Raw genomic sequence first — 121,365 nt, 5'->3', positions numbered from 1 at the left:
AACACAAACTTCACACCATCTTAAAAGTTTTTTTTACCCTGGGTAGTTAATCTGATCCCCGCATTCCCCTTTATTACCTCAATCACTGTACTGTAAACACTGTAAACCACTTTTTATAATGCTGTTTATATTGTAAATACACACTGCTATTTATGTATTTATCCACATTTTATTCCATGTCTGTACTTTAACCTCTAACTTCATTTTTATCTAATTCTTTATCCTTTCAACGGTTGAATGTTTTTTTTCGTTGCATGTCCCACCCTGACCAACACACCACAGCAAAATCCTAATGCATGTCAATGTATATGGTGAATAAAGTTGATTCTTGAACGTGGCTGCAGGGAAGGGACACAGAGGTAAAGGTCCTGAGGTTTAAAACTTCTCCACACATCTGCCCTGAGCCGCATGTTAATAGGATGTTGATAAGATTCACTCAGAGGTGTGCTCTTCATTGTTACCACCAAGGGTTTGAGTGCTTTTCAATACAGGGCAGGATCTCACCCAGATTTGAGTGGGAAGGAAGGGTTGCCCTCCAAAGGCTGTGCAGCACAAAAGGGGTATCTCCTGGGGAGAAGGAAGTCCAGAGTTTCGAGCTTCTGGAAAAGACCGAGTTCTGGAGATGCTGGAGAGGCTTGTGTTCAAAGCAATGAGGAGATGGTGGGGAGGAGGAGGGGCACTTTAAATCTCCATCCCACTTGCACTCTGACCTCTCTGCCCTGTTAAAATCTGGCCCAATACACACTTGAAGAACAACGCTTCATCTTTATAATGGGTGACTTCAATCTACATATAGATTGGGTGAACCAAATTGGTAAGGGTGCTGAGGAAGAGGATTTCTTGGAACGTATGCGGGATGGTTTTCTGAACCAACATGTCGAGGAACCAACTAGAGAGCAGGCCATTCTAGATCGGGTATTGAGCAATGAGGAAGGGTTAGTTAGCAATCTTGTCGTGCGAGGCCCCTTGGGTAAGAGTGACCATAATATGGTGGAATTCTTCATTAAGATGGAGAGTGACATAGTTAATTCAGAAACAAAGGTTCTGAACTTAAAGAAGGGTAACTTTGAAGGTATGAGATGTGAATTAGCTAAGATAGACTGGCAAATGATACTTAAAGGGTTGACGGTGGATATGCAATGGCAAGCATTTAAAGATCGCATGGATGAACTACAACAATTGTTCATCCTAGTTTGGCAAAAGAATAAACCAGGGAAGGTAGTGCACCCGTGGCTGACAAGGGAAATTAGGGATAGTATCAAGTCCAAAGAAGAAACATATAAATTAGCAAAAAAAAGCAGCACACCTGAGGACTGGGAGAAATTCAGAGACCAGCAGAGGAGGACAAAGGGCTTAATTAGGAAAGGGAAAAAAGATTATGAGAGAAAGCTGGCAGGGAACATAAAAACTGACTGTAAAAGCTTTTATAGATACGTGAAAAGAAAAAAGATTGGTCAAGACAAATGTAGGTCCTTTACAGTCAGAAACAGGTGAATTGATCATAGGGAACAAAGACATGGCAGACCAATTGAATAACTACTTTGGTTCTGTCTTCACTAAGGAGGACATAAATAATCTTCCGGAAATAGTAAGGGACCGAGGGTCTAGTGAGATGGAGGAACTGAGGGAAATACATGTTAGTAGGGAAGTGGTGTTAGGTAAATTGAAGGGATTAAGGGCAGATAAATCCCCAGGGCCAGATGGTCTGCATCCCAGAGTGCTTAAGGAAGTAGCCCAATAAATAGTGGATGCATTAGTGATAATTTTGCAAAACTCCTTAGATTCTGGATTAGTTCCTGAGGATTGGAGGGTGGCTAATGTAACCCCACTTTTTAAAAAAAGAAGGAAAAGAGAAACCAGGGAATTATAGACCGGTTAGTCTGACATCGGTGGTGGGGAAAATGCTAGAGTCGGTTATCAAAGATGTGATAACAGCACATTTGGAAAGCGGTGAAATCATCGGTCAAAGTCAGCATGGATTTGTGAAAGGAAAATCATGTCTGACGAATCTTATAGAATTTTTTGAAGATGTAACTAGTAGAGTGGATAGGGGAGAGCCAGTGGATGTGGTATATTTAGATTTTCAAAAGGCTTTTGACAAGGTCCCACACAGGAGATTAATGTGCAAACTTAAAGCACACGGTATTGGGGGTATGGTATTGATGTGGACAGAGAATTGGTTGGCAGACAGGAAGCAAAGAGTGGGAGTAAACGGGACCTTTTCAGAATGGCAGGCAGTGACTAGTGGGGTACCGCAAGGCTCAGTGCTGAGACCCCAGTTGTTTACAATATATATTAATGATTTAGACGAGGGAATTAAATGCAGCATCTCCAAGTTTGCGGATGACACGAAGCTGGGCGGCGGTGTTAGCTGTGAGGAGGAGGCTAAGAGGATACAGGGTGACTTGGATAGGTTAGGTGAGTGGGCAAATTCATGGCAGATGCAATTTAATGTGGATAAATGTGAGGTTATCCACTTTGGTTGCAAGAACAGGGAAACAGATTATTATCTGAACGGTGGCCGATTAGGAAAAGGGGAGATGTAACGAGACCTGGGTGTCATTGTACACCAGTCATTGAAGGTGGGCATGCAGGTACAGCAGGCGGTGAAAAAGGCAAATGGTATGTTGGCATTCATAGCAAAAGGATTTGAGTACAGGAGCAGGGAGGTTCTACTGCAGTTGTACAAGGCCTTGGTGAGACCGCACCTAGAATATTGTGTGCAGTTTTGGTCCCCTAATCTGAGGAAAGACATTCTTGCCATAGAGGGAGTACAGAGAAGGTTCACCAGATTGATTCCTGGGATGGCTGGACTTTCATATGAAGAAAGACTGGATCGACTAGGCTTATACTCACTGGAATTTAGAAGATTGAGGGGGGATCTTATTGAAACTTATAAAATCCTAAAGGGATTGGACAGGCTAGATGCAGGAAGATTGTTTCCGATGTTGGGGAAGTCCAGAACGAGGGGTCACAGTTTAAGGATAAAGGGGAAGCCTTTTAGGACCAAGATGAGGAAAAACTTCTTCACACAGAGTGGTGTATCTGTGGAATTCTCTGCCACAGGAAACAGTTGAGGCCGGTTCATTGGCTATATTTAAGAGGAAGTTAGATATGGCCCTTGTGGCTAAAGGGATCAGGGGGTATGGAGAGAAGGCAGGTACAGGGTTCTGAGTTGGATGATCAGCCATGATCATACTGAATGGCGGTGCAGGCTCGAAGGGCTGAATGGCCTACTCCTGCACCTATTTTCTGTGTTTCTATGTTTCCACCTAGGAATGTTTCAGCCTTCTGGAATCGGTATCAGATTCCCGAACTCCAGGAAAATCACCATCCCTTCCTGTGTCAGAACTGGCCAGTTCTGCTGTCATTCATCTCTCTGTGACATTGGCTCAACTGTTCTCTCTCCACTAGCACAGACTGACCTGTTGGGTATTTTCTACAGCTCTGCATTTCACTGCTTTTACATTTCTTTGCTTGTCTTCTCCAATGATCTTCATCAAACTCTTGACAGCTTATTCCCATGACAATCCTGGTCTCACCCTATCAGAGATTTCCCTTTGACTGGCCCTTCCAGCTACACCTTATTGCTTTCTCTCTTTCCCGGTGAGTCTTTAACCTGAAGCATAAACATTGTTCCCCTCTCCACAGATGCTGCCTGACCTGCTGAGTGTTTCCGGCATTCTCTGTTTTTGTTTCAGATTTCCAGCATCTGCAGCTTTTTGAGATTCATTAAGAGACAGTGCATTTACACCTCAGGAGGACCAAGCCACAGCTTCAACAGTGGCAAGAAAGGTAACACCAGGCCAAGGGACTGAACGGCAGTGTATCACAGCCCTCATCAACGAGTTATTTCTTGTATAACCTCAAGTAAAAAGAAGAGTCTATGGCACCCCTCCCAAACTTAGAGCTGATCACAGAACTCTTTGGCTACGGAAGTATTTTCAAACTGTAGTGCACTTTGCAATATAGGAAAAACAGCAACCAATTTACATACACATGATCCTGAAATAATTTGCCCTCGTGACATTGACTGAGGGATAAATGTTAGTCAGGACACCGCCTGTTATCCTCAACTCAGGCCCTTAGCTTCATGGTCCCTCTGAAGGATGGTCCATCTGACAGTGCCGTGCTCCTCAGTATTGTCCTGAAATACATAGCCTTCTTCCAACTTAGTAGGAGTGTTTGCAACTGAGCTGGGAGTGACCAATAAAATAAGGGCAAAGATACTGAAAGGATCTCTCCAGGTGTGCGGTGACACACACAAAATGCTGGAGGAGTTCAGCAAGTCAGGCAGCATCTGTAAAGAAGAAGAAACAGTTAATGTTTCAGGCCAAGGCCCTTCATCTGGCCTGGAAAGGAAGGGGGAAGAAGCCAGAATAAAAGGGTGGGGGGAGGGGAAGTTGGCAGGTGATAGGTGAGGCCAGGTGAGGGGGATGGTAGGTGGGTGGGGGAAGAGGATGAAGTGAGAGGCTGGGAGGTGATAGGTGAAAAAGGTAAAGGGCTGAAGAAGAAGGAATCTGATAGGAGAGGAGAGTGTCTCCAGATATGCGAGATATATTCTTGGATAGACGTTTTAGGGAGTTTGCAAATTTTCAGGGGAAAAGAAATGTTTGGCACAAAAAGAGAAAGCTGAGCATCTGGGACACAGATTTAGCCTTGGATGAGATGTGAGAATTCTGTTTGGAAGGAGACAAGATAGTGGGGCCCACAAAGCAGCAGCGTGAATCAGAAATATTGTGACGGGTGATGGCTTCTCATTTTCTTCTGTTTTCCAAGTCCTCCGCCAGATTCCGATCTTGCCAAAAGGAATGAAAAGCACTGGGCCCAATTCCAAAGTCATGATGCATGGACCATGAGCTTCCAGGGGTCAGAGACTCACTTCCAACTGGGAGGCCAGGAGCTTTGTGGATGAGACTTGAACAGGTCCTGTAGGCCCGATGGGTGGGGACCACTGCTGTAGGGAAGGGGAGCATGGGAGGAGATGTCCCTTGCCACTCAGCCTGTGTGATCTGGGTGCAGTGGGGAATTATGGCAAAGCGCTTTCACAGGAGGCCGGCTGTCAACGCCTGGATAAGGGTTCCACTTTCCAGTAGTGCAGTGAGTGCCCTGTGGCAGGAGGTGTGGTGAATGGCTGAGAGGCTCTACCCCATCTTGATTCTGCCCCAAGGAGAGGGAAGGGGTCAGTCTTAATTTAGTGTGTTATCCTTCAGGCCAGCATCTATTGCCCATCCCTAACTGGTCTGGAGAAGGTGGTGGTGAGACACCTCATCGAACCACTGTAGTCCTTCTGGTGAAGTTGGTGTTGGGGAGGGAATTCCAGGATTGAAGCCCAGTGCTGATGAAGGGCACAGACACTATATTTCTGAGTCAGGGTGGTGTGAGACTGCGGGTCTTGGTGATTCCCCGTGTCTGCTGCCCTTGTGCTTCTTGATGTTAGGGGTGGTTCAGGAGATGCTGTCGGAGTGGCCTGGGTAAGCTTTTGGAGACGGTGCACTGTGGTGGAGAAAGGGAATGTCAAGGAAGTGAATGGGGGATGGGGGCTGTTCTGGATGGCGTTGAGCTTTTTGAACATTGGTGACTGTTGGTCCATCAGCATTATCATGCTGCGTACTCTTGTAGAAAATACAATTGTTTGTCGAACATCTGGTACTGATGAAAGTGCTCCTTTATGCATGGCTGCCTCTGACCCTTGCAACTGTACTGCTAGCTAAATACAACTATGTATGGGGCAGGTACTGGGTGGCGCAGTGGAACCTGGGTTCGATCCCGACCTCCAGCGCTATCTGTGTGGAGTTTGCACGTTCGCCCTATAACCGTGTGGGTTTCCTCCTGGAGAGGCTCCAGTTTCCTCCCACATCCAAAAGTCGCGCAGGTTGGTGAGTTAACGGACTGCCTGGCGTGTGGGTGAGGGGAGCTGATGGGAGTGTGGAGAGAATAGGTTACAGGGGAGGTTGGTGGGGAATGGGTTTGCTCTGTGAGCTAGTTTAGACAAGAAGGGCTGACTGTCTTCTTTCTATGTCATCAGGAGTTGGGAGAAAATCTGTTTTTTTTTCACTTACAGAACCACCAGGTCCATGACCAAACTGTGGTAAATAGAGTCTCCCAACTGCAAGTTACCTCTCCAGCAGAAAACAGTGAATGGAGGAGTGTGGATATCATCACCCTTTCATCCTCAGCAGTACATGCTCAATGCTTCAGGCACTAATGGGCCTGGAATGACCAATCGTAGATTCATAGAATCACACAGCATGGGAACAGACCCTTCAGCCCAACTTGTCCATGCTAGCTGTGTTGCCCAGCAAGCCAGACCCATCTGCCCATGTTTGGCTCATAACCCTCTGAACCTTCCTTATCCACGTACTTTTTTAGATGTTGCTGATATGTCCATCTCTTACACTATTGCTAGCAGATCGTACCAAAGCTGCACTACCCTTTGTGTGAAGAAGCTGGCCCCAGTGTTCCATATCAATCCCTTGCTCTTGACCTTAAACCTCTACCCTCTTGTTTTTGCACTCCCTCCCCCCCCCCGGGAAAAAGATTATGTGCTTTCACCCTGTCTATACCCCTCATGATCTTAAGTACCTCTATCAAGACACCCCTCAGTCTCCTACGTTCCAGGGAATAAAGTCCTCTCCTTGTAACTCAGGTCCCCCAAGCCCAGGCAACATCCTGCTAAATATTTTCCTCACTCTTTTTACTTTAACAGGGTGACCAAAACTGTACGCAATACTCAAAGTGCAGCCTCACCAATGTCTTGTATAACTGCATCATAAAAGGTCACCCTTCAGTCTCCTGTGTTCCAGGGAATAAAGTCCAAGTCGATGCAACCTCCCTTGTAACTCAATAATGAACATCCCGGCCAGTGATCCCTGTACCAGACCTTACTGACATTTCATAGGAATTGTCTGTCATCATTGCTGAGGTTGGAATAGTGAAATGCAGCAGCTCAACTCAAATGTGTCACCTTGGGAACATCATAACTAGGAGCTGGTATGGCTGAACCTTAATTTAGTGAGCTGGTATGGCTGCTGAGACCCTTGAGCCTACCCTAGTGCTCAACAAGGTTATGCCCAATCTTCTAACTTGTTCACCTTCCCGCTAGATCCCCATTTCCTTTGTGTTCAAGAGTGTGTCCACCTCATCCTCACACAGGCTCAGTGATTGAATATCCATGGATTCAGAGTGCGGGAGTTCCCAAAATTCACAATCTTTTGAGTGTAGGAACCTCCCTTCACCTCAATCTAAATGGCCATTCGCCTTATTAGACTCTTTAGAACTGCAAGAAATCCCTGTCCACTGTCTACAAAAGGAAAAAAAAGTCTGCGGATGCTGGTAATCTGAAATTAAGAACAGAAAATATAGGTTCATTAGAACTGGGGAAGTTGGAGAGTAACAAATTTAAATTTGCAGTGAAAGTTGAGGAATGGACACAGGTGAAGGTCTGTGAATGGTATTACAGAGAGTTTAAATATGGGAAGGGAAGCTGAAAGCGATGTGAGTGAGGAAGGTAAAAGAGAGATCTCAGCACATCTATCCCGCTGAACCTTCAGTGTATTTAATTGAACACTGCCACAAGAAAGCAGCACCCATCAACAAAGACTGCCACCATCCAGGCCATGCGCCCTTCTCGCTAATACCAAACGGCAGGAGGTACAGAAGCCTCAGGTCTCATACCACCAGGTGCAGGAACTGTTATTACCCTACAACCATCAAGCTTCTGAACCAGTGTGGATAACTTCACTGACCACTACTCTGAGCTGATTCTATGACCTACAGACTCACTTTCAAAGACTCTACAACTCATTTTCTTAGCATTATTTTTTATCTGCACTATTACTGGTAGCTTCCGGTAAGATGGCAGCACAGTCGAACGTTGGGGGCCAACCAAAGGAGCACCTTTCTTTTTAAAATGCATTTTTTTGTGATCGTAAGACTATGCTGGACTCCAAGGTCAACGGGGACCGCAGGTCTATCACATCAGTGATCTGCTCGTTGTTCGGAGCCGCTGGCCGGGATGTCGAAGGAGACAGCGCTCAGCCGGGGGCAGGAGAAGCCAGCACTCAGTTCAGAGCCGGAGAAGCCAGCGGACGACCGGGCGGAGGAGAAGCTGGTGCTTGGCTGGGAGCAGGAGAAACCAGTGGACAGGCCAGATTAGGTTCGGAGGAGCTGATCTGGGTTCCTACTACTCGAAGACATCGGAGTTGGTGTGCAAAAGCAGCTTGCGGTGTAACCATGAGTGACTGTCTTGGACGTTACGCTTCTGATCGCAAGACCCTGTTGGACGTTGATAATGTGAGATGCCGCAGGCCTGTTTCTCGTGTTTGGTGGTGAGACAGGCGACGAGGCAGTAGCGCGGTCACTGTGGTAGTGTGGACTAGGCCTCAAGCGGGCTTGCCTGCTGCGGCAGCCCAGGTGAGATGACGCTGGAGGGGTGTAGTGTGGAGTCTGTGCTCGGTTGGGAGCTGGCCTCTCCCATCAGTGCTGCCCTCCAATGTTCGACCAGTGGAAGGACAGGCTGGACTACCAGGAGCTGTACCATCAATTTGTCTGTTACTCAGGAACTTGATCGATACATGTGTTTTATTGCATAATGATGTATGTGTCTTTTTCCTCTCTCATTGTTTTGAATGTATGTTATGCACCTTGGCCCCAGAGGAACACTGTCTTGTTCGAATGTATTCATGCATGGTCTGAATAATAATTAAACTTGATTTGATTTTGACTTTATTTGATTTAATCTTCTTTTGCACATTGGTTGGTTGTCAATCTTTGTCTGTTTATGTACAGTTTTTTGTAAAATTCCATTGTATTTCTTTTTCTTTCCTGTAAATGCCTGCAAGAAAATAAATCTCAAGGTAGTACATGGTAACATAAACATACTTTGATAATAGTGGAATAATCTCCTTTTCACTAGAGCCAGACCAATGCAGCTCGGCGGCATTAATCATGTGAGATCAATACTGTACAGTGGTCAATATATTTTCCTATTATTTCTTCACTTTTATACTCTAAACATGTTGTAACAAAAGTTAACACATCATTCACCTTCCTAATTACTTGCTGTACCTATTAACTTTGCGTACAAGAACATTTGGGTATTTTCTTACATTTCCTAAGGACAGAGAAGGAGGCCATTCAGCCCACTGAGCACCTGTTGTCAGAGAAATCCCATTTCCCCACCTTATGTCCCTGCAAGTATTCTCTCACGCCTGTCTGTTAGTCCTCCTCTCATATTCTACCCCTCACCCACAAACTTCAAGTTTCAAGTTTAATTATCATTCAACAGGCTGCCAGCTTCGGCATCTCTTTCACCGGCACCCAAAACCAGTGACTCTGACACACGAGGGCTTGTCCGCACAACAGCTAAAGCAATGCAGGTCCCCTCCCCACCTCCGCTGTTGGTCTCGCCAATGAACCAGTGAACCATACTTGCAGTATTCTACGTTACCAATGTCCAACAGGGTCTGGCGATCACAACAAAAATGTAAAAGACTATCACTCACACCTTTTTTTTTGGACCGCGCACCGTTTGGGCACAATGGTACGCAACAGGTCCAGGCAGCTACATGGCAACGGTACTGATGCACCATCAATAACTCTCTCTGAGACGTAAAGGCGAGGTATCGGCTTTTATTGACTGGAAGAAGGAACAAGCAGTGAGTGACCACCATACTACATCCTAGAGACAGAGAGGCCGGGCTCAGACCTCAATCGCCTTTATACAGGGGTCTGTGGGAGGGGCCACAGGGGCAGTCAGCAGGGGGCATGTCCAGACAGGTATACAGAGTTCACCACAGGTACACAATAAGTCAGTTCCATTGCTGCTGAGCAACTCGCTGATGGGATAGTCCTGCAGTACTTGATGTTCTTAGTATCCAGCAGTGACTTGCAATTGTAAAAGAGGCGTACAGGACACACACCTTTGGTTGGACACAGGGTGGCCGCTGCATCCGAGATGGTACAGCCATCTTACCGGAATACTTGGGACTACTTACAGTAGACATTTATCCCACTGACCCCCATGTCCTTGAGATGTGGGAGGAAACCGGAAAACCGGAGGAGGAAACCCACACAGTCACTTGGAGAACATGCAAACTCCACACAGATAGCGCCGGAGGTCAGGATTGAACCCGTGTCACTGGAATGATGAGGACGTTCCAGTATCTGCAGTTGCTACCATGCCAACCATTTTTACAAAAAGCTCAGTGATGGTGAACATGTGTCAACGACTTGGCTGAGGTCCTAATTCCGAGTTTGCTGATGATACTAAACCAGGTGCGAGTGGGAATAGGGAGTAGGATGTAAAGAGGCTTCGGGGGAATATGGACGAGCAGAGAGGATGTGTGAGACCACAGTGAATGGAACAACGTGAGGCCATTCACTTTAGTACACAGAAGAAAAGCAGTGTTTGTTGAATGTTGTGTCGGTGTTCCAAAGGTGTGCTTGTACACAAGTCAGATGTAGCAAGCAATTATGGAGGACATGGTGTGTCAACGAGAGGGTTGAGTACAGAGGTAAGGGAATCTTATTCCAGTTGTATAGAAGCTGGTTGAGACCATGCCTGGAATACTGTGGACAATTCTGGTCTCCTTGCATAAAAAAAATCAAAGTCAAAGTAAATTCATTGTCAGAATACTTTTATGTTACCCGATACTACCTTGAGAAAATAAAGGAATACAATTGAATTTATGAAGAACTAAACAAAGACTGACTAAACAATCAATGTGCAAAAGAAGACAAATTGTGCAATTAAAATAATACTGACAACATGAGTTGTAAAGTCCTTGAAAGTGAGTGTGCAGTCTGTGGAATCAGTTCAGAGTTGAGGTGAGTGAAGTTATCCACACTGGTTTAGGAGCCTGATGGTTGACGGGTAATGACTGTTCCTGAAGCTGGTGGTGTGGGACCCAAGGCTCCTGCATGTACCTGCCCTCAGGGAAATACAACAAAGATTCTTAAGACTGGTTCCAGGGATGGTGGGTTTGCCATGTGAGGAGATGTTGGGTGGACCAGGAGAGTATTCTCTAGCATTCAGAAGAATGAGAGGCGATTTTTACTCAGAGAGTGTTGAGTGCGTGGAAAGGGCTGCCAGCAACGGCGGTGGAGGCGGATATGACAGGGTCTTTTAAGAGACTCCTGGATAGGTTCATGGAGCTCAGAAAAATAGAGGCCTATGGCTAACCCTAGGTAAGTTCTAAGGTAAGGTCATGTTCGGCACAACTTTGTGGGCCGAAGGGCCTGTATTGTGCTGTAGGTTTTCTATGTTTCCATGATCTCATCTCAACTTCCAAAATTCTTCCAGGCTGGATGGAGGCAGGGTATCTCTCCCAGCTGAGGAGTCTAGGACCAGGGCTCACAGTCACAGAGTAATGGGTTTGGGGGTTGAGGACTGAGATGAGGAGATATTTCTTCACTCAGGTGAATCTTTGGAATTCTTGACCCCAGGTCCCACTAGTTGAACCTTCCTACTAAGGTGAGTGACTTCACATTTCTCCAGAAGCCACCCGCCTGCCTCCCTGTCTCTGCAGATGCTACGCGCTGCTTTCCGCCAATTCACCACCAGCCTGGAGTCAGAAGGTTATCAGGTTTCCAGTGAAGCCGTGAACGAATAGCTCACATCAGAGGTGCCAGCCTTTGGATGGTTTAAACAGAAACTCCATCTGCCTTGCTCACTGTGGTCAGGTGGTACTAGTGGGATAGTACCAGTATCGAATGGCTGACATGTTTGAACATCAATGTGTGAGTCCATTGTGGATACAGGGAACAACTGGAGAGTTCAAGGTCATGATTGGACACAGATTTTATTTTGCACGTTGGTTGTTTGTCAGTCTTTGCTCATAAATTCTATTGTATTCCTTTTTCTTGTCAGGCCAAGGTAGACAGAATAAGACAGGAAGTGGAGTTGAAATACAAGTCAGCCATGATATGATAGATCAGGCCAGAAGGACTGAATGACCTGCATCTGGCTCAGTCTGTCCTGTTGCACGCAGAATGCCTGGCAGGATCACTAGCTGGTACGCCCAATAGTATACTATGCAGAGTCAATGTACAGTACACCAGCATGTGCACATCGGATCATAGTTAGGGACAAGGCCTTATGATGCAATGATTGGCTCCTTCATCTTGGAGCCCAATACTTGTAGAGAGAGGGGCACAAAATGGGACACAGGAATAGACTGTCTGTCTCTGTCTCCGTCTCCGTCTGTCCCTTCTCTCCCTCTCCTCTCTTGGTCTCTCTCTTTTACTCTCTCTCTCACCCTCACTCTCTTTCTTTCTCTCGGTCTCTCCCATAAAAATGGACACAGCAAAAGAGAAACAAAATCGGCCTGGCTATGTTTCTGATTATTTTGCAGAGAAATCAGCTGAACTCGGTCTATATTTAGCCACTCTGGGCGGCTCAGTGTGTTTGAAGCTGAGAGGAAGTGTTGCTGGCAGCATCTGGTTCCAATGACCAGTAAATTAAATGAGAACCATTCAAAGGCTAACAAACTACTCAGTTTGTCGCACACTGACTGATTGATTGTACCCTTCTTCATTTAATACTGAAACCCTTTTGCTTTTATGCACCCCTTCCCTTTCTAATTATCAGGGTATATGAGTTCAAAGTTGTTAGGAGCTAGGCTGCTGGCATCTTTGACAAAATGCAACACAGAAGCGTGACACAATTATGCTTGGAGCCTGAGAAGGACCTGATTAGTGAGCTGAACGTGTTTCCTCTTGACAAGATACAGAAGGGCTTTAATTACCTCAATGATGAGCCTTCAAAGGAAGTTGTGAGTTGACGGGTTGACTGGGCTTTACAGGGTGACCCACTATCTTGGGATGAACCAATAACAGACACCAGGAGGGCACACTTCAAGACAACCAGCTCGAGATCTCCAGCTTTAGGGTCAAGCTTCAACTCAAGGTTGTGACTCATTTTCCGACCTCAACCACATTACTGGTGTCAGAAAAACAAAGTGGTTGGTGTTTTGGATGCACTTTCGTATGCTATCTGGTGAGGTAGCTCATTGGGCGCTGAGAGACCCACGGTGGAAAGGGCAGCCTGACACAGTCAGAACAGCTTCTGGGGTGGCACGTGCAAGCACAGCTCAACATCTCACTGCCATCAGTTCTAACCATCCATTAAACACAGGACGCTCCAGAGAAAACAGATGCTCAGTTACGGAGAACAGCCAGCCCTCTCCCATTCCTACTCCCATCTCAAGCAGAACCTCAGCTGGGCCTCTCCAACACTGAAGGGCCAGGAAGGGTTAATGGTAGAGGAGGAGGGCTGTCTGAGCTAACGTCACATCATGAGAAGGTTACTGAAGTATCTGTGGTCCCACTGAACTATGAGGAATTACACTAATGCCCAAGTCAATGATGGAGACAATCAGAGGGAACACCAGCCAAACCAGTGACCTGTGGTGATCTGGTGGGGTCCACAGAGATTTCTAAATGATTTGGTGGGAATTCTACAGTAATACTGCCCAGACCATCAACCACATGTTTTCACCAATCCTACGGGAAACCAACATTAATCCTGATCGAGCGGCTTTGGGCTGAGGTACAGGCTGAATCACCAATGATGAATTATTACATAAGAACATAAGAAATAGGAGCAGGAGTCGGCCATCTGGCCCGTCGAGCCTGCCCCGCCATTCAATAAGATCATGGCTGATCTGGCCATGGACTCGTCTCCACCTACCTGCCTTTCCCCCATAACCTTTAGTTCCCCTACTATGCAAAATTCTATCTAATCTTGTCTAAAATATATTTATTGAGGTAGCCTCCACTGCTTCATTGGGCAGAGAATTCCACAGATTCTCCACTCTCTGGGAAAAGCAGTTCCTCCTCATCTCCATCCTAAATCTACCCCCCCGAATCTTGAGGCTATGTCCCCTAGTTCTGGTCTCACCTACCAATGAAAACAACTTTCCTGCCTCTATCTTATCTATCCCTTTCATAATTTTATATGTTTCTATAAGATCTCCTCTCATTCTTCTGAATTCCAGTGAGTACAGTCCCAGGCGACTCAATCTCTCCTCATAGTCTGACCCCCCCTCATCTCTGGAATCAACCTGGTGAACCTCTTCTGCACCACCTCCAAAGCCAGTATATCCTTCCTCAAATCAGGAGACCAGAACTGCATGCAGTACTCCAGATGCAGCCTCACAGTTACCCTGTACAGTTGCAGCATAACCTCTTTGCTCTTAAATTCAATCCCTCTAGCAATGAAGGCCAACATTCCATTTGCCTTCTTGACAGCCTGCTGCACCTGCAAACCAACTTTTTGTGATTCATGCACAAGCACTCCCAAGTCTCTCTGCACAACAGCATGCTGCAGTCTTTTGCCATTTAAATAATAATCTGCTCTTCTATTTTTCATTCCAAAGTGGATGACCTCGCATTTACCAACATTGTACTCCATCTGGCAGGCCCTTGCCCTCTTAATTACCTGATCTATGTCTCTCTGCAGACTATCTGCATCCTCTGCACAATTTGCTTTTCCACTCAATTTAGTATCAATAGGTACATTTAATGTCAGAGAAATATATACAATACACATCCCAAAATTCTTTTTCTTCATAAACATCGATGAAAACAGAGGAGTGCCCCAATGAATGAATGACAATTAAACGTTAGAACCCCAAAGTCCCCCCCCCAGCTCCCCCCCATGTATAAGCAGCAGTAAAGCAACGACCCCGACCCCACCTCCGGAGCAAAAAGTGTGCAGCAAAGCATCAATAAAGACAGAGACTTGCAGTACCCCGAAGTCTACTCGTTCACCCGGTATTCGACATACCACAGGCTCTCCCTCTCCCTAATAAGGGAAAAAGAGGTGTCCTCGTTTCACAGCGAGAGGGGAGACATAACAAACAACTCGCTGGTTTACGATGTTAAAAGTCTGTTGCGTTGCTTTTTCCGAGCTCTGGGCCCAGAGAGCTCATGTCACTGAACTCACAGCCCACGGCAGCTAACCTGCTGCTCCCAGTGTTCCGTGTTCTCCCACGACGCCTCAGGCACCGGCCCAGACTCAGCCCGCCTCCAGAGCCATGAAAATCCGGCACCCAGGTCTTCCATTCTCTCTTCTCCCCTCTCCCATTGTGCAGAAAATAGAAAAACCTGAAAGCATGTTCCACCAAGCCCAAGGACAGCTTCTACTCTGCTGTGATAAGCTTCTTGAATGAACCTCTTGAACAATAAACTCCTAATCTCTCAATCTTCCTCATCATGGCCTAGCACCTTATTGTCTACTGCACTGTGCTCTCTCTGTAACTGTGACACTATTCTGCATTCTGTTATTGCTTTTCCCTTGTTCTACCTCGATGTACTGATGTGATGAATTGATCTGTATGGATGGCAAGCAAAACAAAGCTTTTCACTGTACATGTGACAGTAACAAACCAGTTACAAATGGGGATGGTCATTCAAAACTGATGCATGTTAGAATTTCTTCTTGGAGAGGGGTGTAAATCTCTAGAATTCCCTGCCCTCGAGACACACAGAGTCTAGATCATTAAGGGCATTTAAAGAACAGGTAGATATATTTTTGAAAGATCAGGGAATGAGTGCTCTGGGGAGTGGGCAGAGAAGACAAGATATTGAATGGTGGGGTACTTCTGCTGTTACTTTCCTATGTTACAGCTGGGTACCACCAACATAAAACTGGGAGCCTGGCCAGCTGTCCTTGATGCATGGATGTTGTGAAAAATGTGAAGGAGGTATAGGGAAGTAGAATTTCAGATCACTTCAGTAAACTTGTGAAAGTGCATCATACACAAATTGCTGGAGGAACTCAGCAGGTCAGGCAGCATCTATGGAGAGGAATAAACAGTCAACATTTCGGAGTGAGGCCCTTCATCGGGACTGGAAAGGAAAGGAAGACGTCAGACAGAATAAGAAGGTGGGAAGTGGGGAAGCTGGCAAAATAGGTGAAGCCATATGAAGCAGAAGGTGGGTGGGTTGGGGAGAGAGGATGAAGTGGGAAACTGGGAGATGATAGGTGGAAAAGGCAAAGACTGGAGAAGCATAAAATTCACAACTTAGCCATTGGTTTATGTCGCCAGTGCATAACTTGTGAAAGTGTTCCCCCTAGTGGATGTCTTGTGTGAAAAGTTCTTAAAATCTTCAACTTTGAGAAGGAATTCAGGAATGAATACGTAATTTGCATTGGGTACCTGTCAAGATCTCTAAAGATTATGTTAATAAGAAGCAGCCAATTCAGGAAGGTCCCAATACCTCAGCATTTCCACATATTTGGGCTCCTAAAATTAATGAAAGCAAATACTGTTGTTTTAGAGAGATGCCAAGAGAAAAGCAGTCCCATAAGACCACAAGCACCAGGAGGAGAATTATGCCATTTAGTCCATTAAATCCTGGCTGATCTGGGATTTTTTCCCTGTGTACTGACAGCTTTGTCTCAGTTGGTACCACTCCGGCCTGAGCCAGCGTCAGTTTGTAAGGTCGCTCGAGCTTGGCTCTGACTTCAGTGTGATGCACAGGAAGTGCTGCAGTATTTGCTGTCATCCTAACCTAGGCTGCGGAAGGAGGCCCAAGGCTGCTCTCAGCAATGTCGTGGGCCTGGTATTTACCCATCTGGCAGCACTTCCAACAGACCATTCCCATGATTACAGCTTCACTGTGTACGAGTGGCCTGCTACACCTCCAACACAATTACAATGACAAAACTTCAGTGACTGTATACCTATTGGAACTGTAAAAGGTGCAATATAACTGTGTTTTTCTTTAGAAGCACATAGTACAGTGAAGTGTAGAGCATTGTAGAGAAGCTTAAATAGAGTGTGAATGTTGGGGCTGATGATTAGCTGCGCAATGGAATGAGATTCTGGCTTATATCACCAATGCAAATGGTGGTTTATGGCAGTTTCAGAGAAGGCAAGTATGGTGGTTAACTTTATTTTTATATTTGTTCGAGAGATACAGGCTTTTCAGACGGAGCCAGCATTTGAAGTCCATCCCTATTGCCCTTGAGAAGGTGGAGGTAAACTGCCTTCTTGAACCACTGTAGTGTTTGAGGTGTGGGTTACCCACAGCGCTGTTAGGGAGGGAGCCTGACGATTTTAACCTGGTGATGGTGAAGGAACAGAGATATATTTCCAAGTCAGGAGAGTGTGTGGCTTGGAGGCCACATTTTTGCTGCCTTTGTCTTTCTAGTTCTTGCACTATTTATATATTTTTTGTCACTTATAGTAATTTGTAGGCCTTGCACAGCACTGCGGCCACCAAACAGCAACTTTCTCAAAACATGTCAATGTTACTAAGCCTACTCTGGTAGAGGTGGTGGGTTTGTAAAATGCTGTCTCAGCGGGTTACTGCAGTGCGTGCTGTAGACAGCACAAATTGCTACCACCGTGCGGCAAAGATGGAGTGAGTGAGTGGTTGTGGTTGGGGGCCTTTCAAGCGGCTTCTGTGCCCTCTATGGTGTGAGCTTCTTGAGTGTTGTCGAAGCTTACACTCATTCAGGCATAGAGTGTTGTATTTAAAACTTGTATACAATTGACAGAATAAAAACCACCACTGATTAGTTAACTACTTAATCAATAACTTAATTAATTATAAAGTAGCTTATCCTGGTCCAACCACATAAATGCCATGACCGAGAAAGCTCACCGATGCTTCAGAATGCTAAAAGAAATTTGGCAGCCCTAACTGATTTTTATTGATGCACCATAGAAAGGTTTCTATCTGAATGTATCGTGGTTTGATATGGTAACTGCTCTGCCCGTGACCGCAAATAAAACACAGAGTTGTGGACACGGCTCAGCACATCATGGAAACCAGCCTCCCCTCCATGGACTCTGTCCATACTTCTCGCCACCTCGGTAAAGCAGCCAGTGTAATCAAAGACCCCACCCACCCCGGACGTTCTCTCTTCTTCCCTCTCCCATCGGGCAGGCGATATAAAAGCCTGAAAGCACGTACCAAAAAGCTCAGGGACAGCCGCTATTCCACCCCCCTCAAAGACTCTAGTGTGATAAGTCAGACTCTTGACCTCACAATCTACCTCGTTATGACCTTGTACCTTATTGTCTGCCTGCACCGCGCTTTCTCTGTAGCTGTGACACTTTATTCTGCATTCTGTTGTTGTTTTACCTCAATGCACTGTGTAATGATCTGATCTGTATGGACAGTATGGAAAACAAGCTTTTCACAGTATCTCAGTACATGTGACAATAATAAATCGATTCTAATTCCAATTTCAAAGCCAAGTAAATAAAACCAACACAAGTAGAAAAGTCAAGATTGGACAAGGATGCCGGTTCTGGTGCACTGACCCAAAACCTTAATGTGTTCTCTCTCCACGGATTCTGCGTGATCTGCTGAGTGTTTCCTGTATTTTTGTTATTTCAGGTCTCCAGCACCCGCAGGTGTTTTTTTGCTTTCTCAGTGCGGGAAATGAGTCGCAACCGTCACGTGTGGGAATCAGAGGAGCTCAGTGAGATTCTGAGCAATCGCGTCTGCCTGGATTGTGAGAAATGTCATCCCAATGTTATTGACCTAAACTCTGAGTTGCAGACGACATGCTGGATCATGAAGGGAGAGAGTGTGATCCACGAGACAGCCACACCCCGCAGCTTAAGCCTAGATGTGGACTGTGATTATGAACAGACAAAGTGTGGCAACGAACGAGGCCGGTAACGTGACAGTCCGACATCACGCGGCTCTTGCAGCTTACGTATGTGGCTGGAAGGAAGATGAAGAAGCTGACCGCAGCATCATGGTACAGAAGCCATTCGTGTAAAGGGAGTAAAGAGAAGGGGAGCAATGGTGGGGATAAGTGTGTGTTCAAGATACTGTTCTCTGTAGCCATAAGTGTGACACCCAGAGGCTGTTTTGCTCAGCACAGAACCCTTGGAATCCGAATCAGGTTTATTATCATTGAGATATGTCACAAAATTTGTTTGGCAGCAGCAGTACAATACAATACATAAAATATACTATAAATTATAAGAAGAAAAATATGTGTAACACATTGTAAGGTTTCGCTGCTAGACACTAGAATACTACAGCACAGGCCCTTCGGCCCTCAATGTTGTGCTGACCCATATATTCCTTAAAAAAGTACTAAACCCACACTACCCTGTAATCCTCTATTTTTCTTTCATCCATGTGCCTGTCCAAGAGGCTCTTAAATACCCCTAATGTTTTAGCCTCCACCACCATCTCTGGCAGTCATTCCAGGCACCCACAACCCTCTGTGTAAAAAAAACTTACCCCTGATGTCTTCCCTAAACTTCCCTCCCTTAACTTTGTACATATGCCCTCTGGTGTTTGCTATTGGTGCCCTGGGAAACAGGTACTGACTATCCACCCTATCTATGCCTCTCATAATCTTGTAGATTTCTATCAAGTCCCTTCTCATCCTTCTACACTTCACAGAGAAAAGTCTCAGCTCTGCTAACTTTGCTTCATATTACTTGTTCTCCAATCCAGGCAACATCCTGGTAAATCTCCTCTGCACCCTCTCCATAACTTCCACAGCCTTCCTATAATGAGGTGACCAGAATTGAACACAATACTCTAAGGGCGGTCTCACCAGAGATTTGTAGAGTTACAACATGACCTCTCTACTCTTGAACTCAATCCCCCTATTAATGAAGCCTAGCATCCCATAGATCTTCTTAACTACCCTATCAACCTGTGCAGCGACCTTGAGGGATGTATGGATTTGAACCCCAAGGTCCCTTTGTTCATCCACACTCTTAAGTAACTGATCATTAATCCTGTACTCAGTCTTCTGGTTTGTCCTTCCAAAATGCATCACCTCACACTTATCCAGATTGAACTCCACCTGCCACTTTTCTGCCCAACTCTGCATCCTGTCTATATCCTCTTGTAACCTTCGACAACCTACAGATCCATCCACAACTCCTCCAATCTTCGTGTCATCCACAAACTTACTCACCCATCCTTCCAACTCTTCATCCAGGTCATTTATAAAAATCACAAATAGCAGGGGTCCCAGGACAGATCCCTGTGGCACTCCACTAGTCACCGACCTCCAGGCAGAATACTTTCCTTCCATTACTACCCTCTGCTTTCTTCCTGTAAGCCAATTTTTTATCCAAACAGCCAAGGTTCTACTGATCCCATGACTCACGACTTTCTGGATGAGTCTCTCATGGGGGACCTTGTCAAATGACTTTCTAAAATCCATGTAGACCACCCTATCCTCATCAATTTCTTTTGTTACCTCTTCAAAAATTTTAATTAGGCTCGTGAGGCATGACCTTCCCTTCACAAAGCCATGTTGACTATCCTTGAGTAGACTGTACTTCTCCAGATGCTCGTAGATCCTATCCTTAAGAATCCTTTCCAATATTTTGCACACCACCGACGTAAGACTCACTGGTCTATAGTTCCCAGGATTCTTCCTATTATCTTTCTTAAACAAGGGAACTACATTTGCCATTCTCCAATCCTCCAGCACCTCGCCTGCAGCCAAAGAGGATTCAAAGATCATAGCTACTGCTCCAGCGATCTCTTCTCTCACTTCCCACAGTAACCTGGGGTATATCATGTCAGGCCCTGGGGACTTAGCAATCTTGATGTTTTTAAGACGATCCAACACTTCTTCTTCCTTAATCTCCACATTGTCCAGCGCACAGGCCTGTTTCTATTTCGACCTCACCCTGATCAAGATCCTTTTCACTTGTGAATACTGAAGCAAAGTATTCATTTAGGACCTTCCCAACCTCCTCTGCCTCCAGGCACATGTTGCCTTCTTTATCCTTTAGTGGCCCCACCTTCGTTCTTGTCATCCTTCTGTTCTTCACATACGCATAGAACGCCTTGGGGTTCTCCTTAATCCAACATGCCAAGGCCTTCTCATGCCCCCTTTGAGCTTTCCTAACTCCTTTCTTAAGCTCCTTCCTGGCTTCCCTATATTTCTCAGGAGCCCCTCCTGCTTCCTGCTTCTTATATCTAACATATGCTTCCTTCTTACTCTTGATGAGTAGCCTCACGGGTTTCATCAGCCACGGTTCCCTTTTCCTACCATTTTTCCCTTGCCTCAGTGGGACAAACCTATCCTGAACCTGGCTCAAGTGGTCCCTAAACTTCCTCCACATTACTTCTGTGCTTCCACCCTTGAACATCTGTTTCCAATTTACTCTTGTTAGTTTCTGCCTCATCCATTCATAGTTAACCCTTCCCCAGTTAAGCACTTCCCCATTTTGTCTGTTTTTATCCTTTTCCTTAGCTATGCTGAAGGGAGTTGTGGTCACTCTCACCAAAATGCTCCCCCACCAAGAGGTCTGTCACCTGACCAGGTTCATTACCCAGAACTAGATCCAGTATGGCCTCTCCTCTCGTCGGCCGGTCCACATACTATGTCAGGAATCCTTTTTGAACACACCTGACAAATTCAGCCCCATCTATCCCCCTTGCAGTCAGGAGGTGCCAGTCAATATGAGGGAAGTTTAAATCACCCATAACTACAACCCTGTATTTCCTGCACCATTCTAAAATCTGCCTGCTTATCTGCTCCTCGGTGTCCCGAGGGCTATTCGGGGGCTATAGACTACTCCCAGCACAGTGATTGATCCCTTCCCATTTCTGACTTCCACCCAGACTGACTCAGTGGACACTCCCTCTGCAGTGTCCTCCCTTTCTATAGCCGTGATACTATCCCTGACCAGCAACACTACTCCCCCCCCCTTTCTACCTTCCTCTTATTCCTTTTAAAACACCTAAACCCTGGTACCTGCATCAACCAATCCTGCCCTTCCTCCAGCCAAGTTTCAGTAACGGCCACAATATCATAGTAACTGCTAATGTAGTGGCTTCTCTGTAATGTTCCACTGCTGAGGTACAGTAATGGTTTCTCTGTAGCAGCAATGTTTGGGTTATGACTAGAGATAACGGGGCCTGATAGCCAATGAGCGGGATGTTGTTCTTTCTTGTGTGTCTGGGAGCCGAGAATTCATGGTCTCTTGCCAGGGGGAGATGAGGAGAGAAGACGTGAATGGAGAGAGTTGGTAGATGGATGGAGTGGACCTGGAGCAAGGGTCCGAAGGTCAGCGACAATCGGAGGAGGTCATTGGTGGATGAACGGCCTTATCAGTGAGCTCCAACATTGTGCATTAGACTGTTTCATGAGAATGGGCCCCTTTTTCATTTTAAAAAAAAATAGTCAAATTAAGAATTACAAAGCTCAATCGTTTAATTGCATATTGTGTACTGTTTGTTATTTCGGGGTACTGATTTGTAACAGGGGACACATCACGCAGCATCCACTCAAACGAGATTTCTTAAATTTGGCCAGGCCGGGGAACTATCATCCCCTAGATTAAGCTGCTAGCCAAACTGTGAGTTACATATATAATCTATCTTTAATTATATAATATAATTATGTTATATATATTAATAAATATTATGTCATTTATTGTATAAATTGCTTCTCTGGAGCGAAGGAGACTGCGGGGTGACCATACAGTGGTTTATAAAATCATGAGGGACGTAGATAAGGTAGAGGAGTCTAAAACTGGAAGACACAGGTTTAAGATGAGAGGAGAAAGATTTAAAGGGAGCCTGAGGGGCAGTTTTTTCATGCAGAGAGAGCTACCGGAGAAAGTGGTTTAGGTGGATACAGTTCAGCATCATCATTTTGCACCATGTCGTAAGGTGTGGGCGATTGTGGTCTCATGATCATGATTATTCTTGGCAAATTTTTCTACTGAGTGGTTTGCCATTGCCTTCCTCTGGGCAGTGTCTTTACAAGACTGGTGACCGCAGACATTATCAGTACTCTTCAGAGACTGTCTGCCAGGCGTCAGTGGTCGCATAACCAGGACTTGTGATCTGCACTGGCTGCTCATACGACCATCCACCACCTGCTCCCATGGCTTCATGTGAACCTGATCGGGGGGCTAGGCTGGTGCTACACCTTGCCCAAGGGTGACCTGCAGGCTAGCGGAGGGAAGGAGCGCCTTACACCTCCTTTGGCAGAGATGTATCTCCACCCTGCCACCCAAAAGTTAGGACGTTTAAAAGACTTTTGGATAGGAAAGGTTTAGGGGGAAATGGGTCAAATCTGGGCAAGGGGGCTATTTCAGGAAGATATGGATGAGTTGGGCAGAAAAGATCTGTATCCATGCTGTTTGATTCTGAGTTCTATCACTCACTACCCACGATAGACCATAGAACATCGAACATTAAAACACAGTTCAGGCCCTTCGGCCCATGATGTTATGCCGGCCCTTTATCTACTCTAAGATCAATCTAACCCTTCCCTCCTACATAGACATCCATTTTTCCATCATCCATGTACCTATCTAAGAGTTTCTTAAATGTACTTAAATGTATCTGCCTCTCCCACCAACCCTGGCAGCACATTCCACGCAACCACCTTTCTGTGTAAAAACCTTACTTTTGATAACCCCCCATACTTTCCTCCAATCACTTTAAAATTATGCCCCCTTGTATAAGCTATATTTGCCCTGGGACAAAGTCGGAAAAACTCGATCTATGCCTCTGATCATCTTGCACACCTCTATCAAGTCATCTCTTATACTCCTGCACTCGAGAAAGAAAAACCTTAGCTTGCTCAAGCTATCCTAGGTACTCTATAGGGACAATTTAACGAGAACCAGTTAACCCGCTCGCCTGCGTATCATTAGCATGTGGGAGGGAAGAAGCATTTGTACTGCGCTGTTGTGTTCTATGAAAGCGGAGCACCAGACCAGGAAGAAAGCCACGTGGTCACAGTGGGAACGTGCACACAAACAGTGCTGGAGATCCCCAGATTAGGATCGAACCTGGGTCTCTCGGGCTCTACCCGCTGCACCACTGTGGTGCCTCAAGCTGAGGCTGCAGTAAATCAGTTGCAATCACCAAGGCAGACCGCCCTCTCACCCCCGCCCACTGCTGCAATGTTCTGAGCTGCTTCTTTCACCCTCGGTGATCTAAATGTGCAGTGGTGCCCTTACTCAGCAAGCCATGGGGAGGAGCCAGAGATCACTTATCCAAATCAGCGTTCCCCTCCGGTAATAAAGTTGCTGCTTTCTGTAACAGAGGGAGATTCTGTCAACTTAGACTTTGGACCGCTCCATATATCCATCAAATGTTCAGGTTAAGCTTTTAATCTCACCAGTTTTCTTTTAACAGAGAGAGTGTTCCTGAACAAGCTTTTTAAAGAGGCACTGAACTTCAGTTCTGCTTGTTGCATGACCTGGCCACATACCTGAAGTGTAATCACAGCGTTTGTGATATGATTAAGTGTCATGCCTAAGAACAGAATGTAGTATTAGCTTTGATATGTCATAAGAGTCATAGAGGACTACAGTGCAAAAACAAGCCCTTTGGCCCATCCAGGCCATGCCAAATTATTATTCGGTCTGGTCCCCTCGACTTGTACCCGAAACATAGCCCTGCATACCCCTCCCATTCATGTACTTATCTAAACTTGTCTTAAGTTTTGAAATCGAACCCACATCCACCATTTCTGCTGTCAGCTCTCACCACCCTCTGAGTGAAAAAGTTCTCCCTCAGGTTTTCCTTAAATAGTTCACCTTTCATCCTTATCCTACGACCTCTCATTCTAGTCTCACCCTACCTCAGTGGAGAAAAACTGCTTGTATTTACCCTATCTGGGTAAATGGCATCGTACCGGATGACTGGAAAATTGCAATGTTACCTGCTATTTAAGAAGGGTGGGAGGCAGCAGAAAGGGAACTATAGACCTGTTAGCCTGACATCAGTGGTTGGGAAGTTGTTGGAATCCATTGCTGGGGATGAGATTACGGAGTACCTGGAGGCACGTGACAAGATAGGCCATAGTCAGCATGGTTTTCTGAAAGGAAAATCCTGCCTGACTAACCTACTGCAAATTTTTGAGGAAATTACAAGCAGGGTAGACAAAGGAGATGCAGTGGATGTGGTATACCAGGATTTTCAGAAGGCCTTTGACAAGGTGCTGCACATGAGGCTGCTTAGCAAGATAAGAGCCCGTGGTATTACAGGGAAGTTACTAGTGTGGGTGGAGCATTGGTTGATTGGCAGAAAACAGATACTGGGAATAAAGAATACTATTCTGGCTGGCTACTGGTTTCCACAGGGGTCAGTATTGGGACTGCTGCTTTTTACGATGTATGTCAATAATTTGGACTATGGGATTAATGGATTTGTGGCTAAATTTGCTGATGATACAAAGATAGGTGGAGGAGCGGGTAGTGTTGAGGAAACAGAGAACCTGCAGAGAGACTTAGATAGTTTAGGGGAATGGGCAAAGAAGTGGCAAATGAAATACAATGTTGGAAAGTTGGTCATGCAACTTTAGCAATGTTGGTCATGCACTTTAGTGGAAGAAATAAATGGACAGACTGTTATTTAGATGGGGAGAGAATTCAAAATAGAATTATTTAGATGGGAAGAGAATTCAAGATGGATAGGTACATGGAGCTTAGAAAAATAGAGGGATATGGGTAAGCCTAGTAATTTCTAAGGTAGGGACATGTTTGGCACAACTTTGTGAGCTGAAGGGCCAGTATTGTGCTGTAGGTTTTCTATGTTTCTATGTTTCTAAAATGCAGAGATGCAGAGGGACTTGGGAGTCCTTGTGCAGGATAACCTAAAGGTTAACCTCCAGGTTGAGTCGGTGGTGAAGAAGGTAAATGCAATGTTGCCATTCATTTCTAGAGGTATAGAATATAAGAGCAGGGATGTGATGTTGAGTCTCGATAAGGCACTCATGAGACCACACTTGGAGTATTGAGTGCAGTTTTGGGCTCTTTATTTTAGGAAGGATATATTGACATTGGAGAAGGTTCAATATTCATGAGAATGATTCCAGGAATGAAAGGGTTAACGTATGAGGAACATCTGGCAGCTTTTGGGCTGTATTTCCTGGGAGTTCAGGAGAATGAGGGGGGCTCTCATAGAAAAATTCTGAATGTGAAAAAGCCTGAACAGATGAGATATGGCAAAGTTATTTCCCATGGTAGCGGAGCCCAGGACAAGAGGGCACAACCTCAGGATTGAAGGACGTCCATTTAGAACAGAGATGCGGTGAAATTACTTTAGTCAGAGGGTGGTAAATCTGTGCAATTTGTTGCCACAAGATGCTGTGGATGCCAAGTCATTGGGTGCATCTAAGGCAGAGGTAGACTGGTTCTTGATTAGCCAGGGCATCAAAGAGTATGGGGAGAAGCCAGGGGAGTGGGGACGACTGGAAGAATTGGATCAGCCCATGATTGAATGGCAGAGCAGACTCAATGGGCCAAATGGCCTACTTCTGCTCCTATACTTTATGGTCTTATGGTCTTATCTATACCCCTCATGACCTTGTATCAAATCTCTCCTCATGTCTCCTGTGCTCCAGGAAATAAAGTCCTAACCTATTCAACCTTTCCCGGTAACTCAGGTCCTCAAAACCTGGCAACATCTTGTAAATTTTCTCTGCACCCTTTCAATCTCATTGATATCTTTCCTGTAGGTAGGTGAACATAAATGCACGTAATATCCCTTCAGACCAACTTTTGTATGTTGACCAAGTTGTCCACTTGAGCCAGTCCCATTTCCCATGTTTGAGCCATCTCCTTCTAAGCCTCTCATAAGACCATAAGAACACAAGAAACAGGAGCAGGAGTCGGCCATCTGGCCCATCGAGCCTGCTCCGCCATTCAATAAGATCATGGCCGATCTGACCATGGACTCGTCTCCACCTACCTGCCTTTTCCCCATAACCCTCAATTCCCCTACTATGCAAAATTCTATCTAACCTTGTCTTAAATATATTTATTGTGGTAGCCTCCACTGCTTCATTGGGCAGAGAATTCCACAGATTCACCACTCTCTGGGAAAAGCAGTTCCTCCTCAACTCCACCCTAAATCTACCCCCCCCCCCCCAAATCTTGTGGCTATGTCCCCTAGGTCTAGTCTCACCTATTGGCAGAAACAACTTTCCTGCCTCTATCTTATCTATCCTTTTCATAATTTTTAATGTTTTTATAAGATCTCTTCTCATTCTTCTAAATTGCTGCACCTGCTAACCAACTTTTTGTGATTCATGCACAAGCACTCCCAAGTCCCTCTGCACAGCAGCATGCTGCAATCTTTTACCATTTAAATAATAATCTGCTCTTCCATTTTCCCTCCCAAAGTGGATGACCTCACACTTACCAAGAGTGTACTGCATCTGTCTGACGCTTGCCCACTCATTTAACCTATGTATATCTCTCTGTATCAACTGCACAATTTACTTTTCCACTCAGTTTAGTGTCATTAGCAAACTGAGATACACTACACTCGGTCCCATCTTCCAGATCGTTAATATCCATGTACCTGTCTTAATGTCTTTTAAAATTTGTAATTGATAAAGGAAGTCCTGTTGGTGGTTTCATTACAGTTACTTGCCTCAGGAAACAACAATAGTCCAGAGTTTACAGACTATAGTTATGGAGAGATGTGGGTGGGGGTTGGAATGAGGAGTTTACTCATGCATTATTCCCCAAGATATTCAGATCATGTTTGCAGATTCTTGCTGCAAGAGTGGCTAAGGAGACACATTCATGCCCCTCGCTCTCTGGTCCAACTGGTGTAGAGACCAGTTGCTTTTTTAAAAAGTTTGTAGAAATGGTTTTGGGGACAGAGAGGGGTTCTAGAGGTCAGGTTAGGGTTTAGGGACAATGATGTGGAGGGATTACAGGTCAGACCTCCACTTTGTGCTTTGAGTTCGAAGTCCAGCAACTTGGATCGGTGACGAAGGTCATCTCCAGTCTGGGGCTCTCCAGACCAGCAACGTGGGCAATGCTGCTTCGCTCCATGCTCGAACACCAGCAAGGTGTACGGGTGATATCCGTGGCTTCCCCGGATCAGTTGTCTATGCAAGCCGGAGGCACAAGGACTGGTGAGCTGGAGCATTCAGAGGTCAACCCTAGTGTTTGGAATCTGTCATTGGCTAGTTCAGGGGTCAATACCAAAGGTTGAATATAGAACATAGAACATTGAACTCTACAGCACATTACAGGCCCTTCGGCCTACAATGTTGTGCTGACCATGTAACCTACTCTAGAAACTGCCTAGAATTTCCCTTCCACATACCCCTCTATTTCTCTAAGCTCCATGTATCTATCAAGAGTCCCATGCACCCACCACTCTCTGTGTAAAAAACTTACCCCTGACATCTCCTCTGTATTTACTTCCAAGCACCTTAAAACTGTGCCCCTTTGTGTTAGCCTTTTCAGCCTTGGGAAAAAGCCTCTGTCTATTCACACGGCCAATGCCTCTCATCGTCTTATGCACCTCTATCAGGTCACCTCTCATCCTCTGTCGCTCCAAGGAGAAAAGACCAAGTTCACTCAACCTATTCTCATAGGGTACACTCTCCAATCCAGGTAACATCCTTGCAAATCTCCTCTGCACTCTTTCTATCATATCCACATCCATTCTGTGATGAGGTGACTAGAACTGAGCACAGTTCTCCAAGTGGGGTCTGACCAGGGTCCTGTACAGCTGTAACATTACCTCTTGGCTCTTGAACTCAATCCCAGAGTTGACGAAGGCCAATGCACCGTATGCCTTCTTAGCCACAGAGTCAACCTGCACAGCAACTTTGAGTGTCCTATGGACACGGACCCCAAGATCCCTCTGATCCTCCACACTGCCAAGAGTCTTACCATTAATACTATATTCTGCCGTTATATTTGAGCCACCAAAATGAACCATTTCACACTTATCTGGGTTGAACTCCTTCTGCCACTTCTCAGCCCAGTTCTGCATCCTATCAATGTCCTGTTGTAACCTCTGACAACCCTCCAGACTATCCACAACACCCCCAACTTTTGTGTCATCAGCAAACTTACTAGCCCACCCTTCTACTTCCTCATCCATTTATAGAAGTTACAAAGAGAAGCGCGAAAGTTGATCAGAAGCCCAGAAGTTGAAGCCCGATGGCAGAGGCCTGGAGACTAAGGCCTGTCCTGGAATTGGAGGACTGTCCGTGTGTGGCAGGGAGGGAGGAACAGGGCTTGTTTTGCTGTTGTTGTTTTGATGCTTGTTGGGTTCTGTTTGTTGTGTTCTGTTCTGTGTTGTTTTGCTGAGTATTGTGGGCCAGCTATTTTGGCACTGGAATATCTGGTAACAATTGTACACCCTTGGTTGTGTTGGTTGTTAACTCAAATGACGTATTTCACTGTGTGTTTCCATGTACTCATGATAAAGGAATCGGAATTGAAATCTGAGTGAGGAATTAACAAATTCCCCAAGGAGTGCACCTCGATATAGAAACTGGATCCTGTCGTGCTGTGTTTTACTGCACTTGCACTATGGAATCATCTGTCAATGAGTTTATGTATTACGCAGTGCCCAATATTTGACCCAACGCTTTGGGACATGGATACCTTCAGCACACGTGAGATGTTTGGGACATAGGTTGCCAATCTCATCCTTCACTGAGCTTGGAATGGAATGTGTGCTTCTGGAGTTTGGGGTCAGGCATGTGAAAATGGGTCAGGTTTCTCTGCATTGCAAACACCATTGCCCACCCATCTGGAGCCAGGTTTTCACATCACCGTTCACAGCAGTCTCGCTAGTCCTAAAACTTCTATGAAAACTTGGGTGTTCACCTCAACAACAGACTTGACTGGAAAACCAACACCAAGGCTGTTTACGAGAAGGGGATGAGCAGACTCTATTTTCTGAGGAAGCTGAGATCCTTCAATGTGTGCAGCAGGACTTTACCAGCCTGTTGTACAGTGCAGTCTTCTTTGTGGCTTTATGTTGGGGGAGCAGCATCGGTGCTGGTGGCGCAAAAAGACTAAATAAACTCATCAAAAAGGCTGGATCTGTCCTTGGCTACAATAGGGACTCTCCTTAATTAGTGTTGGAGAGGAGGTCATGTTATCCATTATGGACAATCTGGCACATCCTCTTCATGACCTACTGAATAAGCAGTGGAGCACCCTTTCAAACAGACTCATTCAGCTCTGCTGTCACAAGGATCGTTTCAGAAAATCTTTCATACCAAATTCAATACACTTATACAACAGTTCATCTCTGTGTGACAAGAGAACACACATCATAGTACAACAGTCTCCGTTTTATTATTTTGTACATTATCATTGCACATTGGTACATTATTGTGTATCTTACTATTCTGTACGTTATTATTAGTTAAGTCTGCACACTGAAAAGTGTGTTTTTCAATGTTGCTGCTGTAATGAAAGAATTTCCCACTCAGGATCAATGAAGTATTTTTTATTATTATTATTATTATTATTATTATGTATCAGGAATTTGCTGTAATGTGTTGGTCAGGGAGCAATATGCAACAAAAAACAACATTCAACAATGATAAAGAATAAAGTATTATATAAAAGTTAGATGTTAAAGTACAGATATGGTATAAAAATGCATAAATACATTAAATACAGTGTAATACAGCGTATTTACAGCATAAACAGCATTATTAAAATGGTTTAAAGTGTTTACAGTGCAGTAACTGAGATAATAGAGGGTGCAGGGGACTAACTAGAATGGTTGATCAGATTAACTGCCTGGGGGAAGAAATTTTTAAGATGGTGTGTAGTTTGTGTTTTAATAGCCCTATAGTGCTATCTAGAAGGGAGTTTTTGGAAAAGGCAACTTGTTGGGTGGGCAGTGTCCACAATGATTTATCCTGGCTGCTTCTTTGTCCTGGACACATACAAGTCCTACAGTGATGGGAGATTGCAGCCAATAACCTTTTCTGTTGACCTGACAGCTCACTGTATTTTTCATACATTGTGAGAGGATGCTGCACTGAACCAGACAGTAATGGTTGATGTGAGGACGCTCTCTATGATGCCAGAGTAGAATTGTATCAGTATGTTCTGTGGAAGATGGAATTTTACCAACTGACACAAGAAGTACATCCAAGTAGGCCAAGGAATGGCAGATGGAGCTTAATGATAACTGTGAGGTGAGTCATAGTCATAGAGTGATAGAACAGAAACAGGCCCTTTAGCCCATCTTGTTCATGCCAAACCATTAAACTGCCTACACGCATCGACCTGCAGCTGAACCAATAGCCCTCCATACCCCTCCCATCCATGTACTTATCCAAATCTCTCTTAAATGTTGAAATAAGCCCTACATCCACCACTTGCACTGACAGCTCATTCCACACTCTCATAACCCTCCGCGTGAAGAAGTTCCCCCTCATGTTCCCCTTAAATATTTCACCTTTCACCCTTAACCCATGACCTCTAGTTCTAGTCTCAACCTACCTCAGTGGAAAAAGCCTGCTTGCATTTACCCTACCCTCATAATTTTATATACCTCTCTCAAATCTCCCCTCTATCTTCTACGTTCTAGGAAATAAAGTCCTAACCTATTCAACCTTTCCCTGTAACTCAGGTCTTCAAGTCCTGGCAACATCCTTGGAAATTTTCTCTACTCCCTTTCAATCTTACTGATAACTTTCCTGTAGTAGGTGACCTATACTGGGCACAATACTCCAAATTAAGCCTCACCAACGTCTTATATGACTTCAACGTAACATCCTAACTCTTGTACTCAGTACTTGGATTTATGAATGCTCAACACTAGTGGCAGGCTTCCATCTACTACCACTCTCTGGCTTCTTCTGCGTAGCCAATGTCTAATGCAATTTACTACCTCATCTTGAATGCCAAGCGACTGAGTAAGCCTAGGTAATTTCTCAGGTAAGGACATGTTCGGCACAGCATTGTGGGCCGAAGGGCCTGTATTATGCTGTAGGTTTTCTGTGTTTCTATGAACCTTCTTGACCAACCTCCCATATGGGACCTTGTCAAAGGCCTTACTAAAGGTTCATATAGACAACATCCACTGCCTTGCCTTTGAAAAACTCTATGATTGATTAGACACGATTTATCATGCACAAAGCCATGCTGACTATCCCTAATCAGTCCCTGTCTATTTAAATATATATCTGTTCCCTTAGAATATCTTCCAATAACTTTCCCTCTACTGATGTCAGGCTCACTAGCCTATAATTTTCTGGCTTATTCTTAGAGCCTCTCTTAAACAGTGGAACAACATTAGCTATCCTCCAGTAATCCGGCACCTTGCCTGTGGCTAACGATGTTTTAAATATCTCTGCTAGAGCTCCTGTAATTTCTGCACTTTCCTCCCACAGGGTCCGAGGGAACACCTTGTCAGACCTGGGGATTTGTCCACCTTAATCAGCCTCAAGACAGCAAACACCTCCTCCTCCGTAATCTGTATAGGGTCCATGACCTCACTGCTGCATTGTCTCACTTCTACAGACTCTGTGTCCATCTCCCGAGTAAATATAGATGCAAAAAATCCATTTAAGATTTAAGATTTCCCCTTTCGCTTTTGGCTCCCTACATGGATTACCATTCTGATCTTCCAGAGGACCAATGTTGTCCCTTGCAATCCTTTTGCTCTGAATATATCTGTAGAATCCCTTAGGATTCTCCTTCACCTTGTCTGCTAGAGTAACCTTGTGTCTTCTTTCAGCCCTCCTGATTTCTATCTTAGATGTTCTTGTGCATTTCATACACTCCTCAAGTACCTCATTTGTTCCTACCTACCTATACCTGCTATGCACCTCCTTCTTTTTCTTTACCAGGACATTGCAAGATCTAGTTTAAATCCCGCTTTGCAGTACTAATAAACCTTCTCTCTAAGATATTAGTCTCCCATCAGTTCAGGTGCAAACCATCCCTTCTGTACAGGCCCCACCTTCCCTGGAAGAGAGCCCAATGATCCAAAAACCTGAAGCCCTCCCTCCTGCACCATCTCCTTAGCCGCATGTTAAACTGTATCATCTTCCTATTTCTGGCTTCACTAGCAAGTGACATGGGTAACAATCTTGAAACCACAATCCTTTAACTTAGCATCTAACTCCCTGAACTCATTTTGCAGGACCAAATCACCCTCATGGGTACCAATGTGGACCACAGCCTCTGACTGTTCACCCTCCCACTTAAGAATGCTGAGGACTCAATCCGAGACGTCCCTGACCCTGGCACCCAGGAGGCAACAAAGCGTCTGCGAATCTCATTCTCATCCAAAGAACCTACTTTCTGTTCCCCTAACTAATGACGCCCCTATCACCACAGCTCACCTCTTCTCTCCCCCACCTTCCTTTCTGACCCACAGAACCAGACCCAGTGGCAAAGTTCTGACCTCTATGACTTTCCTCTGCGTGGTCATCCCCAACAACAGTATAAAAATGTTGCGGGTAACGGCCACAGGGGGACTTTGCACTGGCTGTCTATCACTTTTCCCCCTCCTAACAGTCACCCAGTTACCTGTGTCCTGCACCTTGTGTGTAACTGCCTCTCTAAATGTCCTGTCTATCAACCCCTCAGCTTTCCAAATGATCTGGAGTTTATCCAGTTCCAGCTCCAGCTCCTTAATGCAGAATGTTAGAAGCTGCAGTTGGATGCACTTCTGATAGTTGTAGTCATTATGGACACTGGAGGTCTCCTTGCCTTCCCACATCCTACAAGAGAAGCATTCACCTATCCTGCCTACTGTTCAAAATGTGCAATAAGGAAGAATAAAAAGTGAAAAAATTCTACCTATGACCTACCCCTGTCCTAAGGCTGCGTGAGCCAAAGCCTCAACTCCCCACTCCAACACTGGCCCACTCACATAATAGTCACCCCCACAAGCTCCCACCCACTTGAAGATTTACATGGGTGGGACAGATGCTGCATTTTGGTAGGACATCCCAGGGCAAGACTTGCTCATTGAAGAATATTGCAGAACAGAAAGACCTAGGGATACATAGCTCTTTGACAGAGGCAACACAGGTAGACAGGCTGGTGAAGAAGGCTCTTGGGATGCTTAACTTCATCAGTCAGGGCACAGAATACAGGAGTTCAGATGTTATGTTGCAGTTGTATGAGGCTTCGTTTGGAGTAATGTGTACAGTTTTGGTCACCCTGTTGCAGGAAAAACTTCATTCAGCTGGAAAGGAAGCAAAGAGGATTTACAAGGGTGTTACTGGGACTGAAGGGCTTGAATTTTAAGGGGAGACTGGACAGACTGGGACTGTTTACCCTAGAGTGTAGGAGGCTGAGGGTAGACCTTATGGAGGTTACGAGGATCGTGAGAGGCATGGATAAGGAGAATGGTCCCAGTCTTTTTTTCCCAGGTTAGGGCAGTCCAAAATTAGAGGGTGAGAAAGTTTTTAAGGGACCTGAGGGGCAAGATTTTCACACAGAGGGTGGTATGTATGTGGGATGAGATGCCAGAGGAAGTGATAGAGGTAGGTACAACTACAACATTTGGACAGTTACATGGGTTGGAAAGGTTTAGAGGGATATGGGCCAGACACAGACAGATGGGATTGGCTTAGCCAGACTCCTGGCCAATATGGATGAGTTCGACTGAAGGGCCTGTTTCTGTGCTCTATGACTCCGTGTCTCTTGGACACAAACCACCATGTTCAGTTGTTTAATCAACTTTGATTCACTTTAGTTTCCTGCCACAAGAAAGCAGCGTCCATCATCATGGACCTCCATATTCCAGGCCACGTTGTCTTCTCGCTACTACCATCAGGCACGAGGTGCAGGAAAGTTAGGTCCCACACCACCAGGTTCTGGAATAGACATTGCCCTATAAGCATCCGGCTCCTGAACCAGCACAGATAACTTCACTCACCTCAATTCTAAACAGACTCGACAACCTATAGACTCAGTTTCAAGGACTTTAAAACTCATGTTCTCAGTATTATTTTCCCAGCAAACAGAAGCAGAACCAAACACACACACACACACGTGCACTCAGTTGAGAAACAAGGCATGTTGTCTGTGCTAAACCCAACGTAAGCAGTTCTCTACCAAGAACCTGTCGAGACAAAGATATTGCTTGCATTTCAGTGTGTCTAACGACTATTTATGTATGCATCCTTTGTTTCTGAATAGAGGTGGCAGTGGGTGTTTTGGAAATCCTTACTCTGGCCAAGCTGGGTTGAGAACCAAATAAACTGTCCTGACCTATCAATGAGTGAGTTCTATGTGAGCAAGGAAAAACTACGTTGCTGATTTGCTACTCAGACATGTTTCCACCCACCCCTCCTGTTCTCCCCTTCTTTCCTCCAGCACTGACTGGAGCCAGGGTGCAAAATAGTTGTCTGTAAATTAGTTTCCCAGAGGAGGATCTGTCCAATTCACGTGGAGACAGGCAGACTTGACCAAATGAGACACACGTTTCTGCAAGTTCTTTGCCTCCCAGCAATGTGACAGGCAGAGAGTGGGAGGGATGTAGACCATGTGCAAGCAGAGGGATTGGTTTAGTCAGGTGTCAGAGAGTCACGGAGCACTACAGCACCGAAACAGGCCCTTTGGCCCCTCTAGTCTGTCCCAAACTGTTATCCCATTGACCTGCACCTGGACCACAGCCCTCCATACTCATCCCATCATGTACTTATCCAAACATCATTGGTGTAATTGGTTCAGTGCTACATTGTGGGCTGAAGGGCCTCTTCCTGTGCTGTACGCTTCCATGTTCTATGAAATCTGAAGCAGAAAATCCTCTCGCTCACTTTTCTTTAACAGCCATGGGGCCATTGGAGATTAGGCCCGAAAAGAACATAGAACATAACATCACGTACAGGCCCTTCAGCCTATGACGTTGTGCTAACCTTTTGAACTACTCCAAGATCAATCTAACCCTTCCCTCCCACATAGCCCTCCATTTTCTATCATCCATGTGCTTAGCTAAAAGTTTCGTACATGTCCCTAATGTATCTGCCTCTACCATCACCCTGGAAGTGCGTCCATGCATCCACCACTCTCCGTGTAAAAAAAACTACTTCTGACATTCCCCCATACCTTCCTCCAATCACCTTAAAGTTATGCCCCCTTGAATTAGCCACTTCCACCCTGAGAAAATGTCTCTGGCTATCCACTCGATCAACGCCTCTTATCATCTTGTACATATATGTCAAACTCAAGGCCCGCGGGCCAAATCCGGCCCGCAGTGGAATTATCTTTGGCCCGCGAGATAATATCTAATTACTATTAAAGCTGGCCCCAGTAATCGAAGCGCCTATGGCATATGATATGGCTAATGCTGAGTTTATTCAGGTACCAGGTTTTCAGGGGTTTTGGTGTTTATTCGGCAGTCTTCTTCATAAGAAACTGAATTTGTAAAGTGAAACACTTTGTAGTTATAGCAGAGACTGAGACACATGAGAGCAGGCTGAAAAAACGGAGGCAACGAAAGCTGCGTTCGCACGTGTCCGACTGATCCGGCCCGCATGAAGCTGCATTTTGCTCAATCCGGCCCGTGACCTAAAATGAGTTTGACACCCCTGATCTTGTACACCTCTATCAAGTCACCTCTCAGCCTCAGCTCCAGAGAGAAAAGCCCCAGCTCACTCAACCTATCCTCATAAAATGTGCCTCTAATCTAGCCAGCATCTTTGTAAATCTCCTCTGCACCCTCCCTAAAGATTTCACATCCTTCCTATAATGAGGCGACCAGAACTGAACACAATATTCCAAATGTGGTCTAACCAGGGTTTATAGAGCTACATTACCTTGCTGCTTTTGAACTCAATCCCCTAACTAGTGAAGGCCAACACACCATACACCTTCTTAACCATCCTATCAACTTTGGGGGATTTATTGATCCCTCTGTTCCTCCACACTGCCAAGAATCCTGTCATTAACTCTGCATATTGTCTTCAAATCCTATCTTCCAAAGTGAATCACTTCACATTTTTCCAGCTTGAATTCCACCTACCACTTTCTCAACCCAGCTCTACATCCTGTCAATGTCCCATTGTAACCTACGACAACCTTCTACACTGTCCACTTCTCCACCAACCTTTGTGTCAAAGTAAATTTATTATCAAAGTCCAGTTATGTCACCATTTACTACCCTGAGATTCATTTTCTTGCAAGCATTTACAGGAAAATAAAGAAATACAATAGAATTTATGAAAAACTATACATAAACCAAGACTGACAAACAACCAATGTGCAAAGAAGACAAATTGTACAAATAGAAAAATAAAGAATACTGAGAACATGAGTTGTAGAGTCCTTGAAAGTGAGTCTGTAGAATGTGGAATAAGGTTAGAGTCAAGTTGAGCGAGATTATCCACACTGGTTCAGGATTATGATGCTTGTAGGGTAATTGTTCCTGAATCTGGTGGTGTGGGACTTTAGGGTCCTGCACCTCCTTCCCAATGGTAGAGGTGAGAAGAGAGCGTGGTCTGCGTGATGGGGGTCCTTGATGATGAACACTGCTCTATTCAGGCAGCGCTCTTTGTAAATGTGCCCGACGGTGCGGAGGTCTTTGCCCGTGATGAACTGGGCTGTACCCACCACTTCCTGTAGGCTTTTCCATTCCTGGGCATTGGGGTTTCCACACCAGGCCGGGATGCGACCAGTCAGGATACTCTCCATCTGCAAGCGTCTGAAAAGGATAAGGGTTTTGGGTGGGGAAAGGAAAATGATCTCTGGCATCTCCAGGATGGAACGAAAATCAAAACTCTGCTGATGCTGAAAGTATGAAACGAAAAGAGAAAACACTCAGCTGGTCGGGCAGCATCTGTGAGAAGAGAAACAGAGTCAACACTTGAGGTCCAGAACTGGGAAAGAGAGACAACAAGTTAGTTTTTGGATGCAGAGAAGGTGGGGGGAGGGGGAAATAGTTGGAATAAAGGGAAAGCAGCCAACATAATCGTGAACCTTTCCGTCCCGGTCATCCTCTCTTCTCCCCTCTCCCATCGGTGCTTGAGAACAAACACCACTGGGTTCAAGGACAGCTTTTACCCCACTGTTGTACAACTCTTGAACAGACCTCTCCAATGTGAACAATCTACCTCGTTATGGCCCTGGTACTTTATTTGTTAACCAGCACTGCTCTTTCTCTATAACCGTAACACCACATTTTGCATCGGCTTTCCTTTTACCATTTCGACGTACTCACGTGCAGAATGACCTGTCTGGAAGATGTGCAAGCTAATGAGTTTCACTGGGTCTCAGTACAAGTGACAGAAATAGACCAATGCCAACACCAGGATCTCTGAATGGATAAGACTGGGTGGTATTATGTGGCAGGGAGGGGTAGTTACGTGCATACTACTGAAGGTGTATAAGATGATGAGAGGCATTGCTTGTGTGGATAGTCAGAGGCTTTTCCCCAGGGCTGGAATGGCTAGCACGAGAGGGCACAGTTTTAAGGTGCTTGGAAGTAGATACAGAGGAGATGTCGGGTAAATTTTGTACACAGAGAGTGGTGTGTGCATGGAATAGGCTGCCGGCAGCGGTGGTGGAGGCAGAAACGATAGGGTCTTTTAAGAGACTCCTGGATAGGTACATGGAGCTCAGAGAAATAGAGGGCTATGAGTAACCCTAGGTAATTTCTGAGGTAAGGATGTGTTTGGCACAGCTTTGTGGGCTGAAGGGCCTGTATTGTGCTGTAGGTTTTCTATGTTTCTGTATTAATGAAGAGCTTGCTTCTTTGCATGTGTGATGGATTGTGACTGGAGAGACTGCGGTACAGGTAGCAGGGGAGATGGGGGTGGGTGGTGATGCAGAAGTATCACTGTGATGAGTGGAGAGAGGAGGGGCAATTAAAAACAATGGGGGGGGGGCGGTGCAGTGAAAGAGTATTCGCCTCTGGAAAAGTGCAGCAGGAAAGAGGAAGGGACTTCAGGACACATGGGAACCTAAACCACCTGGAGAGATTTAACCAAAATGAGAACAGGATAAGCTGATCGGGAGGGTAAACTCACTGAAGATGAGATTTTGCTCAGTGTAGAGGCTGTGGAAAGACAGGAGAGCTGGTATCTCATGGGTGAATGTTAATGCTCTTCATTTTTCAGAGCCTCCCATGGATATAGCTGGGGCAATCGAGGAGCCCTTACAGATTCGGCGCCAACAGCTATTGCTACTTTATTTCACAAGGGTGAAACAGACCAAAATGCACGGTGTAAACACAAGAGAATCTGCAGCTGCTGGAAATCCAGAGTAACACAAACAAAATTCTGGAGGAACTCAGCAGGTCAGGCAGCATCTTTGGAAAGGTATAAAGAGTCGACAATTTGACGTTAAGGGTCTCGGCTTGAAATGTCAACATTTTATTCCTCTCCATAGACGCTGCCTGACATGCTGAGTTCCTCCAGCATTTTGTGTGTGTTACTAAAATGCACAGTTTTACTTCATACTTCACTGGGTCTGGGTACTAGGAAGCAAACATATGGTTGAAGTTTGACAGCTTTTCTTTGCCTGTTCAGCTTGAGTCACTGTGGAGAGTGTGAAATGAACAATTGTGACTGATGATTTCATCAGGAATTACTGGCTGTTCTGGAGAGATTTTGATGGCATGCAAAGGTTTATGAATAAATCAAGTCAAATCAAGTTTATTGTCAATTTAACTATATACATGCATACTGTCAAACGAGACAATGTTTCTCCAAATCAGGATGTAAAGCTCTGTAGTTCACATAACACACAATAACTTAGGAAAGTAATAAATGAATTATGCATATTTAACAAAGTAAAGTACATACATTAAATATTGTAGGGCACAGTACAAACTATCCTGTGGCACTACGAATGCGATGCGGCAGGGAGTTCAGAAGCCTAATAACCTGAGGGAAGAAACTGTTTCCCATCCTGACCGTTCTTGTCTTTATGCATTGGAGTCTCTTGTCTGATGGTAGAAAGTCAAAGAGGATGCTGGATGGATTGGGTGGGATCCTTAATAACACTAAGGGCCCTGCGTACGTAGTGCTTTTGATAAATGTCCCTGATGGATGGTAGGGAGACCTCTGTGATTCTCTTGGTTGTTTTCACACAGTCCTTTGTAGGGACTTCCAGTCTGATGCTCTGCTGCTCCCAGGCCAGATGGAGATGCAACTTGTCAGGATGCTCTCAATGGTGCTCCTGTAACATTCAGTTAAGACTTTGGGTGGGGGGGGGGGGTGGAATTCACTTGCCTCAATCTCCTCAGGAAATGGAGACACTGCTGTGCCTTCTTGTTTAGGGAGGTGATATTAAGAGACCAGGTGAGATAATCCATAATGTGAACTCCCAGGTAATTGGTGCACTTAACTCTCTCTGTGTAGGAGCCATGTATGTGCAGAGGGGGATGGTTCCTCTGCACCTTCCTAAAGTCCACAATCATTTCCTTGGTCTTCCCCACGTTCAGTCTTAGTTTGTTCTTCTCACACCAGTTCATCAGCCGCTCCACTTCCTCTCTGTGCTCCATCGTTGTTGATGAGGCCAGCCACTGTCGTGTCATCGGCAAACTTGATGACACGGTTTGAGCTGGATCGTGCGACACAGTCACGCATCAGCAGTGTGAACAGCAGCGGGCTAAGCACACAGCCTTGGGGTGGGGGGGCAGAATTCAGTGTAATGGGATGAGACACATTGCTGCCCACACAGACTAACTGTGGCCTTTCTGTTAAAAAGTCCAGTATCCAATTGCAGAGGGAGGTGTTGCGACCCAGCGAGGACAGTTTCCCCACCAGTTTCTGGGGTATGATGGTGTTGAATGTTGAACTGAAGTTTGTAAGTTCCCATTTTCCAGGTGGGACAGGACAGAGCGGAGGGCACAGGCCTCCGGAGGTCATTGTCAATGAATCGATTTGCGCCGCCATTCAGTATGATCATGGCTGATCATCCAACTCAGAACCCTGTACCTGCCTTCTCTCCATACCCCCTGATCCCTTTAGCCACAAGGGCCATATCTAACTTCCTCTTAAATATAGCCAATGAACCGGCCTCAACTGTTTCCTGTGGCAGAGAATTCCACAGATTCACCACTCTCTGTGTGAAGAAGTTTTTCCTCATCTCGGTCCTAAAAGGCTTCCCCTTTATCCTTAAACTGTGACCCCTCGTTCTGGACTTCCCCAACATCAGAACCAATCTTCCTGCATCTAGCCTGTTCAATCCCTTTAGAATTTTATACGTTTCAATAAGATCCCCCCTCAATCTTCTAAATTCCAGTGAGTATAAGCCTAGTCGATCCAGTCTTTCTTCATATGAAAGTCCTGCCATCCCAGGAATCAATCTGGTGAACCTTCTCTGTACTCCCTCTATGGCAAGAATGTCTTTCCTCAGATTAGGGGACCAAAACTGCACACAATATTCTAGGTGCGGTCCCACCAAGGCCTTGTACAACTGCAGTAGAACCTCCCTGCTCCTGTACTCAAATCCTTTTGCTATGAATGCCAACATACCATTTGCCTTTTTCACCGCCTGCTGTACCTGCATGCCCACCTTCAATGACTGGTGTACAATGACACCCAGGTCTCGTTGCACCTCCCCTTTTCCTAATCGGCCACCGTTCAGATAATAATCTGTTTTCCTGTTCTTGCAACCAAAGTGGATAACCTCACATTTATCCACATTAAATTGCATCTGCCATGAATTTGCCCACTCACTTAACCTATCCAAGTCACCCTGCATCCTCTTAGCATCCTCCTCACAGCTAACACCGCCACCCAGCTTCGTGTCATCCACAAACTTGGAGATGCTGCATTTAATTCCCTCGTCTAAATCATTAATATCTATTGTAAACAACTGGGGTCCCAGCACTGAGCCTTGCGGTACCCCACTAGTCACTGCCTGCCATTCTGAAAAGGTCCCGTTTACTCCCACTCTTTGCTTCCTGTCTGCCAACCAATTCTCTGTCCACATCAATACCATACCCCTAATACCGTGTGCTTTAAGTTTGCACACTAATCTCCTGTGTGGGACCTTGTCAAAAGCCTTTTGAAAATCTAAATATACCACATCCACTGGTTCTCCCCTATCCAGTCTACTAGTTACATCTTCAAAAAATTCTATAAGATTCGTCAGACATGATTTTCCTTTTTGATCTGTGTATCAGAAGAGGGATTAAGTTCAAGTTCCCAACAAAAAACATTGCAGAAACAAAGTTTTTGGTCCAAGAACTTGCCTCTTTCAAAAGGTTCATGTAGCTTGCAACATGGAGGATGTGCGTAGTTCAAGGCCTAGTGTTCAGGCTCCTGTCATTGGCGAATCCAGCGTTCAAGACCCAGTGTTCAGGGTCTCCATTCACTGTCATCAGCGAGTCCAGGGTCAATACAAAGATCAAAGGCCAAAGGTTGATTGGAAGTCTCGAAGTCAAAACCTGAACGCTGAAGCCTTGAATCCACTGTGAGTCCGCTGGAGGCTGGAGTTCAGAGATGGCCTGTCCTGTTTGTGCGTGTGTGTGGGGCTTGTTTGCTGCTGTTGCTTTGTTGTTTGATGTGTTGAGTATTGTAGGCATGCTGTATTGGCGCTGGAATGTGTGGTGGCACTTGCAGACTGCCCCCAGCACACCCCTAGGTGTGTTGGCTGTTAACACAACAGATCTAAAATATGAATCTGAATCTCCACCCACTCCAACAGCACAGTCATGAGTTGGGACAACACTAAGTTTATAGAATGTATACGGTACTGTAGAATGGACGCTGCTATATTTTCAACGTGAGAATATGATGCTAAGAGATTTTCCTTCATATATTTGATATGGGTGGGTCTCACTGCCGGCATTTATTGCCCTTCTGTAATTGCCCTTTAGAAGGTGAGGGTGAATCAGCACTTGAACCATTGTGGTCCTTCTGGTGAAGGTGTTCTCACAGTGCTGTTGGGGCGGGAGTTCTAGGACTTAGAGCCAGTGAGGATAAAGGAATGGTGATATACTTCCAAGTCATGCTGGTGTGAGACAATTGCCACCCATGTCTTTTTAAAGGAGGGTTTCAGATTTGGGAGGTGCTGGTGACGGTGGTGCATTTTGCAGGCGGGCGGTGTGCCGATTGAGTAGATGAAGTTGAGCTGCTTGGGAGTCATTGGAGCTACGCTCACCCAGGCCAGTGAGGAGGGTTCCATCACACTCCTGATCTGTGCCTTGCAGATGGTGGAAAGGTCTGGGGATTTCAGGAGGGAGAGTCACTGGCCTACTGCCGCAGTGAAGGGTCTCCACTCAACGCCACTGGGCCCTGACCCCCGTCTGTCAACTACCATGTGGTGGCTGCCCGTGCATCAGCCTCCCTGAGTGCAGAGGGACTTGGGCGTCTTCATGCTAGACTCCCACAAGATTAATTTACAGGTTGCGTCTGTGGTAAAGAAGGCATTTATTTCAAGGGGAATGGAATATAAAAACAAGGAGATAATGCTGAGGCTTTATAAGACACTGGTCAGGCTGCACTTGGAGTATTGTCAACAGTTTTGTGTCCCATATCTCAGAAAGGATGTGTTGTCATTGGAGAGTCAGAGGAAGTTCACGAGGACGATTCCAGGAACCAAGGGGTTAACGTATGAAGTGTGTTTGGCAGCTTTGGGCCTGAACTCACTGGAATTTAGAAGAATGCATAGGGATCTGGATCTCATTGAAACCTACTGAACGTTGAAAGGACTAGATACGGTGGATATGGAGGAAACATTTCCTATGGGTGGGGCTATTCAGAACTAGAGGGCACAGCCTCAGAATTGAGGAGCAACCCTTTAGAACAGAGGTAAGGAGGAACTTTTTTAGCCGAAGAGTCTGTGGAATGCTCTGTCACAGATTGTGCTGGAGGCCAAGTCCGGGGGTCTACTTAAGACAGAATTTGATCGTTTCCTTATCAGTCAGGGCATCAGAGGATATGGCGAGAAGGCAGGTGTATGGGGTTGAGTGGGATCCGGGATCAGCCATGATGGAATGGCAGAGCAGACTCGATGGGCGGAATGGCCTAATTCTGCTCTGTCTTATGGTCTCTGTATGTTAAACGAAGTCACACACAGGCGATTTCCATTAAAGAAACCCACTGTAACATCCTGGATTAAGCCCTGTGGGGATTAGCAAGTGGTGAAGGAGGTGAGATTGGGAGGTCAGGAAGTCCTTCACAATATATGGATCCCAGATTAGCCTCTGCAGCTCCCTGAAGCAAACATCGTACACGACTTGAGTGACTGCACTATTGCACTGACCTGCTCCTGTAGCCACTGCATTTGTGTGACAGCCAGTCCATCCCTAGCTCAGGCTGTGAATGGTGAGAGACTCTATGATGGTGCTATCATTTCAAACCAACAGCCACTGCCCTTGTCTGAATGCCATCACACCAAACTGCCTGCAGCCAAGAAACAATGTGGTGTCTACAGGGCTGCAAATAAAACCAGGCACACCTCCACAATCACCAGCAAACATCTCACTTCTGTCCATATGATAGAAGGAAGGTCACTGATGAAGCAGCTGAAGAGGGTTGGTGCTCTGGACACTGTCTTGTAGTGATGAGATGAAAGGCCTTCAGCAAGTCTGACTTCGGCAGCCTGGGCTGGAAGAAGGGTTCAGAGGGCACTCAGGAGGAAATCAGCAAGTTAGGTGGAACAAAAAAAGTCCCAATTTCATTTTTTTAAAAATGGAAAATAAGTTCCAATTGGCTAAAACAAAGTGAAGATATTTTTTAAAAACGGTGGCAGTTTAAAAGTTGCTAGGTATTGAGTGGCCTTATACACAGGTTCAGCAAGCAGACAAGATGACAAACTGTACAAGAGGCTTTCTCACATATTAATGATTTGGATGGGGATGTAGCAGACATGATTAGTAAGTTATCATAGGAGCAGAATTAGGCCATTCTATCATGGCTGATTTATTATCCTTCTCAACCCCATTCTCCTGTAGCCTTTGATGCCCTTACTTAAATATACCCAACAGCGTGGCCTCCACAGCCGTCTGCAGCAATGAATTCCACAGATTCATCATCCTCTGGCTACTAAAGAAATTCCTCTTTATATTCTGAGGCTGTGCCCTTTGGTCCTATTCCACTATAGACCTCATAAATCTCCTCTGGACCCTCTCCAATGTCCAGAATTCAGAATCAGAATCAGGTTTATTATCACCAGCATGTGTCGTGAAATTGGCTAACTCTTCTTAACAAAGGGCCACTTTCTCAGGTAAGGGGCCCAAAACTGCTCACAATGCTCCACGTGAGGGCTCAGCCAGTGCCTTATAGAGCTCAGCATTACATCCTCACTTTCATATTCTAGTCCTCCCAAAAATATTGCATTTGCCTTCCTTATTACCAACTCAACCGACAAGTTAACCTTTAGGAAATCCCGCATAAGACTCCCGAATCCTTTGCACCTCTGATTTCTGAAATCTCTCATTCAGAAAATAGACAATGTTTTTATTCCTTTTACTAAAGTGCATGGCCATACACTTCCCTGCATTATATTCTATTTGCTGCTTTTTACCCATTCTCCTACTCTGTCTTAAGTCCTTCTGTAGGCTACCAACTTCCTAAACACTATCTGCCCCTCTACCTATCTTTGTATTGTCAGCAAACTTGGCCACAAAGCCATCAATTTCATCATCCAAATCATTGACATATACTGTAATGTGAAAAGCAGCAGTCCCAACAGCGACCCCTGTGGAGCACCACTAGTCACTGGCAGCCAACCAGAAAAGGCTCCCTTCATTCCCACTCTTTGCCTTCGGCCAGTCAGACAATGATCTTTCCATGCTAGAATATCCATCCTGTAATACCATGGGCTCTTATCTTGTTTAGCAGCCTCATGTGTGGCACCATGTCAGAGGTCTTCTGAAAATCCAAGTAAATAACATCCACCGACTCTCCTTTCCTTGTCTATCCTGCCTGTTATTTCCCCAGTTTGCGGATCACATGAAAACTGATGGTGTGTTGGACAGTGAAGAAGGTTAACTAAGTTTACAACACAATCCAGATCAATTGCGTTGATAGATCAAGAAGTGGCAGATGGAACTTAACTCAAATAAATCTGATGTGTTGCATTTTAGTAAGACGAACCAGGACAGTCAGTACTGGCAAACTAAAAGTGTTGTAGAACAGAGATCTACATAACCCATTGAAAGCAATAATACAGGGTGGTGAAAAAGGTGATTGACATGCTTGCCTTCATTGGTCTGGGTGCAAGGTACAGGAATGAAGACATCATGTTACAGCTGTACGAAACGTTGCTAGGGCCACATTTGGACACTCTGGTCACTCATTAAACTAGAAAGAGTACAAAACAGATTTAAAGTTCAAAGTAGATTTATTATTAAAGTACATAAGTGTCACCATAAACAACCCTGAGACTTATTTTCTTGAGGGCGTACTCAATAAATCCATAATAAAACCAATGAAAGACTGCACCATTGTGGGCATTTAACCAGTGTGCAAGACACAAACACAAAAAAAATAAAATAATACGCAATAAATATTGAGAGCATGAGGTGAAGAGTCCTTGAAAGTGAGTCCATTGGTTGTGGGAACAGTTTAATGATGGGTTGAGTGAAATTATCCCCACTGGTTCAAGAGCTTGATGGTTGCAGGCTAATAACTGTTCCTGAACCTGGTGGTGTGGGTCCTGAGGCTCCTGTGCTTTCTTCCTAATGACAGCAGCGAGGAGAGTGCGTCCTGGGTAGTGGGGTTCCTCGATGATAGATGCTGCTTTCCTGCAATTGCATTTCATGTAGATGTGCTCAGTGGTGCGGTTGGCATTACCTGATAGTCACATCCCTTTCTGCAGGGGTAGGGGAGACTCAAACTAGAGGGCACTAATTTAAGGAGACAAGGGAAAAATGTTAAAGGGAACTTTTTCCACACAGAAGCTGGTGGGTATACAGAATGAGCTGCTAGAGGAAGTAAAGGCAATTTCAATTATATTCAAAAAACATAGCAGGATTAGGCCATTGGCCCATTGAGTTTCCTCTGCCATTCAATCACGGCTGATTTATTTTTCCCTCTGAACCCTACTAAAACATCAGAAACAGGAGCGGGAGCAGACAGACTTTCGGGCCCATCAAGCCTACTCCACCATTCGATAAGATCATAGCTTTCACCTTGTTACCTTTGACCCCCTTACTAATCAAGAATCTATCAATATCCACTTTAAATATACCCAACGAGTTGGCCTCCACAGCTGTATGTGGCAAAGAATTCCACAGATTCACCAACCTCTGGCTAAAGAAATTCCACCTAATCTCTGTTCTCGAAAGGACATCCTTCTAATCTGAGATTGTGCCCTCTGGTCCCAGACTCTCCCCACTGTAGGAAAAATTCTCTCCTAGCCCACTAGACACAGGCCTTTCAATATTCTGTAGGTTTCAATGAGATTACACCCACCCCCCACCACAATCCTTGCTTTTATATTCAAGTCCTCTTGAAATGAATGCTCCCATCGCGTTTGCCTTCCTCACCACAGACTCATCCTGCAAGTTAACCTTTAGGGAATCCTGCACAAGGACTCCCAAGTCCCTTTGCATTTCTGATTTTTGAATTTTCTCCCCATTTAGAAAATTGTTTGTGCCTTTATCCCTTCTACAAAACTGCAAGACCACATACTTCCCTGCACTATATTCCATCTGCCACTTCTTTGCCCATTCTCCCCACCCTCTCCAAGTTCTTCTGCAGACACCCTGTTTACTCAACAATACTTGCCCCTTCACCTATCTTTGTAGCACCCACACACTCGACCACAGGGCCATCAATTGCTTCATCCAGATCGATAACTAGTGGTGTTCTACAGACCCTGTAGACCCACTAATTACCGGCAACCAATCAGAAAAGGTCCCCTTTATACCCATGCTTTGGCTGACTGGCAGATGGCAATTTTCTGACCAAGCTCACATCTTTCCTGTAATAATGTGGGCTCCTCTCTTGTGAAGCAGCCTTATATGTGGCAGCTTGGCAAACACTTCCTGAAAATTCAAGTACGCAACATTCACTGACTCTCCTTTGTCTATCCTGAACTTCTTCCTCATGCTGACATTGACCTTTTTATCATGTGCCTCCAAGTACTTCGAAACATTATCTCTAACATCTTGCTAACCACTAAAGGCAGGCTCACTGGCTTATGGGACAAGCCTAGTTGGACAACTTTGTTGGTGTGGACAAGTTGGGCCAAAGGGCTTGTTTCTGTGCAGTATCACTTTATAGCAAGAGGAGACATCTTGAGCTATTTATATCAGGTCCTGGTGAGATATCTTGGCTAGACTACCAATGGAGTGCAGCGAAGGCTCACCAAATTGATTCCTGCAAAGGCAGGCCGCTTGTGAGGAAACTTTAGGGAGCATAGGCCCAGGCTGCAGAGAGCTTGTTTCAATGAAATCTCTTCTCATTCTTGTACAATATTCTGATAGGGTAAAGGCAGGGACAATGTTTCCCCTGGCTGGCAGTATCTCAACCAATGTCAGTCTCAAGGAAGCAAGCATTTCTTCAGCACAGAGTGCTGAAAGAGGGCAGTTCAATGTCAGGGGAAGTGAAATGAGTGTTGAGGTAAAAGACCAACAGTAACCTTATTGGAGAGGACAGCAAGCACAACGGCATACTCTTGCTTCATTTCCTTATGATCTTGTATTCTAACCAACGCAGACTGATTTGGTGATTTTACAATAAATGGCTCAACAACAACAATAAAAAAAACAAAAAAAATTTCATCTTTATTTCTCCCAATATGTACACACTTTGCAAGTCTGATCATAAACTGTGAAGAATGTAATACATGAATCAAAATACACTCCAGTTAGTTCTGAGACACAGTGGGATGGGCCAAAACCTTTGTTGAGTTGGGTACATTGACGACCACGTTGCTGCTATCAAACCAGATTACCAGCAACTAGTAAAGAGCAAGTTGGGTGTCTTGCTTACCACTGTCGTGTGTCAAACAGGGATACCTGTAAGTAGAATTGAGTGAGTTTAACCATTCGGTGACTGTTTGAATCCTGCTTAGGCTGCAAACCACAGGCTTGGACCTTAAACCAGGCCGTACAAAGAGCAGGTTAAACTCAGACTCCATCTACCCTTTCAAGTGGACATTGTGGTTAATCACATTGGGCTGTTTCAGAGCAGGACAGTTCTTTCTGGTGTCCAGGCCAATTGTCACCCACCACAAACTTCAGTATGGCCAATTCATTGACTGTGCACCTTATTGTATGTGGCCAAGAGCAAATTCACTGTTTTCACATCACTATAACAGCGATCCCATTTCACAGCTATTTCTGCACACCGAGGTAATGAAAGATTCCATACAAATGCAACTACCTTTCCAAATGCTCCTCCCTCTGCTTTAGTTTGTCTCCCAGGTCAATTAGAACTGGCTACCCCAGTACACATTGAACCTCACACCTTCCAAGTCAGACCTCAGCCACGATTGAGGCGAGGGTGTGACACGCAGGCGGACCAAGCTACATGGCGGGGAGGGAGGAAGGGTTGGGGAAGACGGTGTGTGGAAGAGGAGACCTGGGTTCTCTTTCACTGTCCCACATTACATGGGGACAAGAGTCAAGTCTTGATAGGATATGTTCCCCCAACCCTGCAAGCATTAAAAGCTTGTGCAGGCTACCAGGTTTCACTTCAAAAATTCAATGAAGAGGCCTGCTCACACACACAAGCTAATAGGGGGGCACTCTGAACACATCTTTTCTGCTCAGATTGTTTTTTTAAAAAATATCAGCAGCTGTGAACTTGAACCCTTTTCAGCAATGGGAGTAGCCAATCAAAAGATCAAGCCTCCATCTCGGGGGCTACAGAGGATGTTGGCTTTCTTCTGAAATACTTGGCCCCTTGTGGAAGTGATGGCAGCAGGATGAGAGTTGGCAGGAAGGGCCAGGGAAAGTGACCGCCTCCGGAATGGAAAGGGTGACAAAATTGATTAACGGGGAGGGGCTGGGAAAACTGGGATTGAGTCGGGCTTAGGTGTTGAGGTAAAGGGTTGGAGAGAAATGTCTTGGGGAATGGGAGGAACAAGTCAAAAGGAATCTCTACCCCAAAGAGCTATCCACGGCCTACAGAGCTCTTTGGACGTTAAGGGATTTCGAGGACATGGAGAGGGTGCACGGATGTGCAGCGGGGTAGGTGGGCAGTGGAGGCAGAGTACAAATGCGCAAGAGGGTAGGGTATACAGTAAAGTATGGGGCAGGGAGGAAACAGGCTCCCTTGGAAAGGTACGTGGCGGAGAGGGAAAACGAGCTTCCTAAGAGGGTACAGGGCAGGGGAATGATCTCCCGGGAGTGTATATGACAGTGGGATTGATCACTGGGAGTGTAGATTGGCTGGGGGGGGGGGTGGTGGCATGAGACAGGAGTGGATCAACTAGAACCTTATTGAATCCAGAGCCAGCTTGATTGACTGAATAGCCTGGAGTAGAAGTGAGTCAATCAGACACATTAACTCTTCAGGAGTGCATGAACTGAGCCCCTGGCAATATACAGAATGGTGGAGAGAAGTGTACGGGGCTGGGGGTAAAACAAGGCCTGCCCCCAGGGTAGTACAGCGCATGGGGGGGGGGGAACGAATGGGGCAGTGGGAGCAATTCCTCAGGAGTGTATGGGCAGAGGGAATGGGTTCCCTGGGAGAGTTTGGGATGTGGGGATTGATTCCTGGGAGTGTAGCTGTACTTCAGGATGACCGTAGACTCTCCTATAGAAACTAAGGAACACTGGACCAAAGGCAAGTGCCCAGTAGCCTGGACACCAGCGAACATGCCCAACAAGAAATCAGCCAGTTGTTTGCACAGTGGATCCTTGCTTGAGACTGCAGCATTTGAAATTGTATTAGCAGCGTGTAGAAACAGATTTACAAATACCGTCACCAGCCACAACAGCACAGAGGCCCCATACAAAAAAATATCCAGAGATGAAGCCATTTGTTTATACAACAGCAGTTAGTTACAAACATACCTAGCAAGTCAAATTCAAAATACAGGCTCTAGAATATCAAGATTCACATCAAAACAAAAGTATTTACAATTGTAACAATTTCTATTTGCATACCGTGAGGTAATTTTTAAAAAAAAAAATAGGGATTGGGGAATGGGTCAGGAAAATCAGTAGTTCGAGTACAATAAAAGAGAATCCCACTTGCAGTACATGCCAATCTATTTTGGCATCCCGTTTCATTCCAAGTAGGTATTCAGTGCCAGGCCAGGTTCAGCAGGGAGTCTTTGTACCATCTGCAAGAGAGCTTAAAAGCTACCGAGGTGGCAAAATTGCTGTGTGTGCGTGTAAACCAAAGAGGAGGCATGTAATCAACGCTGCGTGATTAACAACAGTTTTGGGGGGGGGGGGGGAATTGTTAAAACACATCCCACCATGCTTACACCCATCGCTGTTTGCCAGGTAACTTTATTTAACTGGAGACCTTCCTCCCTTAACAAAGCCCTGGTGAAAGAGTTGCAAGAGGGACTTGACATCGACACAAAACTCTCACATTTTAAATTCAAGTCCCAAATTTACACAAAAGCTGATTTGATCAGAAAGTATACCCTCTTACCAAAGCCAAAAGATTGCCTGACCACAGCCTTAATTCTGTAGCGTCTCCGAGATGGGCAGCCTCTTCAAGCCCAAGTGATTGCCATTTCCGTTTGACAAAAAAAAGACTAGGTTGCAGCTCAGTCAGTCGGTGTGTTGTGGATCAAAATGTCGCACGTTCGAGCCAGTGTTTGTCAAAGATGCAGTGCCAGAGGAAACAAAGAATAAACAATGAGATTGTGTTGTCACCTTTGCAGGAGACATCATCTTGGCTCAGTTTCTTTATCCTGCCCCGTGGAGCAAAGTGCTGGCATTTGAACAAGTGTTAAGGAGAGGGCTGGGGAAGCTGTTGCTAAGGTTACCATGTGTCAGGAGGCAGAGGCAATGGGGAGGAAGAGAAACGAGATTAAGATCAGTTTGTTCCAAATAGCAAAATTAAACTCAGGGTGGAGGGTTTGAGGTGGAGGCAACTCAGTGTCCCAAGTCCATCAAACAGCACCCTCTGGTGCCAGGAGTGTGTGCTACACTGACTGCCTCCCATGGGTGTCACTGGCAAGTTGCCTGAAGCCAAGCCTTGCACTTTATTTGTCAGTCATACTTCACATTTGGAACGAGCCCAAAAGGGTGCACAAACAAGACGACAATAAAAAAAAGCTTGGAGTCGCAAGCAGAGGGAAAAAAACCTTAGTTTGCCACTTCCTCCTCCTCCTCCACCACACATGCTGGAGTTGCGAAATTGCCACGTCACATCTTAACCAGCATCTTCCCGCAAATCTCACCCCCACCTCCAGATTTTGCATAATAAGAGCAGTCAGTTAAAACCATAAAACAAAATTTTTTAAATTGTTGGGTCAGTTACGCAACAAGAAAAAAAAGCTAGATTGCAGCTCTGAGGGGGGAGAGAAAACAAGATCTAAACCTCATTTTTGGAGACTCAAGCACAGAAACAAGTCCTTGAAAAGGAGGATCTACCTCCTTGGGCACATATCTGGAGAGCCGATGGAACACAAGAGGGCTTAGCTGGTGGAGTGCTTACTCTCTAACCAGGGCCCCAACAAGCTGAGGGGCCTTATCTACAAGTGATTGGCAAACCTTCACCTCCCATTGCTCAATGTGGGCAAGAGGGGGGAGAAAACCCTTTATTTCGCCCTGTTTCCATGAGGTGCCCCTACATGCCCTCTAGTGCAACACGAATAGACCATTTCCACTGTGGGGACTCAGGGACATTTAGCAGCATCTTGCCACTTGGGAGCCAGTAGCAACCCTCCCCACCCCACAGTTTGAGGACTGTGGCTCAGGCCCTGACCCACCAACAGCTCCACACTGGCGGCTTCCTTAGTGCAAGAACCTTTATGCCAACAGCCAGGTCGTCAGTAGTGTCACGGAAACGCTTTCAACAGCATTTCCTGCTCAATATGGGAAACTCATGGAGAGAAATGAATGCCCCAACTTTATCTTTAAATCATTCAGTCTCTAACATCTGCCCAGGAGCTGCTTTCCATTTATGAAGCATTTTGGTACTAATATATTAAGAGTAAATGGGTGCTTTATGGTTGGTGTAGATTCAGTGGGCCAAAGGTCTGTTTCTGTGCTGTATGACTCTCTGCCTGAGGTATTAGCTTAATTTCAATTTAGTCATACAAGCTAATAGCTCTGTCAAAGTCATACAGCACAGAAACAGGCCCTTCAGCCCACTGAGTCCGTGCTGACCACCAAGCACCCATTTACACCAATCCCTTTTTATTCACCTCAACATTCCCTGCAACTCCCCCCACATTCTACTTACCCCCACACACTAGGGGCAATTTACAGTGGCCAATCACACACACAGCAGGAACATGCGAACCCCACGCAGAGGTCTAGATTGAGATTGAGGCAGCAGCTCTACCCCATCCACGGCTTCAAACCGATCCCATTCGTGATTGGCACAGCTTGGCCCGATAACCTTCGGGACGGACCAGCACCTACACTTAATGGTGCCAAGTGGTACTTTGACCCACATTGATGACAGTGCACAGATTTCTTTTTGAATGTGAAGGGAGATAATCCTGCAATTTTGTAAAAATTTTCAAAAGCAGGATATGGAACGGTCGACTCTGCTCCACCCCGGAGGCCCTGTTTGCGCAATAGCATCAGATTCTTATCTTCAGCCTGGGCAGTCACACAGCCAATCCCAGTTAATCCAACAACAAAACCTGGATGCATTGACTCCATGTATCATCAAAACTGCCAGGTGAGTCCTCCTTGCTGCACCAAAGATTAAAGTTTGTTCGTGGTACAAAGTCAACCTGCATTATATAACAACCTGAAAACCAATTAAGATAAGCAACACAAGAGGCTCAGTTTCAATAACTGCTTCTCCCTTCTCTCCTACCTGGCAACTCCACTTGGTTTTATATACACAGTTTAAAAAAAACGAGAAAGTAATCTTCTCCATTTCTTACATGAACCTTAAAATTCATTTTAAAAAAATGACTAAAGTAAAATTTAAAAACAGAACTCGGGGCACCCACTGCTTAAAAGGGCAAGTTGCAATTTCAAAACAAGCCAACTATTTGCAGGATTCGCTCAGAATCAAACATGCAGATGCCAATTTTTAGTCACGAGCAGTTCTACATTCCCCCTGCACTAGGGAGTACTTGTCCCTCATTTTGAATACCACCAATTTCGTACTAAATTTGATATACAACAAGTTTCTAATACTCAGTGTAGTGTTAGTTTGCACCTCATTCTCACCCCCTTCTCCCTTAAGAAAACAGGATATGCTTCCAGTCAACACTTCAGCAGATTGGCTCTAAGTTGTGAGGTAGACATTGCTCTGCAGCCGTTTTGCCAGGTGGAGGATGGTGTTGGTTTCATTCCAGTGCCATGTTTCCCTGCTTCCTACACCCCGTCCTTACATTTTCACATCTTCCTGGATGCTTAGCTGTGACAATGCTTTCTTGATGCGGAGAGCAGTCAGCCTGGCTGCACCGTTGGCGTACCAGCATTCCCGCATGATCCTGCTCATGACTCGTAACGCCTGGTTTCAGAGATGGGTAGATAAAGGGAAGAGAGATGTCATCGCATGCAAATACCAGCTTCCGATCACGCACGCCAACAGGGCGCCCCATTGCCCCTCCCCTAGGCCTTTCCCAGGGGCTCACAGACATGGTAAACATCTACATCCCACTGCAGTTAGCCGACTTAGAGACTGCACAAGAGAACTGCCACACAAAGGTCCCACAAGCTAATTGACTGATGGCTGGGAAATCATATCTGTGGGATGGGGGGTAGTGGGAGTGACGAGGAGAGAACATAATCTACACCATATATCTCACTTGAGACTCCACCTCAAATAAGAGCTGTGGAGAAGGTCAAGGCAGATTGCTTGCTCTTGAACAGCAACCCTTCCCTCCAATTCCACCGCAGATAAGAGTCTTGCGCGTCTTAATCTCATTGCTATATTATTAAGGGCTGTTCTCAGGAATGGAACAGGGCTCCTTGTTGTCAGATGCCTCGGCTGCCAAAATGGCCTCTTGGGTTACATTAATGAACAGCTACATATGCCTTTCCGAGAACTAAGGTCCTTAGGATTCCAAGGACTTCCCAGAGAATGGAATCCTTCCTGGCATGCTTACCTCACCGCTGTGCCAAATGTTAGGGATGCTTGGCCTTCGGTTCTGTTCACAGACAACCTTCCTCATTTCCTCAATGGAGGGGTCAGAGGGCACAAGGTCAAAGTACGGCAGCTGGTAATCCTCGTGGGCCCCTGGATTTAAAAAGTTAACTCAATAAGGCAAAAGCTGTAGATTCTAGAATCCAATGCTGATTCCCAACCCTGGCTGTGTAGCAGTTAGTGCAATCGATTTACAGCACCAACTGTAAGATTGGGGTTTGATTCTGGCTGCTGTCTGTAAGGATTTTGTACGCTCTCCCTATGACAGTGTATGTTTCTTTCAGGTGCTTCAGTTCCCCCCCCACCACCGCAGTGGTGGGTACGGTGATGTACGGTTAGGGTTGGTGAGTTGTGGGCATATTATGTTGGTGCCAAAAGTTTGGTGACACTTGCCCAGTAAAATCCTCACTGACTTGATTTGATGCAATTAATGCATTTCAATGTACGCTTCGACACACACATGACAAATAAAGCTTTGAAAGAGACTGTGCATTCACCCTATTTATGCCCCTTGTGATGTTATACACCTCTGCAAGGTCACTTTCAGTCCTTGCCTGCCCAGCCTCTCCCGGCCTGGCAATATCCTCATAATTCCTCTCTGCACTCTTTCCAGCTTAAATGATGCCCTCCCTAGAACAAGGTGAAACTAAAGACCATTTCTCCCCTAGTCTTTGGTTGATCAACTTGGACCAACATTTGGTCTTTGAACAACTGCCCAAATCTCATCTTCAGTTCCTCGAGGGCAAAGGGTTCCTAACCTTTATTCCATGGACCAATACCATTAAACAAGGCACCCGTGGACCCCAGGTTGGGAATCCCTGCTCTAGGGTCAAGGCCAACCCTGAAGGTTGCCAACGTTAATGCCAAGTATTAGGGGTGAGCTTCAAGGTCAACAGCACCATCCCTATCCTCCCCATTGCGAGGCAAGGACCCGACCGGAACACCACAAGGGATACCTGTAATGAAACGGGATAATTGCAGTCACAGCCACGGACCCAGATTTGAGTCAAAACGTAATTTGGGACAGCGTCGATGCAACACCAGAACCTGGCTTTCTGAAAAATAGGCACCTCTTGTCAAACGCTTTGGCAGTTTGGGTTGAATAGTATAAAACAAAAAGGCAGGAAGCTTGAAAGTCTAGATAGAGACCAGATATAATCTGACTGAACGGCCGAACAGTTTGAAGGGGCCGAACGAGCTTAAATGTGGAGTAAACTTTGACCACTGATTTCTGCTGCACAGATCTAACAATGGAGTACTGCGGCCTTGAGTTCTGTGTACTAAACTCCTGGTGCCGACGGGCTGGCAAGCGGGCCTAAAATCTCCCAAACCAGAAGATGAGGAGGGGGGGCTTGGGACTGGAGAGAAGGGCGGGGGCGGCAGTTTGCAGTGAAGTACCTCCAGCAGAGCACCTCCGGGCGATCTCCCAATACACCAGCCCCAGGGCGTAAATGTCAGCACATTTGAAGGAATCAAAATGTTGCATATTGATTGTCTCATCCAGTACTTCAGGAGCCATGTACCTTCAAAAGAGAGAACACAGGCAAGTGGTTAATTGAAAGGCAGAATCACAAAACAAAGACAATAGGAAACACACTCAAAACGCTGGAGGAACTCAGCAGGTCAGGCAGCATCTGTGGAGGAAAATGAACAGGCAACATTTCAGGCCAGGACCCTTCATCAGGACTGGAAAGAGAACAGAAGCCTCCAGCATTTTGTGTGCACTGCTCCTGATTTTTCAGCATCCGTGTCTCCTTAAAGACGAGAAGGCAGTGCATCTGCCTGCTCAACCTCACCCTCCTGAGACCCAGGTTTGATCCCGACCTCAGGTGCTGTCTGTGTGGAGTCTGCATATTCACCATGACTGTGCGAGGTTACCCTGCCCCTGGGTGCTCTCGTTTCCTCCTACATCCCAAACACATCGGGGTGGGTTAAATTGGCCACTGCAGATCGACCCCAATGGCAAAGAGGGAATCAAAAGGGGAGGCTGATGGACATGAGAGAGGGGGGAGGTTTAGGGAAAGGAAGAGAGGGAAATGGGACCGATATGATCGGACCATTTGGGCTGAAAGGTCTTCTTCTGTGCTGTTAGCAGCTAGCATGGATAGATAGAAACACAGAAAACCTACAGCACAATACAGGCCCTTTGGCCCACAATGCTGTGCCAAACATGTCCCTATCTTAGAAATTACCTAGGGATGCCCATAGCCCTCTATTTTTCTGAGCTCCATATACTGGTCCAGGAGTCTCTTAAAATACCCTATCGTATCCGCCTCCACCACCATTGCCGTTAGTCCATTCCACGCACTCACCACTGAGTAAAAAAACTTCCCCCTGACATCTCCTCTGTACCTACTCCCCAGTACCTTAAACCTGTGTCCTCTTGTGGCAACCATTTCAGTCCTGGGAAAAAGCCTCTGGCTATCCACACAATCAATGTCCCTCATCATAAATTTGGCCCATTCCATCAGATGGGCCAAATTGAATGTTCTCTGTTGCAGTATGCAAAAAACACTGCTAAATATTCTGACTGGAAAAAGGTCGGTCCAGAATTCTCCACAATAGCCAACTGTTAACTGCTTCTAGTTGTGGACTCTCCCTCAAAAGCAAGATCATTGTCTCTACATCTCCCTTGTTCACACCGTTTCATTATTTAAAGGCCTCATTCAGACTTGGTCCTCCATTTTTCTTTTTCACAGAGATGTGGAAAAGGGCTGCACCTATTCCAAAGAAATTCAGCTAGAATAAACTCCCACACCCAAAAGTCAGGATAGAATCATCTGACAAGGCTGAACTCACTCAGAAGCCATTGCAGACAAGTACATTAGTAACTGCCATGCCTTTATACAGGGTCCAACCAAGCAAACTTCATCTCGGGAATTTACGATGTGACAGGACTTCTCTTTTGCCATCTGCTGACTGTTCACAGACAAAAGGCATTGGAAGTCGAGTGATAAGGATTTTACCATCCCCTTCCCACAAAGATTATAGAGGACAATATAATAACATTAGCATTTTAGCAACACTAACAAGTGCGGCATAAAACCATCTGCATTGCGATTTTGTTCAACTCTTGACAAAAACTGTTGTTTCCTTGGCAGTTTGTGTTTAATTAGAGTCTCAGAGAAACAAGCCCTTCCGCCCATTATGCTGAACTATTATTCTGCCTAGTCCCATCAACGTGCACCTGAACTACAGCCCTCCATAGCCCTCTTATCTATGAACTAACTTTAAATTCCACTGGCAGCTCGCTCCACACTCTCACCACTCTGAGTCTGGGTATTTTGTGCTCACATAAATTCTACAAGAGCAGATGTTCTGCGATCACATCTTTCAGTAGGGATTTGCGAATTCAGTGAGGAGGAATTTCTGCCACCCGAACTACCACAATGTGGGCTTTACTGCCCACCAAGCTGGCACACAAAAAAAATCCCCCCCCCCCCCCCCATTTAACTCAAGTACTGAAACTTTTTATGGTGAACAGAGAGGAGGAAGTGAAAACGATAGGGAATTGGTTACCGTTTTGTGCCCACTCGCTGATTGGGGGCAATGTCGATGGTGTCGGTCAGCGAGTCATGCCTGACAGCCAGGCCCAGGTCTGCTATCGCGCACATGCCGTTCTTCTTCACCAGGATGTTTTTGGACTTCAGGTCACGATGGGCAATCCCCGGTTTGCCTGCAAAGACAAAGCTAGCTCTGAAATGGAAGTGCATGCAAAAACTAAAATCCACACGTTTACTATGCAAGATGGGGGGGGGGTGGGGGGAGATAGGAATGGAGGGTAGGAGTATTTGTCACCCCACACACTCCACCCCCATCTCTGGACCACTCTGTCTCTCCACCTAAACAGATTGTTTGGTTATCACTACATCATTTGTGCGGGCTTGCAGTGCACAAAGTGGCAGCCCTGTGCCCAATGTGCCGATACTTCAAGAAAGAAATTTTGTTGGCTCTGAAGCGTGGCATAGCACAGAACATCTGTGCTGAATGGCTTGTGATTACACATGTCCCACACAGATGCCCTACACTGCACAAGCAGAAGCCTTACCCCAGTGATCTTCGTATCCTGACCCTCACCACTCCCCCCATCACCTCTGGACTTCTAGTCCAACCTCAAGAGTCCATCTTTGCATTTTGCATCCATTGGAGCTCGGTCCACGTGATCTGTTCTGAGCTTACCGCCTTCCTCCAAGGATTGGCCCTGCGTTTCCATCAGTCTACCACTGGCCACCCTGCCGATGACAAAACATTTGCCAGAATGTGGCAGTATCCAATTCTGTCCATGAAAGGTACCAGGAAGTTCTCTTGCACTCCGTGATGTTGTTTACTGTAAATGGGTAGTTGATGGCTGGCTTGAACTGAGTACTTGATGGTTGTGACCTTGTTATAACAATGCCATAAACACAGGAGATTCTGCAGATGCTGGAAATCCAGAGCAACACACAAAATGCGGAGGAACTCAGGTCAGGCAGCGTCTATGGAGCAAAATCAATAGTTGCCATTTTGGGCCAAGACCCTTCATCAGGACTGGACAGGAAGGGGGAAGAAGCCAGAATAAGAAGGAAGGAGTACAAGCTGGCTGGTGATGGGTGAAAACAGGTAGGGTGGGGGGAGAGGAATGAAGTGAGAAGCTGGGAGGAGATAAAGCACTGAAGGAGAAGGAATCTGACAGGAGAGGAGAGTGGACCATGGGAGAAAGGGAAGGAAGAGAGGCACCAGAATGGAGAATTGCAAAAGAGAGAAATGGATGGCGGGAAGAAATTACTAGCAGTTAGAGAAATCGATGTTCATACCATTAGGTTGGAAGCTACCCAACGGAATATGAGGTGTTGCTCCTCCAACTCGAGAGTGGCCACATTGTGGCAGTAGAGAAGGCCACAGACTGACACGTCAGAATGAGAATAGGAAGTAGAATTAAAATAAGTGGCCACTGGGAAGGCCCATCTTTTGTAGCAGATGGAACAAAGGCGCTTAACAATGACAATACCATTGAGTGCAAAGGTCAGGTGACTTGATGTTTGGTTAGAGGTGCAATGTTACAAGCCACATATCAGCCAGTGCCTGAACATCATCTGGATCTTGCAGGACTCCATCCTGTTCAGTTCCTTTCACAGCGAGATCCAGATGAGCAGCACCTCATATTGCTCATTTACTGAGCTGTGAAAGGAACTGAACAGGATGGAATCATCACTTTTGAGCCCACGATGGAAGGAAGGTCACTGATGATGATGGTTGGGCCCCATGATTCTAGTCTTAGCACGAATTAGTTGCGGAGGTGCAAAACAGTCGTCCCTCAAGTTTTGCTGTGAAGTTCCTTCTGCCTGTATACCGCAGATCACGAGAGAAAATACTTCCATCCTGTTGCAAAAGCTGGTTACAAGCCTATTGCCACAGCCACTGTTCACCTCTCCAGCTTTGATTCCAGAACCACAGCCAGTGGTACCATGGCAACCAAAGAATTAGTATTTCTATAGCACCTTTCAAATGAGTAAAAGATCCCAGAGTGCTTCACAGTAGTATTCAATAAAATTTGACACACAGCCACACAAGAAAACCCAGGAACCAGCAGGTGATATTAGGTTCAAGTCAAATAGGAAGGTTTGAAAAAATCTCAGAAAGACTGGGAGATCAAGGAATGGAATTCCTGAGCTCACAGCTTTGGCTGCCAATAATGGACAACAGCAGTATCTTTAAAAGTATTGATGTAGCTGAATTGGTTTATTATGTATCAAGGTGCAGTGATAAGCTGGTTTTGCATACTGCTCATACAGATCAAATCATTAAACTGCATTGAAATAGAACAAGATAAAACAATAACAATGCAGAATAAGGTGTAGCAGCTTCAGAGAAAGTGCACTTTACATCTTTGGAATGTGGGAAGAAACAAGAGGACCCGGGTGGAACCCTACGCAGCCACGGGGAGAACATAGAAACGTCTTACAGTGTGTGGCAGGAAATGAACCACAACCTTACAGCTGGCTGCTCCAAACCACTAAGCTACCGTGCCACCCTCCCCCCCAACACCCATCTCTTACCCCTCTTTACCTACTACCCACCGTCTCCCAACTCCATCCCTCCCTCCTCCGGCCCCATCACCTCCCTCCTCACTTGTCGCCCACCAGCTCCTCCCTCTCATCTCTATATACTGCCTATCTCCCCTCTTCGCTCTCAGCCCTAATGCAGTCTCTCAACCAACCCACCTGAATCCATGTTCCCTCCAGTTGTCTGTTTTCCAGTCTGGATTCCATCATCTGCAGTCTCTCCTGTCTCCACTCTCAGTCCCCTGTTCCACCATTCTCCCTGTATCCCTTAACCCTTCCAGCCCCCGAGAACAAGAGACAGCGGTTAGTGTACCACCAGCTGTAAGATCAGGGTTTAATCCCCCGCTGTCTATAAGGAGTTTATACATTCTCCCCTTGACCACTTGGGTTTCCTCCCATCTTCCAAAGACATACGTGTTAGAGTTAGTGAGTTGTGGGCATGCTACGTTGGTGCCAGAAGAGTGGCAAAACTTGCGGGCTGCCCCCAGCGCAATCCCTGCTGCTTTAATTTGATGCAAATGATGCATTTCACTGTACCTTTTTATGTACATGTTATAAATAAAACTGACTCCTGAATAATAGTTTCTGCAATCCAACTGATTTCTGTGGTGGAGAATTGCACTGGTTCACCACACTCCAGGGGAATAAATATTTGAAACTGACTTACCCCTTTTCCTTCCCCTGCGGCCTGACCCTGTTCTTCACCTGCACCCTCACCACCACCAGGAACATCCTTCCAATATCTAATTTGTCCAATCCCATTAGAATTGTGTTGGTTTCTACGGGATCACAATATTGTTCTGAATATTCTCCTCCGAAGCAGGCTGGAATGTTTCTGCTGCACCCTTAGCTTAATGGCACATTCACACGGTCACACCCATCCCAAAGTTTTGGCTCAACACTAATAAAACAGTATCAGATTGAAGTACGCAGACTTGTGGAACTGATTCACAGAGGTAGAATCATCGTTAAAAAGCACACCACGCCCTTACCCTGAGTGCCCACGATTTCCATGTGCAGGTGAGCCAATCCGCTGACCGCAGAGAGTGCCAGCTTGATGAGCCCTTCCACAGTGACCGTATACTTGTTCAGATAATCAAAGAGAGAGCCATGCTCGTGATAGTCCGACACAAGCCACAACTGTGTCCACGTACCATTATCTGTGGGATGGAAAAGGTTAAATTGAAAGCAGCACAACAAGAAATAAAAAAGCGACACACCAGCATGGAGAGAACACCAGTTGCCTCGCTTCCAAGATGGAGCGAGTGCTGTGCCACAGGGAACAGGCTCTCAACTTTCTACCATTTATATCAAAGACACTGACGGAGGCACTAAAAGTTACAGCTTCCGAACGTGCTCATGCCACAAACGCGGATACAACTCGGCAGTTTTTCTGATTGGTCTACTATTGGGAGTCATGTCTACAGCTGCCCGGGTCTCCAACTCTGGATTTCCGGCTCGATATCGGTGCTTTCCTCCTCCTTCCCCATTACCAAGTCTTTAAACCAACAAGCCCCTTACCTGTCCTAACAGCTACACTGCTTGGAGTCAAGTTGTGTTAGGGAATACTGCAATGAGATATCTCAGGATATAATTTACATTAAAGGCTATTGAGAAAGGCAAAGAACAACCATTGAAGTGTACAATGTCCTGTGTATGTTACTAAAAAGGGCTTCTTTGGTTTGTTACGAGTAGGAATGCTTCTTTGTCTGTTAAAAGTTTCTCTTGCCGTTGTTTCACTTTAGAATGGCTGATATGGTAATTGTATTCATTTGTTAATCAATGCAGAATGTTATTGTGTTTTGTGAGGCTGGGACCTTGGGGGAGGGGTTGCGCGGGCTTGGGGAGTCCGGAGGGAGACGCCGAGGAAGGAGGACGTGCGCTCGGGAGACCACCGGGGAGTCCGAAGTGGGAGTTTCGGGAGGACGACCACCTAGGAGTCGAATGGTTCGCTGGATGAGCTCCACCGATGTGCACTAAACTGACTGAACTTTGATAAGTTGGCGCCTTTTGTTTTTTTTTCTTGTATATATATATATTGTACTGCCTAATACTCTTTTAATTTTAGTAAACTCTTTAAAGTGTATTTCATAATGGTATTTGTTGTGAGTTTGATACTGCCGGCGGGGGCGCGAGGCATAAACTCGATTCTCACAGCATCTGCGTGAACGGGAGGCGGGGTTGGTGTGTGGCTGGATTTCTTTTTCCCCTAGACATATACCAGCCTGTTGGGTAAGTGTTACAGAAGCAAACACTCTGCCATTTTAAAATCCATGGGGAAAACATAAGACTGTTTAACTGAAATACCATCCCACACACCAGTGAAACTCACAGCCTTCTTTCTACACCACTCAATCCATTTTGTCTATGACCCTGCATTACACAAGGATCTGAACCGAGTGTTGTGGGAGCACAGTCCTAGTCATTAGCGTGCGCGTGCGCACACACACACACAAACCAAACTATTGGCCAACACAAAGTAAATGGGAAAATAAGCCACCATACCTTTATTGTCTGCTGCAATGAAGCCCAGAATGTTCTCGTGACGCAACATGACCGTCTGGTAGATCTCAGCTTCCCGGAACCAGGAGCGCTCTTCCCGGGAGGAGAATATCTTGACAGCCACATCGCCACCTCTCCATTTCCCACGCCACACTTCCCCAAAGCGCCCTTTGCCAATTATTTCCTGAAGGACTATGGTCCTCGCAATGGTACGCTGCACAAACAAAGGCAAGCCTGCAGGGAGAACGAACAGTAGACATCGTCAACAATCAACGTACACTTACACGTCAACGTACACATGGACACAAGCAAATCACCTGAGAGTTATGGACTCTGCCCAATACATCACGGGCTCAAGCCTTCACACCCCCCCCCCCCTTTTCCCCGCCATCAGGAGCACCTACAGGTGCTGCCACCTCAGGAAGGCGACACCCAAAGATCCCCATCATCTGGGCGATGCCATCGGGCAGCAGGTGCAGAAGTCTGAAGTCCCACACTGGCAGATTCAAGACAGTTACCTTCCTTCAGCCATTCTGTTCTTGAACCAACCAGCACAACCATAATCACTGAATCAGTTTGGCAACACTTCAATCACTTTGCCTTTTTTGCTCCAATTAATTCCTTCTTGTAAAAATTATGTATAATCTTTTCTTGTGACTGCTGCTTATCTGGTACCATGTGGTTGTGGTGCTGCTGCACAAGTTCTTCCATTGTACCTGTGCACACATGCACTTGTGCATACGAGAATAACCTCGACAACAGTGACATCACCCCATGGGCAAATAGCCAACCGCATTCACCATCTGCTTCTTCATGCAAAAGACTGGGCTACTGCAAGGGCAATGACAAGTGTCAGCAGTGGCAGGAGAGACTGGGATCTGGAAACATTGTGGGGGTTAAAAGGGAGAAGGGAAGAGTGGAGACCTGGCACCGATGGAAGCCGTGTGACAGAGGCACCTTTCATAACTGGGATAGATCTGATCACACAGCAGTGGGGGACGCCTCAAACCCACGGGACCCACCTACCGACCGCCCGCTCCACCATTTGATCACAGCTGATATATTATCCCTCTCAACCCCATTCTCCCTGTAACCGTTGACTGTTTTTTTAAGAAAAGGGTGTTTCAAGCACAAAGTCAAAATACAATCAAAGTACATGTCATCACATACTACCTCCAGATTCATTTTCTTGCAGGCATTCACAGAAAAATAAAATACAATAGAATTTATGAAAAACCTCTTCATAAATAAAGACCGGCAAACAAAAGACGACAAATCGTGCAAATAAAAATGATGATACTGAGAACAAATCCTTGAAAGGATGTGGAACCAGTTCAGAGTTCTGGTGAGTGAAGTTATCCACGTTGGTTCAGGAGCCTGATGGCTGTGGGATAATAACTGTTCCTGAACCTGGTGGTGTGAGACCCAAGGCTCCTGCACCTTCTTCCCGATGGCAGCAGTGAGAAGAGAGCCTGGCCTGGATGGTGGGGGTCCTTGACAATGGATGCTGCTTTCTTGTGGCAGTGCTCCTTGTAAATGTGCTCAGGTGGTGAGAAGGGCTTTGCCTGTGATGGACTGGGCCATATCCACCACTTTCTGTAGGCTTTTCCATTCCTGGGCATTGGTGTTTCCACACCAGGCCGTGATGCGACCAGTCAGGATACTCTCCACCATACATCTATAGAAGGATGATGTAATAGAACATCAAAATCCTATTACAGTCAATAAAATACTTGGGGTATGGTCACTGCTGTAACATAGGAGACGGAGCAGCCAATTCACAGGTAGCAAGATCTCACAATAGGAATGTGATAATGGCCACATCATCTTTGGTGATACTGAGGGACTAGTACTGGCCAGGATACCAGAGAGAAAGTCAGTCTGTGTCATGGCATCTGTCACCATGATGGGACTTCATTTTAACACCTTACTTAAGAAACATTACCTCTGTTAGGGCAGCCCCACCCCCCCAGTAGTTCTAGTGAGACGTTCACTACACTGGTGCAGAGGGGCAAGTAATGGGGTGAATAGGATCAGCACAAACAACCTTTCCTTTCTACATCTCAAACTAACTGGGTGGTAAAATTCATAGTCACAGTGAGCTTGGTGGCTGGGTGGGGAATTGGTTGACAAAAGCAGCGGGGTGGGACCAGTGGATGAACAAGACAACTAGTAAACCTGGGTGTTTAAATTTTAAATTACTATTAAATGTGCAACGTTACATGCTTGCCAGAGACAGTTCAGAGAAGGTTTACTCGACTTGATCCCTGGGCAGAGGTTGTTAAGAGGAAAGTTTGGACAGGCAAGTTTGTATCAGAGTTCCATCAGCAGATTGTGTGTTGCTCTGGATTCCAGCATCTTCAGTCTCTGCTGTCTCGCTAGAGAAATCAGTAGCTGGGTAGGTAAACTATTTATTGACTATTCTGGAACGGGAACCTGTAGCAGGAATTAAGAGACCAATACAGCCCACCCCCACCTGGCCCTCCTTACCAGATCCAGATCCAGAGGTAGTCATATCAAACATGAGGTCCTTCAGTGACTTTCCCTCGGAGATGTACATGTGGTCGCAGGAAGGCTCCTCCATGTCCAGCTGGTTGCGGTCATGGTAGGCTCGCTGGTGGTGGTAATGGCACAGGAATACAGCCACCATCAGCACCACGCACAAAAGGAACACTGGGCCAGCTATCACAGCTGCCAGTTCCACTGGGCCCCAGCCATCTAAATCAATCTTCTGACCTGGCGGAGAAAAGAAGGAAATCTGTTAGTGGAATACAACATTTCCATACGAAAAGAAAACACTCTTGGGTTTGCAACTGGCCATCTTCCTCTCCAACTTTGGCCACGGCAAGTTCAAGATCAAAAATAACCCAATTTCACCATTTCAACATTCAACTCTTAAAACGTGCAAAGCCAAGCTCTCGCACTGTCAGCCCTCCTACACTCACACTGAAAAGTGGCTCCCGCTAACTCTGAAGAGCACCACAAGAATGACGAGGTTGGACTGGAGGACTCCAGGTAAAGCAGGTTTCTGCATCTACTGGAATACAAAGAAGGTATGGCTTGTTTATCTACTGTCCCAAGTTCCAACCAACAAAATATCTCTTTCAGCCAAGTAGCAATATGGAAAGTTAACTTGCCAACTTTCCTTCCTGAACATGGCCCTATACCAGTGGATAGTGTGGTAAGGGTGGCCCACGGCATGCTTGCCTTCACTGGTCAGGGCACTGAATACAAGAGTAAGGAAGTCACATAGCAGCTGTATGAAACTTTGGTCAGTATTGTGTGCAGTTCCGGTCACCCAACTACAGGAAGGACATGTAAACCATGGAGGGGGTGCCGAAGAGATTCACTGAGATGCTGCCTGTATTAGAGGGCATAGCTACAAGGTGAGTTTGGAGAAACTTGAGATGCTTTTCCCTGAATTATCAGAATCTGAAGGGAGACCAGATCACTTAGGAAACTCAGGGGTAGACTGTCAGAATCTTTTTCCTAGGGTAGAAATGTCAAATACTAGAGGACAGGCATTTAAGACGAAAGGGAAACCCCTTTTTCTTTACGCACAGAGTGGTGGGTGCCCGGGGTGGTGGTGGACGCAGATGTGATAATGATGTTTAAGAGACTTTTTGCTTGGCACATGGATATGCAGGGAATGATGGATATGGATCATGTGCAGGAAGAAAGAGACTTAACTTTAATTTGGCATCACATTCAGCACAGACACCATGGGCCAAAAGGGCCTGTGTTCCAAATGTGCTCAAGTAACTAGGAAAAATGAGATTTGAAATAAAAAAAAATCAGACAGCTCTCCATTGAAAAGAGGTCAGGCTTGGCTGTGAAGCAATTAAAGTCAAATAGCCCGCTGACGCATTTGTTCCACATCAAGGCAGTCAGCAGAGGGTGGGGGAAACGAGGTGGACTTCAGCAGACAAGAAGTGTCCCGGAGCTGCAATAGATGCCTGCTGGGGCTTCTTAGTGAGCTACAGGAGTGCCTCATTCACAGGGAGTGGCTCCACAGAGGAGACAGAAAGGCGTGCACACAGCACCCTCAGGCTGAAAGTGGACAAGCTCGGCACTCTGGAGGATGACACGTGGTGGGGGGCGGGGGGGCTGTGATTGCTAAACACAGCAGCAGCACGGGTTTAGTGTTCGTTCAATGTAGGCAGCCTGCTGGCTGCGTGCTCCCAGCAGGACAAAGAAAAAAGCTTCGATGAGGAATAGCAGACACAAAGGAACAGCACACAGTGTTTTGCACTCTTTAAATTCATCTGCTCCTATCCCACTCTCCTGATGCCAGTCAATTCACGGACAGCGATAGGGAGCTGACAGGGAACTTTATGCTGAGACCACTGACAGGCCCCAGATCCAGGGGAAGGTGGTGGGGGGGAGAGAGGAATTCAGGTTTAAACCTCCAACACAATGCACAAAGACAGAGGGCAACATGGTAGTACCATAGCTAGCATGACACTATCACAGCGCTGGCCACTCAGGTTCAATTCACGAAGCCTGTACGTTCTTCCTCTGAACACGTGGCTTTCCTCCAGGTGCTCCGGTTTCCTCCCACATTCCAAAGACGTATGGGTTAGTAGGTTAATTAGTCACATTGATGTAATTGGGCGGCACGAGCTCACTTAGCCAGAAGGGTCTGTTACCGTACTCTCTCTCTCTCTCTGCAAATAAAATAGGCGAGCAGCTGGGGCAAACAACCACTCCAACCAGGGAGCCAGTCTTACCCAGCTGTGGTTGACCCACCAATTACACTTATTTTCAACCTGCAACCCCTCACCCCCTCAAAGCAGCCAGAGAAATGACGGACTAGATTGAGAATCTCTACTGAGATGGTCCAATGGCCTCGATCACTCGTTGCCTGATTGGTCCATGTCAGAACAGCTTAACCAGTCAACATCAAACCAGAAAGTTAATGCAAATGTGAGATAAACTTAAACCAGGTCCATAACAGCAGTCCTCTCAAAGGTCCAACTGAACCAACCAAACTTGGTCAATGACCTGAGAAAAATCTCTTCAACCTGCCTGCTTTTAAGGACCTTGGAGAGAGAACAAGCATCATATTTTACGTCAGGTCTAGAGACTGAATCATTACAGTTTCAGCCTGCTTGCTTCAGAGGGGAGAAATAAAAAGTTCCATCCCTTCACACCAATGCAGATGGCTACTCTTAAAATACAGGGCAGGGATAAGAAGTGAGGGTGCCTTTATTTAGCGCCTTACGTCTCTGGGGATTCCCAGAGTGCTTTGTGCTTTGTAGCGCATTTGCTGTTATTGTGCGAAGCTCAGCAGCCATTTTGCGCACACCATGTTCACAGCAGAGAGGTGACCGAGGCTCCCATTCACTCTACTTGGCAACTTTAACGCAGAGATCCAGTTTGTTTGGGGCACAAAGTGAGATGGAGCACTGGCAGCACATTAAACCTGTCACCTCATAGGTCGGGCCAAAGGAAATCTCTGATTGGTCCTGATGTCTGGAGAACGAGGCAGGTCCAGCCAACCAAGATTCTCCTTGAGGGCACTCAAACATCAACCTGGCAGACTGCCATGACAAATGCCCTCAGGAACTGATGACATTCACACCCCTTTCCATATCCTCCACCCAGCCACCCCAACACAACATCTTTTGGCCTCTGAGGTTAATGTAACTAGATTAGCATGGAGAAAGAGGTGTTGCCAGTGCAGGGGCCCTAGTGTAAGCCAGATTTCACTGCAGACCAAACCTGAGGAGTGGGAAAAGGGTGAGGGGGCAGGGGCAGATCAGGCTGGGGATTAATGAGCAGTAGCCACCCTGGTACTCACCTTCTGGAGGAGGTATCTCCCGGTTGTTGCAGAAGTCCTTGAAACAGCAGATGGTGGTCACATACTCTTTGTCGCTCCGGCAGTAGATGGGTGCGACCAAGTCTTGTTGGGACACACACAGTCTGATCTCATGCTCAACACCCCCAATTCTGGAGCGGGAAGCCAGGCAGGCCCCATCTGTCTCACAAGTTTGGTTTTCCTTCACACAATTCTTACAAAAGCACTTCAACGCTTAAAAGAAGAAAAAAGAAGCTTTTAGACTTGTCCTGGGTGAATTACAGAGCCACAGAGTTGTACAACATAGAAACAGGCCCTTCGGCCCATGGGATCTATGCTGACCAGCATGCCTATCTATACTAATCCCACTTGCCTCTATGCCCTCCCATTGTCCAAATGTCTCTTGAATGCTACTGTTCTTATCTCCACCACCTGTCTGGCAGGTTTTTACAGATACCAGCTATCCTTTATGTGAAAGATTTGCCCTTCAAGTCCCCTATAAACCTGTTCCTTTTCACCTTTAACCTATACCCCCAGTTTGAGGGACAACCTCCATGGGAGACAGACTCCGGACGACTACGCCAAATGCGACTCCAACACGAATCAAATTCCACCAAGGCCAGAGATGCCATTTTGGGTCAAATGTCATTGCAAAGGTGAAAAAACACAATTTGGCTCCCAGGTGTTGTCTCCAAGCCTTGTCACATGGCAACATCTAGCCGAAGGCAACACTATTAAGATGAATGGGTACAGTTGACAGGGAGCAAGGGCAAATACTTGAACATCATGTTGAAAGCTGGGGGACGCAGCAGATCAGGCAGAGTCTATGGAGGGAAATGGTCAGTTGCCATTCTGAAGTGAGACCCTTCCTCTGGACCCCAAACTGTGGCCCTTGGTGCTGCTCCAGATTCCAGCATCTGCAGTCTCTCGTGTCCCTGAGGGTAAATAATTTCTGGAGGACTGCCGGTTGTTGGAACTCTCCGCAATGCCCCAGGAAACATAGCTGCAACTCTCCCAAGAGCAACGAGCATGGCCGGCTGATTGCGCAGAGCCCCACGCACGCCAATCCCACCCCGCAGCATGCACGCGCGTTGCACCGCAGGAGGCAGAAACTGCTTTCGCGCTGAAGCATGAGAGGCAACGTAGTCTGAACCACCACACAAGGTTGTGTACCCTCCTGACACAGGCAGCAGCCCCAACGAGACTGGATTTGTGGTGGTGCAGCGGGTTCAAAGCTGACCTCGGGCACAGTTTGCATGGAGTGTGCACGTTCTTTCTCCCTGTGACCGTGTGGACTTGTCACCAACACCCCCACTTCCGGAGCTCCGGTTTCCTCCCACATCCAGAAGGCATGGGCGGTTGGCTGCTGTAAATTGTAGAGTCTGGGAGAGCTGATGGGAAAGTGGGGAGAATGTGTGTGGAATTGATGTTTCTGGTGGTCTGTATGGACTTGACAGGCTGAAGGGCCTGTTTCTGTGGACAGCTTCAAGAATCGGAGGCTCACCACAGAGGAATCCTGACTGGCATACACTTGCCTTTTGCCTCCTTCCTTCCGCCTTCCACTCCCCCTCACCACCCCCCGCCCCAGGTAACTGTGCACCACTCCCCTCTGGCGCTCACTAAACCCAAGACCACACCTTAGGCTGTTGAATGATGCCAACTTCTGTCTCTTATGTCCTCAAGAGAGCTGAGGCCCAGAACAGCCTTAATCTAACTGACCACTGGAGGAGGCCCGAGGCACTTACAGGTCCTCCTGAGGAGAGATTGTTACAAGAGATCCCACACCTGAATCGTGACAAAAGTTAAGCAAGTAACACCTCATTTCATGGTTGACACTCCACACAACTGTTTTCTATGGCAGGATAGTGGCTGCTATTTGGTAATGCAAGCTCCTTCTGGGCTCAAAATAAAAGCAAACTGATGACACATTCTGCCTGTTGACAGCTAAGCACTCAAGCATTAACACGGGGGGAGGGGGGGTCTGCAATATGCACCGGGCCAAAGACTGCGCGGTTCAGACTTGCTGCATCCGAAGCTGCCAAACCGGTTTTCCCAGGGGGGCAGCACAGCATTTGCATTCGACGTGGTCTTGAGCATCTGATATGAGGGACGAGATACAGCTCCAGCCATGACTGCCCTTCCCCCAACTCAGCCCCCACCTCCAGCTGGCTCTTGAACCCAAACAAGGTGGGGTAAGTCAAGATTTAGGAGATACTGTTCGCAAAATATTACAGGGGAACCTTGGTCAGTTGAGTAAGGCAGAGGATTGCCAAATGGTGCTCAATTCAGCCAAGTGTGAGGCTTTGCAATTTGCAAACTCTCACCAGGTTAGGACTTTCACAGTGAATGGTAGAGTGCTGGGGGGTGTTGTAGAACAGGGGGCTTGAGGAGTACAGGTACATGGCTCCCTGAAAGTAGCACGAGAGGTAGACAAGGTGGTGATAGTTGCTTTTGACATGCTGTCCTTCAGTCAGGGCAGTGAGCACAGGAGTTGGGAAGTTGTGCTACATTTGGTGAGACCACTCTTGGACTATTGTGTGCACTTTAGGTTACATAGCTATAGAAAAGACATCAGTAAGCTGGAAAGAATGCAAAAAGAATTTATGAGAACTCTGCCAGTTCTCGAACTCCTGGGTTTGCAGGGAGAGCTTTACAGGCAGGCTGGGACTTTATTCTTTGGAGTTTCGGAGACAGAAGGGTGATCTTACAGTGGCATATAAAATCATAAGAGCCATAGATAGGGTGAATGCACACACTCTACCCCCCCCCCCCAGAGAAAGGTAACAAGAACTAAAGGGCAAAGGATTGAGTTGAGAGGTGAAAGATTTAAAAAGGACCTAGAGGGGCAACTTTTCCACCTAGAAGGTGGTCAGTATAGGGAATGAGCTGCCAGAGAAAGTGGCTGAGGTGGGTACAATAACAAAATTTAAAAGATTTTTAGATAAACACATTAATAGGAAAGGTTTAGAGGAATATGGGCCAAACATGGGACAAATGGAACTGGCTTAGATGGGTACCTGGTTGGTATGGTATGGACCATTTGGGCTAAAGGGCCTGTCCCCATGCTATATGGCTCTACGAGAGTGGGAGAGGCTGGATCACATTCCAGATTGTTAACATCCATTCAGCAGGACTGGGTGATGGGCAGGGTTACAATTTCTTCACCCACCTCCCATCTACTTAACTCCTTTCTTTTGTCACTGTGGGGGAACTGATGGGAGTTCACCATGTCTGTGGCAACCATGATACCAATTTAAACTCAAGTTGAAGTTCCAGGTTATTGCCACAGGCGGACAAACCAAGGACATAAATGCCATAAAGATTAGCTTTTTTGAAGCAGCCACACAGAACATTACAGACATGGGCAATTAAAAATCATATAATCTTAAAGTAACAAATTACATTGAGAAAAATAAAACATTGTGCAAGTCTGATGGAAATTTGCTTTCCAGGGCCCAAGAGGCTTACTGAAAAACTCAGCTTTCTAGCACAGCAGAATGACCTTTCCAAAGGGTCAGAGTTGTTGGTGATAAAGTTAATCTTTTAACAAATATTCTTTGCTCGGCTTTTTGTTGTAAACAAGAACCAGGCTCCAGTTCTTAATGTAACTTGCAAGCAGCTGTCAGTTTGAAGTTAAAAAGTACAGCCTGATAGCCCACGGCAGGCAATTTAGCGTTGGCAGGGTGGAGATGCGTCTCTGTCGAAGGAAGTGCAAGGCACACCTTCCCTCCGTTAGCCTGCAGGACATCCTTGGACAAGGTGTAGCACCTGCTTAGCCCTCGATCAGCATTATGTGAAGCCATGGGAGCAGGTTTAAACGGTTCCACGAGCAGCTGGTGCATACCACAAGTCCTGGTTATGCAACCACTGACGCCAGGCAGACAATCTCTGAAGAGCATTGTAAAGACACTGCCCAGAAGAATTGAATTGACTTTATGTTTTACATCCTTCACATACGTGAGTAAAAATCTTCACGTTATGTCTGTCTAAATGTGCAAAGTGTAATCATAGTCATTTATAAAAGGCAATGGCAAACCACTTCTGTACAAAACTTTGCCGAGAACAATCAATGTCATGGAAAGACCATGATCGCCCACGTCAGACGACACTGCACATCAGAGCTTTGCAAAGTGAAGTGACCAGGATTCCTCTGGTCTCCATTAGCCAAACACAAGATAATGGGGTTATGTCATTTGGCACATCAAATATGGTTACATGTTGGGATATTTGTGTACTCAGGGGGTCAACATTAATTGTGGATGTTTGAGATTTCTTTCACCAGATGCTTATAAGATCATCTGTGTGAGTTACTTTGTCCCAGCATTGGTGTCTAGAAAACATAGATTATGTCATCTAGTAGAAAATAGTATAAATATCATAAATGTTGGGAATTGTTAGGAATGACAAGTAAAGCAACAGAAAGACAGGGGTGACAGAAAAAGGAACTACAATTCATTCGTCAACCTTCTGATTCTGTGACAGACAACTCACTGGTCTGCAACTCGCTGCTATGTCCTTCTAGTTCGTAAGAATTGTACCCGTGTTTGGAAATCCTTTGCAGTTTATAAATATTTTGTAATTTGGAAATCATTTATAAATGAGAAACCCTCTGAGTGCGAAATGGATGTTAAGAACTATGTGCCTAAATTTAAACATGTATCATTAAAAATAAAATAAACTGTTTAAGTTACTTTGTTAGACGGAAGTACCTCCTGGGTGGGGACCATCACCAAGCAGTGGGCATTGGGAGTTAAATCTCACTGCAGAGACAGAGCAATAAACTAGTTTTTGAAGAGTACGTGAGTACAAAATAACCTCCCTATAGTGAGAGTATCCATAGATACCGATATAGGGCTTAAAAATCGGAGTTTATTTAGGGTATTACAGACAGGGAAACCAGGAATATTACACAAGTTGAGGGAAATATCATTCGAGGTAGACTTTGGGTTTTCAGATCTATACCCAAGCCTGGCTTGTTGACATGTCTATTTCCTCCACTTCCCCGGGCAGCAGATTCCAAGTACCTACCAGTCTGTGCCTCAAATCACCACCCACCCCTCACCCTAAAGCTATGCTACTATTTAACATTTCCACTCGGGAGGGGGCAAGGGAGATGCGAGCTTATGCCGTTCATAACTTTATATACTTCACAATATACTGGCGCTGGAGAATTACAAACATTAACAATTTAGTTCAAGTCTAAATGAAAATTTTAAAAGAAAACGATTTTGGATATTTGAAATGAAGACAAAATAATGTGTCGGAGAACACTCAGCTGCTGAGGCAGTATCTGTGGAGAAAGAAACTGAGTTGGCTGGGTGTTTCTGTTTTTATTTCATAGGTTCAAGTCTCATGCCCGTGATACACTCAATGCAGCACTGAGGGAATGCCACACTGCCAAAAAGCACAACTTTATTCTGATGAAACAGAAGTCCATTTTGCACTCACAAGTAAACAAAATCATACAGCACTCCACACTTATACGTAGAGCCAAGGAGCCAATCACTCAGTGCCCTGACTGGCATCTGTCCCTTTGTGATGACACGAGCAGTTCTGGTTGCCCCACTCCAGCAAGGATGTGGAGGTTTTGGAAAGGGTGTAGATGTTCACCAGTATGCTGGCTGGTTTAGAGTGCAAGTGCACAAAGAACAAGTTGGACAATTTTGAGTTTTCTCTGGAGCATTGGAGGCTAAGGAGAGACCTGACAGAAGCTTAGGAAAGCAAGAGAGGCTGTGCTGGTAGTGTAGTGGTATGCACACCCAGAATTCGGAATAAGAGGTCCCAGGTTTGAAGCTGCCCGGCTCCTTGCACGCTTTGCGTTCGTGCTGGGTTGAGTGTTGAGCTAGCAACTCGGCCTCATAAAAAACAGACAAAATGCTAAAGAAACAGCAAGGTTGCAGCCCGATGCGCCAAATTGGTGCAGGGAGGAATTTTACCATTTAAAAAAAAGATTGAGTAGACAACCAGGATCTTTTATTCACCCAGGATAAAAATGACAAATCTAATAGAGCATGCATGGGGAGGGGAGGGAGGGGTGAGGGGAAAACATTACAGTTTTGCACCTGTGGCATTACAGGAGCTGCCAGTCGGCGTAGAACTCAACGTCTTAAGGACTACAGCTCCCAATTTTCCCTTGGGGTTTATTCCTGAAGCCGTCCCCATGAACCACAAGGCAGCAGAGGTTTGAGATCAGAGTTTTCCTTCTAGATGAGCTGCCAACCACGGCTGACAAACCCCATCTGCTGGAAGCGACTGGTTTTAAGGCGCCTGTAACCCGCCTTTGCCCCTTCTCCCGTCGGTAGAAATAGTTCCACTGAGCTTAGTAGCTAAGTCACATGTGAAGGAGCTGGACTTGGTTGTCAGAGGCTATTTGAATCGCATGCCATTGGGAGCATTTAATAAGTAGCTGGACAGATGTGTGGGGCAAGGTTTGTTTTTAAATGCACAAAGTGGTGGTGCCTGGAATGCATTGCTGGGTGTCGTGGTGCAAACAGATGCAATAGTGGTGTTTAGGTTTTGGTGGGGAATGGTGGGAAATGAATCACACCACAGCAGGAGATTTAATTTGGCATTGTGTTTGTTGCCGACGTGATGGGCCAAAGGGCCCGTCTCTGATCTGTGCCGTTCTGTGTTCTGACCAAAAAAACGACGCAACAGAAACACAAGCTCTCTCTTTTGAAACTGGCACTGGTGCAGAATCGCAACACTCTACAAATGTCGAACTAGTTAGATTTTTTTGCTGGCCGAAGCCAAGAAGTCACATCGTCCTTTGTCGCACCTCTGCGCCGTACTCTGGAGACCGGAGAGCGAAGAGCAATGAAGAATGGTAAATGGCCGAGCAGGCAGAAGGCTCGGCTCCTTTCTCTTCTGCAGTCAGTAAATAAGTGCGGCAAAGGAGGGAACGATCCCCCAAGGAGAAGAGTTTTTAAAGACAGGCATTAAAATACTCTCATGCTCCTTTGCACGTTAACAATAAATGTGCTCTTTGCTCCCTGATCGCAGAGACAAGAGACAGAACGATGCAAGCTCCAAAGCACTCTGGGATTACCGAAATCGATAGCTTCGCATTACGTCAGATCATGAGAGGCATAGAGCACGACAGCACAAAAACAGGCCCCTCGGCTCATTTAGTATGTGCCAAACTATTAGTCTGCCCAGTCCCATCAACACACACCTGGACCATAGCCCTCTATTCCCCTCCCATCCTTGTACATATCCAAATATCTCTGAAACGTTGAAATCAAGCCTGCATCCACCACATCTGCTGGCAGCCTGTTCCACACCCTCAGTGTGAAGAAAATCCCCTCAAAATCCCCTTAAATAGTTCACCTTCCACTATGTCCTCTCGTTCTAGCCTCACCTAAACACAGTGGAGAAAGCCTCCTTGTATTTACTCCTCGTAATTCTGCACAACTTGAGAGGTGCAGCTCCCAACTAGAGGCTAGTCAGTCAAAGGTCGGGGCTGATGCCAAGAGTCGCTTACACAACAAGTGGTGAAAGTCTGAGAATGAAACACTCTAAACAGGCAGTTGGGGAAGTGTGGAGAGGAAGACAAAGAATAATGACGGAGTAGACCAGCCCCATCCTGACCTCAGGGGCTGGCGGGGGGGGGGGGAGGCAACAAAAGATTAGAAACCTCATGCAAAACCCATCAATGGGATTCAGCTTCAGGGAACCGGAAACTTTAGTAAAGTAGATACAGTTACAATAACTTCAGAGATTTAAGTCCTCCTCCTTCTCTGCACACTGGGCAACAGTGCACATTGGCAAGTCCAAAATAGTCCAAATATTGGACAGCAAATTCAGGGTACCCCTGTCATAGTCTCTGCACTTCCCAAATCACAACAGCCTTCCCATTTTCACCTCTAGCTGCCAATGACAGATTTACGGTCTTGACTTCACCAGTCCCTCTCACTGACCCCCACCCCTCCACACGCACTGCTCTCCACACCAATCCCAGCAGACAATGTCGTGCTGTTCTAGTCTGGCAGAATGACCACTACCTTGCCAAGACCAGACAGGAAAAAAAAACGCTAGGTAAAGGGGTTTAGACTGAAATGCCCACTGCCCATTCCCCCCCCCCAGAGATGCTGCCTGACCCGCTGAGTTCCTCCAGATTTCCAGCACCTGCAGAATCCCGTGTGTGCCGGCCAGGAATCTCTTCCACTCAGCGGTACAGCGCTGAGGCTAACCAAACACTCTGCTGGAGGAACACTGTGGCTTCCACAACATCGGGGAGAGGAATGGAATTACTGACATTTCAGGCCAGACTTGGAGAGGGGAGATGTTCAGTTATGGGGGGGGGGGGGGGGGGGGGGGGACTGGTGAGTCAGGAGCCCAGGGTGAGTGGCAGACTGAGGAGGGATTCAAAATGATGGGTGGGTTGCACTTGGTTTGGGGGGGGAGAAGGGTTGGGGAAGGTTGAAGTGGGAGACAATGGCAGCTGAAAGATGGACAGAGGCAAAGGGAAACAAAACTGTGACAGTATTTAGAGCAAGATGGGAAAAAGGGGAGGGTGCAGGTTGGAGACAGCACCTGGAGGGAGATAAGCAGGCCCACTAGTTACTAATGTTGATAAGGTTACTAGTGTTGATAAGTAAAGGAGGTGATAATGAGAACCTTTAATGACTTGGGACTCAGGTTGGCTGGCGTTTACAGGATTCCCTGTGAATACGGAGCCGTGTACATTGGCCAGACAGGATGCGCAGTGAAAACCTGCATCAAGGAGCACAGGAGGTTTATCCACTTGCATTACCTGGAGAAGTAGGGGGTAGCAGAACAGTATTCCTGATGGCCATAGGATTGACTTCAACAGCACAGAGTTATTGCGCCGCACCAATGGTTTTGGGAACGCCTGGTAAAGGAAGCCAGTGAAGTAAAACTAGAGGAAAAGAATATTAACAAGGATGAAGGTCTCACCCCAAGGAAGAACTGGAATTCTATTGTAAACAAAGTGGGAGAGTGGAAACCTGATTGGATGAGGACCAACCAATCGGGAGGGACAGACGACAGGGTACAAATACCACCGGACTAGACGTACCCGGGCATCAACCCTGCTGAAGATGGCAGAGCTCGTCATCGAAACGTCGGTTAAAATTGATACCTCTACCCGGCTAGAAGCCCAAGGAAAGAATTTATTTGAGAACCTTTAACTTTAGTCCATTGGCCGAAACAACAGAAAGGCAGGAATCACATACTTGACTGTTGGCAAAGTGAGCGCTTGTGCGCACGCACACTCCCTACATTAGACGCAATCTCTGATGGCAACAACACCCACACAGCCTTTCCAGATCAACTTGATAAGTGCAATGGCACTCACTGAAGAAAACAAGAATTGGGAGTGGCTTTGGACAGTTGCCAGAATCCTGTAGAAATCAGTAAGCAAGCAAGCAAGCGTGCGTGTGGTACGTGCATGTAAGAGGGGAGGCACATGCACTCTCTCCCATCCAGGACGAGCAAGGAAAAAAAACAGCTGACTTTAAAATCATTACAAGGTAACTGTATACTTCCTTTACTTTGGACTCTTCCCCCATTAAGCAGCTCTTGGTAAAGGAAGCTGCATATAGAGCACTTTCCACAAACTCAGGATATGCCAATTAATTCTTTTTAACATGTAGTCACTTATAATGGAGGAAGTACGGTAGCCATTTGTGAAAAACATGCTCTGACAAATAGACGGATGACCAGAAAGTCTCTTAAGTGATGACAGTTGGATAAATAATGGGTCAGGGATAACTGCTCTACTCTTCTCTAAAGTGCTGTGGGATCAAGTACATCCACCCGCGAAACAGTCCATCTGAAAGACACAGCCTCTGCCTCCCTCAGCCCTGCGCTGGGCACACAGGGGAAGGTAACATAATGGTCTCTGGAGTGGGACTTGAACTCAAAAACCTTCTGACCTGGAAGAAAGCACACGATTTCTGTCCATTCACCAAGCTCTGTGAGGAAATTTAATGCAAGAGTAAATTTGTTGGGGGCTTAGTCAGTGGAGTCTCAAAGATCCAATTAACCTGTGAATTTGCTGGCCTTGTGACTGGTGCAGGTTTGCACCAGTTCCTCTTTCACTAAAGCCAGGATTACATCTCACGGAAGCTCCACGTCCTTTGGCAGAAAGTAGGCCAGACATAGTCTCGGCGGGACAGGTTCAAGGCTCAAAACTACTTGCAAATCAGCAAAGAATTTAGCTTTTCTAATTTCACACACCGATTTTGCAGAAATTGATTGGGGCACCTATGCAACTTGTACTGACGCGATTATCACCCAGGGCTTGCTGGCTCTCACATACGCTGATTATACCAGCAGAGAGAACGATCTTGGTACTACTCCAGTGTACTCGGGTATCAGATGCCTTGAAAAAAGGTGGAGATGGCAGTGGAAGGGCAAACAAGTGAACAGTGTTTGTGGTCACAATATTACAGTAGTGCTTCTCACACCATACAGCTGACTAGCAAAGTACTCAGTGCAGACAGCAACACTTGAAAATATTCTAGTCCTTGACAAAACATTAATAAAAAAAATCTGTAAGTGATGCACTATTCATGTTTTTAGGAGCACAGCGCGTGGCAGAACACTGCTTACAGTTAAGAGGTTTATAATTAGAGATCCCACATTGTGTGCAGAATGCCTTACTGACACACCATCAACATCCCAAGGTAGCCGTGCTAAGAGGAACCTTTGCAAAGAGGTGGTGAGCAGAATCAGGTTTATTATCACTGATATATGCTGTGAAATTTGTTGTTTTGTGGCAGCAATACAGTGAAGGAAAGAATTATTACAAGTCACACAGAACATAACAACTCTGAACAGGCCCTTCGGCCCACAATGTTGTGACAGCCTTTTAACTTATTCCAAGATCAGTCTAGCCCTTCCCTCCTACATAACCCTCCAATTTTCTATCATCCACATGCCTATCTGAGACTTTCTTAAATGTCTCAAAATGTATCTGTTTCTATCACCACCCTGGCAGGGTGTTCCACAAACCCACCATTCTATGTGTTTAAAAAAAAATTGTGTCTGACATCCCCTCTATACTTCCCTCCATCACATTAAAATTATTCCCCCTGGCATTAAGCAGCTCCATTCCGGGAAAAGGTCCCTGGCAATTCACTTGATCTACGCCTCTCATCTTGCACACCTCCAAAAGCAAAGCTCTAACTCACTCAACCCACCCTCATTATTACAATAATTATATCCATATTCTAATAGTAATAAATAAATGTATGAGGTGCTACAGAGAAATAGTGAGGTGGTGTTCTTGGATCATTGAGAAATCTGATGCAGAGAAGAAGCTGTTCCTGAAACGTTAAGTGTGGGTCCTGTACCTCCTCTCTCTGAAGGCAGTAATTCCTCATCGACAGAGAGGTTTGTGCCCAAGGCAACACGTAAAATATTGGAAGAATTCAGCAGGTCAGGCTGGTGAAGGGTCTCAGCCCAAAATGTTGACCCTTTACTCTTTTCCATAAGTACTGCTGGCCAGAATCCTTCTGATCCCTCTATGAGGATTGGTGTGCGTTCCCTTGTCTTACCCTTCCTGAAATCCACAATCAGCTCTTTGGTCTCGCTGACGTTGAGTGCCAGGTTATTGTTGCTGCACCACTCAACTAGCTGGTACATCTCGCTCATGTACGCCCTCATCACCATCTGAAATTCTGTCAACAATAGTTGTATCATCAGCAAATTTATAGATGGTAGTTGAGCTATACCTTGCCACACAGTCTTGGATATAGAGAGTACAGCAGTGGGCTAAGCACACACCCCTGAGCTGTGCCAGTGTAGATCATCAGCGAGGAGGCCTGCTGAGTTCCTCTAGCATTTTGTACGTGTTGCTCGGATTTCCAGCATTTGCAGATTTTCTCCTGTTTGAGACTTATACCCATGATGGAACCGACTGAGTCTATGGCGCTCTGCCACCTCAAACAATATCAGCCATCATTCATGTTGCTCCTTCCAAAGGAGTGTGCCTTTAAACTTCTCTGCAATATAACCAAAGCCATGGCTCCTATATATACACTATAGGACATCTGCCCCTGCACAGGAGGAGCAGGGAGGGGTGGGGTGCAGCCCTGGCAACATTGTTGTGTCCAACACCAGTTAACCACTCCTCCAGCCCCTGCCCATTGCAAAATGCTGCCTCAAAGTCTTACAGCTCGCAAATTAATTGGATGCATGTGACATGCTTCAAGGCTGAAGGCACCGTATAGACGGACATGTTCATAACCACTCATTAGCACATGGCTCTACATTAAAGGGTGTAATTTATCCTAAGTGCCTATATACTGCAGTGATCACTCACTCCCCAGTCGCTTACAAAGGACATCAAGAGAGCAGAAATGCAGCTTTGTTCACTGATGCTAAATGCCCTCTGGCATCAAGTATCTGCTGCACTTCCCTTTCATCCAACCAATCGGCTCTGCACCAATAAAGTCAATCCAGCCCAGCATCGGAAGGGGTCTGCAACCATCGAGTGTAAGTGTGTCTGCTACGGTAACCACAAACCTCGCACAGCACTCAAAACACTTCACTGATATCACCAGACAACAAAGATTTTACTTCCTGAATACTTTTGGATGCATCTTATGGATTTTGGGCTGCTGATCTTGAAAATCACCATGAAATTTCCCTATCACACACCATTTATTTTGTATCATCTATATTTGTTATTTCAATCCATAATTCAATCAAAATGGTCATCAATGTCAGGCAATTCAAAGAACTTCTAGCGGGACTGGGGAAAATCTCATGGAAAGCATTCAAGGATGATGTTGAAAGATTTGAGAATTGGCAACTACAGAGCATCAAACTATGTGCAGCTGGTTGACAACATGCTTCAAGCATGGAAAACCATGAAGTGCAACGTGTCACTAAAGATTCATTTTCTGCATTCCCACTTACACTTCTTCCCTGCAAAACTTGGCGCTGTCAGTGATGAGCACGGTGAAAGTTTTCACCAGGATGTTGCGGTCATAGAGAAACAGTATCAGGGCAACTGGAATCCATCGATGCTGGCGGATTATTGTTGGACACTTAAGTGAGAAGCCTCAGACACTGAGTACAAAAGAAAATCATCAACAAAACGTTTTTAGCTTAGTTGAACTACTGCAAAGCGTCAGCACCGTTAGGCAATTAAATGCATTATATTCAATAAAAGTTAATTTTTGGTTTCTCCAAATTCCTACGTGATACAAGTAGTCTGAAATCATATTTGTGTATAGCTTCAAGTGATCTATCATGAACACAAAAAAAAATTCTGAGAAACCAAACTTTCAAAAAAATTGTTGTCCAGTGTTACTAGCTCTATTAGCAGATGCTTTCTTATACCTTGAGCCCATTCAGTGACCACATAACAAAGTGGAGACACAAGAGACAGACGTTGGAATCTGAAGCAACACACAAAGATGGCAGAGGAACTCCTTGATTTGAGCAGTATTTGTGGAGTAAAATAGACAGTTGCCATTTCATCTCAAGACCCTTCATCTGGACTGAAAGAGCAGAAGGGAGATAGCCAGTAGAAAGAGTGAGGCACGAAGGGGTGAGATGGGAGCTGGACAAGGACACAGTAGCTAGCAATAGGCAACAATAAAACTTTCTTTTTGCACTTATACACAAGCCAGCAAGGAGAAAGGGAGAAGGAGAGAAGAGAGAGGAAAACAAGCTACCGAATCTCCTGATACGGATTGAAAGCAAGAACCAAGAACCTTCATATTTTCACCAATGCCCCAATACTGCTCATGCTAGGCATGCATTCCCTTGCTGCCATCCATTGAACTGCAGACGAGTGGGTGGATATTTGAGTGAGAGATGGAAGATTTCAACATTGGCCTTTCCCCAATGAGGGTGGGACTTTCACAGTGAACAGAAGGGTCCAGGGGAGTGTTGTAGAAGAGAGGGACCTAGGAGGTTCCCCAACGTGGTGTCACATGATGGTGAAGGCAGCTTTAGACACACGGGCCTTCAGTAGTCAGGACATTGAGTACACAATTTAGGATGTCATGGTGCAATTTTACAAGGCATTGCTGAGGCCACGTTTGAAATATTGTGCTCTGTTCTGGTCAACCTGCTATAGAAGGATGCCATTAAGCTGGAAGAAGTGTAGAGGAATTGCTGGGACTTGAGGGGCTGAGTTATGGAGAAAGGTTGCAACTTTATTCATTGGCGTGTAGGAGACTCGGGGGTGGCCCTATAGATGTGCATAAAATCATGAGGGTATTGATAGGGCGAATGCATACACCCTTTCTGGGAGCTAGGGTATTGGAAACTAGGAGGGCATAGGTTTAAAGTGAGAGAACAGATTTAACAGGCAGCTGGGGGAGGGGGCAGCTTCCCCCCCACCCAAGAGGGTTGTCAGTAATGGAATGAGCTGCCAGAGGAAGGTACATTAATATCTGAAAGGTACTTGGACAGGTACATGGTTAGGAAAGAGAGACAAGGGCCAAACATGGGCAAATAAGGTTAGATGGGAATCCTGGTCAGCATGGATGTGTTGGACTGAAGGACCCGTTTCCATGCTGTACGATCGACTTTTCAGAATCGCTGAGCGAACCTGCTCTTATCTTGCTTGACCGATGTTTTCTGCTTTATTCCTACTTCACACTGAGGGCACCGTCACACCGACCTTCTTCCCTTTAAACGTTTGTGTAACCTTTCCAATGCAACTTCACTGATCTCAATCATTTACACACATTTGTTGTTTGCCAAGATCCCACACGGACAATAGTTTTGAAATTAAATCTGAATTTGTACAAGTTATTCAAGGGTTTTTCCCAGTTGGTTTATAAAATAGAACATTACAGCATTTCGGCCCACAATGCTCTGCCGACCTTACAACCAAGACCAATCTGTCCCTTCCCTCCTACACAGCCCTCCATTTTTCTATCTTCTGTGTGCCGATCCAAGAGTTTCTTAAATGTTCTCAATTTATCTATCTCTACCACCAACCCTAGAGGGCACTCCAAGTACCCAGCACTTTGCATAAAAAAAACTTACCCCTGACATCCCACTATACTTTCCTCCAATCACCTTAAAATTATGTCCCCTCATATTAGCCACTCATGCCCTATGAAAAAGTCTCTGGTTGTCCACTCAATCTATCTCATCCTCATTCACTCCAGAGAGAAAAGCCCTAGTTCACTCAACCTCTCCTCATAAGACATGCTCTCGAATCCAGGCAGCATCCTGGTGAATCTCCTCTGCACCCTCTCTATATGGCTTCCACACCCTTCCTGTAATGAGGTTACCAGAACTGAACACAATAATCCGAGTGTGGCTTAACAAGGATTTTAGTGCTGCAACATTAACCTTGCGGCTCTTGAACGCAATCCCCCAACTAATGAAAGCCAACACACCTTCTTAACCACCCTGTCAAACTTTGAGGGATCTATGGACCTGCACCCCAAGATTTCTTGCTCCAGATCCCAGCATTTGTCTCCCTTTACTCAAGATGCTAACTTAATTGCCTTTCCTTGATTGGAACACATTTCCCAACCATTGACTATACTGGACTTCTGTTCACAGGCACAGACACACACAAACTGACACGGCCATATCCAAGGGAGGGGGTCTCAGAGTCACACACTTGAGCAAAAGCAGAGGGAGCATATGGGTGGAATTCTGGTTAAGAATAGATTAGCAAAGCCAGCTTTCTCACAATTTATAAATCTGGAACAAAATGAAACTTGTGAACATCTGGATTGCAATTACTTTTTTAAAAATTCTTGTTGTGTTGAAAAGGACTCATTGCATTAGCAGAAAGGAACAGATCAAAATTCAAAACCTGCCTCCCCCAAGGCTTTACAGAGAAGCTTAAAATCAGAAATGTATTGGTCAGAGAGCTGCATTTTAAGTAGTAGAGGACAAGCTTAATGAGAGAAATCCAGGGTCTTGAGCCCAGACACGGAATGAAAACAGCAAAGGGTGCTGTGGCTAGAGCACAAACTTCAGGACATGCCTTCTTGACGGAGGCTCTGGAGCTAGGAGCAGATGATACCACCCAGGAATATGAACTTGTGGAATTCTCTACTTGGGGAATAGGTGGCATGGGATCATTGATCAAAGGACACAGGAATGAGAAGTCAGCAGGACTTGTTTCAAGTTAGGGTGCAAGCCCCATCACTGGAAATGAAGAGAGTGAGGAACAATGGGAACTAGCATCAGACTGGTGTCAACTCTAAAAAGGGATTCCATCTGAACTGTTAACCTTTTCTCTTTACACCTGCCAATTCACTTCCTATGTACTTCCAGCTCTCCCCCTTTCTTCTGAGGCCCTACACAAAGGCAACAACTGGCCTTAAAGCCATGAGAGGCTTCCGCACCGTGGCCCAAAATCACCAACCTGGAGGCCGAATAAACCCACAAGGTCTCACACCATGCAGAATAAACCAGTAATAGCCACAGAGAGAGTCAGAGTGACGTAGTTCAAAAACAGGCTCTTTGATCCATCTACACCAAGCTCACTTATGAGCAATTGGTCCATAGCCTTCTTTGCCTTGATGCCCACTCAGATACCAGGGATCATAGCAGGCCTGGTAGGCCCAAATGAGAAGGAGAAACTGGATTGGCTGGGACTGTGTTCCTTGGGGCTAAGGAAAAGAGGCTGAGAGATGATCTTAGAGGTTTATAAAGCCATGACAGGCAGAAGTAAGGCAGAGATTGAAGGTGAGAGGTGGAGATTTAAAGGGGGCCTGAGGAGCAACTCCTTCCACACAGAGGGTGGTAAGCATATGAAACATGCAGCTAGAGGAGGTGGCAGAAGCGGGGTACAATCTAAAACACACTTGGATAGGTACACGATAGGAAAGGTTTAGGGGATATGGGCCAAACACAGGGAAATGCTACTAGCTCAAGTAGACAACTCAGTCAACAAAGATGAGTTAGGCCAAAGGCCCTGCTTCTGCAAAAGTCCTTGCCTCCACACCCCCACAGATACTGTACTGCGTTTCAGATTCCAACCACCCTCGGGGGGGGGGGGGGGGGTGGAATATAAACCCCATCACATTCCATTTAAATCAGGGGGTCCCAACCTTTTCTTATGCCACAGAGCCTTACCTTTTACTGAGGGGTCTGTGAACCCCAGGTTGGGCACCCCTGATTTAAATCTGTCTGTCTCCTCTCACTTTAAACCCACAACCTCTAGTTTTAGATACATCTGCTACAGGAAATAGTTTTCTACTCTCTGCCCTATTTATGGCACAACATTGTAGCCCATCAGAACAGCAGCCAGCTTATGAACCCTTCCACTGCACCCCAAATGAGGACAATGTGAAAATCAAGAGTTTACATTAGCCGGACAGCATTAGCACTGGACTTCGAGGCATATCACACTTTCCATCGGACTTGTAAGAAACAGACAAATGCTAAGGAAATGGCAAAAATGCCACCTGATGCCCACAAGGTGCCAAAAGGAATCCAGAGGAATTCAGCAGATGAGGAACTCAACTCTGTGGGTGAGAAATTCAGGTCACACACTGACCAGCAGTGGGAAGTCATCGAGCTCACTGTGGTTGAATAACCTCCCCACAACCTGGAGACACAATGCAGGGCCCTAATGAAGGGTCTTGGCCCAAAGCATCGACTGCTTATTCCTCTGTATAGATGCTGCCTGACCTGCTGAGTTTCTCCTGGATTTTGTATGTGTTGTTCACACATAGCCAATGGCTACTTAAAAAGGTCCCATGAATCCACTTGTTTCTCTTCAATCACTGGCACTAAACAAAAATAAAAGCATTGTACAATCATGAGGGGGAAGAAAAACAAGCTGCTCCCTGCCGATCTGACCTGCGATAAGAGGAGCTCACAGTAAAGACGGAATCAATCACGAGAAACCGCAATGAGTTAAGCTTGGGATGATGCAAAGCAACTTTCTCCTAAGCAATGGCCTGTAAGAGATGGGCCAGATAAATACCCACAGCAGATGAGCCAGTGTGGAAATTCAGCTGGAATGCCTGGGGAAGGAAGGCAGGAATATTCATGGAGCACACACAAAATGTTGGAGGAACTCAGCAGGCCGGGCAGCATCTATGGAAAGGAGTAAACGGTCCACGTTTCGGGCCGAGACCCTTCAGCAGGACTGGAGAAAAGAAGATGAGAAGTCAGAGTTAGAAGGGAGGGTTGGAAGAAGCACAAGGTGACAGGTGAAACTGGGGGGGGGGGGCGGTGGAGAGGAGAGAGCTGGGAAGTTGATTGGTGAAAGAGATACTGGGCTGGAGAAAGGGGAATCTGATAGGAGAAGACAGAAGGTCATGGAAGAAAGAAAAAGGGGGAGGAGCACCAGAGGGAGGTGATGGGAAGGCAAGGAGCTCTGGTGAGAGAGGGAAAAGAGGTTTGGGAATGTCTGGGGGGTGGGGGGGTGGCATTACGGGAAGCTCATTTTGTGCGTGTTGCTTAGGTCTCCAGCATCTGCAGATTTTCTCGTTTGTGATAGGAATATTCATGGCATTTGATTGCTGGCAGACAAGAACTCATTGTTTGCTTTGTACCGACAACACAATCCTGTTGGAACACATCTTAGCAGCTTATGCAATGACAAACCCTTCTGCAAACAGGTTTGTGCAAAATCATGAAACTTTGAAAGGTTGTTTCCCTCCCCCTCCTCCCCACATGCTCATTTTCTAAAGTTTACTAGGAGAGAGAGGAGTGGGATCACATGGATCCCAGCCGGACATGGTGGCTAGAGTGGCAGACAGGCAGTTAGACCTCCTTCAGACCTTCAAACCATTCCAGAGAAACTGACTTCAGCTCAGAAGGCTTGCTCAGTATGCACAATTCAGGCATGCTCCCAGAACCAGCTGGGTGAAGTGACATAAAAAAAACTGAAAAACCTGCTCAAAAATTCACGTTGCACCAAGGTGAATGTTAACCACTCCTAATGACTCAAGGTTCAAACCGTGGGCAGAAAGCAAACAGGAGGCATGAAGGTGGACTGGAGTGGCAGCGGGCACACCCACAGGCCAGAAATATTGCAACAGGCAAAAAAAAAAATCACAAACAAAAATGCAAGCTTTTCCCCCCCTTTGAAGCTTCATTGAACATCACACAAACTCTACTCAAGATCCTGTGCTGGCCTAGTATTGACCGTGAACTCTTTCTAAGTTCACTTTGGGTATCATTGTCAAGGTCACCATTTAATAACCATCCCAGAGATAGGTGAGGGGGTGGATGAGCCAACAGAAGGCTTTAAAACTATGCGGAGAGAAAGGGGATGAGCAGAACCAGAGAGAGGTGTCTCTACAGGACCACCACTGATAAGTCCATTGGCAAATTCAGGGCAAACTACACACAGAGCAATGCAAGTATGAAACTCACTCTTGCACGCAAAATCAGTTTTCTACACATTACAAATTATGAAAAAAATAATCAAGGGAGATTGAAAACACTGCCACAGCAACAACCTCATACATAATGTCAACTAAACCAAAAAGCTGAAGCTGATTAACAACTACAGGAGGAAGAAACTGGATGTCCATGAGCCAGACCCCATTAGAGGATCAGAGGTGGAGCTGGTCAGTAACTTCAAATTCCTTAACGTTATCATATCAGAGGTTCTGTCTTGGGAGCAGCATGCAAGTGTCATCACACAAAATAAAGGCACAACAGTACTTCTACGTAGATTCAGCATGTCACCTAAAACTTCGACAAATTTCTATGGATGCAGTGGAGTGCATCCTAACTGGTTGCCTCACTGCACTGGAACACCAATGCCCAGGAGCAAAATAGTCAAAAGAAAGTGGTGGATACAGTCCGATCCCTCACAGGCAAAGCCCTCCCTCCCTACCATGGAGCATAGCCACAAAAAAAGCACCAATTAGGAAGCCCCCCCCCCCCCACCCCAGAATCCAAGTCATGTTTGATTCTCACTACTACCATCAGGCAGGATATACAGGATCCTTCGATCCCACACCACCAGGTTCAGGAACAGTCATTATCCTTCAACCATCAGGCTCCTGAAGCAGTTTGCGATTAATTTCACTCACCTCAACACTGAACTGATTCCACAACCTACAAACTCACTTTCAAGGACTCTACAACTCATGTTCTCAGTATCATTTATTTTTCTATTTGCACATTGGTTGTTTGCCAGTCTTTGTTTATGTATAGTTTTTCATAAATTCTATTGTAGTTCTTTGTTTTCCTGTAAATGCCTGCAAGAAAATGAACCTCAAGTTAGTATGTAGTGGCATACATGTACTCTGATAATAAATTTAATTTGAACTTTGATTTAAGGGAAGGGTATGCAAAAATACCCGGAGCAGGAGATAGGAATGGGTCAGGCTGCTAAATTTAGGTAGGGAAAGATGAGAGGGGGCTTTGAATGGAACATAAACGCCAAAATGGACTAGTTCTGCACTGTGTAATCTCATTTCCCTGAGAAGGTGAAGGTGATAAACAGCTGCAGTCCTTGTGGTGAGGGTGCTACCACAGTATTGTGGGAGAAGGAGTTCCAGGGTTTAGACCGAGTGACGGTGCTCCCAAGTCAGGACAGTTATGTGCTTTGGAGGGGAACCTGCGGGTGGTGGTATTCACATACACCTGCTGCTCTTGTCATTCTGGGTGATAGAGGTGGTGGCATTTGGGAGGTGCTGTCAGAGTAGCCTGGGTGAGGAACTGTGATGCAGAGTATTTTGTATACGGTGCGCACTGCTGCAAGTGGGGGAGGGAGGAAGGGAGTGTATGGGGAGGAGGGGAGTGGATGTCATTTGTCATCCATTTGAACAAGCGTGCGCCTGGATGGCATCGAGCTTCTCGAGTGTTGTGGGAGCTGCACTCACCCAGGCCAATGGAGTGTGTTCCCATCACACTCCTGACCTGTACTTTGTAGATGAAAATGTCTTGGCGTGTCAGGAGGGGAGTCACTCACCACAGGAACCCCACCCTCTGACCTCCTCTTGCAGCCACAGTGCTGATCTGACCCCATCCCTCCAGATGTTGATGGTGAGGGACTTGGCACATGTAATGTCATGGGTAGATGGTTCTACCCTCTCTTTTTGTAGACTGGCATTGCCTGGTACTTCTATGGTCAGGGTTACATGCACCAATAGAGCTTTGGCCAGCTCCAATGCCCACCCCAGGGTCACACAGCAGTGGTGTAAAACTGTGCCCTGTGCCAAAAAACAATTGTGGGGATCACCTGCATGCAGAACACAAAATTAAAAAGCACCCAGTCGACAAGCAGATGAAGCCTCCCTTTATTCAGTTTTGACCAGAAATTTAAAAAACACACAAAATAAATGTCCTTCAGAAAAATTCCATTTCAGAGCAAGCAGGGGTTTGCAAAGAGCTTTTGTAGCATTGCTGACTTCTCACTGCAAAGGGATGGGCTAAAAAGCACAATTATGGCAATAGCTGAGAAGAGCCTACTAGACAGTTGCCATAGCAATGGTGTTGGCTCTGCCTAGTCGGACAGAAGCAGCTGATATCCTGCTGTAATAAGGGGGAAAAGATTCACTGAGAACTCTTTGGAATCAGTTTAATTGGGGGTTTGACAGAGAGAGAGGGTCAAAGGGACGGACAGGGACATGCAAGAGGAAGAGAGTGGGGGAGGATGGACACACACACCCCTCTCAGATTTACCCCACATTTCCTTCAAGCAAGAGGGCAAGGGTTTTAGGGCTGCGGAGAGCACTGTTGCACTCTGCACTCACGATGCCAACAAGTTCTAGTCCTTCTCTTTGTAATAGATCACCCACTAAGACTTGTTTTCACACTCCCCAAGTCTTCTGCCAGCCTCTGGATTACTAAGCAGCAAGAAGCTTGTGTCCTAGCCAATGTTATCCCATAGCCAGTAATTCAAGAAGCGGGTTGTTTGGCTCCACCGATTCATTTCTCCTGTATCTCACTTCATCACCCATTAGTTTCAACTGCTCCTTGTGGATGAGAATCTCACATTCTTACTCTCTGGGTAAAATGGCTTCCCCTCAACTTTCTTCAAGAATTATCAATGATTACTAATCTGGTCTTGGCTTCAATAGATACATGTCTAGCTATTTCTTCTGTTCCAGAACTCTGACTCTTCCCCCATCCCAATTAGCACCACTCTGAAGTTCTTGCTGTAAGTTTTGGAAACTGCCTTTGCATTTTCTCCATTGCCCCTATATCACCACTCTTCGCACCACCCCAAACCCATGTGGAGGGATGAACTGTGCTCAGCACCAAGAGGCCAAGTGTGGGATCTCCCAACACGTTTGCACTCGTTGACCCCAAAGGCAATTAAGTTTTTGCCAAAGTGCCAAGACTCAGAAGGCCAGTCTATAATTATACCACTCTCTTCTTCCCTCAGATCAAATCATTTAAAGTATTTTATTTTCCCCCACACCCACTATGAAGCTACAATTAAAAAATATATAATTAAAGCAGACAGGTGCATAGAACAAATCTATGCGGAAAGTCTCCCACACATCCTCTGCTGCACTTCGCCCAAAACCTTCAGAACAACCAAAAACAAATTGAGAGAAGCTCGCCTGCCCAGAGCACTGAAATCGGAGAGACACCAGGTTCTTGGACGAGCTTGCAGTTCACTGTGCAGGAATGCTCTTCAGAAGCAGTACACCGTGTACAAAGTGCTTTGGTGTTAGCCAAGGAAGAGTAGAGCCTAGAACTACTGGGCTTTAATTGGAATGGCAGGAGGCCAGATGATTGAAAAGCACCCATCTCTGCAGCTAAACGACATACAGAAAAGCAGTTGCAAGGTCGGGGCCATGACAGGCCAGACCCCCTCAATAAGTAGCTTGCCAAACTAATGACCTTTAAACCCAATTAACTGCTCTTGCTCCTTTTGTTGCCCATCAACATCACTTTGGGTCAAAGGCCAAGGATCTGCTGACTGGGAGTGCAATTCAAAGAGAGATCTCACAAACAACTCAATTTGATTTATTGCATTTAGCACAGGGGGGAGGGAAGCGACCCAGAGTGTTTCATAGAAACATTGAGAGAGAATGATATTTGGGCTACTTCAGGAGGCATCTACAGACAAGCGACCAAAATCCTTGTCCCTATCAATTCTAAAGGGAGAATGGGGAAGATGGGGACAGCAGAATGTTTGCAGAAGGCTCAAAGGCTCAAGCCCAGGGACCTCGAGGCAGCTGAAGGCACAGCCAGTAAATGGAGGAGGAGGAGGATGAGGATGATATCATATGTTCCTGAAGCCAGAACTAGGAGAGTACATCAAATTAGGCAAAGGGGGAAGTCTGCTTCTTCTGCCCCAATATAAAGGGCAAGACACACTAGTCTAGATGAAGGATCTTCACCCAAAACAGCAACTGTCCATTTCCTTCTTTCGATGCTGGCTGTCCCACTGAGATCTTCCAGCAGTTCAAAGTAAACTTATTATCAAAGTATGTACACAATACACTATCTTGAGATTTTTTTGCAGGCATTCACAGTACATACAAAGGAATACAATAGAATCATTGAAAAACTATACACAAAGATGGACAAACAAACATGCAAAAGACAAACTGCAAATATAAAAAAAACAGAAATAAGTCAGAAATAATGTTGCAAACAAAAGTTGTAGAGTCCTTGAAAGTGAGTCCACAGGTCGTGAATTGGTTCAGTGTTGAACCAAGTTATCCACACAGGCTCCGGAGCACAATGGGTGAAGGGTAATAATAACTGTTCCTCGGGAGGGATGCGCCCGTGATGAAGTGTGGGACTGAAAGCTCCTGTATCTCCTTCCAATGGCAGCAGTGAGAAGAGGGAATGGCCTGGTGTTGCACGAGAACTGAGCTGTCCTGCAAAATTGTCAGCCCACCTGCTCGGAGGTTCCACAATGCATGTAGTGTGCAGTGTAGAACACCAACGAAGCAGAGGAAGTGAGTTGTAGCTTTACTTGGAAGGGTTGCTCAGATTATAGGACATTGGGAAAGGAACTGGTGAAAAGAGGGCATATTGCATCACCTGTGTTTGTGTGGGAAGATGCCTTGAGAAGGGGAGTGTGTATAGGAGAAGGAAGACTGGAGCAGGACATCATAGACTTTCAGTCAGATTCAAAAACTACTGAGCATTCATTTCCCCATGGTACTTAATGCAGGGATATTAAGGAGATAATTTCAAAGTAAACTAATTAAAAATACATATGGAGTATGCTACCATATACTACCTTGAGATGATTTTCCTTGCAGGCATTTACAGGCAATACAATAGAATTTTACAAATAACTATAAACAGATGGACGAACCAATTGTGTAAAAGACAAACTGCAAAGAAAATTATACTAAGAACACGAGTTGCAAAGAGTCCTTGAAAGTGGGTCTGTAGGTCATAGAACCAGTTCAGAGTAGCAGTGAGTGAAGTTATCTACGCCGGTTCAGGAGCCTGATGGTTGTAGGGTGATAACTGTTCCTGAATCTGGTGTGGGACCAAAGGCATCTGTACCTTCTACCCAGTGGTAGAAGCAAGAAGGGTGGCTTGGCCTGTACGGTGGGGGTCTTGGATGATGCGTGCTGTTTACCTGTGACAATGCTCCAATTGAGAACGAAGTGTCGGCCCTAATGTCAAAGCCTTCAACGTGACTCCATCACCTCAGGGAAACCAGGGTGTGCGATTCAACAAGCTCAAATCTCATCACCACAAGTTATAAAATGCATAAGATCTGATTTAGTAGGTGGGGTGGGGGTGCAGGGGCTGTCAGTTGCAAGGCATCCATAAAAACGGCAGCAATCGTCTCTTGAACTTGACATGACCTTGACCTCACTGTGTCTGACCATCACCACCCCAAGCACATGGCTCACCCCTCCCTGACCTTTACCACATGGCTGCCACCCAAATGCCCCTGGGGGCACTGTGGCCACCAAAGGGATGTGTGCCAATACAAACAGGTCAGATTAGACAATGAAGTCTAATCTCTTAACCCGGTACACAAGAAAACCTGTACGGAAAAAAGCCTTCTCTCCTCTCGTTCTCAGTCCACGTGTTGCCAAAGGAGTGCTGCTCTTCACATTGAGGGACCTCTGCACCCCCATCTCACCACCAAGTATTTGTCACAGTCTTCACTGAATAGCAATGGTGGTGTTAAACCCAGGTACGTTTCCTTCTGAAAGCCCAGACCCTTCGACCATAATCACCCAAAATAAAGATCCCATATCTGGTCAGTATTACACTGGTATTTGTGGGAGCTTGGGAGGTGCTTTACAACCTTAAACCTGGGCACCGAACGATAATGATCTGAGACATCGGTCGTAAAGGGTGCTAAAGCATCTTTCCGTTATTCGCTTGGCCAGTTGGGTTAAGTGTTGGGAAGATTTGGGGGGGGGGGGGGGGGAGAAGAGGGAGAAAAAACATCTTGGATTCAGTACTTCTCAAGCAAGTTGGACCAACAGTCAAGTCCAGATTGAAAAGCTGTAAACACACACCAAACGAGGAAATGCTTCTTTCCCCCCTCCCCCACCCATGGCAAACCCTGCCCCACTGACAAAAGGACAAAGATGTTAAACATTTCTTGTCCAAAAGGACAACACAGCTGGTGTGTTGTCCTTCTGCCTTCAATCAGGCTCCAGTGTGCTGTCTCGACAGCTCTTTCTCCTCCTCCTTCCCCTCCATCCATCTCTGCCACAACCAACGGCAGAATACAAAATCCATAACTACTCTCCGCACCCAATCCAAATCCAAACCCCAAGAACATCAGAACCCCGACACGAGAGGAAAGATGGAACTTATCTCAAGGTCACTTTAACCAATGGCTGTGCAGATAGGAAGTGCTATTTCCAGAAGTATCACTTCATGCAATTTAAAAAAAAGACGCAGGTCAGGCACAGTAAATTGGGGCAAGAAGCAATCTGCTAGAGCACCATTTATGGAAGGAACGGAATTGTTAGAATCTAAAAATGAGGTTTATTATCACTGATGTACTGTACGTCATGAAATTAGTTGAATTCATGTGCAAAGGAAAGAGGTGTTTATTGTTGTGCAATCCTCTTGATATTACTGACTAACCCAATTTTAAAAATAAATAAATAGTTCAAAGGACGAATAACAAGGTAGCATCCATGGACCGTTCAGAAATCTGATGGCAGAGGGGAAGAAGCTGGTCATAAAACACGTGAGTGTGGGTCTTCAGACTCCTGTACTGCCTCCCTGGTGGTAGTAATGAGAAGAGGGCTTGCCCGGATGCAGAGGGCTTTTAAAGGTGAATGCTGCCTTTTTGAGGCACAGCCTTTTAAGGATGGCCTTGATGGTGGGAGGGATATGCCCGTGATAAAGTTGGCTGAATCTACAACCCTCTTGCAATCCTGTGCATTGGAGCCTCCACACCAGGCAGTCATGCAACTGGTCAAAACCCCACCTTAGGAGTGTACGTAGACAAAACATTGACAATACCTGCCACCCATCCCCACAGACGCTGCTCGACACGCTGAGCTCCTGCAGTCCCTCAACTGATGGCCTGATTGCAACTTGTTTTCTAGGCAGAGGCTGATTGCACAAAACTAGAATTAGAAGATTAATAAGTAGGTGAAAAGTTTTTGAAGAGGCTGATGGAATGCCAGACTGCTTGCAGAGTACACGTGCCAGCAAGATACAGGCTGCTGTGGGCTTTGAAGTCAGTCTTGGCAAAAATTCCAGTGTTAACTGATAGAGGTGTTGATGTCAGGTAAGGAGTAAATCACCTCTGGCAAAGTGGCCACAAAAGCTGGAAGTGTTAGGAAAGTAACCCCTTCCTCTTCAAATACAGCCACTGAGATCTAAAGTAAAGCACCGCATATCTCAAATTAAAATTGCTGACCAAACAGCTGGCGGGCAGTGACCTCCTCTCCGAGTAGCTCACGTTTATTCAGATTCACCAAGATTTCCTTTCAGGAAGGGGAAGAGACAGGTTTGTATTTGAATAGCACATTTCACAACCTTAGGATGCCCTGAGGCAGGGATGCAAGTAACACAGAAAACCTGCTCACATCACGACAGGAAGAATCAGACATCCTTGTGATATTGGCCAGGATACAGTTTAACGTTTCATTCCAAAGGTAGGACCCCTCACCTGGACATTTTTGAGGACATGCTTCTGGTGTGGGGTTTGAAACCACAACCTTCTCAGTGTTACTCCACGAGCCCCGGTAGATGAACCATAGAACATTACAGCACAGAAACAGGCCTTTTGGCCCTTCTTTTCTGCCTAGTCCCACTGACCTGCACCTGGCCCATATCCCTCCATACAACTCTCATCCATGTACCTGCCCAAGTTTTTCTTAAATGTTAAAAGTGAGCCCGCATTCACCACTTCAACTGGCAGCTCATTCCACACTCCCACCACTCTCTGTGTGAAGAAGCCCCCTCCTAATGTTACCTTTAAACTTTTTCCCCTTCACCCTTAACACATATCCTCTGGTTTTTTTCTCCCCTAGCCTCAGTGGAAAAAGCCTGCTTGCATTCACTCTATCTATACCCATTATAATTTTATATACCTCTATCAAGTTTCCCCTCATTCTTCTACTCTCCAGGGAATAAAGTCCTAACCTATTCAACCTTTCTCTGTAACTCAGTTTCTCAAGTCCCGGCAACATCCTTGTAAACCTTCTCTGCACTCTTTCAATCTTATTAATATCCTTCCTGTAATTCAGTGACCAAAACTGCACACAATAATCCAAATTTGGCCTCACCAATGCCTTATACAACCTCACCATAATATTCCAACTCTTATACTCAATACTTTGATTTATAAAGGTCAATGTACCAAAAGCTCTCTTTACGACCCTATCTACCTGTGACGCCACTTTTAAGGAATTATGTATCTGTATTCCCAGATCCCTCTGTTCTACTGCACTCCTCTGTGCCCTACCATTTACCTTGTATGTTTTACCTTGGTTTTTCCTTCTAAAGTGCAATACCTCACACTTGTCTGTATTAAACTCCATCTGCCATTTTTCAGCCCATTTTTCCAGCTGGTCCAGATCCCTCTGCAAGCTTTGAAAACCATCCTCACTGTCCACTACACTTCACGAAGGTACAAGATTTTTTTTTAAAAGGGAAAGATCCAAATTTCAAAAGGGCTCAAGTAATCCACTTGGATGGATGGTTACTCAATGTTTTTGTGACCCAACTGATCGCCAAGTCCACAGTAGCCTGGATGGCCACAGCAAATCCAGTATGGTGATGGGACAAATACAAGCCCCAACCGGAACTTGGTTTGGTGTCAGTTTCAGTTGAGTAACAATAATCCCGGGGGGGACGTCACGTGATGACGTAGGATCGAGACGTGGAAATCCAGCTCTCCCGTAAAAAAAACAGTAAAATAATGTTTAAGTGAAGAAAAGTTAGTAAATACTTTTTAAAGATTACTTATAAACTACTCAGGATTGTCTTAAGATATGTCTCCTAAACAGAAGCAGAAGAAAACTACTACTTTGAAGACAACACAAGTTGGAAAAGAATCAAGGCCGGCCGCCATGAAAGAGCCTTGGGCTCAAGTGCAATTTACCTCTGGCGATACAGAACAGGAAACTGCGGCAATATCAACCGTTTCCAAAAAAAAAGAGCAACAGGAATTGCGCATGTGTGAAGGAAGGGGCATGCGCAAATACGAGCAACCTAAACTACAAATCCCGGCTATGATCGGAACTGAAAGTGAATATGAGGTGGAATCAGATTCTCTGGATAAATCAGACAAAGATGAAGAGACAAACAAAGAAGAGCAACAGGAAGAGGTTGGAGGTGATATTGGAGACATAAAAGAATCTTTGGTGCAAATAATGCATGAATTAAAAGCATTAAAAATAATAAAAATATTAAAAATATGAAGATTATGTTTGATAAAATGATGAAAAGACAGGACAAAATGGACAAGAAAATTAAAAACTTGGAAGAAACAACGGGAGACACCATTGATAGAGTGAATAAAATGGAAGATAATATTTCTGCCTGGACATCAGAAAGAAAACGGTTGTTGGAAAAAGTGGATGTACTTGAAAATTTTAGCAGACGAAATAATATTAAGATTGTTGGACTTAAAGAAGGTATAGAGGGAGAGAGAGGATCCAATAAATTTTTTTCAAAAATGGATTCTGGAAATTTTGGAAATGGAAGAAGGAACCCAGTTAACTGAAATTGAAAGGGCTCACAGAGCCTTAAGATCAAGACCTCAAGTTGATCAAAACCCATGATCAATCTTGATAAAATGCTTAAGATATCAGGATAAAGAAAAGATCCTGAAGGCGGCTGCCCAACATGCCAGAAAGAGAAATGGGCCATTGATGATAGAAGGGAAAACAGTTCTTTTCTATCCTGATACAAGTTATGACCTTTTGAAGAGAAAGAAGGAATCTAACCCAGCGAGACCTGACGCAGACTGGGAGACCGTTTCGTGGAACACCTACGCTCGGTCTGCCAGAAAAAGCAGGATCTCCCAGTGGCCACACATTTTAATCCCACGTCCCATTCCCATTCTGATATGTCTATCCATGGCCTCCTCTATTGTCAAAATGAATCCAAACTCAGGTTGGAGGAACAACACCTTATATACTGGCTGGGTAGCCTCCAACCTGATGGCATGAACACTGACTTCTCTAACTTCTGTTAATGCCCCTCCTCCCCTTCTTACCCCATCCCTGACATATTTAGTTGTTTGCCTGTTCTCCATCTCCCTCTGGTACTTCCCCCCCCCCCCTTCTTTCTCCTGAGGCCTCCCGTCCCATGATCCTTTCCCTTCTCCAGCTCTGTATCACTTTCGCCAATCACCTTTCCAGCTCTTAGCTTCATCCCACCCCCTCCGGCCTACTCCTATCATTTCGCATTTCCCCCTCCCCCCACTACTTTCAAATCTCTTACTATCTTTCCTTTCAGTTAGTCCTGACGAAGGGTCTCGGCCCGAAACGTCGACAGCGCTTCTCCCTATAGATGCTGCCTAGCCTGCTGTGTTCTACCAGCATTTTGTGTATGTTGTTGTTTGAATTTCCAGCATCTGCAGATTTCCTCGTGTTAACCCAGCGAAAAGTTTTATGGGAAAAGGGTTATAAATTTATATTGCGCCACCCGGCAACCCTGATAATTTTTTTGGATGACGGAAAAAGAAGATCTTTTACTGATTATCAGGATGCGGAAGAATTTGCACAAGAACTTACAAATATTCCCTAACCACAGCCAAAGATTTAAAAGTGAAACGGATTAAAGATGAAGACAGGGAAAGTGAATGAAGTTGGTGGATGTTTAAGGACAGAAGAATATTTAAATATATTCTTAATTATATGATACAGGGGGGAGAAAGGTAAAAATTTGAGAAATATTAATCGAGAGTAGTGATATTATTTTTTCTTCTCTTATATATACTTTTTTATGTTACGGGGGAGCTGGGGCAACTTCAGATCGATTGCTACGGGATTCACGTGTGTAATCATGGCGATTGCCATGACCCATACAACGGAGGGGGGTAATGTTTTTTTTTATTCACAACATTAGTAGGGGGGTATTTTGTTATTTTTTTCTTTATAATCTATTTTTCTTAATCTTTCTTTCTTTGCCTGGACAATCGGGGGGGGGGGGGGGGGGGGGAGGGAAGACACATAGCAACACGGAGAATTTTTAAAAGATTCCCCAAAATACTACGAAAGTTGAAAAGTTAGGTATTACTATAGACTGGAGTAACCCTGTTAAAAATAATGACTAATTTACTGAATTTTTAAAGTTTTAATGTTAATGGGCTTAATGGACCGGTGAAAAGAAAAAGAATTTTAACATACATTAAGAAAATGAAAATAGATATAGCTTTCAGCTGCATTCCATTTGAAAAAATTACTCATAATTTAAGAGATAAATATGAAATATTTCTGAAAATTTGGCACCCTCATTTACAAAAGATAAAATTAAATATATAGGTGCTCCGAAGATAAAATTATTGGTTATTTGGGGAAAGAAATAAATATATATACTAAAGCTATTATGAACTCCATGGAGCATGTGGGGATCTTCCGATATCCAGGCACTCTTTCTTTCTTTTTTTTCCCTCTTTTTCCCCCTCTTTCTACAGGGATATGTTAGGGAGGAAGGAGGGGTTAAGGGGAGGGGGGAAGGGTTGATAATTTTTTTTCCTTCTGTAACCTATTTGAAAATTCAATTAAAAAAATTTATTTAAAAAAACAATAATCCCCAAGAACTGGGCAATGGGTGGGGGTGAGAGAATACCAACTCAAATGCTCCTCCTCAGCCACATCCCCAGGACACTGTTTTAATGACTGATTGATTCTTCTGGGTTACTTGTACAACAAAGATTCTGGTTCTTTCCCCCCAAACCTACCCCCCCCCAACTTTCCTCCAAAAACTTTGATTACAAAGACAATCGGAGATGATGGGTGAAGTCCACAACTTTATTAACTAGCAATAATTAAGATGGCTGGATAACAAGGATCCTGGGGCCCCTGCCAACAGGCAATGGGAGGCAACTTGTTAGAAGCCACGCGAAACCTCCAGGAAGACAGCCAGTTTGGAGAGTTAACATCCCCCTTGCCAATTGACCTCTGACTGGGAAATACAGATGGACAGTTCATTGGTTAGAGGAAGGGTGGGAGTCAAGTAATAAGACTAGGTTTAGCTGAAGCCCCTTCACCAGTGCTGCAGCTGCCAAGACACGAAACACAACTTTCCAGCCTGCCAAAGCATCTGAGGCCTCTGGGCAAGAGTTGGCAACACTTGGAGCAGAACAGGAAATGGTGAGCAGAGCACAAATACGTAAACATGCAGTTGAGAAATTCCTGCTGCTCCCACACTTTCAACAGCTGGCACATCAGCAGTACTAGTTGCTATGGCAGCCAGTCTACTCCCAAACACCAATTCCTGGATATGACTACAATTTTTTTTTAAATTAGGGTAGTCAGTAATATCAAGAGGATTACACAATAAACACTTCTTTCCTTTGCACATTAACCTAGTCTGGGTTTTTAAAGGATTAGACTCCTCCAAAGCAGAATTTGGAAATTCCACCAGCACTTTGGCTCCAGGCAGTTAACAAGGTTCACAGTTAAGTTCGTGCTCAGAAGCTGCTTTTTAACATTAATGGATTTATCGCCCTATGCTAAAGAGACATTCTGCTGTTGGACTGCAAATTTCTTCTTGGCTTTGACTACATAGCATTTATATCAAAGGGCCAGTCAGCCCATTCTGTTCTATACAGTAATGATAAATGATTATATATATTGGCCCTTAAATGTAGAAAATTGCCCCAGGATGCTTCATGGGAGTGTTACAGAACACTTGACACCGAGTCAGATAGGGAGGATTAAATGCTTAGTAACAAGGAGTGAGGGAAACAGAGTGGCTCTTTCTGTAAGGGAATGGGTGGTGGAGGGGTGGAATTACAATGCAACTGAAAGCACAGAACCTGGAGCCACACACGATCCGTTGTGAGAGGAACATTGTCGACTTTTTGTATCAAGACCCCGTATCACGATCATGTAATGACTTGAAAACAACAGGCAAGTTTAAAGACAACAGAGAAGTCAGAACTTCACTAGGAACCAATGTGGTTTGGTGATGGATGGGACTAGGTACAGTACAAATTTGAACGTAGGGAGAGATCAGAGTTTCTTCAATAGCTGCCTTCTATTATTTCACCAATGGTTCCTCCTGTATTACACAGAGTGAACAATAGGGCATTGAGGAGTGCAGTCGAACAGGGGGATCTGGCAACATAGATCCATAATTCCTTGAAGGTGATGTCACAGGTCGTAAAGTGAGTTTTTGACACATTGGTCTTTGAAAGTCAAAGTATTGAGTACAGGAGTTGGGATGTTACAGTATGAAGTTGTATAAGACATCGGTGAGGATTCCTCACTTCTCCTTGTACAAAGAAAATTTACAAGGATGTTTACTCTTTCAATCTTATTGACATCTTTTCTGTAGGTTGGCAACCAGACCACCACACAATCTCCTAATTTGACCTCACCAATGTCTTATACAAATTCAACATAACATCACATCTCCTGGGCTCAGTGCTCTGATTTATGAAGGCCAATGTGCCAAAAGCTCTTTATGACCCCATCTATCAGTGACCACACTTTCAAAGAATCATGAACCTGTGTTCCCAGATCCCTCTGTTCTACCACATTCCTCAGCGCCCTGCTGTTCACTGTGAAATGATAGAAAGCAGCCAGCCTGGCCTTGCTTCGATCTGTGATTGCACATTCAAACAGATTTAGTGGAATAATTGCAAATATTGACTGCCTCGGTGTGTTGCAGCCATGCATTTATTGACCAGATGCATCAGCTAAAGCTCAATGGCTAGCAATTTCACTTCAGAGTCAGATGGTATTGGGGCACTGCACCTATGGAAGTGCTGCCTTTTGAGTGACATGCTAAACCAAAGTCCCTGTGGATGCAAAAAGATGGAATTCTTTAAATCACCAACCGATCTTAAAAATATTAATTTATCTAATTGTCATCAGGTACTTGTTATAAATTTGGCTGCACACATCATTTATTAGTTGTAAAATGAATTTTGCACCGCTTATATCAAGTCAGGGTGTCTAAAGGAATTAAAATATCATTTTTTAAAAAGTGAAAGTGAAGCTCCTCAGGCTGGACTCCCTGATTACTATCTGCTCCTCACAAGCTTCTACTCCCCTGATCACCACACAGTCCCTGGAACTCACCACTGAGTCCAGAGAGACTGAAGTACGTCACTTTCTGATCCTCAGTTTTACACAAAGCTGCAGACCTCAGTTACTTGTATTACTTTACCTTTAAAGCTTTTAAGTGTCTAAGCCTTTACACAACTCTTTTTCTCCAATAATTCAATTAAAACAATTTTTTGCCAATTCTAACCATTAGATATATTGAACAACTGATGAAAGGCCTTCGAGAGCAGCAAACTGTCAATGGCTCTGAAGGTCCCTCCACCTCAGGAGAGCGTGGGTGGGAAGGGAGTGAGCCAGATCCCATATGACCCGGCCAACAGATGCACAGAGACACAAAATATGCTGCAGATGTTGGAAATCTAGAGTAACACATAAAAAGATGCTGTAGGAATTCAACAGGTCAAACAGCATTGACAGAGGAAAATTAACTATCGACACTTCAGGCTGAGAAGCACAGAGTGTCCCAGGTTGATCAAGGTCAAAGATTCCCACAGAGCCTTTTGAACTGCAGGACCATATGCATTATTCTGGCTACCCAGCACAAATGGTTAACTTCATACACCACTATTCTGAACTAATTCTATGACCTAGAGACTCACTTTCAAGGACTCTTTACAACTCGCGTTCTCAGTATTATTTCTATTTGTGCAATTTGTCTTTTGCATATTAGGTATGTCAGTCTTTGTCTGTTTAGACTATAAGACATAGGAGCAGAATTAGACCATTCAGCCCACTGAGTCTGCTCTACCATTCAATCATGTCTGATTTATTTTTTCTCTCAACCCCACTCTCCTGCCTTTTCCCCATAACCTTTCATGCCCTTACCAATCAAGAATCTATCAACCTCAGCTTTAAATATACCCAAATGGCTCGGCCTCCACAGCCATTTGTGGCAATGAATTTCACCGATTCATCACCCTCTGGCTAAAGAAATGCACCTCATCTGTCCCTCTATTCTGAGGTCATGCCCTCTGCTCCTAGACTCCCCACTATCAGAAACATTCTCTTCACATCAACTCTATCTGGGCTTTTCAATATTCGGTAGATTTCAATAAGATCCCCCAACATCCTTCTAAACTCCAGTGAGTACAGGCCCAGAGCCATCAAACGTTAGACCTTTCATTCCCGGAATCATTCTTGTAAACATTCTCTGAACCCTCTCAAATGCAAGTACACCCTTTCTTAGATAGCTAGAGTCTTTTTCCTAGGGCTCAAATGGCTAACACAAAGGGGCATAGTTCAAAGGTGCTTGGAAGTGGGTACAGAGGGGATGTTAGTGGCATGTTTTTCCACACAGAGAGTGGTGGGTGTGTGGAATGCACTGCCAGCGGCAGATACAATGGGGTATTTTAAGAGAATCTTAGATAGGTAAATAGAGCTTAGAAAAATGGAGGGCTATGCAATAGGGTAAATCCAGGCAGCTTCTAGAGTAGGTCACATGGTCTGCACAACATTGTGGGCCAAAGGGCCTGCAATGTGCTGTAGATTTCTATGTTCTATGCTCTAGATATGGGGCCAAAAACTGTTTAGAATACTCTAAATATTTGCTTATTTGTGGTTTTTCGTAAAATTCTATTGCATTTCTTTCTTCCCGTAAATGACTGCAAAAAAAAAATCTCAGTCTAGGATATTATAATCTATCCGATATGGTAATCACATCATCAAATTCGCAGATGATACTACAGAAGCTGGTCTCATCAACATCAATGATGAGTTGACATACGGAGAGGAGGTAGAGAGGCTTGTCAAATGGTGAGAGAACAACCACCCGAGGCTCAACTTGGACAAGACAAAAGAGATGATTGTGGACTTCAGGATGGCACAGGTCAACCAGTTCCCTCTCCATTGCTCATCAATGGCTCTGCCGTGGAGAGTGCGAACAGCAGAGAGTTCCTTGGTGTGCACATAACGAATGATCTAACCTCGACCCACATCTCCTCACTAGTCAAGGCAGCACAGCAGTGCCTACACCTTCTGATGCGACTGAGGTGTGCAAGGCTCCCCGCCCCCCATTCTAACAATTTTCTACAGGAGCACCATCGAGAGTCCCCTCTTTGGCTGCATCGTGTGGGGCAGAAGATGCAAGGCATCAGACTGCAAGATCCCTCCCCCTTCTTTGTGACTTTTAGCAGGAGCGTTGTTGAGGATCTTCACCACCCATCCCACAATCTCTTTGACCCACTACGGTCAGGAAGGAGGTACAGAAACCTCAGGACTGGCACTGCCACAGCCACACTGGGTAGCAGCTTCATCCCTCAGCTTGTGAGACTAATGATTAGGTCAGTGTGCTGTTTACCGTGTACTGTTTATCTGTGCTCCATGTATTTTGAATTATATTTTATTAACTTATTTGTGGTAATATTTTGATTTATGCGCTGTATGTGATACATGTTGTGAGTGCACAGTGGTCCGGAGGAACTCTGTTTTGTTGGTTGTATATATGTACAGTTACATGACAGTAAACTTGAACTTGATATGCATACTTTGATAATATGCTTACTAGGAACTTTGAATAGTCAACATCCAGCCCCTACCCTTCCATTCTCTTTCCCCATTCACATTGGAACACTGGAGCCTCAAGTTTTGACCTCAGGAGCCCTCGTCTATGTGGAGTTTGCATGCTCTCCCTGCGACTGGGTGGATTTTTCCCCGGATGCTCCAGTTTCCTCCCATATCCCAAAGATGCATGGATCAGCAGGTTAATTTTCTGCTGTAAATTGTCCCCTAGTACTGTATATAGGTGATTGGTAGAATCTGGTTGAATTGATGGGAATGTGGGGAGAAAGAAATGGAGTTATTGCCATGGAATAAGTGCAAGTTGGGTGGTTGATGGTTAGAATGGACACAATGGGCCCTTTTCCTGGATGTGTCTGTTTCCAGAAGTGGGACACCAGCTAATCCAACACATCACTAACCATTAGTATTACACCGTTATCACCACAGTCCACCCTTAAGACCTTCCTTTCTGTACAATCAACACCACCACCAGATGAACCAACTAAGTAACCTGTCAACACATTCAAAGCGCCAAAACCACTTTCTCCTTCAGCAGACTGAAGGCTTTCCATGGCACTTGAAGAAGTATTAAAATGGCATCTCAAAGCACAAAGTGGAATAATCTTAAAAGGAGGGAAAAGGGCGAGGATGTTGCAGGGAACTCCAGAGAGCTTAGGACTGCAGTGGCTGGAGGCACGGACACCAATTGAAATCCGGGACATGTCTGGAATTAAAGAACAGAAATCTGGAAAGGTTGGAGGAGCTGAAAGAATTGCTGGGGTGGGTTGGAGGTGGGACAGTTGTAAAACTACTAGTCTTGAAAACAAGGGTGGAACAAGGGCAATCGTAAAGAAAGCCTGCCCGTGGCTCTGGCTTTACTTCATTGGGAGTTTGAGGAGATTTGGTGTGGCACTAAAGACCCTAGCAAATTTCTACAGATGTATCATGGAGAGCATTCTGAATGGTTACATCACCATCTGTCATGAGGGGCCTCTGCACAGGATTGGAAAAAGCTGAAGAGGACTGTAGAGTCAGCCAGCTCCATCACGGACACTAGACTCCCCACCATCGAGGACACCTTCACGCCTCTAGAAGGTGGCATCCATAACCATCAATGACATGCCCTCTTCTCATTACTACCATTAAAGAGGCGGTGCAGGAGCACAAAGACACACTCAATATTTTAGTACCAGCTTCTTCCCCTCTACCATCAGATTTCAGAACAGTCCACGAACACTACCTCACTACTTTGGTCTCTTTTAGATTATATATATATATATATATAACACTTAAGACTTATAGTAATAAGTATGTCTTGCACTGGTCCACTGCCACAAAACAAATTTCACAATACATGTCAATGCTAATAAACCTCCTGATTCTGAACATTTTAAAATGTTCAACATCAAATTTTTAGTTCTCACTTTCTGGGAAGAACAGACCACCACTGAGAAGTTTCCTGCTTAGACTGCATCCCATACAAAATGTTTATTGACCTTTTCCTAGACTAGGTAATCCTAGATTAGGTTAAAAAACTTTTTAATCCCTCAAAACGTGGGAGAATCTTGGAATTGATGAACCCATCTAAAACAGGATGGCTGTTTTTTGGCGTGGAGACATTTTTTGGTCACCCCAGCTCTTTAATTCTGCAACTGGATCCTAGACTTCCTGACTGGGAGACCTCAGTCAGTCTGGATTGGGAGCAGCAACTCCAACACCATCACACTGAGCACGGGGCCCCCCAGGGCTGTGTGCTCAGTCCACTGCTATTCACTCTGCTGACCCACGACTGTGCTGCAACACACAGCTCGAACCACATCATCAAGTTCGCCGGTGACACGACCGTGGTGGGTCTCATCAGCAAGAACGACGAGTCAGCTTACAGAGAGGAGGTGCAGCAGCTAACGGACTGGTGCAGAGCCAACAACCTGTCTCTGAATGTGAACCAAACAAAAGAGAAGGTTGTTGACTTCAGGAGGGCACGGAGCGACCACTCCCCACCTAACATTGACGCCTCCTCCGTAGAGATCGTTAAGAGCGCCAAATTTCTTGGTGTTCACCTGGCGGAGAATCTCACCTGGTCCCTCAACACCAGCTCCATAGCAAAGAAAGCCCAGCAGCGTCTGTACTTTCTGCGAAGGCTGAGGAAAGTCCATCTCCCACCCCCCCATCCTCATCACATTCTACAGGGGTTGTATTGAGAGCATCCTGAGCAGCTGCATCACTGCCTGGTTCGGAAATTGCACCATCTCGGATCACAAGACCCTGCAGCGGATAGTGAGGTCAACTGAGAAGGTCATTGGGGTCCCTCTTCCCACCATCACGGACATTTACACTACATGCTGCATCCGCAAAGCAAACAGCATTATGAAGGACCCCATGCACCCCTCATACAATCGCTTCTCCCTCCTGCCGTCTGGGAAAAGGCACCGAAGCATTTGGGCTCTCACGACCAGACTATGTAACAGTTTCTTCCCCCAAGCTGTCAGACTCCTCAATACCCAAAGCCTGGACTGACACCTTACTGCCCTATTGTCTTGTTTATTATTTATTGTAATGCGTGCACTGTTTTGTGCACTTTATGCAGTCCTGGGTAGGTCTGTAGTCTAGTGTAGCTTTCTCTGTGTTGCTTTTTTTTAAAACATAGTTCAGTCCAGTTTTTGTACTGTTTCATGTAACACCATGGTCCTGAAAAAACATCGTTTCATTTTTACTATGTACTGTACCAGCAGATATGGTCGAAATGACGACTTGAAACTCCAACAAAGCCACAATGACAAGTTTACAAAGGTCACACAGAGATCAATCAGCACTTCATTTACAGTAGGTTGCCAGACCACACCCGCCACAAGTGAGAACTTCCAACCCTAGCCTGGAGAATTCACATAAAATAAGCACTTCATCAACCAGCAGCCAAACACTAACAGTTGTTCCTTCACCCCCACTGATCCCCCCTCAGGCACAATGTACTTCAGACCAGAGGGTGAAGGGGGGTGGTGGAATTATACAACCAATGACATCATTTAATAAAGCAATCTAGCACAGCAAATATATTCTGAAAAATTCTAAAGCACCCATGTTATGCTCAAACCAAAACCGTGACTATGTTGTGAATTCCATTTGTTCCCATTACTGGGGGACTTTGGTGGGAGAATGGTGAAGGGAGGGGGACTGCTTCACTGTCAACAGCACATTAAACAAAATGTCAGGAAATATATCTCCAGTCAGGCAGCTTTTGCAAAAGCATATCAGCCAAAAAAGGGCGATGATGAGACAAGCAAAAAGCTCAAAAAACAGCTCCTCATGTTTCAACAGGGCATATTTCAGCCTTCCGGGAGTTCCAACAACTTCCACTGACATTCATATCTCCTCTCGATTCATGTCTTCTCTCTTTCCTTTATCCTTGCCATCTAACCCCTCACGCCATGCCACAGTCCTTTGCGATCTTTTCACCTCCTCCCAACGTTCCCAGCATCGCAAAACCCATTTTTTCTCCCCAACGTTTCCCAATTCTGATGAAGGGTGTTTGAACCAAATAGGTACTGCTCTCCACAGATGCAGCTGAGTAACCCAGCCACCTCAATCTCATTTCATACATTGTCCGTTATACTAACACAGCTGTTAATGTTATGAAAGATGCTGTAGAAACAAATGCATGCAATGTGGGAACAAAAGAGCACAAGAAAGTAGCAGGCCATTCAGCCCCTCAAGCTTACCCTGCCATTTAACATGATCATAGCTGAACTGCCCAGGCTTTAACTATTTAGTCTGTATTAATAACATACATAAAGGAGCTAATTCTAATGTAGCTAAATTTATGGATTTACAGAGATACAGCACAGTCACAGGCCCTTTCAGCTCAACAGGCCCGCAGCACCCAATTACACCCATGTGACCAATCAACCTACGAACTCCTATCATATGGAGAATGTACAAGCTCATTAGCTAAACTACCATGTCACCCAAAGAAACAATCCCAATTAAACTCTAATAGGGGTACTGTGTTTTGGGGCTGACTGAGTGATCTGGCTCATTTGCTGTCTCTGAGGGAATTCGGGAACAGAACGTGCGTGCCAATGGTGTTGCACAAACCTATGATTGGCCCCAATTCTCGACCAACTTGCTGATAAAAGCGTCAAGCAAGATTAAAATCATAGGGGACGAGAGCACAAGACGACCAGGTGCTCAGCGCCACCTGTCCGAGTTTGACCAGTCTGTCTCTGTCTGTCTGTCTGTCTCTCTCTCTCCTCCCCCCCCCCCCCACCACGCTGCTGCCAGAAGAAGTCGTGGGTCTTGGACAAGGTTTGATCAGCGAGGTTTGTGGGTTAGATTCATTTTTAAGAGGACTCTGCACTTCATGTGTATTTCTAGTGTCTGGTTACTCTTTTGTTAAAATTGCTATTTTGCATGATTTTGATTGGGGCAGACTGGCACTGTGGCCTACAGTCAATGAACAACATAGCACTAAATTGAACTGAACCGAAAGAAACACTGAACATTCCTAGACGGTTTGACATTTAATATTGTGTGTTATCCACTCATTTTTTGGTTTGCGCGATTTGTTCTCTCTTTTTTTTTTTTACGCATAGGGTGTTTGATGTTTTCTTTGAATGGGTTCCATGGAGCCCAACAGCATACTTATGGAATGTTGAGATGAGGACCATAGGGGAATTTTTATTAAACTTCCATAACCACTATGATTTATTGAGGATAATGTCTTGAATCATGAACAAGGTGCAGGACAGAATGACCTGATATAGGGCTTGAAGGCTTGTGTTGAGCATAAATTAGATAGGGAACAGGTAGACCAACTAACCCATGTTACCCTTAAGCAGATTCTCAAGATCCACAGAAGAGCCAAAAGTAGCCTTATGAGATAGGAAAGGGAGCAGGTAATTGGCAAGATGGCCCACTTGTTCTACCACTTACACAGAGATACACTGCCTGGAGGTTCTCGGTTCCATATGAAACACCTCTTTGCCACTTTTAAGTCGCCATGCATCAGAGAATTCCAACAGTTAGTGGGGGTATTGTAATATTTGAGGCGGCTTCAAGCACATCATCACACCTTTGTCTTGTTAGATCTTTCCATAATAGAGCTCAAAATAGAGGGTCTGCTTCAGGACTCTGATACATGAACGAATTGGGCAGCCAATTGGCCAATAGCTAAAACCAAGATGCTGGAGGAACTCAGCAGGTCAGGCAGCACCAATGCAAGGAAATGGACAGTTGACATTTCAGGTCGAGACCCTTCATCTGACTGAGAGTAGAGGGGTGATAGTCAAGATAGAGGGGTGAGGGAATGAGTGAGGCAAGAGGTGGCAGGCAATAGGTGGATCCAAGTGAGGAGGGAGAGGAGGCTGGGAGGTGATAGGTGGAGGAGACAAAGGGCTGCAGATGATGAAATCTGATAGAAGAAGAAAGTAGATCATGGAATCTAGTGAGGGAAGCGGACATATTAGACATCCCAAAGTACTGAAGAGATACTACTAAGTAGGTGGCCCAGGTCGCAGAAGTGTTAAGAAGGGCCGGGATCACTGGTTCCTGGTGGATCACAGGTTCATGCCAGAGGAATGCAGTGGTTTAAGGCAACTTCATGTTCTCAGAGGAAGTTAGGGAAGGACAAGGTGATGCTTTGTGCTGGAAAAAAATTACTTCTCTATCCCTACCAAACAGCAGTGAGCTCTAAGAGTGGGAATGGACTGCCTCACTGGTTCCATTGGAAAATGTACTGTCCATATTGGCCAGCCAATCTCACCCAACTGAGGCACCGACAAATAGGATCCAGGTACTGTCCCCCTTTCCATAGGGAAGGCCAGAAGGTGGAGAGTGAGTATCATATCCGCAGAGTGCGAGCAGCTGGTATCGGTGTCCCCAACAAGGCAAGGATGCAATCAGAATTTCTGCTGAAAATGACTACTCTTCAACCCCTGTGTGGGCAAACCTAACAGAGAGGGGCACGTGTTGGCATTTCATGCTTTGTAACTCATTATCTTGCCATAAGGTAAAGCCTGCATTTCTACAACACACTCCAAGCTCACCAAAAAATAAAATAGCTCTATTTCCTTAACAATGGAAAAAACAATGACTTACTTTTGGTGATGTTGGATGAAGCGCAAAGATTAGCTAGAGTGGCTGGAGGTTAAAGGAATCATATGACAGAGTTATCACATTTCAGAAATCTTCATTTTGGATGTAATTAAACAAATAACCAAGGTGGTTCCATTACTTTGCGAGCACTGGTCCAACCACAAGACATCGCATGCTGCATGGAATTCTAGTATCAGATTGCTAACCCATCTTAGCATCAGCATTTCAATCGCTCAACAGCAGCTAGAAAGCTTCTTGTTTGCGGGCAAGTGACTCCAATGTCCTTCACCGATTTTATATCCAATGCACAGGAGGACTTTAATCTGAACAGTAGCATTGTTATCCAGGCTAAATCAGAACTTTTGGAAATCCGATGTCCAACTGGATTCATAAATACTGCTCAACCTGGGAGTTTGTTTAAGCATTAACCCTTCACACTACACACTCACCCACCCCCTCATTCTCTTCTAACGGCTCTCTTGTCCCACCCAATATGGTCCAATTTATTTGCTCAGTTGCTGACCCAGGTAGTCTTCAAGTTAAATGCTCATGAGAGACAGGGGGAGTTCATGGTGTAATTAGTTACATCAGAACTCCTGTTTTCCAGAGGAGACATTACATTTCACCCGCTTATCAACTCCCTCTGGTGCCCCTCCTCCGATGGTCCACTGTCCTCTCCTATCAGATTCCTTATTCAACACTTTCCCTTTTCCACCCATCATCTCCCAGCTTCTCACTTCATCCCCTCCCCCAACCCACCTACCGTCCCCCTCTCCTGGTCTCACCCATCACCTGCCACCTTGTACTTCTCCCCCTCCACCGCACCTTCTTATTCTGGTTTCATCCTGCTTCCTTCCTTTCCCAAAACGGCAACTCCTCACCCCTTCTAGATGCTGCCTGACCTGCTAACCGCCTCCAGCATTGGTCAGGATTTCCAACATCTGCAGAATCCCCTTTGTTTCTGATTGGGGCTGTCTACCCTCTCAGGCAAATATAAAAAACACAATGACACCATTCCAAAAGACAACCGGGAAGTGTTCTGGCCAATGTTTTAACACTCAGCCAATGTTACTGAAGCACATGATCTGTTTGTGCAACACACACAAAATGCTGGTGGAACACAGCAGGCCAGGCAGCATCTATAGGAAGAAGCGCTGTCGACGTTTTGGGCCGAGACCCTTCGTCAGGACTGGTGTTCCTTGTGTTATGATCTGTTTGTGGTGTGCATATTGGCTGTGTTTCACCCACTGCAACATTGACTATGGATTCCTTTGGAAGATTTTGAAAAGTTGCAGGATAAATGAGGCCCACACCCCTCCCCCTTCCAGTCTCAATCACCTTAGTCTCTTCTCCAGATTCAGATCTCAAAAGGGAATGAACAGAAAATTGAAGAAAAGGAATCGTAGTGTGATCTGCATTCTCCTCCACTGATTCACTGGCTCCAGCTTCAGAAAAGATTAAACTCAGCTGGCTCCATCATGGGCACGAGCTTCCCCAGCATTGAGGACATGTTCAAAAGGTGATGCCTCAAAAAGGTGGCATCCATCATTAAAAACCCCCATCACCCAAAACGTGCCCTCTTCTCATTACTACCATCAGGGAGGTAGTAATGAGACACAATAAATGTTTAGGGACAGTTTCTTCACTGCCGTCATCAGATTTCTAAATGGTTAATGAACCTGCAAACACTACTTCAATATTTTGCATCACTTATTTCATATTGTAATTTATAGTATATTTTATGTATTGCTCTAATTTTATGACATACAATATATTACAGCGGTGATAATAAACCTGATTCTGATTCCCTTGGACCTCAATAGTAAACAAAGCTCTTTTGCTTTCAAGCATCAGGCGTTTGGATACCTCAATCTGGTTTACTTTGGTGACCAGTAGCATTTCCAAATCAATTTCAGAACAAAGTGCAAGAACTTGCTACAGGTCAATGGATCAGGGATCAGGTCAATGGGTCAGGTATAGCTATGTATTACTGATGAACAGCCAGGGTGCATTAATTTTTTCCTAACTCTGTACAACCAGAGAGGAAAAAAAATAAATGCCTTAACAGGGAAGGTACTAATTAATAAAGAACATGCAACCTTTGTTGATTTCTAAAGCAACATTGTTACGTGTCAGCAAATAATTTCACTGGCTTGCTTGCCAGGTCCCCTCTTTTGAGGAGATGCCAACCAGTTTAAAAGAAAACGAGCAAAAGTGGAGGGAAATTTTAGATGAACAAAGTATGCAGAGAGAATCTCCTGGTGTAATTAATTGCAGGGCTTGGTTATCTTGACACTTGCAACAAGCAATCTTGTCACTCGGCTGACACTAGGATTTCAAGAAAGGATAATGGTACGCAGATCAAGCGTTTACGCTGCGTCTGTTTAAGCTGCTCAAGAACATCTGACAGAACATTAGCAGGTCGCATCCTTCCAACCTTGTGCTGTCTCTCAGAATAGCATCAAGAAAGATTACACTAGGGAGGACCGGCTGCTGCAAGGAGTGGCAACAATAGTAGAACATTGAGAGGATGAATTCAAGAGTAATAATAGTCAGAGGGGAAGAGGAGGATATTAATAGTTTAAAATAAACAGAGATTAATGTAGGATAGACTCTTTGCCCAAGAACAGGAAAAGTGGTGGATACAGCCAGATTATCACAGGAAAAGCCCTTTCCTCCACAGAGAACATCTACATGGAGCGCTGCCACAAGAAAGCAGCATCCATCATCAAGGACCCTCACCTCCCAGGACATGCCCTCCTCTCACCACCAGCATCAGGAAAGAGGTACAAGAGCCTGGAGACCTACACTCAATATTTTAGAATCAGCTTCTTCCCCTCTGCCATCAGATTTCTGAACAATGAACCCATGAACACTACCTCACTATTCCTCCTTTGCACTATTTATTTACTGTAACTCTCTTCTCGCTGCCAGGTTCAGGAACAGTTATTACCTTTCAACCATCAGGCTCCCTAACCGGCATGGATAACTTCATTCACCTCAACACTGAACTGATTCCACAGCCTATAGACTCACTTTCAAGGACTCTAAATTTACTTCGAACAGCACTGCATGGAATTCAATTCAAACCCTCAAAAGGAAACCGTATTTCAAGATGGCGCTCACAGTGTTTTGGAATCTCATCCGGAGTTTTGTTTTGGATAGAAAACCGGAGGAGGGAAAAGAGAGTGTACTGTGACAACATTCGACAAGTGGTGTCACCATCATTGCTACGATGGCCTGGGCTGCATTCTCCTCCACTGACAAATTCGACAGGGTCCAATGGTGCCGGGACTGGCTTCAGAGAAACAGTCTGCAGTGTGGGGAGTGTTTGAGGATAGGATGGAAGGGAAAAAACAGAACAGGGAAGTAGAGCAGCAGCACCCCTGAAAAAATAAAGGTGAGCAAGCAGAGTACGAAGTTCAGAAGAACAAACAGATCTAGCAAGAACTCCAGAAGGAAGAATTGCACAGCAGCTACTAACACTCTTCCAGGATAAAGGTCTCAGCTGCACCCACACTCATCAGGCGCTCATCTCGTCCACCATTTCTGTCACTACCTCCAAGCCAGGCTCCGTGGTGACTGTGCATTCACCTGCCTAGTCTCCAACTGGTGGATCCTTTCCTCAGCCTTCAGTGGCTTACTCAAGGTAATTCTGAACACCAGCAATTCCAATAATAAAAATCGGAGTCAGGCCACCTGTACTATTCCCATTTTCCTGTACACAGCCCATGGCATTTTGAGTTACGCATGGGTCCCGTTCCTGAGAATTCTTGACAAGCTCATGTCTCTGCGAGTCAGAAGTGTACATTCTCTACAGTTACCGTTATCATATCGCGTCATGCCTGGTACGCAGACTCAACCAGCTCCACCATGGGCGACGCGACGCTCCCCATTATCGAGACGTCTTCAAAAGGCGGTGCCGCAGAAAGCAGCCTCCATTCTTAAGAACCCTCACTGCCCAGGACATGCCCGTTTCTCATTATCAGCATCAGGAAGGACAGATGTACAGAAGCCCCAACACTCAATATTTTAGGAGCAGCTTCTTCTCTGCTATCTGATTTCTGAGTGGCCCATCAACACTACCTCACTACTCCTCTTTTGCACTATTTATTTATATTTTAACTTAAAGGAATTATTTTCTCTTGCACTGTACTGCAGCCACAAAACAGATTTCATATTATCATTAATAGCATGAAACGTTTTATTATTATTATTATTGCTGGCTTGAAAGTGTGTGGGAGAATTTGCACAAGTCAAGTCATCTGTTACCAGGGAAGCCCCTCTACTCATCTAAGTATGTCTTAAAAGTTTGCAGAAGCACTGACCTCCACCTGAACCAGTGTGTTCTAGATTCCAACCACTCTCAAGGGGCAAAAAAAATTCTGTCTCAAGTCCCCTCTAAACCCCTTACTCCTTCCCCAAAAACAATGCTCTCTGGTGTTGGACAATTGGCCATGGGGAGGATCTCTCTCTATCCAGTGCATCTATGCCCCTCCTGAATGTGTACCCCTCTAATTGGTTCCCCCTTTGGCCTCTTCTGCTCCAGGGAGACCAGACCCAGTCTCTCCTCAGAGCTGAAACCCTCCATCCCAGGCAAAGTCCTGGTGAATCTCCTCTGCACCCTCTCCAGTGCAGTCACATCCTTCCTACAGAGTGGTGACCAGAACTCCAGCTGTGGTTCGGCCAGTGTTTTATAAAGTTGTATCACAGCCTCCCTGTGTTGTATGACACAAAGACCACTGATCCAAAAGATTGGAGACACAAAAGACTACAGATGTTTGAACCTGGAGCAACAAAAAAGATGTTGGAGGAACTCGGCAGGTTGGGCAGCATCTGTGAGGAAAATGGCCAGTTGATGTTTCGGGTCGAGATCCTTTCATCATCGACCTGAAACACTAACCGCTTCTTTCTCCACTTTCACCTCCTGACCTCTGTATTTGCTCACGTCCTAAGCAGCTCATCAAACAGTGACTGATTTCCTGTGAAGTGCTTAGTAAGAAAAATGTGGTGCAGAAATGCCGGTACTCAGATCCCGTCTATTCACAGCCAGCCTTCTTCAGCTTCGTAACGGACTTGGGATTCAACAAGATGCAAGCCCCCATACCACGAAGGTGTGTGGCTGGACTCACAACCAGGTCCAGGTAACGGCATCGCGTTAAGGACAGGACCCACCCAGGCAGTGATTTACACGGATACTGCACCTCAAGAGAATGGGATTGCTCACCTCCGAGAACCGGACAGCGATCGGAAAGTTAGCAATGTTAACGCCAGCCTGGCTTTAAATGCCTGAACATCGGAGGAGCGGATTCATCCTCTTGCCGTTCAATTGCAAACCCCAGGCATGAACAAAACACACCCCCTCTTATCAATCCAACTCACCCTCCCCAACCTGACAATATTAAACGGGTGCTGTCTCTACAACCAATGGCAAAAACCGGAGGCGTCTTCCCCCGCAGTGGGCCTGTGTGACGTACAGCTCCCCACCCTGGTCTCGGTTGGGTTACTGTTTTAGCTGGGACAGTCCAACTGACCTCTTCATTCCACGTCCAGACCGAAACCGCTTTATCCTTAGATATAAAAACTCTGGGTTTCTGGCTGCGGAACGAAGCCACAAGCGAGACCATCAGATCCCGCATAACACCATCCCACCCTGAAACCAGATACTCGCCGCCCGTGTTCATAAACAAAAGAACGGCAGCCACAGCTCCGGAATTATCACGCCCCAACATCACTTGCTTTATAATGGGGAGACGAGATAGACAGGAGGAAGGGGAGAGTTTAAAATTCAAAATCACTACAAATTTACTCATCCAAGTACAAAGTGTCCGGGGTCAGACCAGGACACTCACTACAAATTCAGGATGGGGGGGGGGGGGGGGGGGAAGAGAGAGAGAAAGTGAGAGAGAGAGAGAGAGAGAGAGAGAGAGAGCGAGAGAGACGCATGCACTGAAGCGAGGCTTCCAGTAAAGAGATTGGTGTAATAATTTCCTCGTCCCCTCTCTTCCGACTCAAGTTTATCGGGTGCCTTCTTAACTCGTTAAATTCAGAACTATATTAAAATCAGCAACCTGTTTTATGATCATTGGAAAAGTGTCGTGGAGAGGTTTACGCAGAAATGGTGAGCGAGCAGGGTTTAATCAGACGCTCGCTGAGATCGGGACCTAAACTAGGCCAGCCAAAGCCACTGGTTCTAGTACCTGTCGCTTTTGTTAACATGTGAAAGGCAGCGGACGGAGAGAGAGGGTGTGGGGGTTGTAAAAAGTCGGATCAATAAACTAAATGCCCAATATCACCAATAATCGATACATAGGACAGAAAAGGATCTGAAGGCCAAAAGCGAGGGCAATATATACACAAAAAGCGAAATTATTTTTCAAAATGTAAATAAGAGCTTGAAAGCCGTCAACTAGTGCACGAGTTACCGGCTGGAATGAATCCATTGAAATCTCGGCTACAAATTGTTTTTGTTTCTTATTAAGGTTTAGATCACGAGATATTGCCAGTGAAACGATCAGTCCTTGTGACAACATTGTATCCAACTCCGGGCGCCATGTTGCGAGGGTAGCGATGTAAATAAACATTTTAGTCGCTTAAACATATACGTATATATAAAATAAAACCGACCGCCCTGCTTCTAACAGCAGGTGAACTCCGGTAGTACTCACCCGCTCCGGTCCTAATGTTCAGGAGCAAAAAGACCACACATAACTGGTACGTTTTAGCCATTCCTGCAGCTTTCCATTGCCTGGGAGATGCAGCGTGGATGAAATTGACTAGAGGTAGGTTGAAATTAACCAGATACGGAACCGTCTCACTGAGTGAAATCTACAAAAGGGATTACTCCGCCCTCTCCCTCTCCCTCTCCTCCGATGCATTCACAAATAGCCAGCGAGAGGAGGCGGCTTCAGAGCGGAGCGTTTATTTTAACCCTTTCACCACCGCTGCGTTCCGAGACTGGGAAAAATTTGGGGGAGGTGATGCGGGGGCGACAGTGTGCGCACCGACTTTCATATGCTTGCTCCTTCGCAAGCAGCTTTTGCGCATTACGGAAACAATAATACGAAAGCATAAAAAGTGCAGATTGCCGAAATCTGAGATAAAAACAGGAAATCCTGGACAGCTCAGGCAGCGTCTATAGGCAGACGAGAAGAGCTAGATATTACAACTATTGTTATGTTTACAAAAGCTAAGGATATTGCTTTTTCTCAACAAGTTTCCCTTTTCATTTTAATTTCATCTTTTCATGAGTGGAGTCACAAGAGATGCTGAAAGCTGGAGGAGGACAAAAACAAGTTGCTGGAGGAGGAACTCAGCGGGTTAGAGGCAGACAGTCCAAGTGCAGGGTCACGACCTGAAATGTCGACCAAGCCCCTGCCTCCACAGATGCTGCTCGACCCGCTGAATTCCTCCAGCAGCTCTGTTTGCTCTCACACACTCTGGCGAAGTTTGGAATGAGTGCAGTGGGTGAAACGGTGCCGATAAGCAGCGTGCTCTGGGCCTGGGGCGCTGACAGGATGTTAAGGCGATCTGAACTCTTTGCCGAATTATCCGCTCTTCTTTCCGATCCGCGGCACGCCGTTTTACTCAAAGCCATTCGTTCAATCTGCACTCACGCTGACAGTTAAACCCGGTTGAAATCCTCAGCATAGGACCAAGTGGGTGTCTGTATTTTCGCGGGTATCATCAAACATTCGGGGTGCTGTCTGTTAGTCATAGATTAACCAGTGAAGAGACAAGCCCTTCAGCCCACCAAGTCGTCCACCCAACCTATCAACACCAATTCCATATTTACCCACACTTAGGTCCGTAATCTCTGCCTTGGGTGATGCAAGTATTGGTCCAAATGTTTCTTAAATGTAGTGAGAGTCTTTGCCTCCACCACCCCATCAGGCAGTATGTTCCACATTTCATCCCCGCTTTGAGGAAAAAACCCTCAAAACTTCCTACCTCTCACCTTAAACCTAGGCCCTCTTTTTTTTCAGACTCCTCACCAGGAGAAAAAATCTTACTCTTCACCCTTTCAATGCCCCTCAGAATTTTTGTATACCTCCATCAAGTTCCCACTCTGCCTCCTCCACACCAAGGAAAACAAATCCATCCTCTCCTCCTAAAGGCAACACTCCATCCCAGGCAATGTCCTCATGAATCTCCTTTACAATCACCGCCTTCCGCTAGCATGGTGACCAGAACTGCACACAGTGCTCCAGCTGTGTCATGTAAAGTTGTAACAAGACGTCCCTGCTCTTAAATTCTGTGCCATAACCAATAAAGGCATACACCTCCCTCACCAACATTCTGTGCTGCCATTTTCAGATGTCTATGGATTTGTACCCCAAGGTCCCTCTTCTCCAGCGCTCCCTTGGGTGTATCATTTACTGTATGCATCCAGCCTTTATTTGCCCTTAAAAATGCAACATGACACATTTGTCAGGATTAAATGCCATCTGCCAGCAGTCTGCTCAACTTTCCATCTTAGACAATCCTTCTCACTCTCCATAGCACCTCCAATTTTCATGTCATCAGCAAACACATCAATCCTCCAGTCACAAACAAGTTGTTAATGCTTATCACAAACAGCAGTGGCCCCAGCACCAATGCTTGGGATGCATCTCCAGTCACAGACTTCCAACAATCCACCACCACCCTCTTCCTCCTATTACTTTGGATCCAATCTACCAATTTACCCTGGATTTCAAGGGCTCTAATGTTTTGGATAAGCCTATTGTGCAGGATCTCATCAAGGGCCTTACTAAAGTCCATGTAGATAACATCTACCATTCTGCCTCATAGTTAAATTTTCAGAAAAATCAATCAAATCAATGAGACATGATTGAACTACAGCACAGAACAGACCCTTAAGCCCATGATGTTATGCCAACCTTTTAACTTGACCAATGTAACCAATGTAACCCTCCCTTGTGCACAACCCTCCATTTTTGTGCCTATCGAAGAGTCTCTTAAATGTCCCTATTATATCTGCCTCTACCACCACCTCTGGCAGGGCATTCCACACAATCACCACTCTCTGAGTAAAAATAACTACCTCTGACATTCCCACTAGACTTTCCTTAAATCGCTTTAAAATTATATTAGCCACTTCTGCCCTGGAGAAAAAGTCTTTGGCTATCCACTCAATCTATGCCTCTTATTAGTGATTTCCCACTAACAACACCATGCTGACTGTCTCAAATCAATTCTGTCTTTTAAAATTGACATCAATCCTGTCCATTGAAATTTCTTTTCCAATAATTTCCCTACCACTGATGCAAGGCTCACCAACTTGTAATTAACCAACATCCCTGCTGCCCTTCTTAGGTAAAAGAACAAGGTTTGGCGTCCTCCCATCACTTGGCATCTCACCTACGCCAATAAAGATGCAAAAATTTCCATAAGGGACCCATTAATTTCCTTCCTGCCTCTCATATCACCCTGAGACACATCTCATCAGGTTCTTGACTCTATCCTGCTTTATGTGGTTCAAGATATCTAAGACCTCCTGATCCTTAACACTAACGTGCTCCAGAGCATCCCCATTCCTCTCCCTGAACCCTATCTACCATGTACTTTTTAGTGAATATGGATGAGACACATCCCCTGGTTCCATGCACTGTCTGCTCCTTAGATCCCTAATGGAACCTACTCTTCCTTGGTTACCTTCTTACTTCATATTGCCTTGGGGTTCTTTTTAATCTCATCTTCAAGGGAAATTTCTTTACTCTCCTAATTTCTTTTATAAATTCTCCCCTATACTTAGAGCATGGAACATTGAACAGTGAATTACATCAGCCCATGATGTTGTGTTGATATTGATGCCAATTTACACTAGATGTCCTTTCCTGTGTATCATCTATATCTCTCCATTCCCTTCATATTCCCATCTAAAAACCTCTTAAGATCCACCAAACTGCCTGCTTCCACTACTACTCCATTCCAGGCCCCCACCACTTTGCATGCTTCAAAACAAAAACCTTACCCCACACATCTCCTTTATACTTCCCCTTTCACCTGAAATGCATGCCCTCTTGTACTTGCCATTTCTACCCTGGGAGTAAAGGAAGGTAGGGC

The 121,365-nt window shown here is 45.5% G+C and overlaps 1 protein-coding gene across 6 annotated transcripts; it reads right to left on the bottom strand.

The window, feature by feature from the left end:
- Positions 1–45,915: 45,915 nt before the first annotated feature.
- LOC140741219 (activin receptor type-1B-like) lies at positions 45,916–118,178 on the bottom strand. 6 transcript variants are annotated; one of them, XR_012102034.1, is made up of 10 exons: positions 117,966–118,178; positions 69,176–69,406; positions 65,863–66,108; positions 63,376–63,606; positions 61,863–62,030; positions 58,349–58,505; positions 56,228–56,352; positions 54,792–54,922; positions 51,194–54,193; positions 45,916–45,934 (listed from the first exon to the last, which is right to left on the bottom strand). XR_012102034.1 is itself a non-coding variant. In XM_073071167.1 (9 exons), exons 1-9 carry the CDS (start codon positions 118,024–118,026, stop codon positions 54,068–54,070), a joined length of 1,476 nt encoding a protein of 491 aa, XP_072927268.1. In that variant the 5' UTR covers positions 118,027–118,178; the 3' UTR covers positions 48,338–54,067. The 6 variants fall into 6 exon arrangements, 2 of the variants coding, with proteins under 2 accessions (XP_072927268.1, XP_072927269.1); XR_012102033.1 differs by lacking the exon at positions 45,916–45,934 and adding an exon at positions 45,956–46,479; XR_012102032.1 differs by lacking the exon at positions 45,916–45,934 and adding an exon at positions 45,956–46,377.
- Between the last annotated feature and the right edge of the window lie 3,187 nt (positions 118,179–121,365).

Source organism: Hemitrygon akajei, chromosome 18 (genome assembly GCF_048418815.1).
Source record: "Hemitrygon akajei chromosome 18, sHemAka1.3, whole genome shotgun sequence".
NCBI lineage: Eukaryota > Metazoa > Chordata > Chondrichthyes > Myliobatiformes > Dasyatidae > Hemitrygon > Hemitrygon akajei.
The sequence above is the reverse complement of the archived record's forward strand: the minus strand, read 5'-3'. Positions and strand labels throughout refer to the sequence as shown.

What these genes read in the sequence shown, in the direction of transcription:
- LOC140741219 (XM_073071167.1), bottom strand. Translation starts at nt 118,026, where the DNA reads ATGGCTAAAACGTACCAGTTATGTGTGGTCTTTTTGCTCCTGAACATT. An exon ending in GAACATTAGGACCGGAGCGG is followed by an intron (nt 69,407 to 117,965) that starts GTGAGTACTACC and finishes TCTTCTTTTAAG; the next exon opens with CGTTGAAGTGCTTTTGTAAG. An exon ending in CAGCGAGTGGGCACAAAACG is followed by an intron (nt 56,353 to 58,348) that starts GTAACCAATTCC and finishes TCTCTTTTGAAG; the next exon opens with GTACATGGCTCCTGAAGTAC.